We start from the raw sequence: 133,495 nt of genomic DNA, 5'->3' as shown, positions 1-133,495 counted from the left end.
TGCGTGTGCAAAACCTCAACAACGTCATGACAAAACACAAGATTACGGTAACTTTTAAAATATGGCTTATCGAGTTATCACATTATCTTTTATTATTTTAGACACACATTTAGTATTATAATAGTAAATGATTGTTTGCCCTGCTTGAGGCATATTAGCTATATTTATGTACAAACCAAGTGAACAGCATAATTTATATTTTTATGCATTTTTATAGCTGTGCAGCAATCAAGAGGGTAAAGGAGTTTAAATATCTCAGGCTACAACATGTATTTAGTCCCTCTGCTTGCTGTTAGCATTTAGCTAACATCTACCTGGCTCCTGAGTTAGCCTGACTAGCCTAATCTAACGGTAATATTTGTACTACTGGCTCAAATCTGTCTCGTATGGCCCTTTGTTGATTGGTGACATTTCTTAACTACATGGGTATCTCTACCCTCTCGGTTAGACAAAAGCAAAATGGACAAAACATGGGATAAAATAAATACATTTTAAATTATATACTCACAACAATTTTATCAGTGTGACAAAAAATGAACTGGGACTTTCAATAGTTTTAACAACTGTTTAGTTTGTTTAACCGACAGGGGAGATAAGTGTCAAAAAGCCCACCTTAGTGTAGACAGATTCAAACAATGTCATCTGTCATGTACAAAGAGAACACTCATTTGAGCCACCCAGTCACTTTTTCTTGGAGGGGGCCTGGCAGGTACTTGACTACGGTGTCCATGATGCTCTCCTCCTCCTCTTCGTCTCCGCAGCCTTTGGGGACCGCCTGTTTGGGTCGAGTCAAGCTCCCGGCAGCCGGTTCCTCTGCCGCTGCAGCAGCCTCTGCCTCGGCTTCCTCACGCTTTTTCAAACCATACTGTATGGGCAAGGGGATAAAATTAGTACCTTCATGGGTTCTCATAAATTAGTTTATTAATAAAACTATGATTTAACCAAATATAAAATAAGCATGCATAGATAGATGCAAGATAAAGGATTAAATAAATATTGTAATAAGTGCAAATACAAATTATACAATATGCTAACCTAATCCAACCACACTGTCTGGAACATTAGGAGGATCAGCACCATTAAACGGTATCGTCTCCAACCCTCCCCCTCCTTTTAAATTAGTTATTTGTTGCTCAAGACTTCTGCTGCATTATCAAGAGACAGAATGAAGGGGTCTGTCTATTTTTAGATTTTGATGGTCTTTCATACAGGAGACAGGACAGCTTTCATATCTACTGTTAACAGTAACAGTACTGGACAGTGCACCTTCACTACTGGAGCATGAGTTTCTCTTTGTTCCTTGTTTATTTGCAGTTCTTGTAGTGTTTACGCACCTTATCTCTGATGCCTTGCCTCATGGACTCTCTCTCTGCCTCCATTTTAGCGTATTTGGCCTTCCTCTCCTCCTCCTGCTGCCTCAGTGCCTCCTGTCTCTCCTCTTCTTTCTTGGCTGCGTCGGGGTCCTCCTCCTTCTCCTCTCCTCCCAGCATCTTACCCACATCAGGAGGGCCACCTTGGAGAGGAAAAGAAAGGTCAAAGTGAAGAACATAACAAAGCAGATAAAAACACATGAATCATCAAAAATGACTTAATTTCAGATGTTGGATTTTATCTCTTATATGACATTGACTTTCTTTTATTTATGTGTTTCATGGCATTTGTGATAGTGAATTTAGACTGAAATATGAAAATAAGTAAGTTGTACTTGGGGAAAAACATCTTGAACCAGGTCATTATACTCTATTCAAGTAATTTCAGCAGATTTAAATTTGATTGATCAGGAAATACATAACAAAGACAATTAAAATGAATAACACAGATTATCTGTGCAACTGTTGGTGGGTGGAATATATTAAGCAGCAAGTCAACATTTTGTCCTCAAAGTTGTTGATGTGTTTGTGAATCTGACAAAAGGCTTGGCAACTGAGTGATCTCCTCGCCAAAGATGCGGCTCGTGTGGGGTGTTCTCAGCTCTGGTCAGTATCTATTGAGACAGGTGTTGTGTGCTGGGTATAAGGGTCCATCTGAAACTAGGTATTTCCTATACTGGGCAGGTCTTCATAATGTGTCTGGTTTTATAGCACCTAAGTAATTGTAACATAAAGACTAAAATAAAATAAAAAAAAACATTATGGAGTAGGCTTGGTTCCAGGTTTGATGGCCAGCACACGCCATCATTCTGAACATTATATAATAATAATAATAATAATAATAATAATAATAATAATAATAATAATAATAATCAGCTCTACAGCCCTACTGTAGAGATAGATCATGGGTAGATTATTTACACAAAATGGCATTTGAGGATTAAACTATTACGATGCCAGTGATAACTAGAAAGCACCCGTCAGAGTGAGTCTAATTATGCATGTTGTTCCAGTTAGTGCCATCCATTCAAGACGAGAGGAGGATGGGGAGATGAAAGACAAATTAGAAGGAAGATAAAATATGTCCAGAAAATTCAGTCTGAAGAAACAGGGGATGACAAGAGAGAAAAATTAAGCGCAATGGCAGAGGACGGAGCATCTGAGGAGATACACAAACCGATACACAAAAGACTGTGGAGTCTGCAGCCGCCTGTGGTCCTGTTGTGTTTTCACTTATCAGCATAAAACCAACTAAGTGCTGCAAATGCGGAGTGGAAAGAGATGAGCACACGGAGATTAAATGAGAAGGTATAATTACGAAAGCATAAAGGGGCATTGGGAGCATTTGTACTTTTAAATTAAAAAATATATAACTAGTGGTTTTGAACGAAACTAAACTGTGAAACAGCATTAATTTAAACATACATGTACAAATGGATAAAATGCACTTTGTTTTTCATTTGGACAGTAATACAGAGTGAGCGTGAAGTACTCGTTTTGTGTATACTTTGCCTCTAATATATTGTTCGATTTGTGCAATACTTATTTGTGTGCGCGGGATGTGCATGACTTGATTTGTGTCTTGGGTGAGAGGGGTTTACAAGAGGATGAGTGAGTGCACTTATGTCACCAGCTTGGGCCTAATTACACACTGAACTGATGCTGATGCTGATACTGATGCTGACTCTTGCGTCATTGGAAATGGCATCATTCTTCCAACCAATACTGAAGGTGAAGGAGGAAATTCTGGGTCATGGGTACAAATCATGTCGGTGGGCTATGATAGCTACATAATTTAATTGATTCTTATGGTCAGACCAGTATTTTTGTGTCATAATTTGATATGTTTTGGCTACACTGTTCCGAGCTGTATTCCAGGTATGAGAAAGTTGGTAGGTCCCCTCATCTTGATTTACAGCAGTGCTTCTCAATTATTTTCTGTCATGCCCCCCCTAGGACGAATAAAACATCTCGCGCCCCCCCGCGTGACTATAGATAGTATCATTTGTCTATAAAATTGTTATAAGTACACCTGTGCGTAACACTGCCACCTTCTATGACGCCAACAACGCTCGCTGGTTTACTGAAGTAGCAGTCACAAAGCGGGATGATTGTCGGCAATATTCGGCACGTTTTCGCTGAAAAAACTCAAGCGGCTTATCAGAGTGATTGGGGTGTAATGTATTTAAGTGACCCCTTAATTTATTGGGCTTCATGCTGTCGGCTGCCAACATTTTTAGACACAGTAAGCACACCGGTCTTTCCTCGTCTCCCACTGTAGTCACAGTGAAGCCGAGCGCTACATACGCTTCGTCATATTTCCTCGTCTTAGCTTTCGGGAGATTTTCGTTTGTCTCTTTATCTCCGTCTCTCTCCGCCTGTCTTCTCATCCCTGTTAAATATGTTTTCATGGTGTCACTTGAGGGTCTGCTACACTTCGTGTCTACACTTCATACTCAAACTCTGTGCTGTGTGCAAAGCGCGCATGCTCAGTGCAAACAAAACTCCTACACCACCGAGCGAATGCTCCCTTCGCACACTCTGCCAATGAGAGCGCCACTGCCCCCTAATGTAGTGGAAGTGCAATTGCACTTTATTCTAAAGGCCCGTTCAGACCAAAGCGTCAAAGCGTCCACTTTCTATGTAAAGTCTATGTGGACGCGCGACTAGAGCGTCCTGCGTTTTTGCGGCGCGTTTTCGGCGTCAGCGCGGCGCGAATCTGGCGTCAGCGCAGGCGTCTTCAGCGTTTTGGCGTCAGCGGCCAAGACGCGCGTCCAAGGCGTCAGCGTCAAGAAGTTGAAAATGCTGAACTTTTCGCGTCAGACGCGCCGCGTCATTCAATCAGGGACGAGTATCCAGAGACGCAGCGACGTTATTACCAGGAAGAAAAACCCGAGAACCAGAACGAGAACCACAAACATGAACGGAGAATAAATATATACGCCACAATCACCGAGCCGATCGCGAGGACTACACCAGGACCGGACCAGGACTAAACCAGGACTAGACCGAGACTAAACAAGGACTAGACCGAGACTAGACAAGGACTAGACCGGGACTAGACCGGTATTAGACCAGGACTAGACCGGGACTGATCCAGTGTCATTAGCGGAGTGTAAATATAAACATGCCCCAGTCGTCGACCCGATCTCCTCCTTTGATGTTTTATGTCATAAAAACACTCTATCAGTCTGGTCTGACATTGTTTTCGGGAAAAGAGCGGGACCGGGCTCTTGTTTCCAGGGCAACGGACGCGCGTCAAGTATTTTTGTCCCGTTCGTCCACGGCGTCAAAGATGCGCGTCGGGGGCGTCTAAACTCAAATGCAAAGGCTCCAAATAGAGGCGTCAAGGCGTTTTTTGACGCTTTGGTGTGAACGGCCCTTAAGACAGTAAAAAAATCAAAATAAAAAATAAAAAAGCATGCTCCCCGAGGTCAAACGCGCCCCCTTGACGGAGCCTTGCGCCCCCCCAGGGGGGCGCGCCCCACTATTTGAGAAGCACTGATTTACAGTCTGGTGGGAAGAGGCCATCCGGACCTCGATGGCCTCCCTGATCCAATGTTTATACTTGTTGCTCTCTGACCTTAGCATCATCCCAATCGATTAGGTGGTTTTCCCTCAGTTGGAAATGGCAGACTTGAGCTCTCGTTGTTCTGCCTGCCGTTTAATGGCTCATGTGCGTGATATGTTGGTCTCGTTCACACTGTCTGGCGTTAAATACTCTTCCAGTTTCCCCTATGTAGGTTTTGTTACATGGCAAAGTTGGTATTTCATTCGGTGTTGCATTTGTGTCCTTGGCATATTCTGTCCTTGGGGTTTGATGTGCGGTTTGACTGGAGTGCTGATATTGTTTTTATTTTCCAGTCAAACCACAGCTGACCAGACACATCACAGCAACGTCGTGTGACAGTTCTGAGCAAGGCAGAGGAGTACATCCGAAACATGTCGAGCTATGACACAAAAACACAGGTCCATCTGACTGTGACAATCATTAAATTATGAATAACACCTAATGAACCTAATTGGACTATGATGGACACACACTTTTGGAGCGACCTTTTCCAGCAATTGCCAAGTAGTAAACAGGCCTATTTAAGAAGAATCCAACCCAGCTGGTGAATTGTTTTTGGTTTATTGTGGAATAGAAAAGGAAGAATGTTCCAATACAACTGTCTGAGCATGATTCATCACATGCCATAGCCAAAATAATAAAGAATTTTCTTACCCAAAAAGAATGGTTTGATCTAAGAGTTTATTGTTATCACTGAGTTCTATTTGTTTAAACAGAAAAAAGATAATGGCCCTTCTCTAATAGTTTCCATTTACGCAAATCCCTTTTTTAAATCCAAAATATAAAAAGAAAAGGATAAAATTTGACCTTTACACTGAAATTTCTCATTTGAGTTACATATTAGCATAGCGTTGATAATATTGCACTTTTGCTTCCTTGATAAATGTTAACAAGACTAGTGACATAAAAAGATGTATTCCTTTGCCTATTAAAGTAACTCATATCTTTTATATTTCAATGGCAGATGTATTCTTGCATGCAAAGGGATATCTGCGAAAAGAGTTGGGGTTTGCATAATTTATTCTTCCGAGCTTACCGTCAAACATTTATGTCCTATACAACCTCTTGCTCTGAAGGAGGGGCTGAAGGTCGCTGGTGAAGTGAATTTGATTTGCGCTTGTGTGTGTGTATGTGTGTGCGTGTATGTGTGTGTGTGTGAATGTCAGGGGCCATTCAACCGATGCAGACCAGGGCACTCTGTCAATCATATTAGTCTGCTTTTCAATGCAATTACAGGCACTTACAAAAGATGAAATGAGATGAGTGTTAGTCTGAAAATGTTGCGTTTTTCTAACTAAAAAGAGCCACTGTGTACATGTAATTTTGCAGTTTTGCCTGCCACATTGAAAAGACAAGATACAATGCCGGAGCTGCAGTGAATTAGATTAAAATTTTAATATGTTTTGTTTCCCTTCCAGTCTGTCACAATGCTTTATCCGGGACTAGTCACTTGCTACTAGAATCTATTTTAGGCTGAGCTGCTTTGCGTCGTCTTTCATTTGAGCTTTTCCCTTCTGGGGTCGCCTCAGAAAACAATTTATGTCATATATATAGTGTGTAGTGATTTACATAGTGTTTGATGCTTTACGTCAGATGCCCTTCTCTTAATATCATGGTGTGGAAAAGAATATAGGTTTTATTCAATATAATATCTTAGAGTATACTGTAAAGGTCATTCTGTAAAAACAATGTACAACAAATAGATTCATCTCTACACATCTTTCACAATTGCAAGATACAGCTTTGATGTACAGCAAAATATTACCATTAAGCAGTAGGGTTCATATTACTACATAAAAAGAAATGTACTGTAAAGAAGATTTGCAGGTTTTGGCTCAGTAAAAAAAGCATTTTTTTCTTAGTCATAGTCATAGCCACATATTATATGTAATTATTTTGTAGCCTTATAGCTCTACCTTACTGGCACAGTGTTGTGTTAGATTTTAGTCTTTTAACTGTTACTATTTATCTTAATTTTATTGCATTCTCCTGCTGCTCCCGAACTTCAGGTTGCAACACTGGAATTCCCCCATCGTAGAAAAAAGAAAAATTGTCTCATCATATAATATAGTATAGTTTTGAACATTTGTTACCATTGCACACCCAAGCTAATCCCTCTGTAGTCAGTGAGCTTCTTATTTGAATAAATGTAGAGACTTTTTGGCTCCCATCACAGTACATTGACTTTCCCATTGACAGACTGGTAACTGTTTTTGCTGATGTCGTCATGGTTCGACTGCTGCCTCAGGCTCCTGCAGCTTGATTGAGCTCCTCACCTTCAAACTGAAGTGTGCGTCACTTAACATTGTCATTTTCTGACAAACTATTTCAGCATTTAGGAGATTGGGAAGTGCTGAGTCGGCGCTAAAGCATTCAAGAGGAAAGGCAATCAGTGCAGAGAGAAAGTTTTATGGTGCCTAAATTTAAAGTCTGTTGGAAACAAAAGCACCAAACTGTTTAAATAGCTACATTTGAGCATTAGCACAGTGAAGAAGGTGAGCTGAACTGAGCGTAACTGATTAGCAAATGACAAAGTATATAATAGATTGATTATTCTTTTGACAAATCTTCTTTTCTTTTGTCACAGCAAATCACATGTGTGGAGTGATTTGCATTTTGATTTGGCAAATGTTTTACGCCAGATGCTCTTTCTGACTCAACCTTTTCTACTCAGGACTACATTGGCTTGTGACTAGTAGCTTGACTAAAATGGAATCCTTGATATTTGACATTTTGAAACTCTTATATTATAAATAATTTGAAGATAGTGGATCAGATTTATAAAATATATATTAAGAGAAAGTGGTTGCCTGTTGTAGATTTTTTATTTGATTAGGGCTATAGCTCTCCTGACAAGAGAGTATAATGGACTACTTTAAAAAGCCTTTCAGAAAATATATAGTCTCCATTTGTTTTTAAAATTGACTTTGAACATCTATCATAAAACGATTTGTCATTTGAATCGTAAACAGGAAGTGACCTCCTAAACAGTGATCACATGACCACTGCAGAAGCCGCAGACCATGGCAGGACACCTGACCTGCTGAATCACCCCTGTTAAACATCTCATTTTTTTCCAAAGCATCTGTAACTAAATAAGCCTTGGAGGATTCACTAATGCACTGACAGCATCCTCTCTCCACGCACTTCCCAACAGACACTCAGCAAAAGGTAGTGCCACTCCATGAAACCAAATCTCCATGTATTATTTTCCTATCCACTCCCCCAATATATACCATTGCACTATAGCACTGGCTTGGTTTCATAGTTCACCTTTGGACTGTGCATTTCATCAAATTCTAATTGAGATCTACTCATTTCTAAGATCATGTTTATGCATTGGTATTTTTAAGCCAAGCAGTTTTTGAGGAAAAAATGTGAATCAGTTATTAAAAGTTTTGTTTATGTTTACAATATTAATATTTTTTATGTTTATTATAAAGCAAACTAAAATCTAAACAAAAATTGTGATCATTCCATATATCTGCAAGCTCTTGTTTACTAGAAATTAATTACATCAGTTTGTAGAATAATCCCCAAAACAGAGCCATACCAAGTGAATGTGATCAACCGAAGAAAGTATTGATGTATTGAATGACAGCTTCTAACAATCAGATTGATGGAATAGGCGATTGATTATTTAGCTAATTGTTTTGTTTTTAATTATAGATATTCCCCAACAGTGCAAAACAGCCATCCAATGCATTGTCAGCATTTTCCAGTGAAATAGCCCTCAAGGCCCCAAAACCAAATGCAGCTTATTGTAGATACATTACAGCACTTCTTGTTGTCTAACAGTGACAAACAGCCAGGCCCGTAGGTCTCACCCGCCCCATGCTACCTCCATAATTAATCCCCTCTCTCCCCCATTTGTCCCGTATAGAGTATTGATAAAACATTACTGCTTATACACACGCAGAACACCCTATGCTCTCAAATTAATTCCCAAAGTCCACAGTTGTGTTGTGCAATGGGATGCAGTGGAGAGTTGATTTAAGAATTCACAGTGCAGACATGAGCCCAGGCGCTATGCAGAGCGAGCCAACGCTGCCATCCCCTGCATCCCAATGAGGAGCTGTGAGGGGGCTTTGCTTGAGCACCACCACACAAGTGTAACTGCCAGCGACTTATCCATCCAGGCTACATGCAGCTGACCAGTGAGTGAGAGCCTCTGCAGCACTGGAGCAGATCTATGTGACTAGTTTCCTCGCCCTCGCTGTCCTGAAGCCTGGAGCAAGACGGATATGTTTCAGAGCTATTATAGGCACTAATTAGGGGGCCAAAGATTATGATAATGCCCGGATTTAAAGGCTAAAAAGTCTTTGTGCTTGGAATTCTTCGCTTAAAACTCCTTTATTTTCACTTTTTTTTCTCCTTCACAGGTCGCTGGAGGAAACCATCTGCCTCATTTTGTGCAGTAATTAACATTTTGAATGTCTTTACATCAGATGCCCCTCCTGAAACAATCTTTTTCTATTTATCAGGACAAGCAGCACAAGAGCACTGCTGACCAGACAGTTCTCTTTGTTCCAAAACAGAAGAAAGATAATCTGTTATTGACAATGTAAGATTTTGACACTAAAATGAAAAAAAATCAATACACTCATTTTGTGGAAGCAGAAAAAAAATGTCTGGCAGAATATCTAGGTACAATAGCAGTTTAGTGGTCCCACAAGACTTCAATGCACCATAAACCACTTAAATTGCCTTTTCCAGTTAGATGAAAAAGCCATGTCTTTGTTCCATTAGCTTATCTGAGTCCACAGGACAACTACACAGTAATAGTGCGCGTGCATGGACGCAGCTCCCCTTTAAATCCTGTACACTGCAGTGCTGTTAAATCAACCCACAGCCCGGGCGGACCACTCACCTCCCAGCGCAGCTTTCATTACAAAATTCATGATGAAGCAGTTCTGTGCACTCCTCCTTCGGTCACGTTACAGGGGCAGACCTACGAACAAGGGGACAACACACAAAGCAATGACCGCATCGGTAAGGATATGTAATTTCATCAGTTCAGTTTTTATTTTTTTATTTACAAATGTTTATTTTGGATACGCTTCCACATTAGAATGATCAAATATATATCTACACCAGATTCTGCACTGTAAGTTTTAATAGAGCAAATAAAAGTGGGTTAGGTAAGGATTTTGTACTGTCCCATGTTACAACAAGGCACCTGTGTCCTTGATATACAACTACAGTCCACCTTGCTGCGCTTTATGCTGACACTGCCCACCTGCCTCATTAAAATAACTTGTGAGAGGAATACACATGAAAAGGAGCATTTGCTTGGTGAATTGAGGCGATGACCTTCATTTGGGGGAATTAGGATATTAACATCTGTGGTCCCAGGACAGTTGGGGTTTTATTCAGTAGAAGTTGTGGGACATTTACAGTAATGAAAAGCATCCTGGTGCAAGCTTAGGACTCTATAGCTGAATAGTCAAAGCTTGACAAAAACTCCTCAAAACTGCAGTGCATCTCCTGTTTTTCAGTTTGCCCCTAAAAAGCTCATATTGGCTCAAATGTTTTGTGGCATTGCTTCCATTTCGATATCCAGAATCTATTTGCCTTACGTGAACCCAAGCACTTCCTTCCAGTGCAGCATATTCTAGCGTTCAAACTCTGTCCTACTACACCTACGCAATACTTACTAGAAATAAACTAACCCAAGAAACCACTGGATCCATCTATGGCTAATCATATGCACGCCACACAAGTGCACCAAGCCACCCCGTCCCGCGCGGTTATCTTTGCTTCGTCCCGTGTGTGTTTACCTCGTCCGATCGCTGCTCCAAGTCCCTATTCCAACCAAAAAGCGCTTTGTCGCAGTGTTCCGGGCAGGCTCCTTGTTCTCATTCAGTGCGGAGAGAGAGAAAGCTGTAAGTTGTGAGTCTGCGAGAGGCGCTGCTGCTGCGTGCCTGCGATGCCGCTTGTGTCAAGAGCGCGGGCTGCAGCGGCGCGGGGAGGAGGAGAGGAGCACAGTGTTCCTACAGGACCAGCCGAGAAAGTGCACCACGAGGGAGGGCAGGGAGGAGGAAGAGGGGGAGGAAGAGGAGGAGGAGGAGGAGGTGGATGCACTCCGAGGGAAGAGGGGCCATCTTTTAAATGTCAATAAACCAAGGACTGTAAACAACACAGGCGCACGAATGAGAAAGACAGAATAGCGCAGCAAACAGTGTAGCCTACCAACTTCATTACAGGTTAGGCCTACTTTAGATAGACACTGGCTGCCATTGTAGGCTATTGGTAAAACATTGGTGAGGGTACAGATATATTTCTTAAAATTTCATATAATCTAAGCTAAACAGTTCTGGTTTGGATCACAGGTGATATATATATATATATATATACTTTTCATTGTCCCTTCTATGTAACTTTAGCAGCCGGCGAGACTACAGATGTCTAAAATGTCTCTTATTTACTTGATTGACATTAGCTATTACATAACCAAACATTTTAGAGACAACAACATGATTTTCACACTAAATTGCAATTCCCCAGCCCAAAATGCCCAGTAAAGCGTAGCCTATAACAACTCCAAAAACAACCTCTCTCTTTATTAAAAATGGAGCAACATCTGCAGCTTAATTCAAATACTCTTCACATTGAGCACTTCAGCCTCTGTCTCTATCATCCAGCGTCCTTGTTCTAAAATAGGCCTCTTCTCCCAGTGTGCGCACTTAAATGTCCTTGGGTTTTTTTTCAAAGTAACATTGCCACATTGTGTAGTGGCAAGTGAGCAAGATAGCACAAAGCTCAGAAGCTCACAGTGGACCATGGGGAGCTTAACTGCTGTTTGCCCCATCAATTAATCACGACATGGGAGGCAGTGTCCAGCCAGCACACTCACACTGCATCTATCTCACTGTTAACAGCACAGACACTTGGAGAGTGCACTTCCACGCCAACACTTAAGCCTTTCTGCTATATTTCTGTTTTATATTATGCCTTAACCCCACAACTTTAGCATCATTTTATCCCATAATATATTTAGATTACATGTGGTCTATAGGCATTGGGCAAGTACTACTAGCTGTACATTTACCTGAATAACCCTGTCACCATAACATATTTTGAAGTACAATATTGCTGATACGATAAACGATATTGAAACTAATTTATACCACTGACACAATATCCTGAGATGTGGTTAAAAAAAGACAAGCTGCAATAAATAAACAGCAGAATGAAACACTTTAGTACTTTTGCATTTGTAATGAATCATAGAAATGATTCATTCAACCTTCTATGTCTCAAATCGTAGCATATAGCAAAAAATAACTATACATTTCCAAGTAGCGCAAAGAAAATGTACAAACAATTAACTGCAAAAATATAGTTCCTTCTAACACATATTGAGCAATAAGTAGTATTTATGATAACAGGTCTATACTTGAGTATATTTTTATTTCTCTCCCAACCATTTTTGGTGTTTTTTGTATGACTGTGATTTTCTTTTTCATTTCAATGGCATAAAATGTTGAGTTAATAAATAAATAGATTCTGTGCCTAATGATGTAGCTAACACTGTAGTCACATTAATTTTCTTACAACGCTGATGGTTTCCTCAAGCTGAAGCCCTTTTGTTAATGGTTAAAATATAAGGCATATTTCATATACATTGTAATAACATATGTGGCCTGTATATAAGTGTCAGGAGGCCCCCACGGACTCATCCAACACAGAATTAGCTTTTACTGACCCTGGGACTTTCCACACATGAGGGCTTTGTCCTCATTCTATGATCGGTGGTTTTATATGTGTACTGTGATTTATCCTTCTGTGTAGCACAGGGTCAGAATGGGAACTAAATTTGTTCATTTTGCCCTTCACCTGTATAAAGATACTCGTCATAGAGGGGCAACAGGAGAGACTACTGAGCCAAAGGAACTGCATAGTGAAAGTGTTGTATGTTTGTCTCTAATCTCTTATTATGTGAAAAAGGCTGCCTTTTGAAAACAACATTAGCATTTTTTCTCAGATTAGTTTGAGCAGAGTGGAGACCCATCAAACACGAACAACACAGTGTAAGAAATGAAAAACCCAGCCTTGATGTCTGTCAATATTTCTTATTATTGCTTGTGTGTTTGTATAACTTTGTTTGATGTGCAGTGTCTTCAAAAGCATTGTTTTTCCAATATAAATTGTCAAGAGGATATCTATAATTACAAAAATGTGGAAAGTGGAAAATGTATGTATGAAAATATAAAATTATATGTATTTTTCAGAGTATCTAGCTGACACCAAACCTCTGGAAGGAGGGACTCCCTTTATTAGTGAAGGTTCTCTCGGGGTATTCCAACTTCCACCATGACTTGCATTCATCTGCTGTACTGCACTTAGGGTCTCTTTAAATATAGTAAGGTGCATTCATACGTTTTACCTTTCCGGTCTTTTTAATAAACATTGCAAATAGATGAAAGATATATTGAAAAATTTATAATATTGCAGTCGTTGTTTTTGTGATATGCAATATTGTGTTTAAATCTTCAATTTTGTAGTTTACAATTTCTGGTCCATCCACTTTTTGTGAAATGTTGAAACTCAATCATGACTTAAACGAGAACGTTTTGGTCTCATAATATTGTCTGGAAATTATTTTGTTATATTGTCAGCCCTTAATTAGTTCATAAAAAGGTGGATTATGTAACTGGAAAAGCTATATCTGTATCAGCATACAGTGCAAACCGAAAACCAAAGAACCTATACATGCTATTTGCAGTTCACCTGAAAGAACAGCCCTGGCTTACTGAGCACCCAGACCTCAGTGCTCTCTCTATTTGCTCTCTGATTGCAGAAGTCTCACTGCAGCGGCACAAAATGGGAGCAGTCTCAAATCCCATTCAATGTGATATAATGTGGAGGTAGCGGAATGTCAGCTAAAGCCACCGGGACACAGCCACTTTGAAGCTGTGCACTGGGCAAGATCATTCAAAGGCTGTGCCAGGTACGCAGCCCCCCTGGTTGTGGGGGCTTCATTAAACACAATGGTGTAAAAGCAGATTAAATATTAGACTTTCATTTTACTATTACTCCAGGCATTCCCCATGTTTTTATATTTGTACTATGTTTCTTTTTAGGGCTTATGCTACATGTGTGAGAACGTAACAGCGAAGACAAACCTCAATATTTGTTTTAATCAAAAAAGAATATCAGTGCAATAATGAAAGGGGGAATATGTAGCCTACTTATAATATTATAATCATATGATAATACTATTACAATTCTAAATAAGTAGTTTAAAATGGAGGAAAAGAAACCTATACTTTAGGTCAATGTTCAGATTATTTATGTCTGTCTGTTGTTAATATCTCTGAGATCACAGGGCTTATCTACATGCCAAAACTTACCTGTCAGCCAGCCAATTTCTTTCACCAGGAGCAATTTAGATTCTACAATTCACCTGACATGTGACTTCAGATAGCTCATTATTTGAAGCATGTAATGCTTGAGGCAACATTACAGTATGATCAAATGGAGAGTGCAGACCATTGTTAGAAATCCTCCATCTTTCTTTAGAAGAGGGAAATGATGCAATTATTAATGCTTTTACCCAGAATGTTTCTACATTCAGTACATCTTTCATATTCTATCTCCAGATTTATTTATTTCCTGCTATGTCGCGCTGTATTTGTCACCATGAAGGCCTTGTGACAGCTGGCTGTGTAGAGTCGGAGGGAGGGAGGAGTGAGTGGTTAGCTTTGGATATTAGTCTTCTGTCCATCACCCCAGTCTCTGCACACAGGGGTCCCAGGAGAGAGGCAAGGGAGCGGAGAGGGCAGAGGGGGGAAGTGTGTGTGTGTGTGTATGTGTGTGTGTACCCATCAACCAGGAAAACACCCCTGAAGTCCCAGACTGAGGGGGGCGTGGACTGCTGCAATGCGTAAAGACATCAAGGCTCCAGAGATGGAAGAGAGAGAGGCAGTGATGGACAAACTGACCGCTCTGGGGTTAATGCCATAGTTACTGCCCTGTGAAATAGCCCAGTTTGAAGAAGAGGAGTGCACTCTGGTTGTAAATAAACAACAGAATGTAATGTGTCAGAAATTCTATAAAACTACACTTTCTAGGCACTAACATGTAAGTTGTGTATTTGCTGATCAAACCTCAAGGGGTCACTTACAGTGTACTTCTTGGACTAGAGTTGCATCTGGCATATGGCGTGAAATCCATGACAAATCATGCAAATCCAAAAAATGTATAAAATCAATCAATTTAAAAATCAATGCATATCATACAATCCTTGTTTCATTTATTATGTATCTTATTTTATGTGCAATTTAAGTATGAAAATGTGCTCTGTTTCAATTCACTTTTAATTGATTGTGGTCTGTTTTCAGTTACTGTCCCCAAAGGTTTTTTTCATGTTAATTGTTAAACATGATTAACAAAATAATATAAAGCGAGAATAAATACAGTTTAAATGAAATAATTTGTGTTAAACATTCAATACCCAAGATGTCCATGTTATACAATTGGATGCTGTTTTCTGCTTTGGGGAATTCCTGCTTTCCAGTGGGAATTCTGGGGGAAATCCTCTACTGCACAGCTAAATGAGCACTAAGTAATTAGAAAACAGCAGAGGGGCGAACAAAGGCTATAGTCATGGCAACAAAAGTGGAATTTGGGGACACTGCTGCCTACAACGTCAATTCCACTGTGCACTGTGTTCATGCTGAATGCTTAGTTTGATGTAAAATGTGTTGTAATTGTGAGAGGGAGGATCCTGGAATGACATCATACTGACCATATTGTGGGTCAAGAGGTCGCCAATGGCCTGAGGTCCGGCAGCGGGATAGAGGTGTGGCACAGGAAGCAAGCTCAGCGGGGCACCTGGCAAGCCCTCCCCTCACCCACACTATAGAGGAATGGGCACAGAGACTCATGCTCTTTTATGTGTTTGGGGAGAGGACAGACAGTGATGGGCATCTCCTCTGCAGCCACCTGTCACCTCGCTGCAAGCCTTACAAGCACATGGACAGCTAACGCCATCTTTCAAACATGCCCTGTTATACTGTTTCTATTCAACAAATCCTCTGCCGTCACTTTCATTCTTGTATCTTGTATAAAATAGAGAATTGAAATGCTGCAATAAGGCTAGAACGACAGATTTTACTTGAAAAAAGAATGAGTGGGAAAAAAAGGAAAACACTTGGAAGCGATCCAAAACTGAGCGCATCCTGCCCCAGAAAGCCAGTGCAGTAGAACTGTCACGGAGCATTGCAGGCGAGAGAGAGGAGCGTGATGGCACAGTGGGAGCAAAAACACACCCACTCAAATCTGCCTAAAGGTGCAGAGGAGAAAGAGCTCATTTACCTCAATATACTCACAAGAACTTCACTAGTGGAATGACTAATTTCACTATCTACAGGTGATCTGTCTCCATTCACGTAGTATGATCTTTTTATTGCAACTGCAGTTTTACATTTTTACATGCTATGATCTTTCTGACTCAACCTCATCTGTTTATACAGTCTTGGCACAGATGCAAAGAGGATTATCTAATTTCTTTACCTAGCTTTATATAGATGACATTATAGCTATTATATAATGAAAAAGCAGCCACTAATTTTAACTACAAAGAATTGTTCCATTTGCATGTAAATGAATGTTAAGTATATAGTTCAATAATATTAAATATACGTTAAGTATAATGTGCGTCATCATGATTTTCTATATTGCAGGTTTTAAGATGACATCACAACATTCACAGTGGTGCATTGGTGTGAGGAGCATAACCTTGTCTTAAATGTGGAAAAGACAAAGGAGATAATTTTTGATCCCAAATCTGTCGGGGACCACAGCCCTCTTAATATCAGGGGGAGGCACATAGAGCAGGTGACATGTTATAAGTACTTGGGTGTGTTATCTGATTGTCAGCTCCAATGGAGCCAGCAGGTACAGTCTGTCTGCTCAAGAATCAGCCAGCGTCTCTATTTTTTAAGACGGCTTAGGTTACATGGAGTTGACACCAATGTAATGCTGCTGTTTTATAAAGCATGCATAGAATCTATCTTACGCTATGGCTTGTCAACATGGTTTGGTAACCTCTCAGTCAAACTTAAAGCACAGATTTTTACCTTGACTAAAAGAGCAGGTAAAATAATGGGTGTGGCCCCAAGCTCACTTCAGCAAATTTTTGAGGAGACTGTTAGGAAGCTCGGCAGGAAGGTGATCAATGACCCAACCCATGTTCTTCACAGTCAGTTTGAGTTGATGCCATCAGGCAGAAGGTACAGGGTCCCAAACTGTAAACTGAACAGATTCAAACATTCTTTTGTGCCACTAGCTGTTAAACTGCTAAACTCAGATAATGCAGTTAAAAAATAATTATAAAAGGCTTAGGGAATGTGCAATCAAAACTGCACATAGGCTTAGGGAATGTGCAATAATTAATAGAACACAAGAATGCAAGGGCTTGCCTGTTACGGATAATTTAAGGGTCCTGTTGGTGCATCACTCGTGGTCATACTGGTCTCATATTTACTTTGTTTTATGGTGTTTGTTTATGTGCTGCTTTGTGTTGTGTTGTCCTGTTTTTTGATAAAACATGTTACCTCCTGTCCCAAGACAAATTTCTCCCATGGGAGACAATAAAGGATTATCTTATCTTATCTTCACAACAGTCGAATAATATTAAAAACAGACGGTGGACCAGCTAAAATATATATATATTGTTAAAATGCAAAATTGTTGAAATATAATGAATTCTGCAGCCTAGTTATTAATGGAAATGAGGTTTAACAGCTGTGAACACCTTTTAGGTATTTCATGTCAGAGTACAATAGCTGGCTCTCACTCCTCATTTGAGAGTATGGCATCATCACATGCTAAAATCTGGAAACCACCTTTTGATTTATGTTGATTACTGGCATTAAAGAGCATATACGTATGTCATTACAAATATTAAAGTGCTGATTTGGCTCACAAAATAATTAGCTTTCTAGAAAATCCTCCATGTTCATTTGGAGATCTGTCACAGATATTACATGAGAAGTCCCCACCAGGCAGATATAACTCTAACTTAATTTATTTGTATCTTGGTATTGGCACATAGTGAACATTGCTATTTGTGACTGGATTATACAAACAAAAATGGGGACACTGTCAAAACATGACAGGCAAAGGCTTGATAGAAACACATTGGTTTAGAGTTTTGGCCATGCAGAGACCAAACTGTGTTGTGTTCACCTGAAGACCCAGAATGCACTGGAGGCATTTCTCTTGGCAGCACCTGTGTCAGGACCTCCTGTCTAAGCACATCCCTCGAGGCGAATACAAACACAAGTGTCAAATACTGCAGCGCTATCACAAAATATACACACAGAGAATGCTTTAAAATCAGCTAGATTTATTATTCTGTGTGCTGTTTTACAAGAAGAAACAATTTAAGTTATTCGTATGTCAAAGCAGTTCAAGCATTTTACCATTTTGAAGACTGTTTGAAGTAGGAGCAACACCATGCAGTCAATTTTGTTGGCTTTTTGAATTTGGAACTCTATGAATTCAGAAATGAATACATTATCTAAGCATACAAGGAAATGCATATCAGTACTATAGACTGTACATCACTTGGACTTACTTCGATTTGGAGGAATTGCAACTCTCAGACATGTAACCTACATTTGTACATATACTTAATTTATTTTTGGCACAGCTGCATATTGTACATGATGGATTCTGTGTGATTGATAGTCAGTATTAGCAGCTTTATGGGGACCTGTCATCTTCCTGCAACTCAAATCACCTAAATGCCTCCTCCATTCACACACACTACAGGCCGCTACACCCTTCTTCCCTTCGGCCATAAAAAAGTGCTGACAGAGCAATCTTCCAGTGACTACACATTGGCTCATGTCCAGTGGGAACGCCATGTATAGGTCTTCAATAATCTGATTCCATGTTGGAAAAGACAGCATGCTAAAAAGGCTGCTTTGATTCTTGACATGAAACATTTAAATCAAAACTGCAAAGTGACCATTTGAATCCAATAGATCCAACAATATTGTATTTATGATCCATAGATGAGTTAATATCACTTCCAGCAATATAAGTGCTCTTCATTAATATTTTTCTATTTTATTTTGTCATTCTGTATTTTTGAGCAGCATGTTTGTAGTAAGGATTACTATAAATTTACCTGGTGGGCCGTGGAAGTCTATAGTAACCTCCAGTATGTTACTGCCTCCTATCAGGTTCAGGTTCAGGTTTTAAACCTTAACATAATATGCAGACATGACATGACAAAACAAAAGACAAAAGAAAAACATGTAGACAAAAAACATAGATGTGAATTATTTTTGACAGACTGCTATGTTAGATTCCTACTGTTGCCTGCTACCATTTATTTGCTTGTGTTTTGAGTGACCTATTATGCTTCAAAGAGAACCAAAATGTGTGCTTAACCCCCCCACCCCCACCCCAAAAAAAAAAAAAAAAAAAAAAAAATCAACATACAACAATGCATCATCAAGGCTTTAAAAAACTACAAAAGATTCAGGCTATTCCCTCTGAACACTTGTTCATGGGAAAATGTTCAAACTGACTGCATACCGCCCACCACTTTCCCTGCTGTCTCCTTGTAACTCTTTGTAAAAAGAGGATTGTGTGATCAGTGTTTATTGATCATCCAGCCCCCTCCACACACAGACACGCACACACAGACATGCACACACATACACACACGCACGCACACACACACACACACACACACACACGCACACACACACACCCCCACACACACATACACGCACACACACACACAACACACACACACACAGATGCTATAGTCAAAGTGCTGATGGGAAGATTTCTAGAGCAACAGGGATGTGAATACATTATGACTACACTCAGAGGGACATGCATATTTGATGGTTATAAAAAGGTAAGGGTGGAAGAGAGATTTGTCGCATGATCACGTAATTTACCTCTGTAGACTATAATGTAAATCCAGGAATTATGTATATGCAAATTATTGAAGCAAATAAGTAAAATAATAGGACAAAAGATAATTAATAAAGTAAAGTGCATTTATCCTCTTTTCCTTCAACATTGCTAGGCCTTTGAGTCCTCTCTGTGCTGTATGTAACTTTGCAGATATGATGTGTGCCCTTGAAAGAGACCTTGGTTTACAGTGCAGTCATGATGTTGCCAACTGTTTAAACTGCTACCCTCTAGTGGACGATTTATGGAAATACAAAATCAAGGCTCACAGGTAGTACAAGAACCTCCACAAATCTTGCTCTGTCGAAGTCAGTCAGTTAGGTCTGCCAAACCTAAATGAACACAAATCTTATTTTTTTTCTCAGTTAGGCCATGACAAAAACACACATTTGTGCATTTATGTAGCCCTATAGCATTTGGCCACCTTTTCTTAACACTGTAGTACTAATAGCCTACAGCATATTTAGCCTACCCATAGACTGCCATCTTTGCGCTTTGTTTTTTACAAGCCTAATTGTTTTCACATGCAGGCAGGAAAACCAAAGTCTATCTTATATGATGCCACAAGACAGAGTGGGTTGGGTTGTGGGCGGGGCAGTACAGTAGATGATTTATGTCTCTGTGCACGTTCTGCTGCGTCAATGTTGCTGTTTGTCTCCATGGACTCAAGCGTCCTCAAGTCCTTAAGCATCTCTAAACTTGACCCAGAAAAGCTTCTCAAATATTTTCAATACACTAGCTGTAATACAGCTGCTGAAAGAAAGAAAAGGTTCAACTTATAGTGCACAATAGGCCTTTCTGCAAACATCCAGAAAACACACCTCTCCCAGGATTTGCAGGCAGCCAGCATCTTAGAAAGGGTGAGCCTGAAATGCATTATTTGAATAAGGGTTATAAGCTCCACAGCAATCTGGTGCACAGATTTTTGAGTAAATATTTGACGTAAATAAACCTCAGTCATAATCATCCTGACAAACAAGCAACAATGCACTCCTCAACAGTGCACGTGCATAATAATAATAGCTTAATAATAATCTTAATAATACCTGCTATTTTTATAATGCCTTTCAAGACACGAGTAGGTTTGTAGCAGGTCTGAGATGTACTGAGGGACCTGGGCGTGGAGGGACTTGTAAGTGACGAGAGTCTTGTGCTGAATTTGATAGGAAGCCAGAGCAGGTGGGCGAAAGTTACTGGGAGTGGGAGTGATGTGTTGCCAGGGCCTGGTGTGAGTGAGAATCCGAGCGGTAGAGTTTTGGAACCTGTTCAGGAAGTTTTCGGAGATCACAAGACTCAGATGCAGTAGTCGAGGTGGGAAGTAATGAAAGAGTGAATACATTTTTGCGATAATCAAGTCCGGGAGAAATCGGTAAAAGGAAGATTTTGTGACTGATTTGAGATAAGGTTCAAAGAAGAGGATTGAGTACAGGATGCCATTGCTATTGATGGAAAGCACCAGATCTTCAACCTTCTGGAGCAGGGGTCTGATGGCCGCAACTATGAATTTGTCTTGTTACTGCTGAATTTGAGAAAGTTGAATGATAAATAGGTCCGAAGTTCGGTGAAGCAGTTGGAGAGAGACTTAGGGAGGAGCTGGGTGGAGGGCTTGGTAGCGATGTAAAGATGTGTGTCGTATTATAGCCAGTGTTGGGAAGGTTACTTTTAAAATGTATTCCCCTACAGATTACATACCCCAAAATGTAGTTTGTAACGTATTAAATTAAATTACAAAAAACATTAAATTACTTAAGGTGAGTAACGTAATCTGAATACTTTGGATTACTTGGTTTGCTGTAGAGAAGCAAAGACCAGGATATCTTCACGTAAGAAGTTTTGTCTGACAATGAAAAGCCCAGTCTTTACTTAACCGTATTAAAAATATTACTGATAGAAGACGAGGAGACACTGTGCGCGCGGTATGGTTTAGTCCTGTTAAATCCTGTTTTAGACCTGGTTTAGTCCTGGTTTAGACCTAGTTTTGACCTGGTTTAGACCTGGTTTAGGCCTAGTTTAGACCTGGTTTTAGACCTGGTTTAGACCTGGTTTAGACCTGGTTTAGGCCTAGTTTAGACCTGGTTTTTAGACCTGGTTTAGGCCTAGTTTAGACCTGGTTTTAGACCTGGTTTAGACCTGGTTTAGGCCTAGTTTAGACCTGGTTTAGGCCTAGTGTAGACCTGGTTTTAAACCTGGTTTAGGCCTAGTTTAGACCTGGTTTTAGACCTGGTTTTAGACCTGGTTTAGGCCTAGTTTAGACCTGGATTTAGACCTGGTTTTAGACCTGGTTTAGGCCTAGTTTAGACCTGGTTTAGACCTGGTTTAGGGCAATGAGAAAAAAAAAAAAAAAAAAGGATACAGCCCAAAATGTAAAAACAGGAAAATACTGCTGTGTAATCCATTTATTTCAACAAAGTAACTGTAATCCAATTACCTCTCACTGAAACAGTAACTGTAACTGAATAGAGTCATAATTTGTTCTCTGATTACGTAACTCCGGTACATGTAATCTGTTACTCCCCAACACTGATTATAGTGTATGAGCAGAAGCTGATTCTGTGTTTTTATGATTTGTCCAAGGGGGAGCATATAAATGACAAACAGAAGTGGACCGAGCACAGAACCTTGCGGTACACCTTAGTGGATGAGAGAAGAAGATGAATGGGAGTCAGTGAAAGAAATTAACTGTTGTCTGTTGGAAAGGTATGAATGAAACCAGAAAGTGCAGAACCAGTCATTCCAGTATATCTGGAGAGGCAGTCAAGGAGGATGGAGTGGGAGACAGCATCAGATAAGACAGGAGGATGAGTATGGTGATTTTACCTGAGTCTGTAGCTCTGGGTAGGTCTTTGTGATCTTGATGAATGTTTTTTCAGTGCTATGAAAGAGTCTGTATGCTGATTGGAATGGTTCACATGAGCTCATGGCTGGTCATATGATGTTATATAAACTAACTCGCAGCTGCAACTTTCCCATGAACTTGTGAATAAAAATGTTGCTTTATTTGTACAGTAAGATTGCTGTTACGCTGTTATGACAAGCTGTTTTATTTTGAAGGAGGCCTCACACCTGCCCTGTTTGATGCGCGCTTTGCTTCCTGTAGAGCTTTTGGACAGGAGCCCCGGTGCCTCATAGGGGCTGAACAGCAAAGAAAACCTCAAGCGGACCTGAAAGAAGTTACTTTAGACGCCAGTAAAAGCTATAAAAGAAGAAGAAGACATCCTCTTGAATCTTCAAGGTAACTACATCGTTCATCTGCAGCCACAGGGGCATCGGGGAGCAATGAATGGCTGTGGGCTGTTTTTTTTCCCCTTTCTTTCTGCAGCTAGGTTAACTTCAGGCTTTACGCTAGCTACGCTGGCTACAGACTATAAGCGCTCCGTTAAAAACTTGCGTTATTATCACAGCAATGGTGGGATAGGTTAATTTACGACGGTCATGTCCCAAAAGACCTCCCTTTTTAATTTACATCTTCATCAAACCGTTTGTGTTTGCTCGTGTTGTTCTGGGGATTTGATGCTTACAAAAATGTCTGAGTCAAACTTTTTCCACAGTCGAAGAAGCTGGACACGAAATGGGGCTTTCCTACCAAAAATGACAAAACTTTGAAGAATTAAAGAATAAACAATTTGTACGGAAGCAATCCAAACACACCTTTAGCGTCGCACCTACTATCGCCTACTACTTTATTACTGTAGTAGCCTATAGTAATAATATTAATGATCGCCTAGAAGTCAAAGATACTTAGTGTTCACTTCTTCTGTTGTGTTTTTACTGCGTTTTAAAGGAGGTATCGGCATGTGTTAGCGCTACACAATGACATGGTTATTACACGAGTAGCCTGATAACATTAAAAATCGGCATTACATTAGAAAGACTATGGGGGGCAGTGTGTCATCGCCCTATTTACAACTGGACAAAGTCACACCTGTTCCTGTAGTTGAGGAATGCACTCTCGTTTGTTATCTGTCAGCTTCAGGTCTAGCCTCAGATGACACCGTGTGCGATCTTCTGAAGACACCATTTAGTTGTCAATACCTTTTACATAGGATAGAAATAACCCAATTGTAACCCTTTCCAAGTAAGGCTTTACAAAAAAGAAAAAATAATAATCATGCATAATTTTTACTTTATTTAATTTTGTCTGATTAAAATAAAAATACAATGGCTTTCACTATTAATTTCCCTTACATAAATCCCATAAACAATGATAGTGTGGACTTTTAATCAGTCATTTAAAACAAATAAATAGCTCCACCATAGTATGAACTTTATTCCAGACCATATGCTTTTACCCTCCACCAAAAACGCTATATTGTGCACCTTTAAATAATATGGTAAAATGAAATGCATAAATAAAAAATACTATACCGCTATGGTATGAATCCACTTTCGAGTGTGATGCAAATATCCTCATTTGAAGATGTAGTAACTTGTGTTTGCTTTTTTATTTTATCACATGTAACCAACCTTGACCACATCCTGCAGCTGTGTTTGACAATGTTTTGTTTGAGTTCAATAGGATGTGTCAACACGAACATTACAGTATTATTTTTTCAAAAAGTAACCAAGTCCATCTCTAGGTTCACTTACATTCAGTTAATTTATAAAACTGAGAAGCAACATCAGTGTCAAGTAAAACAGCATTGTGTGTAAAATGGTGTAATAACTGCATTGTATGAAGCTAGTGACTATGATGACCCTGGAGTTGATAAGATTACTGTCATGTCCTCTACTGCTTTGTTGGAACTTAGTCTAAACAATAGCTACAGGGTACAGAAATCTACATTTTAACAAGTGTTTCTGCAACTCACATGCTTCTGACAGTGCACAGGAACAAATCACAGGTGTACTTTAAAGCTTTTGTATAGCCTGAGGCCAGCTTTCTGGCTGTAAACATGAACTGTAAAATGCCAATTATTTTTCCTTTTTTATGGCAACTACTAAAAAAGAGCTGTATTTCACGTAGCATATTGTAATTAATTAACAAGGGGCTGTAATTAAAAAATGTCACAATACTATTTTTACATAAGGACATATATTTTTCTGGCCCTCTGGTCCCAGGACATAACATCATTTAACATTTAATATGAATGTCTCTGGTTTGCTTTCAAATGGCTAAATTAAACAGTGAATGGCATTCATACAATTGGGCATAAGTACACTTTGTACATTCCACTTTGCTTTGTCAGTTCAAGGCTATGTCTTTTGTATTTGTTTTATTGTCCTCCAAACAGGTTCGACAAGTTTGTTGGCTCACAATAGACAGATAGATTGACTGATACATACTTGCACACGTTGACTTCACTTATTTTTAATCACTTTTATTTAATATTATACACACGCAATGGGAGTTCACTTTTTAATTATAGGGTCCAAATTCACTTTTTAATTAATGAATTACCAAAGAATAACAAGGGTTTCCATTTATAATTTAAATTCTTGTTAATGTTGGCAAAAATAGTTTTGTTATTATTCACGTGTGAATTAAAATATCTAATGTATTTGGCGCACTGATAGTCTGTCACACTTTTGGGTTTCTGTTATGATATGACTAATCCTCCTTATTAACGCCTTAGATACCAGTTTTTGTTATGGCCTACAATCATTGTGAATAATTTCTCAATAATTTCAAAATAATACTATTTTTTTATACTTACTATGATATGGACTATGACTGTGACCAGCCTGACAATGGGGATATTCAGTGGTAATATGGATTTTAGGGCTATTTTAGTTTGTTTAATGTACAAATTGTGCAGTTATTTATTTATTTATTTATTTTTACTGGTTATTATCAGTGTGACTGGCCTTTCAGTGTGGATAATTTGAAAATGAAGTGAAAATCTTAATTTTTACTAAACTTCACTGGGCTTGCTTCAGAAAAAGGAACTGAATTGAGCATGGGTCAAAAAATGAGTTTATAATGGAAGTCAGTGGATACACAAATTTCTGAAACACACTCAGGGTTTACAAAATGTCACTAAAATTGTCAATACATATGTCTAAAAATGTGTAGAAAACATACATCTGTGTGAATTTTCATGACAATTTAACAATCACAGCCAAAGTTATAAATATTATAAATATACCTTCGGATGCACAGATTTCCCTCAACAAGGCACAAGGGTTAAAATGAATGGATGTATGTGATGTCTTAGTACATTTAATATTAAACCCCAAAGAATAAATTTTTACTTCTTTTAGGTAGTAACAGTACATTCTATCAGTCATTCAAAATTGGAACAACTAAACTGTATTTACCAATGAATAAATGTTTAATCAAATTGCACCATTTTTTTCTGCAGCCAATCCAAAGGCTTGTGCCATCTGTGAGCTCACTCAGCCCCTCCCCCCTCTCCTACATGGCTCTGTCACCTTTCTCTGCCTCTTCCTTTTCCTTTCCTCCCCTGCTTGATGGTTTGAGCCGGCCTTTTTTACTTTCATGTTTGGTTTCAAAATAAGTCGATATATAAAGGTTGAAAACGTAAGGGTGTGAATCCATTGAAGCGTGAGATGGAAAAGCACGCAGACATTTTGTCCAAAAACCCTCATGTGAGTCTTTTTTTCTTTTATTTATTTGCTGTTCATGGTTTCCTTCCTTTTTAGCCTTGCCATCAGCCGTTAGCTTTGGTGCCTCTTATCAGTGCCTCTGTTATGTCGATCCGCTCTAGCCTTAGCCTTTTTGCATGTATCCCTGCCCCCATACCATAAGGCTGGCCGTTGATGCTGTCTTGTGACGCGGCTGAAGTAGCTCTTTATGAGGGTGTGCTTTGTGTGCTTTGAGCTCACAATGAAAAAGACATTTTTCTTTTAATGTTGTGAGAGATTAAATACACCATGTCTTTTCCAGCATGTGCTCTGCTTTCTGGGGGAAGACAACATGACAAAAAAAAAGAAGAAGAAAAAAATAAAAATAAAATGAAATAGCGGTGCACTGCACACAATATATTACAAATGTCATGTTTGCAATATTTGAAATTCAGCAGTAGGGATGGGACAAGAGCTCATACCACAAGATTTCATGAGATGAAATTGCCACAAGATTGTGCACACATGAGAATAATGATCTTGTGAGATTTTATACCCCTTAGATTAGTTAAGAGCTAGTGAGTTATATAATTTGAGAAGCTGTAGTTTGAAAAAGCAGTAGTACAATTACTGCTAAAGTGAAAAAAAAGACCACTAGTGAAACCAAAATTGTTGAATGGATTGCACTACTTATTTATTACAAACTATGTCAAAATCTTGTCTTGTCTCCTTCTCGTGGACCTGATATCGTGGTGTATCTCGTTTTGTGAAAATTGTGTCTCATTCAACCTCTATTCAGTAGTATTTCTTTAAAAATAAGTTTTCTTTTCTTTTATCAATGTGTCATTCCAAGTAATTAACATTTTTTCACAGTATACATTTTTTTACTTGTACTATGCTCATTTTCTTAGAAAGAGCCCCCAAAGAGTCTATAGCTTCCACTTTTTAACCCAATTCTGGCCCAATATGAACATTTTGGTGGTAGACTAAGCCTGACATTCGACATTATCCTTAAGTGAACCAAACCTTAACAGAGCTCTCAACCATCTATCTAAACATGTATTCCTTTATCTCCCCACAGCTTGAACCATAATATCTAGCTGTGACTGTTCATATTGTTTCAGATCAATGACCCTTGACTCACTTTTTACAAACCCAAGAATTCTGCCTCTGTGAATTTTCTCCCTGTGGTCTGAATTTAAAGAGACACATGATGACACATGTCATCTCACAATAATTAGAACTAATCAAGCCCAAATGTTAAAACAAGATCATTTTGTCGATAATCACATCTACTTGTTACTAAATTCAATGGAGGCCTAAATCCTAAAAATACTTGAAGTTCAAATTCCAATTATGTGTGAAATGTTTGTGAATGTGTATGTGATAAATTGGTGATTGACCAAGGCTAAAATTACTGATGCACTGTCAGACTTGACATAAAGCACTGGTGACGTGGACTGGTCAGACTTGTTCATGGTTAGCACAGCACACAATAGTCATACAAGGAAATTGACTTATTTTTTAATAGAAAAAATCCCTAGATTCACAAACAATAATTACATGTAATAAAGGTCTTCGACTGGGGAATTATCTATGGTGGATGATTTGAGCTCTGTTCTTCCACCAAAAATGTGCTCTACCCCTTAACTGCAAACATTTCGATGCTGCACAATGTACTGCTGTTTGTTTTTTTTGAGTGACAAGAAAAAATCTTGCCAGGCATTTTTTAAATTAAATTGATAATTTTTTTCTGCACAGCATGTACAGAAATGTTATAAACATTTACCAACTTTGTAATCTAAAACTGTTAGAGTAATTGTCCTCATATTCTTAAGCATCTGCCCATTTGGAAAACCCAAGTGAGTAAATCTCGGGAATGTTCTGTATTAAAATTCTAATTGTTAACAAACTTAACCGTGTTTTCTCTTTTTTGTATTTCAACAGGAATTATATTATCTGAGAATGCAAAGAAGCAGAGAAAAAATGGAGAGAGGAGAATCTGAAGACCAACACTTGGTAACAACACAATTAAGGAGATGTCATTTATGTTTATATATGTTTATGCTGAAGCTTAGCCCACTGACTTGTGTGTTTGTTTGTTATAGTTACAAAAGCGGCTAAGGGTTTGCGTAGCAACTTGCAACAGAGCAGACTATTCCAAACTCGCCCCCATCATGTTTGGAATCAAAAATCACCCAGAGGACTTTGAACTGGAAATAGTGGTTCTCGGCTCACATCTCATTGATGACTATGGGTAAGGAAAATTCAACCAGAAATACAGCTGCTTGATCCTGGAAGTAAATATAGACGATAAACAATACTGAATACTGAACCTAGTAGTAAGCATAAAAAAACACTTTAATTGCACATAGAAGTTATTAATTCATCATATAGTCAATAACAATTTCCTAGTTGTGCAAAGAAAATGTACATACAAATACTGAGCCTCAAAATGTATTGTTCCAGCTGTCATATATTGAATGATAAGTCGATATAGTAATTATTGTGACAGGCCTACCTGTAAGATCATATTGACATTATTTGAATCTGTACAGACTAAAGTTAAGCTGTAGAGGATTAATATATTTACAATTGATTTGTGATTCATGATTTTAAAGGCAACTGTGTATTTTTATTGGGTGGAACTATAGTTTTGAGAACAGAAGTCATTTAAATTTTTCAAATACATAATTTTTAAAACTTTATTTAAGCAATAATTAATCAATCATTTAATTAGTTGCAAATCCCTAAACAAAACAGATATAAACAGAGACAAATGCAGTTCACTGTATTATTATATGTGCACATTGTCAGTACAGTTTACATGAAGAAATACACAATTTTTAATCCTTTTATCTTCATAACTTAAAATGTCTCAGGAATGGCAGTGCTTAAGACTTGTATGTAGCATTTCTACCATAACAGACTCTCAGAAATATCACAGAAATATCACCTTATAACCAGATATTGTTATATTTCAAATGAATAGTAGAAAACCTGCAGACAGAGATGTCAGAGATGAGACAATAAAATAATTGTCAGGTACAATATATCCCCTGGGGTACAGGTTGTGCAAATAGAAATGAAAAGGCTGAGGACATGGGTTGGGCAGTTAAAAGCCTGAAATAGGGGAGAGAGAATGAGCAATTTTATGAGTCGCTAGAGACAAGCAGGCCATGATTGGCTGACAGCAGCAGGCAGATGATAAGAGGCAGAAATCAAACATAAGCTTCTTGGTTCTATTTACTCTTCATCTCATCAGACCTGAATGTAAGGTTTGGTACACTGAATGTTTTATTACTACATTATTCATATATATTTTTCTATCTCCAGGAACACATTTCGTATGATTGAACAGGATGACTTTGACATCGGCTCCAAGCTTCACACAATAGTGAGAGGGGAGGATGAGGCAGCCATGGTGGAAAGTGTGGGTCTAGCCCTAGTGAAGCTCCCAGATGTCCTACAGCGACTGAATCCAGACATTTTGATTGTCCATGGTGATCGTTTTGATGCACTGGCCCTAGCAACAGCTGCAGCTTTAATGAACATTCGAATACTGCATTTAGAAGGAGGAGAGGTGAGTAATATTGGGTGAATTTTGTATTAGGTCTCACATTCAGCAAAGGGGTCCAATGTGCTGGATCCTCAGCATATACTAAAAGCACATCTCTTCCTCACCCTCCCCTGGTGGTCTCATCCTTTCTCCAAGCTAAGGTCCTCTACCAGGGGCCTGGGAGCTTGAGGGTTCAGCACAGTATTCACTGTTCCTAGTACTACACTTTTCTGAACTGAGATGTCTGATGATTTTCTGAGATTTGCTGTAACCAGTCCTCCAGGGGGTTACTGCCCAGAGTGCTCCGATGACCAAATGCACCGCTGATGCCTCACCTTCCAGGCCTTCACCAGTTCTTCTCTGAGCCCCTGATAATTCTGTATTGCATTATCAACCACTAGGGCTTGCCTTTGCTCTTTGTCCACCACCACAATGTCCGATTAGTTCACCGTCACCACATCTTGGCTCGGACAGTACTGGAGAAGTGGCTACAGTACATATAATATATGCTTGCAAAATGTTCCAATACTCAAAAGCATCAATCCAATAGTTTTTGTTGGTATGTCTACATTATTTCTTGTTTTAATCACTCTGCTGACTTTGTTGTAGGTGAGCGGTACAATTGATGACTCAATCCGCCATGCCATCAGTAAACTGGCCCATTATCATGCTTGTTGCACACGACGGGCTGAGCAGCACCTCATAGCCATGTGTGAAGACCATTCTCGCATTTTATTGGCTGGGTGCCCTTCCTATGATAAGCTACTAGCAAAGCAACACCAGGACGACTATATGGACATCGTTAAAAGCTGGATTGGTATGTATTTGTTCAAATATATGTGGAAATATTGCTTTAACAGTGTGTATATAAGAGTATACTTGCATTGTTTTACAGGTGATGTCAAAGAGAATGATTATATTGTGGCTTTGCAACATCCAGTCACCACAGATATTCAGCATTCTATCAAAATTTATGGTTTAATGCTGGATGCTCTTCTGTCATTTAACAAGAAGACACTGATTCTCTTTCCAAATATTGATGCAGGTCAGTAACAAACTGCAGTTACCTTTAGATAATGTCAAGATTCATAAAATAAATATATTATTTTAAATTGAACAGGGAGTAAAGAGCTGGTACGTGTGATGAGGAAGAAGGGCATAGAACAGCACCCCAATTTCCAAGCTGTGAAGCATGTTCCTTTTGAACAGTTCATCCAGCTGGTGTCCCACGCTGGCTGCATGATCGGAAACAGCAGCTGTGGAGTTAGAGAAGCTGGGGCCTTTGGTACTCCTGTCGTGAACCTGGGCACAAGGCAAACTGGCAGAGAAACTGGTACATTGTGTGTTTCTACTGAATGCCCTTCACTTAAACACTAATTTTCATTCATGTTGAAATGTAGGTGAAAATGTGCTCCATGTGAGAGATGCTGATACTCACAGTAAGATCTACCATGCTCTAGAGCTGCAGTTTGGGAAACGATACCCCTGGTGAGTCAAACAGTCTCATTACTTTTATGTGCCAATTGTGATGTAATGTACTATTTGAACTGTGCTTCCACAGCTCCAAGATTTATGGTGATGGAAATGCAGTGCCACGTATTCTCAAGTTTTTACATTCCATTAACATAAACGAGCCACTACAGAAGACTTTCTGTTTTCCGACTGTAAAAGAGAGTAACTCACAGGACATTGATCATATTCTGGAGACACAAAGTGCCCTTGCTGTTGATTTGGGAGGAACTAATCTTCGGGTGGCCATTGTCTGCATGAGGGTAAGTAAGCTGTGCTTACATAAAAGACATTCATATTTGAATATTGTGTTAAATGTCCCTTTTTTCACATCAGGGAAGCATAGTCAAGAAATATATTCAGTCAAATCCAAAAACCTACGAGGCAAGGATAAGCCTCATACTAAAGATGTGTAATGATGCCATGCAGGATGCTGTTCGGCTCAACTGTAGAATACTTGGTGTTGGTATGAGAAAACCTGTTAGTGAGTATTTTTATGCAAAATCTATTATGTAATAAATATTGTCCATTACAGGAATCTCATCAGGAGGTCGAGTAAATCCACAAGAGGGCGTGGTTCTGCACTCCACAAAACTCATCCGAGAGTGGTCCTCTGTTGATCTGAGGACACCCATCTCTGACGCCTTGCATCTCCCTGTTTGGGTCGACAATGACGGGAACTGTGCTGCGCTGGCTGAGAAAAAGTTTGGGCATGGCAAAGGGGTGGAAAGCTTTGCCACTGTAATTACTGGAACTGGTAAACCATCATCTTAATTTAGTATCTGTGAGGAAATTGCTTCATATTGACTGACCAATTGTTTGACATTGACATTCTTGTTCTATGTTGTACCTGCTCTCTGTGAAGCACTTTATGATTTTATCGGTGAAAAGTGCTGTATAAATAAAGTTTACTCACCTAAATGTGTCTGTATTCTCTAGGCATTGGTGGAGGCATCATACATAATAATGAACTGATTCATGGGAGCACTTTCTGCGCTGCTGAGCTGGGACACATCATGGTTTCACTGGAAGGACCAGAATGTTCTTGTGGTAGCTACGGATGTATAGAGGCATATGCATCTGGCATGGCATTGCAGAGAGAGGCAAAAAAACTTAATGATGGTGAGTTGATGGGAGTTGATTAGGCCAAAGTACTGTTTGAGTTTTTGTGCAAGTCATGAACACCATGACCATGATTTTGTGGTGTAATCTAAACAGCATCCATATTTCAGAGGACATGCTGAAGATGGAGGGAATGAAGATGGTCGAACCGGTTTCAGCTATTCACCTCATTTCTGCAGCAAAAATGGGCAACTCAAAGGCTCAAGCTATTCTCAATAAAGGTATGCCTTCTTCTCTGAGGTATCAAATACTGTCTTAGTAGTAGTGATTACAGACTCAGGTTCTTGTAAATATGTGTTGCTGTAGAGAAAACTATTGATTAATTTTTTTGAAAATGTAATTAATATTTATTAAAATCTTTCTGTCCAGCTTCCACAGCCTTAGGTATTGGTATTATCAACATCCTCCACACAGTGAACCCATCGCTGATCATTCTGTCGGGAGTGCTGGCTTCATGCTACCAGGCCCCAGTGCAGCGTGTCATCTCGGAGAGGGCACTGTCCTCTGCACAGAATATCAAGGTTGTCACATCAGATCTGGAAGAACCAGCTCTACTTGGAGCTGCTACTATGGTGTTAGACTATACAACCAGAAGAATATACTGAAGGACTACCTAACAACCAAACACATTTCTATGGAGTACATTTGAAGAACTTTAGTTCAGCCTATTAGGGTTATGTTTTACATTTTAAATTTGGAATGGATGACAATCAAACTGTGATTATTGTACATATGCCCTGCCAAATGAGTACATAAAATGTTTTTATTTGGATAAAAAACAACCTTGTTCACTGCTTTAGTTTGTTGTGACCAAATCTGAGTATGTCTTTTTGTGTTACTTGTCTAAAACAATTTTGTTTTTATATAATTTTTTACATGCTGCAATCATGTTGTTTATTATTAATTATTTGAACATAATTATTTAATTTATGGTCATTATGTCTAAGTCTTAAGATGGGACAATTTCTGGAGATGGTACTGTATCTACAATTAGTGCATTTTGTTTTATTTTTTTGTTATTATTATTATTTCTAACACATGACTGTCACACTAAACAAACTGCATCTATGACTGATGTGTTAATAAAATTTTCATTTAAATCCTTTGGCCATTCTTGCAACATAACAAAAAATTAAGGAAGCTGGATAATATTATTGTGTCAATGATAAAAGGCAGATACATTAGTCAGGTGTGTCACCTGACACCTATCAGGTAGAGACTTGAAACTAACCCCGGTAAATAATTAACATTTTAAATGTAGGCTACATGCTTCAACTGAGGTTTTTCTTTTTGGGTTGTTAGCACATAAGATTCTCAGCGAAATAAGCAGCATCACAGAATAACGGTTTTAACTCTCTCTCTCTCTCTTTTTTTAAAAAATATATATATATATATATACCTTTATTTATTAAGAAAGCAATAATTATTATGAAACAAGTCCTTCCGCACAATCTGAATGAATTGCTCCATATTCCCCTCCCCAGTCCTCTCTCAAGATCTGTCACAGTCACGGGACCATATGTGAACGAGTGTGTAGATTCTATTGGTCCAAAATGAAAAATCCTGCTTTCTGATTGGTAGATAACACTGTCAGTCATGTGATCTGCTTTACTATTGGTCAGTGACCAGTTTCCGCTTTGCTAGGTTGGCTGTTTTTTGATACCCTTCTCCTTGCTAATCGCTTCTGGTCAACCGTTACACCTGCCTGTTTTTAACCCAAAGCAAAATTACTTACAATGGATGATTTTGATATGTTAAATGCACCAAACGCAGGCAATGGCGTTGGTTCCGAGGAGGACCCAGCAGCCGCGTTTCTGGCCCAACAGGAAAGCGAAATAGCGGGCATTGAAAACGACGAGGGCTTCAGCATCTTGGACAGTGGAGAGGTACCCTCGTCCATGGGAGACTCTAATGGTCAGTCCTTATAATCATCTCTATATTTTCTGGCTAGCGTTGCATAATCTTGTGTTTTATGTTGCTACGAATGAGTCGTGTAATATTTGGTTGTATTGGGTATGATGGGGTATTTGTGTTTTTGTGAAGTCCTTGCGCTCTTGGGTTTTTGCTAACATTATCCTGTTAAGCGATTCATTGATATTGATTACACTGAGTCGTATTTCTTTTTCTATTTTTCGTTATTTTCCATCATATCTTCAGTTACTACAGCATATTGAAGTGCCTTGAAATGCTATGCGGTATTTGTCTGTCCTTAAAAAATATATAATACTCTAGATATAATACACTCAATAGGCCGCCTGAATACTGGAGGAGTAACATTAGTCATTGAACCTGACACTGGGACGTAGGTGACCGTAATGTTACGTGTAGCTGCAGCGGAGAACCAGACCAGCCCTTAAAAAAACAACAGAAGAACGATCTTTAACCGGGTGACTTATTTCCTGTTAATGAAGCTCATTATTCAGTCACTATTCATACTAATATGCGAGATAGGCAGAATATAGCCTAGACTCTTAAATGGTCTACTTTGGTCTGTTTGTCTATTGTTGCTTCCTACAAACTTGTAATTGTGTATATATGTTACTGTTTTCCTCTAGATGGTGCCATCAACGGAGACCTACATGGGGTAACTGTTTAATGTCTTAAATCATAGTTAGAGGTAGATGTGAGCAGAGCTTTGAACCAGACTGTATCTTACCAAAATGAAACTGCTGACTGTCTTTATGGTGGATGTCTATGAACTGCACTAAAAAACTGTACTATTTCAGTGTTGTAAAAAAAAAAAAAAAGACAAAGTCCATAATTACTTTAAGTCCACAACAGGAAAAACAACCCAAAATACATGTTGACAAAATCACATTCTCAGTTCACTTACGCTCCTTAAGTATTTTTATTTTCTTTAAACAAGAACAATGTGTTCAAATTTTAAAGATAAAAGCTAAAAATACTGGAGCAGTGATTTCACTGTTATCCTCAGAAATGTCACAACAGCCCTTTCCTCTGCTGGGCTTGCAACATATCCTTATTTTGCCAAGGCAAGGATTTTTGACTATCTCTTCCGATGAATATACAGTTGAGCACAATGTAAAGTAACATTTTCCTTCCCAGCACTTTTTTTTTTACAGTTAATTAGCACGCATGGTGGCTGAGTGGCTAGCACTTATGCCTCATAGCAAGAAGGTTCTGGTTTCCCCAGGTTGCCCGGGCTTTTCTGTGTGGAGTTTGCATGTTTTCACCATATCTGGATGGGTTTCCTCCGGGCACTTTGGTTTCCCCCATCAACCCAAAACATGCTCCATAGGTCGCCAGGAAGAATAGCTGATAGCTAATGGATGTCGATTAAATACAGTCAATCAGTCAGTCTTGCTTTGTGTCAGTAACATAAAGTAGTTTCAATTAAGTTAATGTTACAAAAATTATATTTCAGGAAAGCAATGGTCCTTCAGATGCCTATGCAGCTATTTCCAATGCTGATCGTCTACAGGCTGAGCCTGAAAGCCTACGCAAGTGGAGAGAAGAGCAAAGCGAGAGACTGGAGGTGCTAGGTAACAGACAATGTTATTTTGTGTTTTTTGTATTGAACACAATCATACAGTTAGACTTTATTTATATCTTTGCAGATGCAAATTCTCGCAAACAGGAGTCAGAATGGAAGGAGAAAGCTAAGGCAGAACTGGAGGAGTGGCATGCCAGACAGAATGAGCAGCTGGAAAAAACCAAGACCAATAACAGGTACCTCAGCAGGACCATAGAAAAGGAAGACAACATTTTGTAACTATGTATTTTTAGATAGGGTTATCAGAGATAATGCCTTAACTCATACAAAACACATTGTTGCATTATTTATGAATTGATACAAATTAATTGCAGACTATTTTTACCAAACATTCACATAAGTTTGGGAAATTATGTTGGGAGACTTACTTGACTGGAGAAGCACAGTGCTTAAATGGAGTGGTGATATTGCCTGATTAATTTGCACATAAAATCCTCTGGTCCACACGTGGATGAGCACAGGTCACTTGGTAGCTTATGTTTGTGAGCATTGAGCAGTGGAGAGCAATACAGCTTTGCTCCATGTTGCAGAACAAAGATGCTAACGAGAAGTTGAGTTGCACTGTGAGTTCTGTGACAAAAATGAAGGTTGTGTGTATGCTGATACAAGTATTACAATTTTAGCAAACTACTAGACTTCTGGAAAAATTCAAGGCTAACCGGAGCAGCTTGCATCTGTGAACATAAGACCCACTTACACTCACAAGTGACACTGAAGGAACTTCAATCCCACTAAACCTTTTGTTCATCAAGTATATCTTGTTGAAATAATTATAACATATAGTAATGTACTAATTGAATTAATTGCTTTGCCACTCCTATTGCATGCCTGTTTTGTTCACTATGTGGCAATTGTACACTGGTATGTTGGAACACATACCTTTTTACCACTGGGCTCTCTCCACTGTCTCAATCCTGTCTTTACCACTTTTCTCTCTCAATGCTGTCCTTGGTGGACGTTTGCCCAGGGTTCTGGATGAAGACTTCTACAAACAGCCGTTCTCTGATCTCATTGGTTATGTGTATGTGGCTTCAACTAACCCATCTTCTCCATTTTGGTTTGCCTTCACTGATCCCTCCTCCTGGCATCTAATCCCTGAATAGTCTCCATGTGTAGTGATGTCTTTAATTGGACCCAGACCAACTTTGTTCATTAGTGATTAAGATCCGTCTATTAATGTGAATGTCATTGCTTGCTGATTGATGCTTGTATTAATTTGCATTTCAATATATGCCAGCATGATGTACAGATAGCACTGCACATCTCTGCCTTGGCTGTGCATGCATTCAAAATGACCACCTCATCATGAAATCACCAAAATTATTATTTCTACATCTAAAGCTTTCCCCAATTTTTAAACGTAAAAAAAATAAAAATAAAAGGCTTGGGACCACTGTTTGAAGCAATTGTGTATGTTTTAATGAGTTAAATTGGAAGATGAGATGATTTGACTAATCTTAAATATGTGCTTGGTCACATACATTTGCCAATTGCTGTGGTTGTTATTGACAACTATTTGTCAAACATTTTGCTTTGTCAATTGATGTAAAGACAAAGAAATTACTGTATGTAGTTTTGTTTATGATGTAGTATGAGTATGTTTACTTTCTCAACTGGTTATATTGTTTGACACACGATGCTTCAAATGGTCTGTGTCCTCTGCTTCCCCTCTGCTGCATTGACGATATCAGCACAAAAAAATCATTCTTCAATTCTGAGCTCCTATCTGTGTAGCATTTGAGAACAATAGAACAAGAGAACATTTCTGAGGGCAGATTCCTTATATTTGTCCAAATAGATATCGATGTTACAGTGACTTCAATATTTCTTCAGTTTACTAGGCCTGCCGTTTCATTATACACGCTTTCTTTTCCCTTTTTTGTGCTCCTTATTTCGCAGCCTTACCCCTGACTGATGTATTTGTGTCCCTTTTACATACTCAATGTGCCTCAAATTTAGTGTGTTGGAGATCCATGTAATCGTTATGTACAGTATGATGCAGTTATAGTATAATTGGTATTTGACATCAGGGACAGCGTGCAGCCATTTTATCGCAGTAGTCTTTAAAAAGCCTGCACAAAGCTCTGTAAACCTTTGCATGCATGCTTTTAACATCTTGCTGAATTGTCTTTCATTTTGATTTTCTGCTCTCTTTCTTCTAAATTCTGACTTGTAAACCTGTTTTCTTTTCCTATGCATCTTTTTTAAAGCACACACATTAACCATCCTTGCTACCGCCTAGACCAGTTAAGTAAAAACATACTCCAGAATATGTATGATCAATGTTATTCTTCATAGGGGCTGTTAATACCACTGCATTAGCGAAGTTAGTTTCTTTGTTTTATCCCATTCGTGGTGCTGTGGTCCTCTCTATCCCTGCTGTACTTGTTTTATGCATTTATTTATTCTTTTGTTTTGAGGGTATACTTGGAAATGGCAGTGGAATTAAAACCAATAAGGTGGTGTTGTGTTGGGGCTTGTCAAACTACCAGAACAATGTATTTGATTTTATTTTAGCTGCAGCTGCGTGCATGGCCAACGAGCCAGTAGAGCTTCATTTTTGAGGTTGGTTAAAAAAAAAAACTTGTCCCAGAAATTAAAAGTGCAGTATATTTATAATTATAATTTATAATTGTTTTCTATGAATAAATAAAATCATCCTAAATTTCCTAGGGACAAGTTTAAATATGCTTTCATGCATTTTTAACCAACTAAATTTGCTTTAGGCTGTTTGACATTTCCCTTTTAAGTTATAAGACACTGATTAATGCACTATAGACCAAGCCTCCCTGTAATATTAGCATTGTCAATCATTTGTGTCTTGTGGTGTGTGATCCTGAATTAGACTCACTAAAGCATTAACTGACAAAAGTGTGGCCACACCTTGAAGCTCCGTAAAGTAAAAGGGAGATTTGGCTCCTATAACCAGTCATCAGCAGTTTCAGGATTGTTTATATGTGTCTCTTACCTCTTCGTTTTCGCTAAATCTCTTCTCTCTCCCGTCCCTGTCTCCTCCCCTCTGGTTTAGGGCTGCTGAAGAGGCTATGATTTCAGATCTGGATGAAAACAACCCTGGAACTGAGTGGGAGCGCGTGGCCCGCCTCTGTGACTTCAACCCCAAGTCCAGCAAACAGGCCAAAGATGTGTCTCGCATGCGCTCCGTGCTCATCTCCCTCAAGCAGTCTCCTCTGGTCCGTTAGGTACCATACTGCTCAGAGCATCTCACATTATCAACAGTGCACCCTGCTCCACTCGCCTACCTGTCTGCACAGCAAACATGGGAGAGGTCAGCTCGGTTTCCACTCATTCGACGTATTATACATTATTATCCAACCTCAAGCACCAGCTCCCAGTAATCCGAATATAGGTTTATAAAATATTTCTTACAGCCAGATAAAATTAGAAATATCTTTATTAGCAGCTCCAACTCGTGACATAAAAAGGGAAGGGTTGAGTCTGAGTTTACACTTTTAGTCACACTACATGCAGTTCAATCTTCAGACTATAATTTCCGCAGATGCTGTTTTCTTACCGGTCGTAGTGTTAATATCATGTGTGATGTACCCCTTGTCCACTCACCTCATGTAAAACTTTTAAAAGTGTTTTTTTTTTTTTTTTTAAGGACCAAACTGTAAAACTAAAGTTCAGTGTGTACTCTAAACTATGTGTGAAGCCTGCTCTTGGCTAATGTTCAATTTTCCAATCTATGCATTTATTATGAAGTTTTCTCTGTCAGGAAGTAATATAAGACCAGTCATTACAATATAGTTTTTATGTCTGCGCGTGTGTGTGTGTATGTACTCTGTGGACACCTATGTACATATATACAAAAGTCTATATATAAATAAACAAAAGTCTATATATAAATAAACAAAATCAATGAATTTCGATTGTGATGTTAAAACTAGATATTTGTTAGCTGTTCCTTGACCATGTGCATCCATTGTCCTTTAATTTCAATATCAATAAACAAACAAACAGAAAAACTCATTGTTCTCAGTTTTATTGATTAACATGACTTGACATGTCTTGTCAAGTCTGTCAAATGGTTCCCAAACTAAACCCTATTTTTTGTATGCAACATAACCTGTGCCTAACTTGATTTAATTAAACATGCATTGGATTTCCAGAACTGGTCAGCAAAGCTTTTTCATCTTTACATGAAAATAATACAAATTTTACCATACAAAACAGACCATTTTTAAAGTATTCTGCAAACTTATTTTTTACTGTTGAAAAGTAGTGAGTTACTTTTGTAGTTAAAAGTTTGCTGTTACCTCTTTCAGTATGACTTCTTGCTGAATTTGTCTATGCCCTCCCTTGTTTTTAATGCACATTTTAAGCACAATATTCCATCAAATAATTGTGTGAGAAAAATTTAACTAAACCCAATTAAAGGTGTGGTCCTCAGTCAAATCTGTGGAAGTGGCTTTGTGTGTTACGAATTTGCAGTAAATGCAGGACTCTCTTTTCTTTGATCCCCAAACTTTAAATCTAGTCAGTAGTTCATGCTCTTCTGTTTGTTTATACCTTCTTAAAATTCTTTAAATTACATCATATAATAGTCTGAATGGCTCCCACAGAAATAGCCTCTGTGGATGAGGGACTTAGCTGTGAGCTGTTACTGGATCCAAAACGACTCACTTCAGACATCACAGTAATTAGTCATATTCTGTAGGTAAACTACAATTTATCTATTCATAGTAAAACAACCTACAAACCAACATTTAGAAAAACTACAAAAACACATTAATACCTACTCCATTTGAGCTCCTTAACTATGCATTTAAATTACAGTTCATTTATTGTAATGTAAGTAAAAGTATGGTCATATCTAAAAGTTATTCCTCACAATAGCATATTCCTATTGGGCTCTATAACTCCATCCATCTCTTTTCTTCTGTTTATCCTGGGCTGATTCGAGGAGCCAGTAGTCTGAGCAGGGAGGCCTAACTTCCCTTTCCTCTCGACATGGAGGAGCAGTGGCTCTACTCCAAGCTTCTCACCCTTTCCACTGCAGAAGAAACTCGTTTTGACCATTTGTATCCACAATCTTGTCATTTCAGGCATTACTAAAAACTCACAATCATAGGTGAGGATAGGAATGTAGTTTGACCGGTAAATCGAAAGCTTTGCCTTTCAACTCTGCTCCTTCCTCACCACAATGCTGCACTATCAATCTCATGCTCCAACCCTCCCCAGATACTTGAACTCCTCCATTTGAGGTAGAGACTCTCCACCCACTTGGAGAGGGCAAATCACCTTTTTCCAGTCGCAAATCAAGACCTCAGATTTGGAGGAGCTGATGTTCATCCTAGCAGCTTCACACTCAGCTGCAGACTGCCCCAGTGCATGCTGCAGGACCCCCTCCGCCCCTGACTGCGCCTAGAAATTCTTCCTTAAAAACAATGAACTGACAATCAATCTATCAATGACAAAGAGCAGCCCTGAGGGAGTTCAACATACACTGGGAACAGGACAAAATGTGTATATCTAAAGTATGTAAATTATGTTCCTTCTCAGATTTAGACTAGGACCTGTTCAAGGTGGTACTAATTCATAAGAAAATCAATTCTCAAATCTAATCAAATTAAGTTCTATTCTTCACACAAGATGCAAATTACAGACAAGCAAGATGCATAACCTGAGGAATTGATTATCTAGATAGAACAGGAAACAAATAAAATAAAATAAATAACAGCAAATAAACACGGTAAAGTGTCCGCTGCATGCTACTTTAATATTTTATATAAAAATATTACCAAATGACACATTTGAGGGAGGCTTATTACAGACTTAATTGACAGTGAGTAGTGGGGGCCCCTGGGCAGAAACCATTACTGTATAAAATTTCATTTGGGATCAATAAAATATCTATCTATCTATCTATCTATCTATCTATCTATCTATCTATTGAGTGAGGTGTCTCTCTGGCTTTGCATACCTGGCACCTGCTGTGGAGTATTTATAGAGGCGGGTCATTGACAGTATAAAACCTCACTCACCCAGTTTTCAATTCACATTGTTACAGTCCAACAGACAGTGCACACCTGAGTTTTTTTTGTTTGTTTTTTTTTAAACGTAATTGACTCTTTTTTGCAAAATGCCTTTGGAGTTTGAGCTCTGTCCTGGTAGAATGATTGGGGGAGCCCAGCCATGCTTTGTGATTGCTGAAATTGGACAAAACCACCAAGGAGACATTGAGATTGCTAAGAAAATGATCAAGATGGCAAAGGTAAATATGCTCAAATGTGTGTGGTGCCACAAAGTATTCACCAACTACATTCATCTTTGGTTCCTGTTTCATCCGTGTTGGTGGCATTAACCATTTTATCTCAGGACTGTGGAGCTGACTGTGCCAAATTCCAGAAAAGTGAATTGGAGTGTAAATTTAACAAGCGTGCTCTGGAGCGCCCCTACAACTCCAAACACTCCTGGGGGAAAACCTATGGAGAGCACAAACGTTATCTGGAGTTCAGCCATGATCAGTACAGGGAACTAAAAAAGTATGCCCAAGAGATTGGCATTTTCCTCACTGCTTCAGGAATGGATGAGGTAAAGTGTCTGTTTATGTCTTACAGAAATGAATCAGTATCACTGTTTTCAGAGCATGTATGTTAATCTGTCCTCAGATGGCTACAGAGTTCCTTCATGAGTTAGGTGTCCCTTTCTTCAAAGTCGCCTCGTGTGATGCTAATAATTTTCTCTATTTAGAGAAAGCTGCTACAAAAGGTAAGTTTGAGTTTTTGTTGCAGATATGGTTGCAAAAGAAAATCTTACTGACAAAGATACAAATAACAAATACAAAAAGTAAAAATGTAACTGACGAAAAAAGAAGAGTGCACATCAGAGACAATGACTTTACCTGAGTGCTCCAAACTGCAATGTGCTATGAAGTCATACAGCACATGGGTGTGGCAGTGCTTATTCAAATAACATTTTCACAATGATAATTATTAACTGCATTATACAGACTCTATAACACCTGCAAAAAACCTTCTGTAACAAGGACAGATGCATAAGTAAATAAATAAAATAAAAACATCTGATTTTTGATCGATAATACACTTACCTATCTAGAACTCTTGAGTCAGCATATTATTTGGTTAAATGGGTTTAAATACTGCAAAGAGATAAGTAAACATCAGGGACAATGAAAATTACTACCTGGGTCATCCAGACTATAATATGTAACTGACATAAATAGGACTGACTGAGACACTGTGTTTGTTAGGCACACCTTAGTTTTGATTTTATTATTTATTATGTTTATATTATGAAAATATATGCTGTGTATTTACATTGTATTTTGGTACATAATTTATGCTCATTACAAGAGCATGTATTCACACATTGGGTAGGTACTGGACATACAAATAATAATTTCATTAAAATAGATATGAGATAGAAATAACAGTTGATTTAATGTAATTCCCCCATCAGGACGTCCCTTGGTAATCTCCAGTGGGATGCAGTCTATGGAAACAATGCGACGAGTTTATCAGACGGTGAAGAAGCACAACCAGAACTTCACGATCCTCCAGTGCACCTCTGCGTATCCTCTGGATCCCAAAGATGCCCATCTGAATGTGATCAAGGTAAAAGACATGTTAGTAATGGGAACACACGATGCATTGTGAGCAAGCTAGGTAGATGTTTTCCAATTCTATAATATATGTGATTATGTCTTTCTGGTGTAGTATTTTTGTAGTTATTAGGTCTATATGGTATTTTTCAAAGAAATAGCAATAATCACACATCCGTTACACATCTGTTGTATTCACAACAGAATCTCCACATAGTATTTACAATATTTTCTACCTGTGGCAACCTTAGATCCATTATTATTGCTGCTTAATTACTATTCCCCCTCTTGAAGGAATACCAAAAAGAATTCCCAGACATTCCCATTGGATACTCGGGACATGAACAGGGAATCTATATTTCAGTAGCTGCCGTGGCGATGGGGGCCAAATTAGTAGAGCGTCATGTGACTCTAGATAAAACCTGGAAAGGTAATGACCATGAGGCTTCACTGGACCCCTCTGAGCTAGCCGAGCTGGTCAGGGCCATTCGACTGGTCGAGATGGCTCTGGGATCTCCCACCAAGCTGATGCTTCCCTCTGAGAAGAACTGCCATGATAAGGTTGGTGCCATTCAAAATCTGCATCTATAAGGTTAAATTTAATCAGCACAACACTATCTTTTTAATTTCAGCTTGGGAAGTCCGTAATCGCCAAGATGGACATTGCCAAGGGCACAGTGCTGAGTCTTGACATGTTTGCAGTGAAAGTGGGCGAACCTAAAGGAATCGCTCCAGAGAAAATGCAGCTGCTTGTGGGCAAGAAGCTTAAAGTAGACGTGGCCTTTGATGATAGCATCCTGCCCAGCATGATCGAGGGCGATATCTAATATCTGAACATTCACAACATGAAGTACCCTACATAGAATCTAACATATACAGAGACCTCTCTTAAAGTTATTTTGTATTTAGGTTGTACAGGAAGAAACATGCATGTTTGACTTGTGAACCTCAAAGACTTTTAATTGAATATAATTAAAGTTATGAAAAAAAAAGAAAAGTGGATTCATGTTCACCCATGCTGAGTTTAACACTGCTTCTGTTTTTTTGTTTTTTGTTTTATTTATTAAGGAAATAATTAAATGCTTTTGCAGTCATTTTCATACATGCCAAACAAAAGACGTACAAGAGGCAAGAGTAATAACATAAATATACAAGAAAAGATGGAATAAAATTGTAGTTTTTCCATTAATTTCAATTGTTCTACAGCAGATTTTTGTTTCATAAATTTCAGAGAAAAGAATAACAAGTTATTTATGAAAAACATTAAAGTTTTTTCGACTCTTAAAGAATCTATTTTTGTGTAGAAAAAAAATCCTTAAAATGATTATGGAGTTAATAGCTTATTATTTTAGTTATTATAGCTTAGTTATTTTTAATAGATCCGTGGTTAATAGTTATGTTTTATTTTGTTATCTCCCGGAAATAGAAATTTGATCTGAAGCAGTCACATCCTGGTTCCGGGTTCTGACATTTCATTCAGAGCCATTATAGATCTATGTTCAGAGCCAAACCGGAGCCAAGTCGCAGCGTGCATTGACTTCAGGGTGTTGTCTTTTGTACTCGTGTCATTAAGGAAAATGCCTCTGAAGTTTGAGTTATGTCCGGGGAGAATGATTGGAGGTTCTCATCCGTGCTTTATTATTGCCGAAATAGGACAAAATCACCAAGGAGATATTGAAATAGCCAAGGAGATGATCAAAATGGCAAAGGTAACTTGCATTTAAATCGGCGAAACGATTTGTGTACAACAAAAACTAAAGTTCCAAGTGTTTTGTCCTTCTGAACTATTTTTACTATTATAGGCTGTGCATGGAACATAGACTTTGAGGTTGAGGGGAAAAAACTATACAAAAAGTAAATTTTTATTTTTTCCAAACGCAATAAGCTATATAGTCATAAATTGTAGTATTGCTGGCAAAGTGGTTTAGTCTAAGATAATGTGTAATGACTTCATCTGACCGCTACGACACGATGGCGTTGCATCACAGTCTCATTATTGATCTCTCTTTCAAAATTGTGGCTCATTTCTGGATTGCACAGGATTGCGGAGCTGATTGTGCCAAATTTCAGAAGAGTGAACTGGAGTACAAGTTCAACAAGAAAGCTCTGGAGAGGCCTTACACCTCCAAACATTCATGGGGAAAAACTTATGGAGAGCACAAACGCCATCTAGAGTTCAATCATGAGCAATACAGGGAATTGCAGAAATACGCCGAGGAGGTGGGGATCTACTTCACTGCGTCAGGAATGGACGAGGTGAGGAAAGACTTAATATTTAACGTTATATTACAAAGAGCTGACTACAGGTTATTATTATTATTATCATTATTATTTTTATTTTATTATTTATTTATTTTTTTTAACAAATTGTTACTTTTGTTTTGTAGATGGCTGTAGAGTTTCTTCATGATCTTAATGTGCCTTTCTTCAAAGTGGGGTCTGGGGATACAAACAACTTTCCTTATCTAGAGAAAACTGCACAAAAGGGTGAGAGAACCAGTTCTTGATTACTATGACTTTTTCCATATTCCTTCTCCATATTTTTTCTCAGGGGAAAAAAAAGTTTGAAAGCTTGTTAGGGGCTGATCATAATAAATGGTAATTAATAACCACATAATCAGTAATTGAATAGAAAATTCCATTGCAAATTTGTGGAAAAACAAATTAAACAGTTTTTAATGCATTACATATTAAATCAGCGGATCTTATTCTTTAGTATTACATCCTGGTATTAAAAATTAAGTGATGCTACTTTGTAATGCTTTGGGCTGGTTATGTCAGGACGTCCCATGGTGGTGTCTAGTGGGATGCAGTCCATGGAGACGATGCGGCGCGTGTATCAGACAGTGAAGAAACACAATCAGAACTTTGCCATTCTGCAGTGCACCAGTGCCTATCCTCTCGAAGCAGAGGATGTCAACCTCAGAGTCATTTCTGTAAGACATCATGTGTATTTTGTCCTTAGCTAAAATAGGATAAATAGAGCAAAACTATTTAAGTACTTTCATTTTGTTATTTGCAGGAATACCAGAAAGAGTTTCCAGATATACCTATTGGTTACTCTGGTCATGAGTCTGGCATCAGTATTTCAGTGGCAGCTGTCGCTTTGGGGGCAAAGATTGTGGAGCGACATGTCACTTTGGACAAGACGTGGAAGGGCAGTGACCATGAAGCGTCTCTGGTGCCCTCTGAGTTAGCGGAGCTCGTCCGTTCAATTCGTTTGGTGGAGAGAGCGCTGGGCACTGGCATCAAGCAGATGTTAGCCTGTGAGAAGCCATGTCATGACAAGGTTTGGTGCCTAGTCTCAAATCTTTACAAAACCCTGAAAGAAAACCTGTGTTCTTAGATGTTTCCCTATCCACCTTGTGTTATACAGCTTGGAAAATCAGTCGTGGCTAAAGTGAAGATTCCCAAAGGCACTGTCCTGAGTCTGGACATGTTGACCGTGAAGGTGGCTGAGCCGATGGGTGTTGCTGCAGAGGACATTTTCCAGCTGGTCGGGAAGTCCGTGTCCGAGGACGTGGATGAGGACGAGAGTGTTACACCTGAAGTTGTAGACAGTTATGGCAAGAGAGTTAAATCCTGAAGGCAATAATAACATTTGAAATGACTTTCAAAGTAAAGAATGACCCTTTTTATTTAAGGTTTCTAAAACAAGACCTGTCTTATTTTCCTCAATAATTTGAGGGAGGTGCCAACAATTTGATCAGATTTGATAAAACTGACTTTTTACTTGATTTAAAAATAAAATTGTTCTGAAAAAATAATATGGTTCCAATCTTGGATTCTTTGTGGTTAATCTGTGTAATGACAAATCAGTTATATTTCTCAGTAATAGAAGAGTATGACCATTACTTCTTATTTTCCTACTTCATGATATCAGTGCTGAGCCAGGGTTGCGTCAGAAGCTGCAGTTACATGTATTTAACATTATGCTCTCTCAAATTCATAGAATTTGGAACTTGAAGTTGCTATGTTAGAATGGGGGCCTTAAATATACAAATTAACAAAGGCAAGGCAAGTTTATATAGCACAATTCGTACACAAAGTAATTCAAAGTGCTTTCCAGAATAAGAAATACATTAAAATCATAATAAAAACAAATCAAAACATAAATAATCATGAAGATAAAAATTTAAAAAAGAGACATGAATTGGAGAGAAGAGTGCGGAATGATAACCTTTTAGTTATATGCACAGTTAAACAGAAATGTTTTGAGCCTGGATTTAAACAGTGTCACAGAAGAGGCCTGTCTCACATGTTCAGGAAGACTGTTCCAGGTTTTAGCTGCATGAACCTGAAACGCTGACTCCCCTTGTTTAGTTCTGACTCTGGGCACCAACAGGAGGCCGGTCCCTGAGGTCCTCAGAGTGTGAGATGGTTCATATGACACTAACATGTCACAGATGTACTTTGGTGCTCGGCCGTGGAGAGACTTGTACACAAGCAGAGCTGCTTTAAAGTCTATTCTCTGAGCCACAGGAAGCCAGTGCAGAGACCTGAGCACAGGACTTATGTGCTCGTACTTCCTAGTTCGAGTAAGGACCCGAGCTGCAGCATTCTGGATGTTCTGCAGCTGTCTCACAGCTCGTTTGGAGAGACCAGTGAGCAGACCATCAACAAAGAATCACTTTAAACAAGTCTAGGTAATAGAGCCTTGGGTTTCAGATGACAGCATAGCATTCTATAGGCCTATAATATTTAATACAGTTGTTCGGCAGATCAAATTAATTTTGTTATAATGTAGAGTTTTGTTCTGATACATTACAATACATTTTTTGAATTCTAGAGAGTAATCGATAATGGAAATTATCAGGTGTGTTTGTTTACTTTTTGCATATTTCATGGCAAAGTACAATGTAATCAGCAGGCTGGCTCTTCTCACATCACTATATTATAGAATCCAAAAACTATCGTTTTTGCATCGTTATTATAGATGCAAATTTACTTATAACTGTCTAATATTAGACTCATTATATTGATCTCACAGATTAGGACGCTTGGCCAAGCAAGCTACCACAATAAACTCAGCAACAGATTTAGTATGTAAGCTCCTTATCCAAGCTTCACAGAAGATCATTTCAGTCACTTCTTGCTGCCTACCTTTGAAATAATTTATAATGTTTCATGTTTCTCATACCTTTAAACCCGATAACACAATTTACCAGTTTAATATTGTTAAGCTTTGATTAATTTAACATAATTTAACTTTTTACCACAAATATATTGTATTTTACAAAACACAATCAAACTTTTAGTATAATAGTTACCATCTTTTTATTATTATTATTATTATTATTATTACTATTATTATTATTTAACATTTTCAGACGTAAGGGATTTTACAAAAAATATCTATTTAGAGTAGAGTCATGTAGGAGATGTACTTCCCAGTGGGCAGTTCAGGTGAGCTTACTGTTACGTAACATCTCAGGCTTTTTTTAGTGCTTAATATAGAAACCAAAAGACACACTTGGATCAAGGGCCTTTTCTCACATTAATAAATAGATGGCTAAATACTTTATTTATCCCAACATATATATTTTTGGCAGCAACAATGATACATAATAATAATAAAGCCTTAATTAAATTTATAGAGATGCGCTGTATAGCTGTATGGCGTGCGGAACAAATGACTTCCAGAGTGTGTCTGCGGAACAGGACTGGAACAGGAACAACCTATCCCCAAAGGTGCTCTCCTGTCCGGTGATGGTGCTGTGCAGAGGGTGATGGGGGTTATCGAGGATGGACATAAAAAAAGCAGTTTTTGACAGCAGAACCAAAACATTTACACTATCTATTATTAATGATGCATGTTACAACTACAAAATGTTTCCAATGAAAGAAGTACCTGCTTCCTGGCTTTACAGTTTATGGGAAAACTATTTCATAGAAAACAATCTAAAATTTCAACATTTTACAGCTCAGACCCACAGGTATTTAAATCAAATTGTTCTTAAATATTCTAGGAATGTCAAAAGCAGTATAAACAGACAATGACCTAAAATAAATAAATATATCTATAGCATTGGGGCAGTAATATGGTCCCGCTCAGTCACACAGGTCAGATAGTTTGCACAGTTAGCTAATGGAGCTTAGTTCTCACGTGTAAACCCTAACCTGGATTCAACCATTCACATGCTCCCAGGCAAAGCCATCCTCAGTGCAACCTTAAGACTTCAAATTAAATTTAAATTAATTCTGGATAAATATTATATCGTGTCTCAGCTGATATAATTAGATTTTTTTATTACATAAGTGAGCAGTTTTCAGCAGCACTTTATGATCTACTGAAGCCTCCCTTGAGAAGCTGTGAGGGTTAACTATACATAGGTCTGTTTACTGCCAGGTGATGGTGGATGTTTATCTGGAATAAATGGACAGCGTTAGATAAATTGACTAATCTGAGCCCTCAGACGATGCTATGGAGACAAGAGTAAATGACAAGGGGGAGTGGTCATGAAGTAGGAGGAGTCATCAGTCCTGGCTCCTGACCTGGCGTATGAGATCTCCATTTGGGCTCTGCATCCGAAATCTTAAGGGATTTACCTGTAGAGGTGGACTCTTACCAGGACAATATTTCATTTACATTCAAAATTCTGGATTTGGATCTGCATGGAGACAGATAACAGCCAATGGGATATTTTCTTGTGAGGTACAAAATATGCTACAATTGTGTAGTAGTTTGGACCAACAAAATTAGTCTTGTATCTAATATAATTAGTCTTGTATGCATATAATGTAATGTTGTGTTGTGATTCTAAACAATGTTCTGATGCAATGGTGAACAAACTCAGGAGATATTTAGGTGTTATGTCTTTTTTTTTTTTTTTTTGCTTTTCTCCTGCCTTTCACCAATGAACCAATCTGTTTAACAACAGGTTTGTTCTTTTGATGAAGAGAGATAAGAGCAAAGATTTGTGTCTTTATTTGGTAATGATTTGTTAGGTTTAAGTCCACTTTTGACTTTGTGCTGTGGCATCAGTGAACAGGGACTCAGGATAATCTAAGTATATCTTCTCAGGGATTAAATAGCATCCTAATGAGCTTTGTCCAATGTCAGAGCTCCTTTTGAGACACTGTTCTCAGCACAATGTCAAGAAGGCCATTCTATCAAAACCCTGTTAATACCACTGCTAATTTAAAGATGTAACTTCTCTGGTAGTGGATGTGCCATCTGCTTATTTTCAAGGTGATGCTATGCTATTTGCCTGGAAAGTTCCACAGTATTGTATTAAACCTATCTATCTCCATGGAGACAAAACAGGTATGTAGAGAAGTGACCAAGCTCACTGTAAAAAATCATGTTTTGAAGGTATTTTTGAGCAATAATACACTGGTGATTGAATAAATGCAAAATAAAACTATTTAATGTGATATTGTGGAACATTCAGGGCTACACAATAACAGTTCCATGATACAAGCAAGTGGAGAACCCTCCACTTAAGACTTTGTTTATATATATGTTGTTACATCCATTATTTTAATAATCATGATACCACTTTGTGTGCTGCAGGAAATAATATGAGGAAGCCTTTGAATGGGTAGGACAAAGAAGTCAGTGTTTCCACTGTGTTTAGACCACGGAGCAGCATGCAGACAAATCGGTGAACCGCTGCGTCCTGTCAAGCCCCCACCTTCATAGTTGACCCTGGGCTGTTTACACTAAACAACATGGAGTTCATAGTGCCCCAACACGGTCAGGATGTGTGTCCCTCTGCCCCCCTCTTGGACAACCCCAGTGGCTCCCGGCTGCACTACAATGGAGTCAGGAGGAAGCTGCGGCCTGGGAGGATCTTTGGTTTCATCCTGAGTCTGGCGGTGGTCTGTACAGTCTGTTCATGGAGTGCCTTGTCTCTGACCACCAGGGCTGGAGTGGCACTTCACTCAGAGGTGTTTGGTTCAGAGGCAGCTGTGCCACGGAGGACTCTTATGCAGCACCCAAATGTCACAGAGGACACGCCAGAGGCCATGAAGTCATCATCAGACATTGAGATGAACCACGGGGACTACCCAACAGACTACTTTACTGTGGAGGAGAGGCGCCAGGGCTTTGTGGCGCTTCATATGTTTGGCATGTTGTACATGTTCATAGCCTTAGCAATAGTCTGCGATGAGTTCTTTGTCCCAGCGCTCACTGTTATCACTGAGAAGTTGGAGATCTCAGATGATGTGGCAGGAGCCACCTTCATGGCAGCAGGAGGGTCAGCTCCAGAGCTCTTCACTTCAGTCATAGGAGTATTTGTATCACACAGTAATGTAGGCATTGGTACCATAGTGGGCTCTGCTGTCTTCAACATTCTCTTTGTGATCGGCATGTGTGCCCTTTTCTCCAAAGAGGTGCTGAACCTCACCTGGTGGCCTCTGTTCAGAGATGTCTCATTCTACATTGTTGGGCTCCTCATGCTCATCTATTTCTTTTTGGACAATCAAATCACGGTGGGAGAGAGTGTGAGCCTGCTGCTGTGCTACACCAGCTACGTGACATTCATGAAGTACAATGCCAAAGTAGAATTATTCATCAAGACGACAATAGGCAGCAACCAGGTGGACGAACTGGAGAGTGCACCCAAGGTGAGCTACAGTCTTATACCCATCTCATCTCTCATTAACCCCTTTCGATTTCATTATGTTTCACAGGGTGTCATCAGTTATAAATTTTTATTCTAAATGTATTGAATGCATTTTCACAACACAAGCACAGACGGGGTGAATCCCTCTCTTCACTGATATCCTGTGGCTTTTGTCCAAAAAGCAGAGGCAGACCTCTATGCTGACTAACAGGCCTAATCCGCTGCTCCTTATATAAAAACAAGGTCCAGACCAGAATACACTCAAGCTCTTATTACAGTGTGACGTAATGGGATGGGAAATGCACCCAATACAACTTGATTTAATAGGCAATATAACAAATATTCATACAAATCTGTAATAATAAACTACCCCTTTGTTTCTCCAGTTGTTAGGGTATTGTCAGGGGTTGACCTCTATTATACAAGCACCAATTTTCACTTAATTCAAGTGTCTGCGAAATGTATCGTTTTGAAATTTACTCTGATTACTGCCCAGAATAAACAGTTGAGTGCACCTGTTTGAAGAGTCAAGGGCTCTGCTCCTTAGTCCTTTTTGTTTGAGTGGCAGGTCTAGTTTTTAAATGGTGTCTCTGATTGTGTACCTCTTGTTTGAATGTGCAGTTGGAGTCTGATCTGTTGCTCTCTGATGTTGTAATCTCATACAACACACAGGTGATAATTAAATGTTAACTATAGTATTTAACAATATATAAGCAGTTTGTCCATAGCATAGATTCAGTAACCTCCCCAAGTCTTCAGGGGCGTATACAGTACATTCAAATACCATTGGTGAAACATACACAGTTTATATTTTTACTATGATCAGTATGAAAGTGCAAGCATATTCTTGATATTAATTTATCTCAAAATTAATTCTGAACTTGAAAAGGCTTGAAAGACTTTATGTGCATCTGAGATTTCTTGACATGTTCCACAGATTCGAACAATGTAAAATCCTCCCTGAGCTCACAGTTTTTATTGTCAGGTATATGTCACCTTAGATCAAACTTTCTCTTTCTCTCCTGTGGCTGTACACCATAGGTCCATCTGCCTTGGCCTCATGTCGGTGGCTGCTCAATAATCCTCAGGTTAATGCCCTCCAATCTCATTAGAGCAGTTAATAATAGTCCAACACTCACTGGGGAGCAGAAATCAGCACATATCACACAAGAGAAAATTTTCCTTGCATTTCCACCAATTACACTATTATCGCTGGCCTGAGTTAGGGTTTTATTCCAGCTGTCAACTGTGTGTCCATAGAGGATGTAGATCAGCAGATGCTTTTGCTGAATTCACTAAAGACTTCAATCCTTTCTGATCCCCCTAATCAACTGCTTACTGCAATGACGACAACAAGCACAGTCAAACATATTGTCAGAGCTCCAGTCTAACTCGCTTGACAACCAGGCACATTTAAAAAACAGTTTTTGAACAATTTGAGACGATCATGTATAGAGACTAAACTATCATGATTTGTGCTTCAGAATTAGTGTGTCTTGTCCTTGATGTATTTGTTTAAACTTAAACTTATTTAAAATTTGCTGTGTAAGAGCAACCTCAAGTTTTAGAATAAATACATGACATCAGTGTGATTCTGCTGGGGAGGCAGCTTCTAGGACAGAAGAGAGTGAATTAAGAGCTCTGCAGTGACCTATGAAAGGTGCCGAGCTTTCACACGCAGGTTCAGAAAAGACCACTCTAAAAGTGTCAGCCAATTAATCCTGCCTAAACCCGCCTGTCACACGACTGAACGGACTGAACACAAAGAGAAACTACTGACCTTAGCCCCCCTCTACCCAGAGCTTAGGCTCAGCTATAAGGGACTGTGGACTGAAGGTGCTGGATGTCAATCTAATATATAAAATATCTTCCATATCACAACCCCGATTAGCTAAAACAATTACAACATTATTCATACTAAATCATATTTTGAGAACAATTTGCACTTTAAATCACTGACTGATAACATAACAGAATGAATTAAACATAATTAATGCCAATGATGCCCCATAATCTCTAACCTCTCTGACCACTACACACAAACATGCTTTCACAGGAGGTTTGAGCAAGATTCAAACCATCAACCTCCTGGTTAAAGGGTGACTGCTCAGCCACTAGAGCAGCAGCTTGTTAGACTGGCACTGGAACTTGTAAGCATATAGATTGACTGACAAAATGTAAAAGGACCTGATCTGTGATTTTTTGTATTACATTTCTGACCGTTTTACTGAGTGGACGCACATCTAAACATGGTTGTGACTGTGATGTGTAGCATAATATATTGTGTACTGTACCTTCTTATGAAATGCTGATAACTGCATTACATTGACCTGTGCACTTGAATTCTGTTTGTCGTATCTGCGTGTAACAATGTTGAATTGCTTTCTGCAAACATTTCTTTGAAATGTTTCTGAATCCTGAGACCCGTCTTCCTCCTTCCGCTGATTCACTCTTGGCAAACAGGCCCTGCACAGAGTGTGTTTGTCTGTGCTGTATATGTCTCTGAACAGTGTTTATGTGGGTCCCCTCCCCTCTCCAAAGGACTTTAGTAGTGACACTCATGTTTCTGTGCAAACTAGACCTTGTGCTAGTTTTTATCTATATTTCAAATATAGAGCATTTACTTTGTCTCTTAGTATAGAATTGAATAAACATGTATCCATTTGTTTATTTGACAATATAGATTAAATCACATCCCAATGTACTTTCAATTTCTGCAGTGCACTAACCATACCCATTATGTCTGATGACAGTTGTTAATCTTTACACCACAATGCACAACATACGTAACAAATGTTTTGGAGGGATTTTGAAGTGTGGACTTTATATTTGTTTTGTTTCTAAAGGTCCCTCCACCAATTGAAAATGAAAACAAGCTCATGGTAAGTAGTACCAGTATATTTACTTTAGTTAGTTTTAGTGAAAATTTTAGTTAGTTTTGTGAAATTGTTGCATAAAATATTACTAGTGAATTAAATACCACATTTCCATTGAACAGGCTAAACCCAGACTGCAAAGAGAAGGAAGCTGTGCCTCTCTACACAACAGTCTGATGAGGAACAGCATCTTCCAGCTCATGATTCACACCTTGGATCCTCTTAGTGGTGATGGTACAAATGAGCATTCAAGCTTTCAACATCTTTTTACGAATCTGACATTTGAACTTCTTTGTTTCAGGACAATTCAAAGAAAAAGCATCAATCCTTCACAAAATGGCCAAGCACCAGTGTAAAGAGGAAACAATAAATGCCAATGGTGTAGGTGAGCAGAGGAAAGGTGTGTAACAAAGACTAGCCACCAGCCAAAACTGTTTACTTTGAACAGTTCACAGATAATTTAATTAAATGTTATGTTATGTCTTTTTTTCTATCAGCTGATAAAAACATACCCAATAACACCAACGTGGCAGTTGAAGTCACACCACCAATGAATGGTGTTGCTGGTGGTAATGAGGTACTAGTTACCATATTATCTCTATACTGTACGTTAACACTGTTCTGCAGATTTATTTTGGATGTGATTCTATCTTAGGGCCCAGAGGAAGAGGAGGAGGATGAAGATCAGCCTCTGAGCCTGGCTTGGCCGGACACTGCCAGGAAACGCATCACCTACCTCATTGTTCTGCCCATTGTCCTTCCTCTTTGGATCACGCTGCCTGATGTTAGGAGAGAGGTGAGCCCACTTAACCTGTAGATAAATCATCAAACAATTATCATTTCAGAATGACAATAAAGCAGGCTTGACAATGTGACTTCCTGCCCCATAATGTTACATGTTGAGACTGCAACATGCAACTTTTATTATGAATTCAGAGCTGCAGATAGATGTATACTGAAATCCTAATGGTCAATATGAACAAAAATGCTCTGTTTGCTGTAATTTTTCATTGTTTCATTTACAGACTATATACTCTATGTTCTAAATTTGCATACTTTCAGAACAACAATTGTGATATTATAAATTTTTTAATATATTGCTCACTCCTAATGAAGACATCAATCCATTGCAGTACCATCAAAGCATATTTTCTCATACACCTTACACAAACTATAATGAGTAAGAACACTGGCCATTTACCAGCACATGCTTCTATGTAATACCTGTCCCCATTAAAAGGCTCAGAGAAAGTGCTTGTGTTTATAATGATTACCCATTTTATTAAAAAAATTGCCTTTTTTGGAATTACTGACCTTTCCCATAGTAAATATGGTATGTTTTTTTTTCAGACTTCAACAAGGTTTTTTCCAGTCACTTTTCTTGGTGCTATCTGCTGGATTGCATTCTTCTCATACCTGATGGTGTGGTGGGCTCATCAGGTACATTGCATATGTTTCTTATGTAACTGCGAGCCCCACATTACCCTGTGGTAGAGAGCGACTGTCAGGGAGCTGGATGTGTGACTGTGGCAGCTAATGCCAGTTAATCTGTCCTGATCCCCAGCCAGGGGACTATTTTAACTGCACAAGGCCATCCTGCAGCTTGTACTGTGAGGTACAAGGTGACTAAAGAGTCCTCAGGACACTTCATTCAAATAGATGCAGTGGGAATACAAATATTGATTCTTTACCATGAATATAGCTAAAACTCTACAGTAAAACAAAACAGCAACAAAAATTAGATAACTTGCTCCACAAATACAGAATATGTTTGATTGTCTTTGGGCCACTTTTCCTTGTCTGTGTATGAATAAGGTGTGTATGGACGTAGGACGTTAGGTTTGCAGAGGTGACTCCATCAACTGTAGCCACAGACCAGCTGTAGCTTATCTCGTTGAGTGAAACATGAACAAATAATGTAAATTAATAATATTAAATATTATTGAAGGTGTTTTTTGATGTGGGGATATTCTTTAGGTTGGAGAAACCTTCTGGATTACAGAGGAGATCATGGGACTGACCATCTTAGCAGCTGGCACCTCTATCCCTGATTTGATCACTAGTGTGATTGTGGCGCGAAAAGGCCTGGGGGACATGGCCGTCTCCAGCTCTGTTGGCTCCAACATCTTTGACATCACAGTGGGGTGAGTGCAACAAATAACTTGTCCACAAACACACACTGGTCCATGAAGTTACGTCTAAAACCATTTAACTTTCTTCTCTTCCTTCATAAAGCCTGCCCTTCCCATGGCTCTTGTACAACATCATAAATGACTTCAAGCCAGTGGAGGTGAGCAGCAATGGACTGTTTTGTGCCATCGTGCTGCTCTTCCTCATGCTGCTCTTCGTCATTATCTCCATCGCAGCATGCAAGTGGAGAATGAGCAAGTTCCTGGGTTTCCTCATGTTTCTGTTGTACTTTGTGTTCCTGGTCGTCAGTGTGTTGCTGGAGGACAGAATTATCACATGCCCTGTGACAGTTTGAGAGGACAGCCCATGGAAGGACGGAAGACAAAAGACACTTGAATATATTCTCACACCACAAAGGTGGAAAAACAAGTCCGCACAAAAACTGTATGAATCTCATCAATAGAAAACCACAACATTAACATGAAGCTGATTTAAAATGAAACGCTACCATCAAAATTTGTGGCAGAAAAGAATGCCGTCTGTTTGGGACCTGGGACTAAACAAAGCAACAGACGATTTTGTGGCTTTGTGCTGAAAGGTCTGTTCAAGAAGGATATTAATTAAAAGGCCATGCTTCAAGACTTGTGTGTAGCATTACGTAGACTGGGCATTATTAACTGTATCAGTGACAATACAATTTAGATGCTCTCACACCCAATATTATATTATGTGGTTTAATGACAGTGAAGTTAGATATGGCCAAATTACAGAATTTAAGACCATACTTTGTTAAATCCAGATTTGGAAGAATCAGCATTTTTTTGTTGACCAAATGATAATGAAATAATGTCACATAAAGAAGCCAAACAAAATGTATGTTATGAAATGAAGCATTTCTTCTACTCTTGTATCCCAAACATGGATCTGTCTTAGACCTCATGAGGTGATGGTACACACTTTACTGCTTGGTTGGCCTTCTACATGCACTAAATAGAGATTACAGGTACTTCTGCATTAAGCTCAGGAACAAATTACAGCTGATGCTAAATTAATTATTTAAATTTATTGTACTGGAATTTTCTTCTTTTTTTGGCAATTATATGAAAATTTGGGGTGTATTTAGGGTCCGTGGGTTTATTATTGAATGTGAATGATTTGTTAACAGACTGTTGTTAGAGCAGACACTGGTCTTGGATTCGTCCTCTCACTCCTCGTGGCTACAAGCCTTTCATGAACCTCTAACAATCATCATCCAATAAAATCAGAAGGGTGGAAAAAATGAAAAGTCAGCATATGTGTTTATTTCATAATTCTAGAGTATGGACACTCTTTTGAAAATGAATTCCTCTGTGGATGATCAAAACTTGTAAAAAACATATGATAGATTTAAGAACATTATTTCAGGAGAAATGTCAGACTGAGACAACAAATGCTAAAATGGCATAGGGTCAATACATGTGGAGAAACAAGTTTGTATGTTTGGCATTTTCTGTAATTATGTGCTACTTGAATTATGTCTTACAGTGTAAAATACATCCAAATACAAATTTTCTGTCAACAGTACAATAAACAAAAATCAAATACCTCCAGAATTCATGTTCTAAAGACTGAATTATCACCTCAAATTCATTTAATGAAAAAAAGTTAAATCCTGCACATCAAGGCTGGTACCATCTGACCTTCACATCACCAGTCCCTCTGGTCCTTCTCCATCCACCCACCTTCTAACCCTTACTCTCCCACTCCCCATATCCACACTCTAAACTCTCTGTTCAATAACAGCTTGTGGTCAGTCACATCATCTTCCAACTCGGTCTTGTTTCATTGTTTTTAAATCTGTTTATACTCTGTACCATGTCTGGGTGTTTTGAAAAGCACTGATAAATAAAGTGTATTATTATTATTATGCATTTGTTCTTGAGTGTTACCCCAGACAATATATAAAATATATGATAATATAGATACAGTGATTGTAGGCTGAGGCTGCACTGTCATTTGTCAGTGATCTTCTTAACTTCCTCACAAGCCTCTTACAGCAGGCTCCCTCATTCAGTGATGCAAACATAAGGACACACTCACCTGTTCCATACCTCAGCCATCACAGAACCATTCCCAGGTCGTCTGTAACCAAGAAGAAGTTCAAATGTGAAACTAATGTTGCATTCAGTCAAAAAGACCCTTTAGGCTACTCAGAAAAATATTTGAGCAGAATTTAACTGTACTTTTCTTACTTAAGCTTACTTACTATATTTATATTACATATTTAGTTACTTTGTTACCATATCATAGGCTGTTAGGTCACTGCAACCTGAGCTAGAGTTATAAACCTTTTGTGTGAAAAGCACTGTAGGACAGCGGTAAATACAGTTTAAGCAAAAGGCTCTGACACCAGTAGGCCTACATCCATGTTTTGGGAATTTTTTGCTGGTCAGTTCGCAGATTATGCTGCAGCACAGGTGATCCATTTTTGCTCTACCTCCTATTTGAAACAGGCTGGTGTGAAGAAACCTAAGGGTAAAAATAAATATTTTCAAAGAAACTGCATCGAGACTTCTCATAACAAAGCACAATCATAGAGGTTAATAATAATACAAATGTATATGAAAACAGATCATACAAATGATAAAATAATATAATATATAACTATTTAAATAAAGTGTATTTTGTGTTACCTGTATGATAGCCACACATTTTCCTTTGCTGCAATTGTCTGAGCTAATTGTATTTTACACTTCCAAGCGGCAGGGGGCGGTAAATAAAGTTTCACAAGAAGTAGCAGAAAGAGACAAGACGGAAGTGGCAAAAACGTCAACATGTTTTGTATCAGTCACCGCGGCGAGTTACTGAGCTGCTTTGTACTGAGTAGGCTCCTTCTTATGAGTTAACCTTTGTAGTTAGTTACCATGGATGGGCCAGTGGAGCAGGACCAAAAGCCGGCTCCTAAAGTCGAGCTCTCTGCGGCGATGCGGGCCAAGATTGAACGGAACCGACAGCGGGCTTTGATGCTCAGACAAGCCCGACTGGCGAACCGTCCTTTGTCCGCAGTGGAAGGTGCGACCTCTGCAAAAGTGTCCAAAATTATTGATTCAGGCTCTGGGTTTTTCATTGAGGAAGAGGAGAATGCAGTGGAGGAGCAAAGGAGCCGAAAGATGGTCCAGCAGCCAGGTGTGTAACACATGATCTGCTGGACTAAACCCATCACCACAATATGAGTTTAGTGTCATGTAAAACTGTGCTTTTCGCAGCTCCGGTGATTGAGCCAGACTATTTAGTGTGTGATGACTGTGAAAAACCCTTTATGGATTCCTACCTCAGCAACAGCTTTGACCTGTCTGTGTGCGACACGTGCAGGTATGTACTGTGACACTTTAAGTACACTTGGGATGTAATTATTATAACATGAGCTTGCTATCATACACTGGTGCATCTAATGTTAAAGGTATTATATGTAGGCTGTCTATATATTCATAAATATGTTTATTATAACTTATTTATTGATAACCAAAATGACTGACTTAGTTCTAAACTAGTTTAAGTGCATTATTGTCTCTCTTACCTTAAGGATGCCTTCTCTCTTCTGATGCAGGGACAATGAAGAAAAGCACAAAATGATTTCTAGAACTGAGGCCAAACAGCGTTACTTGTTAAAAGACTGTGATCTGGATAAGAGAGAGCCTCCTCTTCGATTTATATTGAAGAAAAACCCACACAACTCTCGCTGGGGAGATATGAAGCTGTATCTGAAAATGCAGGTAACAATGACAGGCGTGACTGTAAGATACATTAAAGCAGACCAAATTTATTTTCATACTTTCATTTCTTATTGTTTAGTATATTTCAGAATGACAAAATATGCAGTAAATATACTAAGCACAGCTAAGAAAATACATTTTGTAAATGGGAAACCCCTGAAGCAGTCCTTAGCTTATGAATGGGGTCCATGTAGCAATTGTACATTGTAAATTGTAAACTGCAAATACAGATAATCTATGTTACCTACCTACTTTTACTTATCTAATTCATTTTTAAAACACCTGTCTTATTACTACTAAAAAACTCAATGTTTACATTTTCCTCTATTAAATGATTTTATATGTAAATAATTGTACACATCAAGATATTAGATACACAGACACATTCATTCAGAAGCCATCAGCCCCATGTGTATGTGTACAGAATTTTTGCTCACTGTGTTTTTCTAGAAGCTCTAGCTGTGATTTCCTTTTAAAATCAGTAAAGATGGGGAAATTTCAGTGTTTCTGCCTAGTGCATTCCAAAACCTGTGGACCTTTACATATCACACTAGAACCAGTACACTATATTTTACACTGTGTTAGTAATAATTTAAAGTCTGGGTCATACATAAATGTTCATTAATGCTGCTTGGCAATTTTTCAAAATTAGTAAAATCAAAATGAAAATCTGCTCCTTGATATGGTGAAAGGCCACTATGAAGAGGCTGGGCAGAGAATAAGTTCTGCAATTTTTAACTAGTTAAAACACTTTGTTTTTAAGTCATTTAGCTCAATAATGCACTGTCTTATTTCAAATAATGTAAATGCTTTGTTTGGTTATATATATCAGGTGGAAAAGAGGTGCATGGAGGTCTGGGGGTCACAGGAGGCCCTTGAAGATGCCCGAGAGACAAGGGAGGAGAACAGAGAAACACAGAAACAAAAACGATTCAACAAGAAAGTAAAAGGTTGGTTACATTTAGTGTGTGACATTAAAGAAAAAAAAAAAACTTGTGTGATTTGTGTATGTCCCCATTGTAGAACTGCGCAGGGCAGTTAGGAGCAGTATGTGGACCAAAGACACAAGTGCTCACCAACATGAGTATGGCCCAGAAGAGGTGATAGATCCAGACGAAGACCTGTACAAGAAAACCTGTACCACCTGTGGACATGAGCTCACATATGAGAAGATGTAGGGAACAATGCAGACACAGCAGATTAAGCTTAATTCAATAACTTCTTGATGCTGGACTATACTCTTATCTCAAGAGTATAATATGGTCAACCAAAGTTGCACCTGCTGCACCTGCAGTGCCTTTCTATTTGTTACAGAATTTCCTGTTTTTGAGTTTTTTTGCCAGTGCCGTACAAGTCACATAGTACTACCCATTCTTAAAAGTGTCTTTTTTGTAAATTGGTTATTTATGGACTAAATTTTAAGGTTTCTGTCTTAAGTCCTTAAAATAGCAATTTCATCAATGAACTAAATAAAGCTAGAGGAACCATGGATACACTGAAGCTGCAACCTTGTAACTCTAAGAAGAGCAAAATTCTAATAGAAAATAAAACAGGGCCAGGTCATTGGTTAAAGGAACTATAAAAAGAATAATCACTCCAATAACTCTCCACTGCTGCTGTACATTTAATACAGAATTAGTGTGCTTGTATGTCAATACTCTGTATGGGTACAATCTGCCTTCACATTATTCGATTGGTCATTGGATAAAGCTCAAGTAGAAAAAGGCAAATCATGTAAAAAAAAAATACAGAAAGAGCTTTCCTGGTTACATTTCAGGAGAATATCACTGTTGTAACTGTTTCTGTAGGTTATGGATTTTTGTACATAAATGACTGCTCAAATATTAAATCTAAATAACTGTCATTCCACTGATACATGAATAAAATGTTTATACAGTCCTAACAGTTTATGTTTTGACAATGTTTAACAGTTTATACATCTTGGAGCTTTGATTCCCAAATACCTCACAATTTCCATTCCTCTGCTTGAGGTATTCATAGTCCTTCGGGGTTTACATGTAACTGTTATGCCACATGTTTTAAAATTGTCTCCCTTATATGATTTCCCCCAATCACCTGTAGCATTTTAGACTTGATTGCTTCAAGTGAAGTTACAGGGGAGAATGCAGGTAAATTGTAACAATCTCCCTTATGAAGCACTGCATTATTCAATGTTAATTGGAATAAAAAATAAAAAAAGATACAGGAATAAGTGAAGACAGATGAATACATGAGTACATTATGAATTTATTCATGACACACAATATTAAAAATCAAATGCTTTCTGAACATCAGGACTCTGAAATACAAATGCTTCCTTTGTGGCTTCAAGTGAATGAGTCTCAATGTCCTCCTGAAAAGTTCATGAAGCCAAATGTTAGCACAGGTCCACCACTACAGTCGCAAATTATACCACAACTTACATCTGAAAAATATTTCTCTATGAGGTGATGAGCAGCCTGGTACACCATCTCATTGTCATGGTTCTGCAGAGCTTCTACACGATCCAATCCTCCCAGCTCCTCAAAGAGCAAGCACAACTTCTCCGTCTCATCAAGCTTCTCTGCTGCCTAAAGTATTACAAGGGCAGAGGTTAGACTGAGGGCAAGAGCTCTGTGTGTTCAATTTATAAACTTACAATGAAGATGTTGTTGATGGCATCCAGAATGACCAAAATAACCTTAGTGTCTTTGACCTGCAGCAAGTTGATTATTGCTTCCAGGGCCCCACTTTGAACCAGCTGCACCACCTGCTCCACACTCCCTCCACTGGTGAAGTTTGTCACTGCCCACACAGCCTCCCGCTGAGTCTTGAAGTCTCCCTGGGAGATAAAAAGCCTCACCAAATTGTATAGTTTTAAAACAAATCCTACAACTTACATTTCTCAGTTGTTCCACCAGAGGGGGCAGTAATCCACAAGTGATGAGCTGCTGGATTTGCTTAGATGGGCCAGCAGCGATATTGGACAGTGCCCATGTGGCCTCCTTCTGTACACTGGGCTTTGGGTGCCTCATGAGTTGGGGCAATATGTTCAACACCCCAGCGTCAATAACAGTTTGTGTCTGTGTGTCTGATCCACTTACAATGTTCCCAATAGAGCGCAGAGATGGGGTCTGGTGGGACAGAAATTAAGAGGCAAGTTAATATATGCCCTCACAAAATACAATTTGACAATGTTAAAATTTACCATAACACTGAGCTCATTGTGGCCCATAAGTTCAACCAACCGAGGGACAATGCCAGTTTTTACAACAACATCTATGCGGTCATTGTCACCGTCAGATAAATACGACATAGCCCAACATGCATCAGACAAGATGTCCTTATCACTGAGATGAAGCAGCTGGATCAGTGAGGGAAACATCTGGTGGACACAACAGACCTGAGCACAAAGCACTGACCACATTATTAACAGAATGACAACTCACCTGCTGCACAGCAGACATGGGTGGAGAGGGGTTTTTATTTCGGCACAAGTTGGACAGGGTCCAAGTCAAATTACGCAGATAGCCAACCTAGGACAAAAACACGCAAATTCAAGTCTGTTCTGACAGCACATAATTTGCTAGATAAACTTACTGGTGTGTCTGGGGAGATGCGGGAAAGCAGTGCAGGAATTACATTACAGTCTATGAGCACATCCCGGTAACGTGGCCCATCACCTGCATCAACAATCAATTATGCCTCCACCTTACAAGAGCCACAGAAAAATCAGTCATGGTTTCCATTACCTGCTATATTGCCAAGTGCCCAGACCGCTTGCTCACTGATGTGCAACAGAGGTGAGGCCAAAAGAGCAATGAAGGCTGGCACAGCCCCATGTTCCACCACCTGGACACAAGAGATTATATGGATACAAACACACCAGTTTAGCTCATCTTGGCCTAAGTACTATCGTACCTGTTGGGTGTGCCATGAAGTCCCAGAGGCGATGTTTGTAAGTGCCCAGGCAGCTTCAAACTGAAGAGTGGGCTCATCGTCCATACTCAAGAAAGACACAAAACGAGACAGCAGCCCAGCATCTATGATCTCTTTCAGAGGAGGGTTTCGCTCTTGAGAAAGGAGTTTCCTGTTGGTAGTTAGAAAACATCTCATCTCATCAATATAATTATGTCCCATTGCAAAGTGCAAATAATGTTGCCACATCTCACCTGGCCGCCTGACATCCCCGAGTTTGTGCCTCTCTGCTGTTACCGTTCACATCTTTGATTATATCTTCGATGGAGTAAGAGGTGACCTAAAGAAAAACATGATGGGAATACATTTAGATGCAGTCCAATGAAGCCACGCCTATTGTAAATGTGCATAACCTTGTCATCGGTGATATACTCCGGAGACAAGGCCTCTTCATCAGGGAGAGAAGAGAGGGTGATGTGTCGCCTTTTCATAAAGTTTTCATCTTTGTGAGCCTTACGTAACTCCACATTAACAGTTATTCTTTTCTCTCTTAATTTCTGAGAAGAAAAAGTACGTAGGCCTAAGTATTTACACTGTTCACGTAAACCCGCGTTGAAAAGCATGGACTTACAGTTGGATCTTTGCCTTTGTTTTTGAACTTGGCCAGCCGCTCATCAGTCACATTCTTGGTATTCTTGGTATTCTTGGTGGTCTTGGTGGTCTTGGTGGGCATGGTGGTCTTGGTGGGCATGTGTGACCAGGTCTGACGGCGCGGCTCACTGCTCCAAACAACCGGCCTCCCTCTGCGCTCAGTTATAATGACACGGGCAGCACACAGGTGCAGGTAATTACTTTAATTGATATAACGCCCCCTTGTGGTTTTCAAATGCTCTACATGATTGTTAACCGAGCACCAGGTTAGGTTCCGTTTTTAATTATTAAACTAAATAAATAAATACTCGACAAATTATAGACTAGGCTATTAACATAGACCTATGTGCTCTCATCCAAATCTATGTATATTGAATAGGCTACTGTGTTATGGCATATTTGGCGCAGTAGATGGCAGCACATTCCTATAATCTTAGAGAGCGGGAGTAAAGCTTCAAGTCGGCTACTGCGATCCTCTACTTGAGAGGGGCAACAAGTGCAGTGTGGTTATTAACGTGTAATCTGACTCCCAGCCACTCGTTTCAATAGTCATAAACACAGCAATTTTACACAGCTACATAGGAATTTGATTACATTTAATTGTATTAGGCAATATAGGCTATTTGTATTTATAGTAGGCTAATTAACATAACAAGTCCATAACCAGCATTCCTCCCTATCATCTGTGAAAATGCAAAAACAAACTTTTTTAGTTTTTTTGTTTCCTTATTTCTGACATTTTTTCTCACTTCCTGTTTTGTTCTTATCTGTCATGCAGTGGGTTAAAATAAAATAAAATAAAATAAAATAGGCGCCAAAAGATCTTGATACATTTGAACTGCTAATAAAATATTAAGAAACCCGCCAGAAATAGCTACATTGAAAGTTAAACAAAAATATATAAAAGCTAACTACACAAATCAGGATATGTATTCTGACTTAAAGTAATAACTTGAGTAGATATTCTGTTAAAATGGTTGGGTATGTGCATGCATTTCACAATAGCCAGAATGAGGTCTGTAACAATTGTCACTTGTGGCTGTGCCTGAATTTTCTATCTCCCTCTCTGTTCCCAGATCAGCTTTGTCTATGGGAAATCATTACAGTATAGATTGTACTGCAGTGCTCTATCAATACTCCTCTACTCACACAGTGCAACATGCTCTGGTTGCAGGTGCTTTCGTTTCTATTAAAGCAGTATGGTTATATCTATGGAACTTGAATGTGTTAACAGTGAAACTTAGATGTACTTAAAATATGTCATAATGATGTTAAACACAAGCCTTCAGAGCCTGCTCCTCAGTTCTTTACTTATTTCATTCTTTTCAAATTGGTGTCATTAATATTTCATGGGGCTGCTGCATTACCTGCTCATCAATAGCACAGGAGCCACCTCTGGACCAATCCATCATCTAACTCTGACTCGGCTGAAAAATTGGCCCTGTGTTGGGAAATTTTGCTGACAAAGCTCTCGGTGGTAGACTCCATAATGCTGAGATGTTGAGGTTAAGATGAAAATGGATCATAAATCATTTCCTATAGGACATGAAAATGATAAAAATAGAACATACTTGAGGAAGAGGATGATCTGTGAGTAATCTTAAATTATCTTACTCAGAAAGTACAAACAGTTTAAAATGTGCCCAGGCTGATACAACATTTACACAACAAAGGTGTTATAGACAACTTTGAGTGAAAGTGACAGTTTAGTCTTTGCAAACCAAGAAGCGTTTGATGGTTACAACTCTGGTAAAGAAGCTGTAAAAAGGTTTTGCGCTATTGTCCCAACCCCTGCTCAGTTAAACACCAATTAACGTCCATGTGTTAGTCCTTCTGTAATTTCCTCTATAGCAGCTCTTTCACCATTTCCAACACTTTGGTGACATGCAGTAAATAGTTATTTAAGTAGTGAGACACGTGGCAAACTTAAACAGAAACTAAATACAAAGGTGCTTCAAAAATGGCTTAACTGAAAAGCAAGGTATGGACACGATATGTATGGACAATATTGATTCTTTTCATATCAAAATGCAAATATAACAAAGGTTCAGTATACTGTGTTTGTAATACAGTAAATATAAGATGTATGATGTATGATGAGTACTTAAAAGTCAAACCTCTCTCAGTGTTCACCAAAAGGTGCATAATTTCTCTCATGGTTGTTTTACTACATCAAGCTGTTATTGCTTTCCCAGCGTTCCTATAGCACTGAACATAGATATTTTTTTTATTAGAGTTTTTATTGCTCAAAAGAATAAACATGCATCTTTATTGCATGTGGGCTCTCCTCTTTACCGATCTGACTTATACCTTGGCCTGGAGGAGCCAACTGCCTGTCTCCATGGAGACAGATAATGTAATGTCATCCTGTGGAACATTCTTAAAAAAGTGATAACAATCAGGTGATGGACACTCCGCCTTAAAAGTTAATTATTATTAATAATTATTATTAATAATAATTGTGCACTTCAGGCTTGCCACTCTGTGCCATCGGCTCAACCAACCACCGATAACCACCTTCTTACCACATTCATACGAGACAAATTGGCTGAAGTGTCACAACGACAGAACTTGATTGAGTGGGACTCCCTCTCTGACCTTCAGGTTGGTGGGTGCTCTAACCACTGAACCACTCTTGCCCCATAAGTTGCAAAGTGCGCCTTTAAGATGGTTTGCATATAGAATAACAACAACACTAAAATCCTGAAGCAACTAGCAGACACACAAATGCTCTGGATTTAAAAGGGCCCAGTGGGTGTAACTGTGGGCTCCGGGGCCATGTATCAGGTGCAGAGGGGCCCCTTACTTGGGCAGTCTGAGGTTCACCTGATGCCCACTGCTGGGACAAAGAGCACTCCACAAACACCATGTAACTTTAGAAGGACTTAATGGCACCAAGATGAAGGGGCTGCTCACACAAACACAACACAGGAAAAGGTTTGAGTAAAGACTTGATTTTCTCATAGTCTCTCATAACAGCACAATTGCTGTTAACATAAAATTCCAAACAGTTACTTTCAAAAATATTTCAGGAATCATGCTAGAAATCTTATCTTGCAAAATAGTTTTTTTTTTTTTTTTTTTTTTATTCCATTTGGCTGTCCTTTTTCCTACGTATTTCTTCCATTGTCAATATTATTATATGCAGCTGACTACTTGGGACTGGCACAAAATGTAGGCATAACTGACTACAAAAGATATATTTAAAAAGAGAGATAGAGATAAACCAGAAATGCTAAATATTTTGTGCACACAAGGCCAGACTGGTTTTGCCTTGAGTGCTATTTTGATCTCATTCACATACTTCATATACCTCAGTTGTACATAGACATTATTCAGATTTTAGGTAGGTTGATTATGAAAGACTATTTTCACAATGCAGCTAATTGCTATTCTTCACTGACAAAGATGTACCGGAAGTATAGGCTACCAAGATGTGCATTCTTACCTCTTCTAACTACTATCTGATTTTGTAGAAGATGAAGAACATTTAAAAAAAAAAACTTAGTATAGTTATTTAAAATATTAAATTATCAAATACCAGTGATCATAATAACTGAAGGCAGTGAGCTGGGATATTATTTACAGCATGTGTGTGTTTCTGCGGGCTGGATGCAAGAGGTGGGTAGGATGGAAAAAGTGGAGAGACATCAAAGCGAGAGGAGAGAGGAACAGCTGGTCGGAGCAAGTGTGTATGAAAACACACCTTCAAAGAGCAGCGGGATGTGCCAGCTTCAGCCACCTCTGTAGGACACATACACACACATACACACACATACACAAACGTACACATCGACTACACACACGCACATACATCCAGAGACAGAGCCGCTGAACTCTGCACTGCCTCCGCGCGCACATACGTTTCATGTCCGGACACGTCCTGCTCCGCACTCTGCAGCTGGGAGCGACCAGCGGCCTCTTTCTGATGAGGTCCAGCCTGAAGAAACCCAAGGGGAAATAATCAAGGCACAATATGCCTCTGGTTTGGATATTGGGACATTTTAGGACATTAAAGTACATAAATTATGCTTTTTGGTGAGTTTTATATAAAATTGTAGGCTACTATCATTATTTTACATTTTGTTCATTGCTGTTTACAGCAATACCAGTCTAAAATGACTTAATAGAAACACCCATTTGCTTCCTGTTTCCACTTCGTGACCTTTTTCAGTGACAAACAGATTTTTATATACTTGTTTTTTTGTTTTGTTTTGTTTAAATAGCAGAATAATGTCTATGTGACATTTTTAACCCCACTTCTATGACTTGGAGTCTGGACTTTTTGAATCATTGTGTACAGAGTAAAAGGTGGGGATAGGTAGGTGAAAAACGTTTTTCACCTACCTTTTTTTTCCCTCATCACACAAGCCACAAATCGGACAATACAGGATTACTCAAACATGCATGAATCAGTCAAAATACAACTTTGTGAAGAAACGCTGCTATAACAAACTTAAAAGTTCTTTAATTATTATTATTATTTTCTTCTGTTTCATCTGCTACCTACTTCACCAACATTTTTTAAAAATGTGACTCAAAACTGTAGCTACAACTAGATCAGAACCAAGAGCAAAACAATGTGGCTTTAAACTTACTTAATAATGAGTGTAAAAAATATGTTTTCCAGAAAACGTTGCAGCTGCAATGTGTGAGTTCAACGGCTGTAGCCAGAGGAGGAAACTCCCCTTAAGAAACTGGGTGATGATCACAATGATGTCCATCTTCTGGTAACGTCATGGTTTGCATCATAAGAGCACTCTATGTTATTGTCTCGTATAAGTGCTAATTACTTCATATTGTCAAGGTTTGTTCAGAAAGTTTTTCAGAGTGACATAACCACCAATAACTCCATGATCAAATAAAAGAACGTCTACATCTAACAAATGCATTAAATCCATGTTTTTATAGCTCTACACTACTTGTTGAATGAAATTCCAAAAACTCTTGCCAAATATTTTCTTCCAGACGTATTTGAAGATCGACTCCAGCTGATGCAGTCTGTACCTGTGGATGGATTAATCCCTCCTGATTATAAGTTGCATTGAGCCATCACAGGTTTGAGAGAGACAGTATCACTGAAATCATGTTGTTTTCTGAAATGGCGAGTTGTCAGCAGGCTGACCGCTGTCCACACCTCTCCAGCTGAGAACACACGCTGCACAAACTGCCTGAGCGCGCACTGCTCTGGAGAAAAGGTGTAATAAAACTTCACTGTCAGTCTTTCATATGTGAGGCTCAGGAGCTGTCACAGCCTTTGATAGTAACTGTATGTAGAACTCAAATCTACATTTTGCAAGCACAGGCCTGTTATTGATGGCTTTTTATCAAACAGCACAGCATCAATAAGTCTAATCACTGAAGTACAAATTACCTGAAAATGTTCATGACTTGGTGGTAGTAGCTTAAGAAGTGCAAATGTCTTAACTTACATTGCTCTTAATAACATATTGTATGTCAAATAGAATGGCAGCCATGTGTAGTCAGCCTGCCCCAGGGCAGCTGTGTTTACAGACTTGTTAGTAGCTAAATAATTCAATCAACTAAATGCATTATTAAAATAGTGTGCCATATGCCAAATGAATGCAAATCTAGAGGTATTTTCAGTGGCAGAAAAAGACAAAAAGTTGACTTCACTCATGTTACTGTATTATTTAAACTCTAGTGTAATGTATGTATCCACCTCCATATATCACCACTGTGTGAGTCATCCCAAACCACATACAACATATCTTACATTTAGTGGGATGTTTAGAGATTTCCACAAACAGAAAGTGTGGAGGAGCAGCGGACTCGTAGGCTCAGTCACAGAGTGAGGACAGAGCCTGTGGCTGCTAACACACTTAGCATTGATCCTAAATCACAGCTAATCAATTCAACTCCAATTGAATTCACATCAAGCTGGGCGAATAGGCATTTCAACATAGCTGCAATGACTTTCCCTTCTTCCTCCATTGATAGCACATTTGTCATGTTGAGACCTCAGAGAGAATTCCTGGCCTCTATTCAATACAAATCTATACACCCCACCCCCTGCCCCATGCATTTGTTATTATCAGGTTATGTTTTGGTAATACATGGTTTTGATGACCAAAGTCTCTGTCCACTTGATTCCTCCTGTAAGATCAAAAAGCAGATTTTTAAAGAAAATGGGATGCTGATAACAACTTAAAATAAGTAGAATATTCAATATAAGAAACTTAAAACAGTGTATTTTTTTAATGAAAATAATTTCCTGATATTGTATCAATAATAATTAAAAATATAATATTAATAACTACAATTTTACTGCCCACTGTCTATTGAATATCATTGTCCTGTAGAATGTTGTGACCTAAAATCCAATAATTTGTTATGTTTTGTATATTTGACAGTACTTTGCCTGCTTATCTGCTCCCCTTGCCTCTGCTCCTTGTGTCCAGCCTTTGTAGCAGGTCAATAACATTCGCCGAGTGATCTATCGACAGGGCTGTGTGTGTGAGAGATGAGTTCAATATACTTCAATTTGCTGCACTTGCTTTAATTACTTCCAGGACGTGCTCAAACCCTGGTGTTGCAGTACAGCTGTGAAATGACTGAATTCAAGGTGTGTTAATTAAGTACACGATATTAAAAGGATGTATCCATTTTGTTATTGTGTTTATCAGTGCACCCTACAGTACCATATAGTGTCATGCGACTAAAGAAAGACTTTTTAGAAAAGTCTTAAAGATGACTTTGGAGTGTCAGCCACCTGCTTTTGTTTGCTTTGTCCGGAATGTTCCACTGGATGGCATTAAAGCCGTTATTACACAATTTTCTGATCTATGTTATAATGTTTAAAGTTTCCTCATCACGAGCATTCATGGTGTTGTGTTTTGATTTATTTACACATGTTTAACACACAAACACACAAATCCTGCACATTTATGCGGAGTTCTTCTCAGTAGACACCTTATGATGTCGTGTGGTAATACAGGAAGTGCTCCACTGTGTTTTTAAACTCCATACACATTCACTAGAATCAATCATCTCTACTGAACAAAAGGTAAAAAGGTAGCTGTTAACCTCAAAACTACTACAGTATGACATCACAAGGTAGAACAAGACATTTTAAGTGTAATTGTCTTAACCCCATGCCAAGTTGCAGGTCTGATATGTGGAGAGAGGCTGCTTGGGCGACAGTAGCTCAGTTGGTAAAGTATTTGTCCACTGATTCAAAGGTTGATAGTTCAAATCCTGCTCTTGATAAACATTACTGGTGAGAGGTCAGATCCACTGACCCACAGGTTGGCTGGTGTGAGTCCAGCTCCCACAGATGAATGCTGTCTTTGTGTCCTTGGGCAAGACACTTAACCCACCTCACTCCCACACTGATGTTGACTGAATGGTTCCTTGATGTAAAGTGCCTTGAAGTCAGAAAAGTGCTATATAAAAATGTGACCATTTACCATTTGAGATCAAAAAGTCAACAAAAGTTTTGAAATAGTTGGTAGAGTTGGTGAGTGCTGAGGAGGGCAGGGAGAGCCATCTGCTGTAATTAGGAATGGGGTGACAATAATGACTAAGTGTGCACCTGTGGGCCCAAAAACCTCATTACCTTGATGGATGCATAAAGTGTGGAGCAATAACTCCTTCATAGGTGGCTGCTTCACTTCCTGGGCTGTGGGAATAAAGGTGCAGACATTTCACACACACTGGTCAAAAGGGGAAATGAAGTCAACTCCCTCAGAGTCTCAGCTTGGACGGCTTAGGGGGTTATTCAGCTTCAACTCATCTCAAAGAGCGTTTCCTGGGCAGGTGTCCAATCTGCTGATGCTGTTTACCTCTCTCACTGCAGGTTCAACTGAGTTTCACTAAACCAACCAATGTGAAGGCCAAATTAAAGTTTGCCTTAACTAATTACATCCAGTGTTTTAATCAGAAACAGTTGATGTCAGTTAGGGCGCTGCAATTAAATAAACTGTAGAAGAGATTGAGATTCAGTCCTCTCAACCATCATCATGATAAGGATGGCTCTTTTTAATAGAGAAATCTACAGCGAATACTCTGTAAAAGCATGTCTTTTGAAAAAAAAAAGTTTAGATTTTGGTGGAAGAAATATGGCTATTTTTGTGTTAAATGGGAATTGATAAAAAGTTAGTTTTTTGTTGTTTGTTTTAATAATATGTGATGATTTTATTTTCTCATATCCCCCAGCCATATGAATAGCATAACAATCTGACAGCCTAAAATGTGATACACTATAAAAGCTTCATTGTGACCAAAGCTGGAGAAATACACTAGAGAAATACACTAAACAGGCCTTCATTCTTTGTCCATTTTCATGTTGGACACATGTTGCACGTAATTTGTGGTTTCCAGATTGTGGATATGAGCTAAAGACAGTGGTTAGATGGGTATTTGCCTTCCGCCCAAAAACATGTTGTACAGCCGCTCCACAACTGTCGATGATAACAGGGTCGAAAATATGTGCTCGGCCGGGATCTTTCATCTGCAATATGTCACCAACACTCTTTCATTTAAAGACACTAAAACAGAATATACACACATCATATTCTTTGAGAAAAATACATCAACTTACATGTTCAAATTCTTTCAGTTATTAAGTATTAAGCTCTGTTATTGTGAAAAAAAAATCTTTAAATGAACCATAATAAAAAGTAATGTGATCTGTGTTTAAAAAAATGTTTCTTTGTGTAAAAGTTGTGTTTTGTTTTGTTTATTCATGTGAAAGGAGCAATCACGCACTATTCAATCTGAAATCTCAAAGTCTCAAAACTTCAAGAAGCTCTGTTCCACCGAGTGATGTCATGAGGTGCACTCTGCCCTAGGAGGTATTTTTCCATGCTTTTTCAGTTGATAAATCTTCACTGGACTGAAAATTTCAGCATTCATATTGCCCTCAAATTCAAAGCACATCTGTGTATTTGCTTGAGCCTTACTTGAGCACTGTAAATACTGCCATATATTGCATTTTGAATGCATAATAATGTGGCAGTGTTTATAGAGTAGATTTTAAAACAATTATAAATTAAATACTAATGTGGTATCCTCAGGTAAAGTCGGGATATTGCATAATAGGACTTTTAACATTCTGCCAGCTACTTCATAATATGCACAATATGTCTAAATATATATCTAAATCAATTCTAAAACCAAGCCAATGGTGTCACTCTCCACTCTTGATATAGATGTGTTGATTGTGTGGTAAAATCACATGTTATTCAGCTCATACAATAGTGTCAGAGGTGCAGTGGTTTGAATAGGAAAACATCATTTGTTATGAAAGCTTTGATGAGTTCATTGATGCCTAATACGTCTAAGAATTTCAGCTTTAGAACGGCCTCCTCTCTTTGTTTCTGAAATCACAACGTCTGACTCACTCCCACATGAGTCTCCAAGGCGTGTTGACAGAACGTGTGCTGCAGCTACATGTGAGCATGGCCCACATCAGTGCAGCGTACACCTGCCTCTTTTTTCACATACACAGCATGATTTAGCAGGTTTCATTGTTCTTAAATATTAACTTTACATTGCCTACAGAAGTCTGGTTTGTTGGGACCATTCAATTATCTCAATCTGCACAGACCATTTGAATTGGGAGTCCACTTCATGACCGTGTTACTTATTATTATTAGGTGCGCTAGTGCAGATGTCTGTTGGAAACCCCCACAGAGGACACACGCGGTGGGTGGAGGTCCACACACATCAGACAGACAGCCCTGTAGTCTGGAGAACCCCTGGCTCACGTTCATACACTCTGGGAAGCTGTGCTGACATGAATGCACAAACAGGCCTCCCCTCTGCACACACACACACACACACACACACACACACACACACTTCAAAGGAGGAGAGGAACCTGACAGGCCAACAACTCTAATAACCCACAAATCGCTTTTTTTCTATGAGCAAAGAACCCACCTGTTTCCTAAAGTTCAGCCTCCTGCCTCTCTGACAATTGTATGCTGGTACTCAGCAGTCTGATGTCTTCTCTCTTCTCTGTATGTTTACCCCTATCCCAAGATTACTCTGCTATGCCTTGTCCTGATACACTGTGGCTCTCAACGGTACATCTGGGCAGATGAAGCGGCACTGCTCTGTAATCTTATCTGACACAAGTCGCACTCAATGAGCCTGTATGATGGCAACAGCTCACACATCACACAATCTCCTTGAAGTCAGATGCAGCTGGAGATAAGACAAATTCAAGGGCACAACTGACAAGACAATGGTACAAATATGAGTACATCCTCAAAGCATTTCATTTTTTTTTTTTTTTTTTTAGGGGACTCAACATAAACAAAACTATCATTGATGTTGGCAAACAATACTGTCTAAAAAGCATGTGGCCAAGATTAATCTATTTCAGTAATATTAATACACAGACATATATCTTGGTTACATACACATGTGTGTCTCTCATATGAATTTCATTACATCTGACTAAGTTGGTGTCAATTGTTATAAAGTTAAGTTGAAGAAAATAGGCAGAAGAGGGCATGATGTAATGGGTCAATTGCAACGTCTTTCAAAATACACTCACACAGTGACATTCAGTGTTATTTGTTATTCTAATAATGGCTTAATATCTTCCTCAACTGGGTACACTGCCAAAAATTTAACTAAATTGTTATTTAACTAACTATGCAACTGTTATTTCTATGAAAACCTAAAAGTGGCAAATAACAACAATCTCCTTTTATATGTTCTGGATGTTTTTTATTTTCTCATAATTGGAAAAATATATTCTCAAAATAAATAATATATGAAATAAATATACTGTATGTTCTAGGAAACAGAAGCTCATAAATAAGAATAAAATTTTCTGTCTTTGTCGGTCCCATACTTCCACAGTCCAAGGGAGAGCCATAAGTCCTTCAAACAGTAATCCACCATCTTGATTCAAAACTCCTCCTCATGGCATATTTTAGCATCATATTCTCAGAACAGTGCTTGTTTAAGAAGAAATAACTATTCCTCCGTTGTGTTACGAGATCTGTTTCCTTGAACAAACATGATTTTCCAGTGCATGACATTACAGTGTAAACGAGCCACACAAAATCGTGGATGATAATGCATTTAGATCATATAGCAGCCACATTTATAAAGAGCAACTAACATCAGTGTGGAACCGACAAAAACAGCCACAGCAGTATAGAGCAAGCAGCTGGTATCAGGTCCAAAGCTTTTTGTCCCATTGAACATGCAGTTTGGGATTTTATTATTGGAGACTCCATAACATTGTCTGCGTGGCCACCAGGGCCCCTGCATAGGCCAATGAGCGGGACAATGGGTGGCTGTCTCCTGCTCGCTCCCTGGAGAGGCTCTGGTTCCTTCCATCATGTCAGCAGTGGGACGTGTGGATTAGTGCACTTCATACAATCCTGGTGGGCCAGCCTCAGAGCATGGCAGTATTTTATATGCACTTCAGCTTTGCATGTGAAGCATATGAAGTCCTCTGCGCTTTCAGCTCTGCCCCAGTATGTCTCTGTACAGCTCCGGTACCCTGTCTGGATCCACGGGTCTGGGTAAGAAGTGAGTAAACCTTTGGTGTCGCCTGGATCTCGCTCCATCTCGTGAAGTCCCATCTTTATTTAGAGCCACAAAGTAAAAAGCCCCCCTCTCCCCGTGCCTGTATATGTTTGACGAGTAGGTGTTGTACCAGTTCTCCTCAAACTGCTCTCGGAAAACACACTCAGCAGACAGCTTCTCCTGGAGAAAAGAAAAAAATATGAATTTCATGCAAATATAATCCATTGATCTACAAAAACATAAGCAGTTAAAATGGTCCTTACTGAGCCATAGAGTTCCCCTTTGCTGTTCATGGCCAAGTAGAGGCCACTGTCCACTCCTCTGATACTGACCAGTCCCACAGCCAGACTGATGAACTCCAGAATACCTGCACACGTAATCACAGTTAATATCATCATTAATAAGAGCTCCTATGCGTTATGTACAAAAGTAATCTACACTAAATTCTAAACAAATAGCAGGTGTAGCTTGAAGAGTTAAGATTGTATTAGTGCTCTGTGCTGCAAATGTGTTGTATTGTTACATAAAGTGCAAAAGAGGTGGTTCTTATAAAGCTGGGCTATTTCTCCTTGTCCAATCACATTTTAAAACCGCGCAGCTGTGTATCCATTCACTGTACTGCCCGTGTACTACAGTCACTACGTCAACTGCGCATAGTAAAAAAGCTATGGATAGTTACTCACCGAATCTGCTGTGGTCCTTTCTCGTCCCCTGCACAGTGCCATCGGGGTGAATTTCCAGGTGGAAGCCCGTCCTGCAGTATAGTTGCCTCCGCCTCAAAATGCCCTTTAGATGAGTGAGATCCGTTAGGCTCCGGGACAGCCTCTCTGCGGACGCCAGGTGCTCGTGCAGTCCTGCCCCGTGTCCCCCCATCATCATGAGTCCTGTAACCGAGTTGTAGTCCACGGCCCCGGCGGGGGTGAGCAGCAAATGAGAGCCAACGGGAGCCGAAGCAGCGCCAGCGGAGCCAATAAAGCTGTCCACGAATACGTTGGCGAAGCTCCCAACCTCAGCCGCTGCCCCCATCACAGATAAAGCCACCCGGTGTGTTCTGACGCGTTATCCCAAAGGACGAGCCTTGGTGTGGAAGGGATGGAGAAAGAAAAGTTGCGGGCAAATGCAATTCCCTCAGTGAGAGCGCGTTTTGGCGCAGTCAGCACTGTTAATTAGACTGCCATAGACTGCCATCTAATTAAGATATACTCCCGCCTTATCTCCCAGAGCAGCCCGGCTCGCTGCTGTAGCCTCCTCTTCTCGTCTTGAGCTATTTATCCCTGTGTCCTCTCCTCTTTCCCCTCTGCTGTTCGGGATACTCCCCTTTGCTCCAGCGCACATCAGGGTTTTCCTCTCTCTCTTTCTCTCCTTCATTCACTGATGCCTTTCCTTCCTGCGCCAGCTCCTATCTCAGCAGCAGTCAGCAGCACAGTGTAAGGAGGACAGGCTCAGACCCACGTCTATATAACGCAATATAGATATTCACCCCGACTTGCCTTTTTATGCAAATGAGCGGAGATCTCCTCCTTTTATGGCTTATTGCTGTTTGAAACAGAACCCCTTCATCCTTGTTCTGCATCACCTTTGATGTTCACAGTTTCAGCTGAGAGTGCATTAGATATTAAAGGCTGTTAATTCGAGCATGGCACTGAGTTAGTTTTCCTTGTGTCCTTGTGCAGACAAATTACGCATGGGAATTTGCGCAAAGCAACTTTTATGAATAACATTAAGCCAGAGTGTCAAAAAGGCTTAAAAGTGATATCACCACGACCCTAAATGCTTTACAACCTCACGCCCCATATTTCCAAATGACTCAGGTGCAAGACAGAGGCAGAGAAGGAAAGCCCCCATTTGCGTAATTTTCGCACTCTCTTGTTGATTTATTGCCCCTTTTTATGTATCCCCGCAGCCTCACTTTTACAGCGCCCGCATAGACACAGAGAGGAAGACTACACATTCTCACGGAGGCACACACACCTGTGTAAACGACATCACTTGACTGTCAATCCGCGCATTGATCTTTTTACCATCCTTTGAACAGTATAAGAACCATAGATCCTTAATTGTGGTCTTTAAAGACAAATCAAAGACACAGGCGCTTCAAAGTGGAGAGATCTTGTAAGAGGATCAGGCAATAACAACCCCAAGAGGGGAATAATAACTGTTTGAACTCCAGAGCTCCAAAAATACCCTGACACATGAAACTTACCATAACTCATGATGTAAACAGTCAGGTGTAGTGCTTATTGGCAATGGAGTCTAACCAACAACGCCGACATTTACTAATAAACAAATTGTCAAAAAGGGCCATAGCGACCTCTAGTCCATGACCTAATGCAATTTATTGCGTGATTTATAGACCAATCCATTATAATAAAACATACTGATGATTCCAAAATATAAATACACGATTGAAACTCTTAAGTGCTCAAGGTTAGTAAACTTGTGATTCCATTCTGACTGTGGGTCCAACTTTATCAGAGCATTTATTTAGGCATATATATGACTTTTTTGAGTTTAGCCATCATTGGGTAAAATAATGTCTGTATGTTTAGTTGTTTGTTTATTTGTTTGTTTTCTCACGCCCAGTACAAAGTTTAGCGCTGCTAAGCCTACTGTTTCATCTGTTTAGAGTTACCAGTTGCAGTGTTTTGTCCTGGCAGTTGCACAGAGGGACCATGTTGTTGGGGCCCTGCCACAGATGACATTGATTTTGGCCACTACTGACACGCGCTTAGCTTGAACACACCACGGCACGCGCTCACAGCTGCCCCCTCCCCTGGGAATAGCATTGATAAATGACTGAAGGTGCAGAGGTGTGTTGAAGTGTTTACGTGCCAAGTCCATTTTCTGTAGCCTATGCAACATTCCGATTATTTCTTACGCACACACATCCACATAAGCGTAATGTTGGCGTTTTCTATGTGGTTTAAGTTGCCATAAAGCGCTGAATGCAGCGCGCGCGTCTGTGGGTGGATCTCCTCAGCTGTCCGTCACTTCATGAATATTAATGACCCTCGAAGAATAACTTTCTAAAGGAGACAGAATCGATTGGAATCGCCTCCAGGCTGATCAGATCCTGATGTATTGGATATCGATCCAACCACAATGAAGATGTCAGTTAGAATGCCACATATCCACGCGCACTTACGTGCGCTGGTCACGTGGATTTCATTGAAAAATATTTCCCAAGCTTAAGCTAGCTCTGGTTTGTGACATGAAAAAGAGAGGAAGGTCAAGCATGAAGGCACCATATATAGAATTCATGAAGAAGGAGGAGGGGTGAGGAGGCCCCCAGGGTTATACCCACCACCCCCAACTCACACACCCACACGCGCCACAAAGAAATTACAACCTAATCGAAAGCCTGGGTAATGGAATAACTGAATATGTAGCCTAGAGGTTATTAATGCAAGTGGTCTTCAAACTGTGGGGCCTGAAGAACAGGGATGCTCTTTTAAACTATTGAAACTATAGCAAAAACATTTTACTTGAAATAATCAATGTTTTGTATAAAAAGCTAAACCTAAAAATATGGAAAAATATCAAATAACAATTTACTTACTTAGACAACTGGCCAAGACATCAGAGATTTAAATGTACATTAACTTGGAAAGTGTTCCAATCAGTTTTTATTTTCTTGTGACACTTCTTAGGCATTGTCAGTTTAGATACAAGACAATAATACAATTATTCTGTTATCTTGTTTAGCATTTGAAACATTTTGAGATGGGTTTATTTTCTATTGTTGACATGTCATTTGATCTGTTTGTAGTTTCAGTCCATTGACTGTCTTAATGTGTTAACAGGTGACATCTGCTAGACTCTCCCCTTTATTCTCTCAGCTTCAAAGTCCCATAGACAACATAGCCTTATGCACAGACTTATCACCCATCTTTGATATTTGTTTGATACCTGGTTTCTATTGCCTGCTTTGATCTTGTATACAGTAAATAACACAATAACCAACAGCCAGACCTCATTATTCAAACTGATCACTTCTATTCAATGCAGTCAGTTAACTTGATGCACACAGAATTTACATTATTTTTGTAACAATACAAAAATAAAACAACACAATTAATATGAAGGTTAAACCAAATGTTGAAAGAAATGTCATGGAAAATCAGAATGACCTTGTTTGTTTATGACAGACCAAATATGAAATAGCCTATAGCCTGTAAACACACACAAAAAATAAATAAATAAAAAAGTAGCTATTAAATCTTTTAAAACCTTTGCTTTTACGTGCCTAATAGTAACAATAAATAAATAAATGCATGAATAACACGTGTTTTACACAAACTGAATTGAATTATTGCTGATGACTGATCCAGGGCTTCTGTGCTCTCATCAGCATCACTGGGACTCCTTCAGTTCTCGCGATGACAGCGACAACAACCGCGATAGTTTTATACCTCTAGTTTACAATCCTGGCACCACAACCGCAGCTGCAGCAATGGCCGCCCTTCGCAGAGTGGCAGTCCTGGCCGGTAAGTTAAACGTCTGGTCTGCGGCGAAAGGCGAGCTCACCGGCGGACAGACGGCCGGAGGCAGAGGTCGGGGGTATTTGACAGCTGGTGTGTGTCTGGCAACCGGAGGTGTCGTGGCGTATTATTTCTACAATGATTTGACAAGCGACAGACCGAGGAAGAGGATGGAGAGCCGCGGCATCAGTGGTCCTGGTTTATTGCCCTACATCCCCACCGTCGAAGCCAAAGATAAGGTAAGACAACCCGAATATCACTGTCGTCTTTTCAGTGCGCACTGGTACTGCAGCTTTCACTTTCTCTTACTCTGCTCCACTGTCCTGTAGAACTGGTGGCACAAGTATAGACTGGGTATTTGAACGAAGCTGTTATTGGAGGAGATTTTTTTTAGGCCTCTACAATGGAGTAAGATAGTCTAGTAAAAATATATATTGTTAGCTTGCGTCATATTGTAAATATTTAGCACGTAGTCTGCTTACATTTGCAGAAGTCTTCTTTTGAAGGCGTGGTTGGTTGGTTGTTTTTTCTGCCTTGGGCCAGATTAATAGTGTCATTCATTCCCCGCAGCACGCCAAGTGGAAACACTTTCTCACAGTTTGGCTGCGGACTGCGCAGTTGCAAAACTGGCGCTATCCACTCGCGCTGGTGCTGAAGTCACTGCGCACATCGAGACATTGACTATGCACAGAAACAGCACTGACTGTGCTGACATCACCACTGTTACCAGTGTTGGGAAGTTACTGAATACATGTAACGAAAATACGTGTTCTTAAAACTTATTTTGAGTAACTGTATTGTTAGTCGTAAAGTTTGGTAGTGATCAGAATACAGTTACTTTCCTAAATTAAAAGGAATACATGGTGGTTCTTCATGCTGTACATAACTCTGACTGGACAATGTACAATGTTACAAAATGCATTTTAATTAGAGTATTCAGTATTCTGTAACTAAATACATTTTCAAAGTATTCCCATCTCTGAGTGTTACACAGTGTTAAGGGTTTAGTATGTTCTTTATCAATTAGTGAATAGAGGAAAAACATATATAGTCTAATAACTATTAAAGTGTAGGGCTATTGTCTTAGACAAAAGGCAGTAGGCTAGAGGCTACCAGTGTTCTTTATGTAAGCAATGCTTAACTCTCCCCTGAGGTCATCAAGCTAAGTTTACAGTAACAATAATATACTGTCTGTCCCATATCACTCAATTTATTAAGTAAAGACCTGAGAGTTTAGAAGGGTAATATATTACATTAGACATCTGTACACTCGGTAGTATTCAGTGATCCAGTGATCCACAGCAGACTGTTTTTCTCCCATCTTCATTAGCAAAGGGACTGGTCTGTGCAAATCTTCATGATATTTGCTTAACATTTGCTAACAGGAGAGGTCTTTTTTTTTAAAGTTGTATTGTATTATATTACACAAGTATTGAAAATGTATTGTGTTTTTTATGACTTATAACAAAAACTACACTCCTGTTGTTATTTGTTATTCTGAGTCAGATTGGACTGGTATTTTGGAATGTATGATTTTAGAGTGTATTTTAAACTTGTAATAATGTAACTGTAATTTTATTTCTTTAAGGTTGACACTCAGCATTTGTCAAGAGACTACAGATGAAAAGCCCTCTAGCTAACTCTGACACATTTGAGCTTTCTACAGTGCTATAACTCATCTATGTTTTTGATGAGTTATAGCATGACTCATGAAAAGGTTTTAGATGTTATTCATGCATGTTTCATTATTTTAGCAATCTCTTCCTGGTCCTATTTGAACCTACACGAGGCCACAAGCCTACATGATACAGGCTCCCACATGACAATTCTCCATAAATATACAAAAACATGATACAAAACTGTACACAGCAGCTTGACAAATCTGATGTGATGTGCAGTAGTACCATTAGTGAGACACACGCTGATGTGATTGTGCTCTGAAGGGGGAGTAACTAAGCACAGAGAGCAAAGGGAGGGAAGACTTTCATACTTTCATCATAAATGTTTATAAGACGTGTAAATACGTTGTTTTTGGCATCCTTGTAGTATTTCTAAAACAAGAAAAGGTGGCATGGTCATTTAATATGTCATTTAGCAGGTAATACCCCATAGAAGTAAAATACCCCCCATTTAACCTTATAACCAGAAATTACATCATGTACCAGTCTGCATGTACCAGGTTCTAGCTAAAAGGTTTTCAGTCCTTGAACAGGTTTATATCAAAATGACACAGACATATTTACATGCACTTACTCAGTTTATAAATGCTCACAGGCTTGAGACATTTCAGTTTGACATGTTTGCAGAACTTGATGAGCTTCATTGATTAGTCTCATACAGTTGATTACAGTTAATACTCATCACAGTGGAGCTTCTGCCTCCTCCCTGTGCCCTGAAACGCCCCCACGGTGAAGCAGCATCAAAGCCTTATGAATGAACCTGTACGATCATTTGCATGTTAGCTGAGCTGTGCAGGAACCTTGGTGCACTGGGCCCTGCAGTCGAGGCAGGTTTAAATTTGGAAAGCCTCTCTGTTAATTACAGAGCTTCATGCTGCACAATCTGTCCTCTTCTACTGCTGCTAATCAAGATGCACTTGTGTGAGAGAGTGCATGTGCCATTGTTGTCTTGCTTTCTTTTAAGATGTTGTGTGCTGTAATTATTGAAGTAAATAGTGAAATTGTTAACACTGTCTCCCATTTGAGTTCACTGTTCACAGGGGTCTATATACTATAAGATGTTTTTGAAATAAATAAAAAGACTCAAGACACAGAGATGATAAACATTATTATTATTTGTTAGGGACTGGTCATATTAACCTTATGGCTTAAAGTTATTTTGACTGACATGCCCATCTTTGGGGTCTAATTAGGGCATGACTTTCTGAAGCTAATAAACTCAATGTATGCTGATGGCAGAGGTTGAACTTTGTGCCAGTTTTAGTTTCATGTGTATAGGCCCAGCAATTAGCAAGATACAAACCATAACTCAGGTCAACAGGATTCTGCACTCCAGCTCCAAAATGTTGTGTCATTTTAACACAAACTATTGTCCATCCATACTCTACTGCCTTTAATTTCAAAAAAAAAAAAAAATATATGACAAAATATTATGGAAAATATCTACTAAGAAGAAATACAAAGCAATGAGTGTGCCAGATTTTGGCATCTCTAATACAATTTCACATACAACACAGTGAATATAAATGTATACATAAGAATTGTACATACATTTACCTTATGTTCTGATGTTTCTCTCTGTACTGAATTTATATTATATATCCTACAATTTCTGCATTTCACTTGCAGTAACCCAATTTGTTAATGTTTTGTCTAAAAATAATATTTTTTTTGTTTTTGTTTTTAGTTACTAATTTGTGTGATGTGTGTTTTTGTGATGTCTGCAGAGTCCTGTGTTTGACTTTGAGACTGGTGATGTGCACATGTCATCTCATGAACATCGTTTCCGGATGTTCAGCTCCGTAGAATATGAAGGACAGCTCTACATGACCCCCCAAAATTTCATCGAGTCTGTGACCATGAGCGAACCCAGAAGTAAGTACAAACTAAGCCGATATTTCATTTATTTATCAATTTGTTAGATATGAGTTTGAGTGTCTCATTTACATCAATGATATTTGTGTAATGGTACTTGTTTAATTATTTCTTCTGTAGTTTGCTGACGTAAATGTATGAAGAATGTATTAACATATTTTCATCATGTAATGTGTAATTTCATTTTTAAAAAGTAATTTTATGCGTGGCCAAAATTGTACATATTTGGGACATATAAATCTAAAAAAGCTACAGAATTCTGAACAGTTCTCCATGTGAACCTATCCTATCCTAGTATATTTTGATTTATGATACTTTCGACCTGGATGTAATTTATTTTTAATATTACCTATTATGGACAGTTTATTAACAGTAGAGTCCAGACATGCTTAATATTTCTATAAATCTTCAGTTATCTGTTGTTACTATGCACCATGTATTGATCAATTAGCATTCACTATCCTTTTAAACCATATGTTGATTTGTCTTTTAACTGAAATAGAAATCCTCTATAAACTGCACATTTATCTGTTAAACGTCCTGGCTGAAGCACATTTCTTCTGCTTTGTTGCTGTCAGTTGTAAAATATTAGTCCTGGGCAGCCAGCCTCAGGGCAGATGGTTTTACAGCTATTGTTTAGTCTGAGTTTAACATTAGACCAGCCCACTCCTGTGCCCTTTTACACTTAGTACACTTGCCTGGCTTTTTAACTGCATTTTATCTTCAGTTTTGCTATTCACTTTATTAAATCTGAAGAAAGCGATGATCCAACTCTGCTGTTCTGGATAGTAGCTACGTGTAATTGTATTGCGTGCAAACTGTGCACCTGTCTGCTTATGTTTACGTCTGCCCCTACTCCCTGACATATGATACGGCCTCACATAGCCCTCTGCAGCCTACATCCTCTAATGCGCCCTTTGAAGTCGAATTAGATGAACCTTGTTGTATAAAACAGAACAAAAGTCGTATGCCTTTTTACCGGGACATTCCACACACTACAAAGCCAAGCACGGGGCACTTTAGACACTACAAATGGGCCTGTAATGATGACAAGTGTATACACTGAAGAGCTCTGTGTGTGTGTGTTGTGACTGTACGCAGCGCATTAAAACCCATTTCTAGATCATACAGATGCTATCAGAGCAAGCCCACCCAAATGCTCTTCTCCTCTTTCTCTCCGGCAGACAAGAGGCCCTGGAAGTCCCTGAGCAAACAGGTGGGAAACACACTCAAAAGGCTTCAGTTTTTTCCAAAGTTGCAGGAATCTGTTGCAAGTTATGTCTTTTCAAGGATAAATTTTGACAGCTAAGACTGCTATGTGTTTAATAAATTCCATATTTCTTCTCAACGTACCACAGCATCAGAAGATTTTGTTGAGTAGTTGTGCATTTTTGTAACAAGGCAGGATAATTAATACTGACAAATTTAAGAGTAACAAATTATTAGCTTAAATTCAAATATCTTGTTGTGTGTTTATGGGCATATTTACTAAGACAGGTGCTAAATTATTGTCCTGATTCACGCCAGATTGATATATGTGTCACTCTGAATTAAGTTCTACACATTATTAATATGAAATTGCTCTCACTGAAAGAGATTGAAAAATGCATAATGTCATGATTGTCTAATCTGATTGGTAGAAGGGTCAAGAGCAAGCTGAAAAATCGAACATTTGTTAGAGCTAGTTGAGAGAAAAGCACAGACATCTTCCCTGTCAACAAATGCAAACTATAAATCTGCGCTGTGTCCGTAAAGCACCTATAAGTGACACTAATCTGAACTGCGGCTGCTTTTTTTACTGTGTCCAAAGCATTTATCACATATGCAAATGCTTAGTAAACGCTTTACCCCTAACATTTTTTTTGTATCGACTCTCTGTCTGTTGCTATCATTCTCACACCACCCCTGACATTCTCTTTGTCTATACCCACCTGTCCACACCAGACAAAATGATCAATGTGTCCTAATGAAAAATCTTAAAATATATATATATATTATTTATTATTATATATTATATTATATATATTTTTTGCAGGAACTCGAGAAGATTCTTACAGACACTCCGCCTGTTTGGAGAGGATCATCCAAACTGTTTCGTAATCTCAGAGAACGAGGTATGACCAACTATGAGCACCTCCAGCCTCTTACACTAAATTAACAATCACAAAGTAAACAGCACTCAAACAGTGATGAGTAATAATATAAATCATCATATAAAACCAAGACACCTACACTTGTAATTCATCTTATTTAACATAAAAGAACATAGAAAAGAACATAAAAATTAAATAAGTAACTGGTAGCACAGAGCACAATAATAGCATGCTAACAGGAAAGGGATAGCAGCTAAGACTAGCTTCTCCCTACAGGCAGTGTCCCACCAGCACTGACCAGCAAATCGTCTTCACTCTAAAAACTTTTGTTCAATTGACAGAATTGGATTTTTCGTTTGCTATGGATCATACCTATATGTCTCAGGGATTACACAGATAAGCATTGCAACTAAAAGTGTAATAGTAATTACTCATGGAAAAGGATGCATTTGCTAATCTACTCATGGCAATATCCTAATAAATGGTTACGAATGTTAATGACTAGGAAACATAGTTTGTTCAGTAACAATAAGGACATTAGTCCCTTGTTATTCCAGTTACCCTGTCATAACAATTATTTATTACCTAATGCTAAGTGCCACTACTTTACAATAATATTATAGCAACATCAGCAGCAAAACATTGAATAACCCTGTCATATATTTAGCACATATCTAAAATCTGTCACAATGGAAAGCTGTATCCTTTTCACTGCACTTTCTCTCTTCAAAGTGTAGTACAATACAATGTTTTGTGCCAGTGTAGTGCATATTGTATATCTGAGTGTGCACGGGTCCCTGTAGGTGTCTTTAATCCGGGTTTGGAGCCATGCTGTCCCTGTTTGGAGCCAAACTACCTGCTGAAAAGGGCTAAAAATACACCTTCTCTCCTTTCCTCTTTTTAGTGAGGACAGAAATACAGCACGTAGGAAGGAGAAAGCCCCTCTCATTAATGCATTTGCTTCAGGAGACTGTGGAGCCTGAGCGTCCCTGTAGTGATAATTAACCACACACTTTGAGTTAAATATAACTCGTCAACACAGCTCCTATTTTTCCACAATAACACAACCCCATCTCTCACCTGCAAAATGTTTATTTCTCCTATGACTTTCAGAATGAAGGATGTTTGAATTCATTAAAGCCTTTTTAAAAGTACTATAAATACAATTTAAAAATTATCCTGACTGCTTTAAATACAACAACATCTTTTTTCCAAATATCCAAGTTTGTGATTTACTTTTAAGATGGAAAAATGTGCAGTAAAAGGAATAAAAACTATCTAAAGAATGAAAGTGAGTCAATGTTCAATTAAAAGACAGTAATGGAGGCATTCAGACAGAAGAACAAAGAAAAGAGTAAGACTATCCCATTTCGTTTTCAAAGACAGGGACATTGTTCGGTTCAGTTGTTTGTGGCGTCAGGCCAGGACCACACACAAAAATCACCCTCACAAAACAAAAAACATCCTGTAATACACAATTTTATTCTTTCCCTCATAGAAAATATTGCTGTGTCCTCACTTGTATCCTTGGTGTATTTTTATGCATGTTGGTGTCTGGGCATGCTTTTCTTCTGGGACCTTGGTGAAGGAGGGCAGTGCACATCCTTGGAGGAGCTTTACATTTCTGAGATTGACAAAGCCGCATGTCACACTGAGGAATGCACAGAGTTGTCTAACCAGACTGTGCATGTTTGTGAGCGCTGCCCTGGCACTGTGAGGTCAATCAGGTTCCACCCAAACTTCACTAAAGGTGTACTAAAAAATGGATTAGTCTCTGAATAATAATGGAGTATGGATGGAAAAATAGTACAATATGTGTTGGAGATAAGACAAAAGTAGAATATCGATTGTAAATTGTCTATGATAAATGGTGGTGGATTTTCATGCTTTTATCATCACAAATCTGTTAGGGTTTTTTCATGGCGGTGCCAATACTGATATTGACATTCAGAGAAACTGATGAGCTCTAATTTTGAGTGTGATATGCAGAACCAATTTTCACATTTCCCCCAAATTATATAACATGGACTAGCATTAAATTGAGTTATTGCCTGTACTGCATTGCTCTGCATTAAAGAAAAGAAATTAAGTATCTTTGTGTAGATAATACATACAATGCATCCTGTTGTGATGGACTGATGCAAAACATTGGCTCTATCTGTAATTTATATCAGAACTACCTTTAACTCATTTGAATATGCTGGCCTGGTTTACCAACTCTGGTCACAATAGGATGTCACTGAATATATAAAGTGTACTAAGTTAGAGTCAAATCTTTATGTACTTTATACATTTTAATTCAGGATGCATCTATCCAGCTTTTTCAGTTCTGATGCCAGTTTTGATACTACTGCTTTTAGTATCTATCAATACCTGATATCAACTGAAGCCGATGTAGCCACTGAAAACAGCAATTATTTCTTTTAAACAAAAATAAGAAAAACTGTTCTAAATGTGTTATGTAGCTATTTAACTAGTATTTTTAGGTACTATTTATGTAGTTATTTATTCCTCAAGTATCTACAGCACAACAACAATTGTGTGTAAATAAAAGTTCAGTATGAGATTTTCTTGGCCAACTATGACCACAAATAGTCTTATTACACCAATTTACAGACTTGGAAGCCAATATCCGATCAGACAAATTTGTTCAGCACCGATATCTGATACCAGTACCAGAGCAGTGTATCCCTAATTTTAATACCATATATTTTGAAACAGCTGCAAAACACATGGATACACACATCATGGATACAGATAATTTCACTATTAATTATTATTAACACTTAAATAAACACCTCTGTAATAATACCTGCAGCCCAGAAGGCAATGTATTCACTTAATCCATTGAATGCGAGTGAGTGCAAACATGTTTTGTATATTTCAGAAACTTGAGTCGTGAGTGAGTGTGTGACCCTGGGCTTCTGTGGGCTCGGGCTTCACAGGGAAAAGGGACTTTGGTTCCAGACCAGCTCCTTGGCACAAAGCGGTCAAGCATCAGGAACACACAAGGCGCGCACTGGTTTTTACTGGTGTCATGTTCACCTACACTCACATTGTCACACATGGGAAAGCAGTCTCCCGTAACACTCAAGCCACTCACCCTGAACTATCTGCACCATCAGACAGAAAGCGAAAAAAGGAGGCCAGTGGAGATGAGATGGGGCTACAGAGATTCCTAAATGGGCCTGAGGCAAGAAAGGATCACCTCCTAAAACATTTTTCACTTGCTTATCCAAACACACACAAACCCAAACCAATCTCTGTCTTTACTTTGGACACTCGGGGTGTAGAAAAAGAAGCGGTGTGTGGTCAAATGGCTGTTGGCGACTTGAGAAGACACATTTTAAGATGCTATCTTCATGAAAGGAAGGATTATGTGTGTGTCTTGGGAGATCTGTGTCCTTTGAACATCTGTAAACACTGTGTATGAGCGGTGTCTGACCTCTGTCTCTGTTGTTACCAGGTATCATCTCCTACACAGAGTACCTTTTCCTGCTCTGTATCCTCACAAGTGAGTCCATACATACACTTTTATTAAAAATACTGCCTTTAAAATATTTAGTATTTACTCTTATACTTACTATACTGTGGGACTATACATTGTATTAAAATGGCTTCATTTTGGACATACAGTTTATGAACATATCATGCCTGATATAAAAACAAGCATGTGCATAAGAAACTACTGTTTTGACATCCCTAGTTTTCATACATCACAAGCAATTGAACACACTTAAATTGTTAAAGGAGCTTGTGGATTACTTGTTTGTTTGCATGAAGTAGCCAAAAAGTTCAGTCAAAGTCAGGCCATAATTGTGTCTGTAGTGAAAGGCTCAGAAATCTCACATTTGGTGCAGGGGTGAACCTGTGCTATGCATCGACCACAACATATTTCTGTTTTAAAGAGATTTTTCTCATATGCACACCCCATGCACTCACCTTGTGTGCCTTCTGCTCCTGTCCTCCAGAACCCCATGCTGGCTTCAAGATTGCTTTCAATATGTTTGATGCAGACGGTAACCAGATGGTGGACAAGAGGGAGTTCTTAGTGGTGAGTATCTGACACCTGCAGTATGTAATGTCACAGATATTGTAAATATATTTTATATTGTCTTTTTGCTTGGCCCTTTAGCTACAGGAAATATTTCGAAAAAAGAATGAGAAGAGAGGACGGAAAGGTGATGCAGAAAAATCTGCTCAGTTGGTAAGAGAAAATATTCACTATTAATTTAAAATATGACATAACAAAAAATGTCAGTTATCATATTTTTGTGATGTCAGCATAATGATTAGGCTACTAAATAATGATCGGAAAGATATTTTTCCACAATTTAATGCATCCATTCGAAGGTAATTCTGAATAAATCTTTGTAGTTTTAAAAGTTAGACTTGAATGTGGATGGATTAAAATGTCTGTACATCGTTCAAACAAAATTAAACTCATCTTTGTCCTATAAATGCATGCAGCTCCTACTGTTAATTATGTGTGCCGTATTCACTGTGACAGTGTATATTGGATACACTACAAGGGACAACACTGGTCTCAATGCCAGGACCATATGCTTTTTCATTTGCGATATATTTCAAGAAGTGATACTTATATAATACAAAAAGTATTTATCTTTACAAAGCATTAAGCCTAGTCAGTAACTTAACTTAACTTAAGTACTCAACATATTGTACAATATATTTTGTATTTAGGTCTATACTTTTGTTTACAATTATTAGATGCTTAATAGTTCAGTGCAGCCACAGACCATAAGAATACCTGTAATGTTAAAAGTATACTATGTAACTTTTCTAGTGGATGGTCTATCAAATGGAGACGTTATTACTTCTTGAATTTCCCTCTGGATTAATAAAGTATCTCTCTTTTACTTTGAGTGAAATATTCCACAGTATGGTATTAATTTTATTATTATTATTATTATTTTATTAAAACACTTGCAAAACTAATAAATGCAAAATTTTAATAAAATTTAATGCCAAACTCTGGAACATTTCAGACAGAGCAATAACCTCTCCATGGAGATGAGTAGGTGGCCAACCCGTTACCAGAAAAGTGACACAGTGCACCTTTAACTGTGTGTTGTAAAAGTGTGTCCCAGATGTGTTTTGGAGTGACACATCCTCTTGCAGAGTGTATCCACAGTTTTCCTCGCATGTACTAACATGTACCTCTGCCTTCTCTCCTCCTCCCTGCCCCACTGTGTGAACGCATGCTCTGTCTTTTTCCTCCTCATGTCTCTTTCTCTGTGTTAGACTATGCAGCTGTATGGATATCAGGTTGCCCCCGTGAACAGCGTATGTATCCCAAACCATAGTGTCATTCTGTTGTTACCTACAAGAACTGTCAATATAATGCAGGCAGAGCAGTAACATATGAGAATTTGCATTCACTGTGAACTGCAATTTATTTAGCCATCACTATCTGGCCCTTGTTGTCAAATACACAAATTCTTACATTTGATCATTTGTTCAGCATTTAACACATCAGTTTTGATGAAAAATACCTAATATGTTTCAATAATTACAGACAATTTAACCGGGGCTAAGTATAGTCCAGTGCGGTTCAAGATTCACCAAGTGACTATAACCAAGTTTCCTGTTGACCTCAGCGGAGTGTGGGCATGGGTTTATTTTCCCCGGACACCATAGCGGCCTGGTGCGGTTTTTAGGTCATTAGAAGTGTGTTATCATGTGAACCTACATGAAACCACATGAACTGCCCCGTTGCCTTGTTTGAATGCGCACCACAGTGCACCATACTTGGTGGAACAGGCAATCTGCAAGTAACCCACCCACTGTGTGTGCCAAACCTGCAGATAAATTACACCTGGTGTAAGAATACCATTGTAAAAGGTGTACTCAGTTCTGTTGTCCTCTGCTATGCCTTTTCCTTGCATATAGACGGAAATAGTATAAGATTTGAAAATGCACACAAGATGATGCACATAAACCATAACGTTATGGTATATATTCAGTTGTACTAAACAGTATGTTTTGTTTTTTTAGCTTGTCCTTTGTATGTCTAATTTACCTGAAAATGCATTGTGGATTGGTGACACTTTAAAAGACCTTTTAAGTTCGTCAGTCTTTTTGGGTGCTAGGCCAGTCTTTGAACTGAGCTTAACCCTGACCTCTCCCATGTGCCCATTGGTCGTCAATGCTGGGCTCAATGACAAGGAACGAAAGAATGAATGAATGAAAGACAAAAAACTAAATTCAGGAAACAGACTGCCCATCTGTCTGTGCAGCCCATAAGGAGAAGGCAGGATTTGAAATAAGATATAAGTAAACAAAGTCATATATTTGAATGCAGGTTATTTGCATGGAAAGCTCTTTTAAGTCAATGCATTTGTAATCTAACTACCGTATGGTTTATACTGCAAAGAGACTTCATAAATTCTATTAATATATTATTTTTCTGTGAACAGCAATTTCAAAGTATATACCATAGACTACAGTCTCTGCAGTCCAGGCATTTATTAATTCATGTCATATAAGTATATTTTAATTCATTGGTAATTAAATCAAATTATTAAAACATTTGAATAATTGTCTAATAAATCAGGTTCATACATTTCTCAACATTTATTCCACTCAAATTTCTCAACATTTCTTGCAGTGAAGTCTTTTGTTTATGCTGTTACTGCAAATAAGCCCTATTAACACACTTGTTGTTATTACATAGATTATGAAGGCAATAAAAAATAAATAGGATAAATGAACAATAATTTTGCAATGATAGACTGAGTGGAGTGTGCCTTTTTACCATGTATTTCCTGAGACAGACGCACAGACACAGTCGTTGTGCTGTCACGTAGGTGATGGATAGCTCCATTGTTACGTTGAAGTTAAGAGCGGAGGCCGGGGTCATGATAAAATGGCCGCTGCTGCCTTCTCCCCAGAGAGACACTCAAAGTGGGTGGTCAGGGCCTCAGCTCCAACAGAGGCACAATACACCTGGCAATATTGCACATAGACAATATTATTTTTATTATTATTTATTCTCTAAAAAAAGTCTTAATTGTAGTGTTTGTTTTTAATTTACCAATTATCATATTGCAAGTAAAGACATTTTAGGCAATAGCTCTCACTCAATTCTTTTATTGCCCAAGCTATTTCTTTTCTATGAATTACTTCATTCAATTTTGAATTTTAATTTAATGTATATAGGTGACATAATCTTTCAGAACCACAGCGGCAGCTAAGGTTGTAAGCCCATTCATTTAATTAATCAAGTACATAAGCTGTTAATTTTGAGTGTTTTTTTTTTTTAGATAATTTTTTCTGTCACTGTATTTTGACAGTTAAACCTGGACATCCCATACTAGTTCTTACCATGGGCATATAGTCAGTATATAACAGTAATTACACTTACTTCCTGGTTTGGTTGTAAGTGGACTGACCTTGGCCCTGCTTGACCGCCCCCACAGGTGCTTAAAAAAGAGAGTCAGGAGTTTGTGACGCGGAGTTACTGGGACGTTCTGAGGCGAGGGGCCAGTCAAGTCCTGTTTTCTGACCTGGCAGAGGTACACAGACCCATGTCCTCTGTCCCATCATGTGTGCCCATCCCATTGTTTAACCTACTGTGTTTACATTTTACCTTAAACCATTCCCGTAGTGTATCATCATTAGTGTTAGAAGGCCAGACCATAGTGGAATAAAAGTCAAGCATTTAAGTCAAAAGTCAATACATTCGGACAATATGCAGTATTTTATTTAAATACCCATCAAATTGAAAAATGTTGAAACTTCAATGTGCCCACTGCCTTTTATTCTTGTGTCTGGCTCTGATGAAGACTGACCTTCGCTCTTTCTCTTTTTTGTTTTAAACAATTACTTTTTTCCATCTTGTCTCAAATCTTTTATTATAGGCTTTTGGGTTTAGATTTTTTGGTAATACTTCTCTTCTTATTCCATTGAAATGTAATTGTAATTTTGCTCACTTAATATTTTATATCTAACTTAATTAAAATCATTAGACAAAGCATATTCAAATGTGCTTTAATTACTCTGATGTCAATGGTAAATGCTCTGTTTATCAAAAAATACATAAACTTCATCAATACTTTATAGCCCGTCTTTAAAGGTGCATGGTGTAGCTTTTCTGGTGGAGGGTCTGTCAAATGCTTTTCACCATGAAGATGTTAGTTGTTGTTTGGAATGTTTCACAGTATGGCATTAAACCTTTCTATCTCCATAGAGACTACACCAGACCAAGTTACAGGTCAGATCTGTGGAGAGGTGACCCCGCTTACAGTCAGTTACCTGTTTTTCTAAGTATTTTTGAGCTATAAAACCACTTGTAATTTTTGTAAATGTAAGATAGAGCTGTTTGATGTCATACTGTGGAACACTCTTGGCAAATAAATGACATATCTATAGAAACAAGCAGGTGACAAACCCTCCACTAGAAAAGTTACACAGTGCACCTCTAACCTTTTCATGTTGTGTCGTTTTCTATATGTTCATTATGCTTCTTGTTGTAAACCCATGTTGTGTTTTGGTGCCTTTGTGTAGCAAATGCGGCTGTGTGTGTAATTCATTTCACAGCTAATGTAGGCCTATCCTGGCAAACGTATTGATTTGAATTACTTCCAAAATAGCATTGGTTTGTTTTACCTGGATATTGTAACCCTTCTTACAGTGGCTATCTATCCAGGCTACTGTTGGTTCAATAGGAGGTCAAAAGGGGCCTGTAATGATTAATAATGGCTAACACAGAGCTAGCATGTTAGCCTGTATGTTGTCTGTGTAATGATAGGCTGTGTGCTTTAGTGTTAGCGGAAACAGAGGTGGAGGTAATGACAGTGGAGTGTAATGAGGCTGACCTTGTACTTACTCTGCGCTGCCTTTCAAGTGTCGCAGATGGACAACAGACAAATTAGACGGGGGAGGCTCAGAGTTTGAATGAAGTTTTGGGATAGTCATGTATTCTTGTATGAGTTGTCCATTCGTGCTTTCGGATCAGACATTTTATAATCTTTTCTGTAAAAGTTAAATGTGTTGTAAGATAATATGCATAGAGCTCTCCAGTCTCCAGAAAAGTTTAGAACCCGACAAAAAAAGAAAAAACAAACTGATCTTATTGGAAAGCAGATTAATTATTGAGCTCTTGTCTGGTCAAATAATACAGTAGCATTTAAGTGGACATGTACCCGTCCAGTACATGCTAATAGACTGAATTCCAGCACAACAAAATTATAATTTAACAAATAGTTTTATAAATAGTACAAGCTTTTTAGTTTGATTAATACAAGTGAAGTAGCCTAAACATACAATTTTGCGGGATGCAACTCAATTTGACCAATTTATTAACGCTTTATGGTATGAGGCTGGTAATGTAAGGAAGTAAAATCTGCAAAATTATCCATGATTTCACATGCAAAAATGGGACAGTAGATCTCCAAACATGTAAAATTCTAAATCATAATCAGAAAAAATGCATTCCTATTGTCATTCAAGATACAATCACAAATATCAAAGTGAAGGGGGTCTGGGAAGTACATTTAGGGGAAATGAGCGAAGCCATAGCAGGTTGTATTTAAAGGACCAAGTGTTTACTCAACAGATTAGTCACCATTACCATAGTCTGCAGAAGGAGGGACTGAGTGACAGCAGCTCACCTGTTTGTCAGGTAAAGGAGGTACTGACGGCTCAAAACGACAGCTCCACAAAGCAGAAAAGAACTCTGGGTAATTTGAACTGGGCCATGAAGAAAGGGAATGCAAGCAGTGATAAGAGCTGAAAAAATAGCTGGTTGATAGAGGGTACACAAAAAGAGGAGAGCAGGTCATGGGAAAAAAGTTGTTTTTTATTGCTTGAAGGTGTGACTGACTGACAGTGTGATCTATTACTCAAAGGGGAGGGTAGAAAGGCCATTAAGTGCTAGCATCAGTAATTACTATTTTCTGTTGTGATCAAAGTTGCTTGAAGCTTATAGACAGTGGCGTAGATGGACACAGGCATAGACCAGGTGTCGGCTCGTGCCTCGTGGGCGTGAGAAACATGATGTAGTCTTTAGCGGTCGTCAGGTGAGGTCACACAAACATTGCCACACTTCCAGGAATGATAAAAAGTCATTAGGATCCATAGACACATAGGATTTTAAGGATGAGGGTTAGGAAGAAGGGAGGGATGTTTGGGAAAGAACATCTGGATGCTGTCTACTTTGTATGATCAGTTAATGTGTCACTTAGATATAAAAAGGTTTATATCAGTAATTAGAGCCTGTATAAAAATAACAAGAGAACTGTCTGCTCCATTACGATGCATATTACATGATTTTAAAGTAGTTGTCATTGTAGATAGTGAGAGTTGCATTATCTGAATGCAAAGACAGATTTGCAAGTGGGGTGCAGTACACTTTTATTCTGCAATATGTTTGATTAAAAAATCCATTATTGTGCAATTAAAAGCCCTACATTACACTCAGTTGATTCTTGTGAGCTTTAAGCCATGCTATAATGTTGTTATCCCATCAAAAATATACCCAGATTTGTGTTTTATTTTATATACACATTTGAGTAATCCTGGTTTATTAGTTTGTTTGTATCTCCAAAGCTCAAAACACTCTGTTCTACCTTGTGATGTCATGTAGCAGTGGCTTTCAAGTTAACTCCTGCCTTTGACCTTTACATCAATTGAGAACTGGCAATTCCAGAGCTGAAATTATGTAAATGATTCTATTGAAAGTGTGTTCCTGTATAACCACGTGACATCACAAGGTGGATCAGAGTGTTTTGAGCTGTTTTCTGTTTGAAAAAATCTAATAAAACACAGCTCCGTATATGTTTGTGATGAGGAAACAACATTATAACATAGATCAGAAAATAGTGTAATATGGACCATTTAATGTACTTTGTTCACTTGCAATTTTAAATGTATATTCTGCTCTGAGGATATACAAAACACTACATGCATACATTTTTTCAGTCATTCTTAGTGCATTGTTGCAGCAAACAATGCAGCTTCAACATATGTCAGTGATGTTTAAGTTGATGTCTATAGTGAGTTCAGTAACTTTACAAAATGCTGACATCCTGTTTGACATTTTCTTCTTGTCCCACATTGGACTGTAGGATTTTGTCCTTAAGGTAGAGCCACGAATGGCATCGTGGTGATAACGGAACTTGCAGCAATCTGGACATGTTTATGGAAATGGCATAACTGCTCTTGTACTCCATAGAGGGCCCTGTCAACCCACCAAGTCTTTTTGTTGGCACGGCTGATATGAACAGGGGCTGTGGCTGGTGGCAGGAGAGAGAAACTGGATTGGCACTTATTTCTACCATATTTTTTAAAAATTTCAAAATACCCTTTTCTGTCATTGTAAACATTCACATGATTAAATTATCAGTGAGGCCAAAGTTTATTTTAGTGTATAATTAAAACTTTATTTGACAGAAAAGGGTGAACCTGCTGCTTTTGCTGTCTGTTTCTGTGTGCTTGTAAATTACACAATGTCATGATGTCTGCGTATAAGAGTTGCATTAGTAAAGACATGCATGCCATGTCCATGTCTGACACTTTGAATATTAGTATTCACCTCCTCTTTGTGCTGTTTTTCTCCTTTATGCTCACTGTTTACATGTGTTGCCTTTGTGCTTTTGTAACCTGTAAGTCATGTTTTCCTTTGCTTCATGTTACAATTTTTGATGCCAGTATAGGCTGCTAATGACAATCATTTAAAAAAGTTTTCTCTCTATACATTCACCTTATAAAATGAATGCCTGCTGCCTAAACTGGTCTGCTAAAACATTAAGTTTTGCGTGTACTTTATGCATATGTTTATTATTTACCTGTTATATTATATGGGCAATTAAAATATGCTTCTTGCTCGTCTGGCACAGCAGTTGTGTTTTAGACTAAAGGACCTGCCCACTGCTTGTCCAAATGTCTAACTCTTATGTTTTACTCAATAGCTTTACCCATTAGTTTCTTCTTTGGTGATCCACAGCGCGCAGATGAAAACATGACCATTGACACAACTCTACTGGTCCATTTCTTTGGGAAGAAAGGAAAGGCAGAGCTGACATTTGATGATTTTTACAGGTGATGGTATCAACAATGATAATAACAATTCTGTGATGTTTAATGAAAATAAATGAATATATATTTATTTTGTAATTTGAAAGATCTCATTGTTATATTTAGTTGCAACACGGTGTCTTTTGATATTGCTGTGAATTGACCTGGATATATTGAGCTTTTCACTTGATGTAATTTCATTACCAGTTATCACTGATATTTCTGTCCAGGTTTATGGACAACCTGCAAACAGAGGTGCTGGAGATTGAGTTTCTGACATACTCAAAAGGGATGACCACCATCAGTGAGGAGGATTTTGCCAAGATTTTGTTGCGCTTCACCAATGTTGAGAATATCAATGCTTATCTGGAAAACGTCCGACAGTCTATCCCAGACGAAAAGGTAACTCTTAAGGGTCACAGCCTGTAATGTGCTAAAGCAACAGCCATCTCTGGTGTTTGTAACATAAACACAAACAATAATTTTCTGAAAGCCAAATACTACAGTTTTATTACACAAAATTCGTTTTCCTCTACACTATTTCTATCTCTGTAAATCTCAAGTTGTCTTCATCCAATGTGTCTTTGTGTCCCTCTGTACTCTCTTCTCGTGCTGTGGAAGTAGCAGGTTTGTCTTTGTCTCGTAATGCATTGCCTGTGGGTGTCACTGCACATTTATTTATTTTTTTCTACTTTGTCTCTTTCTACTTACTCACATTTAGACAATGAAACAAGAATTGCACTGATGGTTTCTGTTAATTTAACTTCCTTTGAGTTCAATTTGGAACAAGGTACAAGGAGCATCTCTATCATGGTAGTCAAGGCATATGCTTAATTTTAGACCTGAAGCCTAAAATTACATCTCATTTTGTGGAAACAGTTCAGTTGACATTGCAACTTTTTTAAAGCAACTTGTGTGATTGTGTGGCATTATGGCTGTTGGCATTTTCAATATTGTCCTCTCACCTGGACACAAAAATTAACTCTTTAATACTTTTGTGTTTGTTTCAGGGAATCACATTCGATGAGTTCAGATCATTCTTCCAGTTTCTCAACAACCTTGAGGACTTTGCTATAGCCATGCAGATGTACACCTTTGCAGCACGTTCTATTGGACAAGGTATAATAAATGCAAAGCACATATAAGAGTAAAAACACTATTATAACATTAGTAATGAAATTTTACTGTATGCTACATTTTCTATCTATACCAGTTCAGTTTACTGCAAGTTATTGTCTGAACAGGCTCTCTCAGTTGGTGTATTTTACTAAGACATCTTTAGCCCTGATGAGACCATTTAGGTTGATGCCCCCTTTGTCCCCTGTCTTTGGTTTTAAACATGTTAAAGTGTCTTCTGTAAGACCTTGGGATTATTATACTTTAAAAAGGACAGTGTTGTCATTTATTGATTATGTTCCTGTGTTAAACCTTTTTAAAAATCTTTTTCAAGATGAGTTTGCAAGGGCTGTGTATGTTGCCACGGGTCTGAAGCTCACACGTCATCTCGTGAACACAATTTTTAAGATCTTTGATGTTGATCATGATGACCAGTTGTCACACAAAGAGTTCATCGGCATCATGAAGGACCGACTACACAGAGGGGCACGGGTAAGACTTTTGTTTTAGTTTTGAAAAGTTGAAGGCAGATGGTGTATTTTACATTATAAGCCCTGCAATTTTTTTTTCATTAGGGGTACAAATCTGTGGAGCGTGCCACTTCATTTCGTTCATGTCTAAAAAAAGAGTTGGCTAACAGGTAGTATTTCAATATTCAACTTGAAGTTTCAGCCAGCTTCATGACTTTTGTCCTCCTTTCTCTGCTCTAGGTAAACATTCTGCCTCTCTACGACGAGGAGAGCCAGCTCTGTGAAAAGATGATAAAAGTGGGATACCAGAGACCAAAAATATATGCATAGAATATGCATAGATGTTATTTTATTTAACTTAATGTTCACCTTGTTTATGCAGTTTCCAAGATGCAAATGTGTATATTTATATTATAGCCTATAGGTCTATATGAAAGCCTAGTTTAGATTTGTATTAATTGGTTCAACTTGTAATTTAATGAATGATATGAAGTGTTATTTCAGTGAAAAGTCTTCAGTCCCACTGGAAAACTGGAGTTTATTTTACTTTAGGTAATTTTTTATTATGCTGTAAATGACCTACATCAGCATGGCCTATTTGTCATCAATCATATTTTAATGGATTGTTTCTTTTGTTGCTTTTTTTTTTTTTTTTTTTTTTTTTAAAGACTGTAAATATTACTAGGCTATAAACAACTTACCCCTGGCATAAAATTATATATATATCTTATGCACTTTTCTTATTCAGAGTAGAGTATAGCCTGCTGATTGTGTCTGACAAAGTGATACCCCAGTAAATTTTTGGGCCATAAGAAAATATTATATAAGTGCTACAAAGGGCAAAGCACAACAATAAATAGGCTAAATTCTTAATAACAGTTCAACAAATTTCATTTTTGCCTCCATTTAGATGTATGCAAAACGTTCATAATAAGACACGTGTATTTGGGCGCCTTTTCTCTTTCGCATAATATGCAACAAGATGTAGACCTAGCCTTGTAGGCAAATGTTGACAATGAGACTTTTATAAACACTAAAGTCAAGTGCATCACACGTGTTTTGTGTACAGCCAAGTGCATGAAATAAATGTTTCCAATAATTTAAAGAAAATGCGCGAGTTTCTGATTGGACGGAAGTGAAGGACCTGATGGAATCATGGAAGTAAGATGAACGCAAGCAATTTGCTATGTAACTTTGCAGCTACTTTGTCGATTAGTAACTTAATTTCGCTTGTAGGCATAAACATATACTAGAAAAATTACGTACACTTAGCAAATATTAAAAAATGAATAAATTTCGATGTAGACTTGTGAGATAATTTATTAGCTAAGTGACTTAGCTTAGTTTAGTTTTTTTTGACTCCCTGGATTCTTCTTTGGGTAAGTAAATTGAAATACGTTAATACATTTGTAACTGAATTGATAAAACATCGATTACATTTCCAACAATAATTTCTAATCCGAAGTCAGATTTCTGTGGTCAAATCATAGACAAATGCTGCCACCTTGTGACCACGCGCCATCTTGTAAAAAAAAAAATAAAAATGTGTATATATATATATATATATATATATATATATATATATATATATATATATATATATATATATATATATATATATATATATATATATGTGTGTGTTTCTCACCTTCCACGGTGGTAGGTCTCTCTCACCCTCATTCAGCTCGGGTCCTCTACCAGAGGCCTGGGAGCTTGAGAGTTCTGCGCAGTATCTTTGCTGTTCCCAGTACTGCACTTTTCTGGACTGAAAAAAAAGTATAATATATATATATATATATATATATATATATATATATATATATATATATATATATATATATATATATATATATATATATATATATTTATAGTTATAGTTATAGTTGTAAGGATATTTTATTAATTTTTGCCTGAATTTGTCCTGACAGACATTTTTGTATTATATTTTGGACATGTGAGAAAGATGAACCTTAGTCATGAATTTGAATAAGCGGAACTATGGTTATGTGGGAGCCGACCCGCACGGTAGCATTAAAAAGACGGAATGTTCGTTTTGTTCATGTTTTGGGTTTTAGCAATCATAGCGTTGACTACTTCGTGTATTAGATTATACATAACTACCGCGGCCTTTTCACACAATCAACGTATTTGCCCTCATATGCCGCAGTGTAAAATTAAAATCATGTTCGTCTTGGGCCTTTCTTGCAAAGCATGCTGGGAAATATTGTAAAACTTCGCTTCGCTTTTTAGTAGTGTTTACATGTGTTGAGCTTCAGTGTTATTTAGTTGAATTGCTGTGAGTTTGTAGCGTCTGTGCTTTTTCTGAGTTAAGTTTTTTGGGATTGTAGCTTTTTCGTGACGCTATTGAAAAACTCTGACCGACTTTGGTATCTCAGTGAATAGTGTCCGGTCGGATGAGGGTTTCAGGTTAAGACTATACTTTCAGGGATCATTTCTATAGTTTCTTACTTGAGAAATGTGTTTCTAAAGTGTTTGGTCTCGCTAGCTACGATGATGAGGCTTGATGTTCTTCCCTGAGCGCGAAGCGGGTAGAGAATAATGATTTACATCATACGTTTTCTACCTTTGATGAACGTTCACTGTCTCCTTCTGGAGCTGTGAGGGGAAGAACATGATCAGAGTAGTTACCGGAAAATTGTAAACAATAATGATGTGTGTCGGTGTTTATATGGTATGAATATAGTAAAGAAGTCAACATTGGAATTTAAAATGTCTTGTTAAACTGTTGTCTCGCCACAACTTACCATGCATTTAGGCCAGTTGTAGGTAATGTGCACCTCCTGGATCTGACCTCTATTTTTTATCACAAAAATATTACAACACGATAAAACAATAAATGTATATACAGTATAATGTGCAGATTGGATTGTTGTAAATATACATATACATTCATACACATAAACATACATACATATGTCTTTTTTTTCTACAATATGGGGGTGGTTTGCAAATTATCATACAGGGGAGCAGAAGGAATGAAACCAAAATTAACAACAACAAAAAAAAAAAAATATATATATATATATAAATAAAATCAAAATAATAAATCATAAATTAAATAAAGCTATACTATACTTTTTTAAAGATATTGTAAGTTTTAACTGCTTTTTTGTTTTGGACCTGTTTTATCGTTTGAAAGTATTGTTGGATTTTGATATTATATTGATGAATATTTGGTTTATTTTGAGCCCATTTGGTTTTGTGTATGTGATATTTTGGCAGCATAATGAGAGTCTGAATGAGGAATTCAAGATCTTTGGGGTTTTTGGAGGGGCTGGTGAAATAGAACTGGACGTCACTTTCCTGGAGGCTGATCGAGTGTTGAATCCGTGTATCATTCGTTCATTCGTTTTTCAATATAAAACCAAAAATAAGAAAACGAAAAAACAACAGTTTTCTTCGTTATTTGTCTCCAAAACCAAAATGAAAAAACGGATAACGATTCGTTTTTTCAGTTTTCGATTTTGCGTTTAAATGAAGAATGGAAAAAACGGATAACGGCCGTTTCCCGTTTACGTGACTCCCGTGACTGCGATGCCGGACTTTTGCACCGCGTACGGACTGAACCAGGACTGATCCAGGTCCGAGACCAGACCGAGACCAGAGCGGGACTGAGACCGGGACCAGACCGGGACCAGACCGGGACCAGACCGGACTCCGAGCTTTGACTCCGGGCCTCCACGGGGTCCGAGCCTCAGCTTCGAGCTCCGGCCCTGCCGTGGGCTCTGAGCCTCCGGTCTGGTCCCGGTCTGGTCCTGGTCTTGTCTCGATCTCGGTCTCAGGCCCGCTCTGGTCCCGGTCTGGTCCCAGTCTCACCGCATACGGACTGAATCAGGACGGATCAAGGTCCGAGACCAGACCGAGACCAGAGCGGGACTGAGACCGGGACAGAGCTGCTCTGGTCCTCCGCGCTCAAGAACCGCGGCTGATTCCGAGGTGGTGCAAAGCCTCCGACTGACGCATTCACCCCAACGAAAACGAACCGAACTAAGAGCTTTTGGTTCAGATGGACCAGGTCCGGGACCAGACCGGGACCAGAGCGAGACTGAGACTCAGTCCCGGTCTCGGTCCCGGTCTCAGTCCCGCTCTGGTCCCGGTCTGAGTCCCGCTCTGGTCTCGGTCTGGTCTCGGACCTGGATCAGTCCTGGTTCAGTCCGTACGCGGTGCAAAAGTCCGGCATCGCAGTCACGGGAGTCACGTAAACGGGAAACGGCCGTTATCCGTTTTTTCCATTCTTCATTTAAACACAAAATCGAAAACTGAAAAAACGAATCGTTATCCGTTTTTTCATTTTGGTTTTGGAGACAAATAACGAAGAAAACTGTTGTTTTTTCGTTTTCTTATTTTTGGTTTTATATTGAAAAACGAATGAACGAATGATACACGGATTGTGTGTTTGGTTTTGATTTGGATGAGTTGTTGTATATGGTTTCAGATGTTCTTACTGTATGTACAGTGGTAAAACAGGTGAGTGATTGTTTCTATTTCGGTGTGACAGAAGTCACAGTTGTCATCAATCTTTAATTTGAATCTGTCTAACTCTTTTTTGGCTGGGTAAATATTATGGAGAATTTTGAAATTAACTTCTTTAATTTAGTTATAAATGCAGAGCCTCTCGCCAACCAGCCAAGCCCTGCTCCAGTCAATCTTCCCGTGCAATAAGTTCCAATATGAAGTGGCTGGGGGTCTGTTTGGACGTTGAATAATATTTCTGTGGTTGCCTCTGACCGGTCCTGTAAATTCATGTGGAATTACAAAATAAACACATTTTATAATTTTACCTCATGCATGGACTAAAACAGCATTGCTTTTATTCTTTTATTTTATGTTTTGTTAATGACATTTTTTATAAGGCAACCTCACTTTTTCATTGCTTAGTCATAACATAAACTCTTACGCGTCTGACCAGCTCGTCATAACAATGCTATTTACTACTTTTTATAAAGAAATACAATTCATATTATGCAGAATTTAGTTAAGCATTTTGGCCTGGCCCTCCACAATATGTTCTGTTTCTCATATGGCCCCATGGGAAAAAAAAAATGCCCACCCCTTGCCTAGACTTACACTTAGACTTATAAAAACTTTATTGATCCACAAGGAAAATTATTCAGACACAATAGCTCACACATCACCATAAAAAAGATAGCAAGAGACTGGTGTGAAGTAAGACATAATTATATAACATATATGTACAAGTCAAAATAAAATACAAAAATAAGTAATAAAAAATATTAAATCTTCACTTTTTACAAGAGGTCATAGGAAGACAGTGCAGCAATGATGTGATGATTGACAGGACAATAGGGTTATCTGTTATATAAAGGTGAGTTGTTGTACCGTTGTAGGGAGTATTATAGTATGAATGTAGTCCTGCATCTTTCACTGTTTGAGCAGAGCTGTAGGAGCCTGTTGGAGAATGAGTGCCTCTGTCCCTCTATAGTCTGATGCAGTGGGTGAGTTGTTGCACAGTTGTAGGGAGTATTATCTGTCCCGCTGTAGTCTGGTGCAGTGGGTGAGCAGGAGTGTCCATGATGGAGAGCAGTTTGTCCAGTGTCCTCCTGTCCCTCACTGTGACAGATGTCTCCAGCTCACAGCCGATCACGTGACCAGCTTTACTTTACCATTTTGTACCTACCACCAATTCAATATATACTTATTACTTATACTTATTACTTATATACTTCTTTATCTGTCTGTATGATCTGAGGAAGTATTTTAGCACATTCATGGTGACATTTTGCTAAAGATTTTGAGTTCCATCTTTAACTTAGAGCAATTTAAAAAAAGACATCAGTAGCTTCTATTGATCAAAAACTTTACTGATACTTTAGTTGAGTTGTTGTTTGTGTATCTTTTATTTAAGTAGCCTAACTAAACTGAGTACATTTTCAACCACTAAATGACAGAGTCAGTAATGAAAGGTTACATTGCAAGTACATGAGACATAAATCTGTCTTTTTTTGGTAAGGAGCTCAAACAGTCCCACCCACTTAAAATTTTAGAAACAGATTTTACATAAAATTATAGGTCTTGTTAGTTACCACGTAGCTGATTAGCCCTCAGCAAACTTTCAAACTTTTAACATATAGTATATTTATATTTCTCAGGAAGTCTATGAGAAAAATAATCCAGAGCAGACCGTCGCTGTTGAAATCCATTTGTGTGAAAGTCATCATTTTTTGAGCATTTTAAATATATCACCTCTGCAAGTAACAAATGCAGAGGACTCATTTTGGCATGGTCCACTGTCAGTTTTAAGTAGATAGCAATTATTTGATTACTAAAATTTGTGGAAAGTTTAAAACAAAAAATCAAAAAAGCTGTGATTGACCAGTTTCAAATGGTTAACTGTTTTAGTGCCATGTTCCACTTAAAAAGTATTTAATTGATTTTCGTGGAGAGTAAACTTTTGAAATGTAAACATGACTTTCACGTGGTATGTGCTAAGGCCTTGTGTTTGTGACAGAAGATAGTGCAAGAACTGATGAGTGTAACAGTGTTGCAGTTGTATGTTCCAATGTTACAAAAGAGTAAAACTAATACAATCAGATGTTCAGGAGTGAAAACGTGAGTGTTGTGGAGTTTTTCCACCTCCAGTTCATTGTTAACATTTCTCTTTGGTTAGTAGCTATGTTGTCATTCACCTATTACAGAATTTGTCCTTCATTAACATTATCAGTTTCCCTGATCAGCTCATCTCACTGCAGCAGGATGCATCTCAACCAGCTGTCCTTCCTAGTTCTTGTTTAAACCTCCGTGTGTGGAAGCGCAGTCAGGGTTGTGTAGCCAATACTAACGCGCAGTGTTGAGTATTTAAGTTCACCAGGTCCCGGACTGATGGTAAATAAATCAGTAGGACTTGTTAGGATAACACTTATTTTCCCTAACATTGAGACATACAAGATCAGCCTATCAAGTAGACATATCTAACCCTGTTATTTAATGTCTTCTCTTGGCCATGCAGACCAAGTATTTTGAGTGAATTTTTTCATGACTGAAAGAGAAACTGAGTGAAGTGCTATAATGCACGACTTAAAATGATAATAAGAAATAAACACCACAGCGCTCTGTTCATCACTACTAATCTACCATGCAAATGTACTTTAAAAAGCTGGCAGCTCCTTATAAACCTCACAGAGTTTAGGTGAAGGTCTGATGGATCAGGTCTAATAGATCCAAACTCTCCAAACAAATTCTCCGGAAATGACGTTGCACGTTGGTTTACGTAACGCGTACGTACTAAGTTGAGCTTGTGCTTCATAGACCGTAAATGTTCTGCTTACTCACAAGGTTGTTTTTATCGCTTGCTTTGGTATACACCGGTTTCGTTTCGGGCACAATTTTACTCTCAAGTTAGCACTTAGTACATAAAGAGATTTTCTGCCATTCAGGAATATATCATGCGTCTTTTTACTGACAGGAGACGTATAAAGCCCGTAACATTTCAACACCAACACGCTACGACTGGCTAACAACAGTTAGCATCGCAAAGCTCACACCGTACAGTAGACGACTGTCTTATATTCCGTTTTTCGACTTTGGTTGAAAGGATCACAGTTTCTGTACTCTGTACACGCCACCGGTCTCGCCAGGAGAGGATGAACTGGCTTTTCCCCCTGTCCAAAGGATCTGGACCTCTCCCACCTCTGAACAGCTTACAGCAACAAAGACAGCGGCAGATCGAGTCGCTTAAAGCTGCACACCCGAGGTAAAACCAGACACTCTGTGGGTAAAATACACGAAAAAGTTTGTTTGACTGGTGTCTGTCTGTGATTTACTATGTAGCGCTTGACTACTTATAGCTGTGTGGTAGCGTAGTTTATATTGACAGCTTACTCTGAAGTCACACATGTAACCATAAGTCTACTGTCTACTTTTAATGGTATTTACAATTTGTGAAACGAAATCGTCCGATAAAGATTGACTTGACTAACTGTCCTGTGATCGCACTGGCGTTTGGGAGCTTTGCTTGTCTCACATGTTGCTGTAGACACACATGTGACTGGTGGCTTGGTAGATAGCTAATTAGATACAGAGATTAAAGTATTATCAGCATTTGTTTATTCAGGCTCTGTTGCCTTACACCTGTGATTGTTTTTTTGTCATATGAGGTTAGTGCCACCACTATTCATTATTATTTTATACACTACTGGGAAATAGATTTGAATAACATGAAAAAATGTTAATGTTTTCAAGATGTGCCTAATCACATTTCTATGGTTTGTCTTTGCTACTTCTAGTCTTGCAGAAATTCAGAAGGATGTGGAGTACCGAATACCATTTACAGTTAACAACTCTACCATTAGTGTTAACATGTGAGTACACACTGTCACATGATTTCATCTGGGATTTGATATGAAAATTGTCACTCTGACACATCCATTAAACAATCTTGAAACTATTAATAAATACATTTAAACATTACCTAACTGTAGGGCTGGGCAATTATTACACCAATACTGAAAAAAACACAAAGGGGAATAGATACGGGTTATAGATTTAACTATGTACCAGAAGAAAGCATGAGGCATTTTCTTAATTTTAAGTTTGCTCTAATGAGTAATTAAGTAATTTCAACCACTAAAATGATGTTGTTAATAATGAAAGGTTATAATTCAACTACATGAAACACAAATTATTGTTTTACTAATTAAGTGATTAGTAAAACAATCATGATTTGATTTTTTTCCATACTTAAAGCCACAATATTTTTTTAACCAAATCAACTAACATAAAAATTATGTTTTTTATTGTTGTTTTATTGCACTGAAAATCATAGAAAAACATAGATCCTTAATTTGAGCAGGCTTGTATTTCTACAAACCTGACATTTCCATGGAAATGTTGTGAAATTGTGGAATTGTAGAAAATGTTGTTTCTTTGGCAGAAATATTCCACTATTTGGCATAAAACATATCTTAAGGAAATATTCTTCAGGAAAAGTTTCCAAAGTATGTAAAAGTTTTAATTTTCCATGGAATCCTGCAGGTGACACCTCTAGAAAGTTACATACTGTACTTTTAATTGTGCAGCCTTCCCCTAGCTTTGTTTCCACATGCAGTAAACATTATCATCCTGAATCAACTTCATTAGAAGAAGAGAAGCCAAATACAAATACATTTGTGTTTAATCTTTCTTTCTTAATTTCTTTGTTTTGTAGCTTGCTTCCTCCTCAGTTCCCTCAAGAAAAGCCAATGGTTAGTGTCTACCCTCCAGTTGGGCACCATTTAGTTGATGGCAATAATGGGACTATTGTCACATGTCCATTAATTACAAATGTAAGTTTTTCCCCTGACCATAACCCAGTAAGATTAGTTTATTTTTTAATTCCATGGTAATCTTACTCTTTTCATCTGATTGTAGTTGAACCGCTTGTGAAATTGCTCTTGTAACATTGTTCTTAACATGTTTCAGTTTGGAATGCATTCAGATCTGGGTAAAGTTATACAGACTTTGTTGGATGAGCTTTGGAAGAGTCCCCCTGCCTTAATATCCTCTGGCCCAAGTGGCTTTCCATTGTAAGCCTACCAGTTTAATTATTAGAATTAATCAAAAATCAGCATTCGCATCTTGTGGAGTACTTATTCATTCTAATATTTAACATCTTTCTTGAACTAAAGCAGCATGTACAAGTCATCCGGCATGGCTCCATACCCAGCTCAGGGTTTTCATTATGGTCCTCGCCACATCAGTCCAGGACAGGCTCCACCTGGCGCTCCTTCACCTACTCCTGTCCCCACATCTCACGCCGGGTCAGACGCTGTGCATGGACCTCCTCGAGCCCCGCCTCCATGTGGATTCATCCCTGACCTGCCCATGCCTGTGCCCACAGGAGACCTACAGGTCAGCAGCATTAGGGTCTATATCGAAATGAACTACTAAGCAAACTACTAAACATATACTTATTTAAATGTAGATGTTTCATTTGGAACACGATTTACAAGATTTACCCATTGTAATTTGGAAATAATAAAGTGTATTTATTTAAAGGATTTTGCTCATTTGTTTTTTCATACATTTTAGGTAGGGCTGAATGGACACCTTTACAAGATGCCAGAGATTCCAGAGGCTTTTCCTGAACTTTGTGACAAAAAGTATGTTTTTTAAGCTAATGTATTCAAACATTTAGTCTTATTCTGTATTGATGAATGACTGTGTTTATTTTCAATTTTAGCCTCACCCAGTTGTCAGACATGTCAGAAAATGAAGATGTGCTGATTGAATTCTTTGTGTCTTTGCCACAACTCAAACAAATTGCAAGCGATAAAGAAGATCTTGTTACAAGTATTGTTAACATGGCCAGTAAGTACAGCTTTTCTGTGAAAAGTTTCAGAATAAAAGGTTACCTGCCTAACTGCCCATCTTTTACAGAGAAAAACCTTCAAATAGAGCCACAGCTGGAGGGTAAAAGACAAGAAATGCTTTGCAAAGTATGTACCCCTGTTTTAGTTAGGGCTTGTGCACACCAGCAGCATTCCCATTCCTACTAATCCCATTGACCCTTGAGGATAAATAAAGTTTGATTGTTTGCTTGATCCAAGGGTAAGAAATGCTTTTTTTGTGCTTTTGTCTGGCAGTATGAACAGCTCACTCAGATGAAGTCAGCTTTTGAAACAAAGATGCAGAGACAGCATGAACTGAGTGAGGTGAGAAAATAACATGTAAACAGGTTTATACACTTGTAATGCTGCTGTATTGGAGTTATTTTGTTTTACTGTTTTTGGCAGAGTTGCAGTTTAAGCACTCTTCAGGCTCGGTTAAAAGTTGCAGCTCATCAGGCAGAGGAAGAGTCAGAGGAGACAGCAGAGAACTTTTTGGAAGGACGCACTGATATAGATGAATTCCTCACCAGCTTTATGGAGAAGAGAACCGTAAGAGGCCTGTCTCAGAGCTGGACATGTGACATTAGTTCTGTATTTGACTCCTGTTTTGATTTTCAGCTTTGCCACAGCAGAAGAGCAAAAGAAGAGAAGTTACAACAGTCCATTAATACACTTGGACAGTTTTCTTCTAGTCACTGAAATCAAGGTAATTCATAGGAAATTCAAGGCAACACTGTGATTGTAGCGCATATCATCATCTTCATGTACTTTATATGCATTTGTATGATATTTTTTGTGATAGTTTATTCCTCCTCCTATTTGTGATTGACAGGTATTTCTCTCAGCCAACTGCTGCCATCAGAATATATTAGAAGATTTGTAAAGCACACTGAGGGACCCAATGAGATACTTTTACAGAAACAAAAGTATCAAAGTAAACGTGTTGAGTGGGTGTCTCAGATCAAATAAGTTTGAACACAACACTATAGAAATTTGCACCTCCTTTGTGTTGAGGGTGGTTTACTTTTCAGTATATATCAGGTTTTCATTTCTCCTCACCCACCACGGCAGCACCAATATGACCATATTGTTCTCGAAAGGAATAAGTGAGGAAGAAATTTGTGCATTTTCCACAGAATACAATGCAGTCAAATAAATTATGATGAATAATTTTAATACGAATGTAAGGGAGACTGGAATATTTAGGGTGCATTTAAAGTAAATAAACTAATTAAGAATACCATTTTTTGACCTTGTTGATGTCGAGAGAGTCTTCAAACTCCTTTCAGTATGTTTACATCTGCACCTACTATAATGCATTTAAAAAAAACATGTACCATACTCAATACCACCACATGTGCAATTTTTAGTTATTAACCAGATTGGTGGAAATGGTTTATGTGTTGATTTTTGTATTTATTGTAAAATAATATGCCCTCTCAAGGTTAACTGACCAGTTTGGTCCCAATGCTGTATTTCTAAAATACTAGAGGTAGGCTTTATGTGGGTGTGAACATACTGCTGAGATGTTGATGACTAAGAGCCATTTAGTGCACCTTCTGAGCTTGATGTTTCTGGATGGGGAAACAGACAATGATTATTAGTTTGAATGCCGCAGTAAATATCTTCAACATCAGAAACTGTATTTAAATAATGTTAATAATAAGCTTTATTGTTATCAAAGACTTCGACACCTTGTACCATATTTTATTTGGTAGTGTAATAAAGAATTCAGATAAAACCTGTTGTCTGGGTGATTTCACATTATGTTTAACCACCTAAAGGTCATTTTACAGGTCAGTATTAACAGGACAACAGTACCGCTACTTTCATTTTCACTTTCTGGTGAATTGGCCCACATTATCCAGTTTCATTGTAGCCTCTAACTAACATGGCGATTTTCACACCTAAGATGAACGCAATTTACGTTTTCGATCACCCGTCTGTAGACTTCCACTTGGTCTGTTTGATTGAAAAAAGTTTGGGGATCCCTGAATAGGCTTTTGAAGTTTTTTGTTTAGTATATTCTGCGAAGACAGTGGTTTCCCAGCCGGTAGAGGGCGCTAAGGTCATTGAAGACAGAAGGAAGTCGGAGTCGGAAAACTCGACCAAAGCCAAAGCGCGCAGCCTGCACTTATAACAGGTAAGCAATCACTAGAAATGTAACGAAACCTTTGAGAAATAGCTACTTATAACAATCAAAATAGCCTGTTCTGTCTTCTGACGTTTTGAATTTGCCGGTAGAAACCCCTCCTCACGTTATTCACTGCGCTAAAGCGTTACTTTTACTGTAAGAAGAACAGATCAGAGCTGAATGTTAGCATTAACTAACTGCCATTTACATAATAAGATACGATGATAAAGTGACAGTATTTGCTCAGACTAATATTTGTGCCAGTTATCTTGCATACAGATCAGTGTTTTTTCTGATCTAGATCATGGCTCCGCAGTTAGGAGACAGCCATCGCAGGTTTCTCCAGTCCATGATGTCTAAAAGTGTCGTGGATGAAAAAGAAGCCCGTGCACTTTACAAACATTGTTGTGACATCCATAAAGGTAATAATATTGGTTAATATGGTATTTTTGTACTGATATGTACCAGATGAATACGTGTGAAACAGCATGTGATTAGTTGTTGTCTTACTCTTGACAGCACATTGTGTCCCTGACAAGCTGGATGATTTTATTGAAACTATCAACTCAAAACTCCAGCCTATGCTCATGCAGATTAGAAAGGGGATGTCAGAGGATAATGGCCAGCAGTATTATGCATTAGTAAGTGTGAAACTCAGATATCATGTTTTGTTGTTCAGATATAATTTCATTTAACAACATTTGAAACTCCTACCAAAAGCTTAAATCTGACAGCAAAAATGTTGATTAAAAAATGCAAACAGTCACTCATGTTTTAATGTCCAAGCTGTCTAATGAAACAGTTAAAAATGAAAATTGTGTGTTGCATATGTTTGTGAATTAATAATATTGATTGGACAGTGAAAAAACATGAACCTGACTTGGTGATATCTGTACATTGTGTGTAGGTGAACATGGCTCAGACAGATGTGACTAGAATGTCGTCTGATTATGCTGACAATGAACTGGAGCTATTTAGGAAAACGGTGAGTGATACAAAGACATATGTGTTAACTTTTTTCCAGTCATTTTGAGACCAGTCTGTTTTATGCTTGTGCTTGCTGTATGCAGATGGATCTAATTATGAGCTCCGAAAATGGCAAGGTTTCTTCCACTGATGTCCTGAACCTTGCTGACACTTTGACTACAAAAAAACTTAAGAAAAGTGAGGCAGAGCAGGTTTTGAAGCGGCTTGTGCAGGATAAATGGCTCAATGAGGTAAGTTTTGTTTTGTCTATATCCAGCCATTAGAGAATAATATATTGTGTAAGTATTGGTTCATTGTTATTTTTATTTTTTTTTGTCTCCTTCAGAAAAGAGGGGAATTCACCTTCTCCATCAGATGCATCATTGAAATGGAGCCATACTTTAGAAGAATGTATGAAGACCAGCTCAAAATGTGTCATATTTGTCACAACGTTGCTTTCCAAGTGAGTACACTTCTGTCTATTTATTTTCAAAGTACACTCTCAGCCATTAGAATCTGACCCTTTAGTCTTGGTTTTCTAGTGCCAAATTTGCGACAGTCCCACGTGTGGAATCAAAATACACAATCCGTGTGTGGCCAGGTACTTCAAGGGCAGAGTTGATCCCCGCTGTCCAGCTTGTGATGAGTTTTGGCCTTATGAAATCCCTGGTATTTCATTTTACTTTTCGATTTACAAATCTGTATAAAATTATTGATTAATTCAGTTCTTTTTGTTCCATACAGAAGTCAGACACTAAAATCTGTCCCCTGGAGATGATCATAAATGTGTAATTTTGATTATCTATCTGTGTTAAATTCTTTCTGTATTTGTATATATTTTTTTTAAATATGCATTTTCTTGTTAATAATAAATTGTGCATTTTACATATTTACTTCTGTTTGCCTTTTTCTCTTGAGTTTGAGATGACTGAAGTAGATCCATCCTCTACAACCTGCTGCAACAACCTCACTTGTAGGATTTATAAGTGAACACAAGGTGGCTCTGTAGCTAAGCCAATTATACTTACCTCGCCTATAAACAAATCAAACTCCCCAAATCAGGAATAATAAACATTATCAACAATAATAAGCACTACATTTGAATTGCTCAAATTGCCCTGGATCACCACGGGATGAGCTTTAATATAATAAAATGTACTTGATTGCTTTAGGCTTTGGTGGCTATTCAGTTTAAATGTATGAGATGTCTCAGCAGGCAGTACACACAAACTCTATAGCCTATATACAATCTATGATAGCATAATAAAGAATAATTACATTGGTTTAAGCAATTTACCCATGCTTCCTCATAACGGTTCGTGCTTCTTTGTTAAAACTCTAATACAAAGTCGATACTCCAGTCAAAAACAACAGGGTTCGGGTTTAGGCTATTTCTCCTACTGATCTCACCGATGCGCCGCGGATGCTGATTTGATGCGCAGTGCCGCCGTGAATCACACATCACCACGGCAACCGGTGCGTTCACGGCCAGTCCCACAGCATCCGCTTGTCCCGCATATCCACCGCGACAGGGAGCCGAGAGGAGCACAGCAAACACATGTAAGTCTTGCTTTGTTCATCTATTGTACTGATTTATTGCGACTGTTAATAGAGGTCGCGGGGTAATTCTACAGGGAACTAGTTGATTGGAAAAGCCAGATTTAAGATCCTAAATATCTGACCAGAGATTGCACCATGACCATATACTCATCCCACATCCCGATTGTCAGCTGTGGTTAATTACAAATCGAATTGACTATTTTACAGTAGCACCGGGTACACTGCGTCAGCCTATAGGCCTTGGTAAGTGTGTATGAATACTGCACCAAGTTCAGACATATGCATATACTGCTCAAACGCTAAACCATGGACAGAAATGGCAAATAAAATAAGGTGTTTCAAAAGCATATTATTTACGGTAATTGGTTTTATTACACCGATGATGCCTTTGATTTGTTGGACCCTTTGTCTTTGTTCTCCTCTGTGTGGGATCAGTGTGTGCTGGTGGGAATCACAGGTTCTTGATGATTCACTGCTTGCACACTTTGCTCTGAGTATGGTCAGCACTGATGACCACCCACGCACCTCCAAGACAGTTAGGCCTATGTTCAGGCTGTTGTCTTACAATGTGTGAGATGTATTTTATATGTATTAGATAAATTTCACATTTGTTGTTGAGCTTCAGATTCTGATTAAGAGAGACGATTGCTGTAGAGAAAAACTTTAACATCCAAATAAAATAAGTCCTTTAGTGTATAAGCAATGTTGTGCCTCACTGGCAGTGAGTCATATAGATTAATAGAGTGTGGGGGCCCTTAGCAGTGAGAAACTGTTATACTTGTACTGTATAATAACCTACTGCTTGTTTACATAACTGTACTTTCAGTCACACTTTTTTTTAAAGTGCTGGCGTCATGAGCTTTACAGGTTCATAGAAAGAGAGATAATATATACAGCATTTTTTAACTTTTAGAATCAGACGAATCCATTGGAGCCATGGTGAAGCTTGGAGCAAATCTGTCTGATAAACTGGACAAGCAGCCCTCAGTAGATGATGGCTTTGATAACATTCCCCTCATCACTCCTCTGGAGGTCAACCAGCTACAGCAAACTTTCACAGACAAGGTAATGTTTTAAAATTGAATTTATGCTGTTTTTATCATAAGAATGTAAAATCAATGGTAAATACAAGAATACTGAAGAGACACAGGGAAGAGCATGGTTTAAGATAACAGATCAGTTGAAAACTCATGTGATGTGAGTAGAGATTAATCATTTCAGGTAGTTTGATTTAGTAGTTTGAGTTACATAATCCCATTGATATTTGGAGATAATAGTTCTATGTTGTTTTCCTGTAGGTCATTGTGAAGACATCGACACAGTTCCAACTGCAACAGAAGAAGAGGCCACTGTTTATGCCCAGTATTAAGAAGCTGAATATTCATTTTTACAGAGACGTTTCAGACAAAGCCAAGGTATGATACACACCTCATAGTTGCATTAACTATTGTCCAAACCTTTTGCAAGCATTTATTTACAACAAACCTATCTGTGTTTTATTTGCAGATCACAGGTCTAATTCTCATGACGTTGGGCTTCCTAACCAGTCTGCTCCTCCTGCTCATGTACAAGGAAATGTGGTACGACCAGCTCACATGCCCAGACGGATTTATTCTTAAGGTAGGCTCTTCACTACCTAAAGAATATTATTGATAATTTTTTATTTTTAAAACACAACCATATTTCCATTTTATGTATTTTCTCCTATATGTGCATGGGTGGTTACAGTTGCAGTATTTATTCATTTTGTTTTTGTATTTATTCTAAATGTACACAATTATATTTACAAGTGTAATGCAAATAAGTTCTATACGTTAAGATTTATCTATTATTTATTGTGGTATAATTATCACCATATTGCATATTTACAAAATGGAACAAAAATAAGTATACCTATTAATGTTTGCTTCTTAAGTGCACAATATGCACTGTCCAAATACTAGCCAATATCTCTATTAAGTCTTGAATGTCTCCAATGTCTCCAGAGCCAGAAATGACAGACAAATTGTTGTGAGATTAACTTTGATTTTTTGTGTGCGTAAGTAGAGGCTTATTTCACAGCGGGACTACCTTTTGTATATGATCCTAGTATTAGTTTCCTCATGGCTATTCTACCATATACCTATTTGTTTCCCAGCACACTCTCTCATGTGTCATTTGAATAGCATTCTTGAAGCTGAAAAGCCTGGAAACCAAATCTCATTATCTTTAACTCTCACCTTTGGGGCATTGTACGCATGTTAGTTTAAGAGTCTCGCAGTTTAAAATCAGAGGGAGGAGGAGTGAGGAGCATCTTAGCCTGCTTTCTGCTCAGTGAGAGGCTGGGATACCGGCCTATGAATTCAAGGGGTCTTTAATTAGAGCTGAGCGTGACTAAACTGTGATTAAAGGCTTAACGGTGAAGGGGGGCAGCTGGGGGAGGGAGGGGGTTCTTCCGATGAGACGTTTGAAGATTGGTCTGTTTAGAATTGCTCTTTTTTATATTTAGTTTATATATCTCATCTTATATCTATATATATTTTTTTATTTAGAAAAATTTGCTCTTCTATTGTGTTTACTTAAAAATACCCTATACACTATGCATGACTGTTTTAAATGTAATGATGATGTGTTTGTAATGACCTGTCTTTTAAATTAATGCAAAATAATTAGACTGAGGTTTGTTTATCCAAGTTTTCCTCAGTCTTGTGCGTATGCCGGATCATGTTTTTGACCTTTCTGTGCCTCTCCAGGATAAACACTGCAGTCCGGCGGCTCTGGAGATGTACTACTCCGAACAGCAGCAGGAGTCGACTTTGGACCAGAGCAGGGACCAGACCGGACTCCTGTCCGCCCTCAACCAGGTCAAGAGGAGCGGACTCCAGTCTCCATGGAGACCAGTCTTCAGTGCCCTGAAGGAGGCCCATAATAACCAAGCTGTTCAAAACCCCATGGACCAGGACAAGTGAGGGTAAAGAGGCCATGGAAGAGGACAGGCCAAGAGGCTTTGTCTGTGAATGTCTCTGAGAATATCATATTAAGACCTGGAATTACATAGCCTTTGCTGATGCATTGACTAGAAGGTTTAGGTCTATTGCGAATTGGCATTCAGCAATTTGTAAATTCTGGATAAAAGTGGGTGTGGTCTCAAGGAATGGTACTGTGAAAATGGTATCAGACTTGGCCTTTAAAAGCATGATTATCTTTCACCATTTGTCATTTGTTACAGAATGTTATGAAACCAGGTCATGGACAGAGAGGGAGCTATATGACGCCATTGTTGACAGTGCAAGGGGCTAAAGATTTTATTCATAATATATGGAGAGCATTTACTGTAACAGGACATTTGAGAAAAACAAAGATATTTGCTGCCATTAATATGATGAATGTACTTTACATGTTTCATAAAGTAGAGATTTAAAATTTCTATTTATTTCAAATTTTTTGACTTAGACAACCATTTAGTTAAAGATTATAGATTTAGAATTTATTCGAGTTTGTCTTTATTTTTAATGTTGTAGTGAATTACATTGTAGGAAATCAAATGCAGTAGACACTTTTTACTATCCTTGTGTACAAACCGTCTGCTTTGCCTGTTAACATTTTTGTTGCACAATTTTAAAGGAACCGATACATGCCTAACTAATTGAATGTATGTAGTTAAAGCAGTTAGAATTTACTGTGTACAATAGTTTCATTCTAATATCTATGAAAAATATATATATTGTAAATATAACAATTTCTCAATCTACTAAGTAAAATACCGTATGCACCCTTAACTTTTTTTTCTTGACACATTTGTTTCTTCATTGTCACTGAATAACTTTACTGTGGTAACTGGCGTTGCACACTGGTAACAGCTTGACTTCTGTTTCCAAGACTCATTTTTGTCGACACTGACGTCAACATGAATATAAATATACCAGTGATGCTGAGAGCTTTTGCGTTTACACGCAAATACCTAAAAAACATGCACAAAAGGAAAGATCTTCCAGCACACTCAGGTTGCCCTAGAAACACTGAACGCAGAGGACAAATTTTCCATGGGGACAGTGAACCTTAATCTTAGACATAGATAATGTTTATATAGTACTGATAAGAATTTCATGTGGATTTCCTAAATTTGTATAGTTAAACTTCCTGTTTTTTTATTGCTTAATATCAGTGTGGGATACATGTATATTTGGTCTTTATTTACCTTTAACTTTAGAGGAATAAACATACTAACCTATCTAACAGTGTTAACTTTGAGATGTGTGTCCCATGTCAACACTGTAATGTATTCTCAAAATGCATAAAATAATTCTACTTGTTCCTCAAAGTTTACTTAAGCAATTCAAAGCCAAGCCACATCCTCTCTCCATCTCTGCCTCACTTCTGCATCTCATTTACACGTGCATATTTCACACCATCGCTCCAAACCCAGAGATGTGGGGAGGAAAATCGAGAGTGTGTGTTCACTGTAAAAGGTACATGCATGTTGAGTATTGGTGCTGTTGTATTAGTGTTTTAATGGTTTGCGTGAGTGTGAGAGCCCCAGCTTGTTAATTAAATCTACATTACACCCTGTTTAGCCTGTGGGCTTCTTTAGCTCCCTGCTGTTCCCCTGTGACATACTTTAAATGGTCTTGGCCCAGGGCATGGAACCATATAACGTGCTAAGGAAATTTATAGGGGCATTTACAGATCTTATGCTTGAACAAGGCATAACACACTGTGCCAAAAAGGCTTAGATATGGAGCCAGGGGAAAATCACATAAAATCAACCCGCTCTATTTTCCCCCACTTTATAGCATCATCAGATCTGAACAGTAAAATAGCAGGTTGGAGGTTTAATTTGTCCTGACCGCTTGGAGTCCCCATGCATTCCTCCTGACACTTGCCAAGAGCGGTTTAGCCAATAAGATCAACCCAAACCAAATTCCTCTGATGTCACTCAAATGAGGTGGTCTAAAAAGTGTTACTGCACATTCTTAGAATAAAGTTAGAAACAAATGTGTACAATAATGGTAGACAATAATAATGTCATTGCTGTTTATGGCTACAATCTGTTTAACCTGCTTCTGATGTGATTTATAAATGTGTGTGATATATATATATATATATATATATATATATATATATATATATATATATATATATATATATATATACATATATATATGTGTGTGTGTGTGTATATATATATATATATGTATATATATATGTGTGTGTGTGTGTGTATATATATATATATATATATATATATATATATATATATATATATATATATATATATATATAGTTTTTATATAGTTATATAGTTACTCTAAATTATATCAGAATAATATGACTACATTCTGATATAATTAATTTGTAATTCCTATTTTAAGTTTGTGTTTTTATGTCAATATAAATTCCCTGTATCGGATAATAACAAAAAAGTCCATTATATTTATGAATGTGGTATTAGTGTGCAAATTTGTTCAGGTTGTAATTTAATTCAGAACCCTTCTTTAGCTGTATTATGAACTCATATTTGAGATAACATTAGGGGTTGTGGAGGATATGAGAATGTGAATGCTGGAGATGGGACATCCCGATGAGAGGCTCCGGTCCTGGGAACAGTAGTGGGGCGGAGGTGGGGCGTGGAGGCAGCCGCTGACCCCTGTGTCTGTGTGGGTTGTTGTGTGTCTCAGTGGGTTTCCTCTGCCCTGGCGCCAGATGGAAATGCCGGCACTAAGCAGAGGCAGTACAGCCATCATCCTCTATTCAAACTCATACAACAGCCTTTGATGAGGGTAACTTTATACATACACTGACCGCCTGACTGATCCTATCGCTCTGCTGTTTAAAGGGCCTCCACCAAGGCTCATCATAACTTATCTGTTCCTCAGCAGCTCCTCAGGCAGCCTGTAAATAAAACCCAGCTTTTCAATAGCAATAATGATGCTGTAACTGTGTTTTCAGGAGGCACACTGCCACCTAGGGGTCATCTCCCGGGGTTGCACAGAGGAATGTTGATCCACTTGGACATGATTACAGCAACAACTCTTGATAAAGACATAAGTGCAGTTAATCTTGAGGAGTTATTTGCATAGAACAGTTCCCATTATCTCTTGCAAACAACTTTGATTTTTATAATAATAAAAAAAAAAAATATAAATATATATATATATATATATATATATATATATATATATATATATATATATATATATATATATATATATATATATATATATATATATATATATATATATATATTATGGGCAGTGTCACCTCTCCACAGATCTGACCTGTAACTTGACCTAATGGTGTCACCTGTTTGTCTGGAGATTGGTGAGTTTAATGCTATTTTTGGAACAATCTAGGAAAAGCAAAGCAAAGTAAACTAACATCTCCAAAGACACAAGCAGATGTCAGATCCTCTGTTAGAAAAGTTTACATTTAACTAATAAAATGAACCACATAATCTCTCCCTAAATAAACCAGTAACATACAGCTGTTTTGGTATGTACACAATTATAATTTAATCTTTGGAGGATAAGTACTTTTATTCTTCATGTAAATGCAGAAATGTGTTCTTGCCTCATGGGTCATAATGCAAATAGATCACTTAAGAGTTTTAATTGTATTGCATATGCTCCAAGATGACTGAAATTGAGATGTCAATCTTAATAGAACATTACTGTATTGTGGGGTTTTTTATTGTTTATAATTACTTAGCAGATTGTGTTTGCACATGCACTTTTCTCACGTATGAAGAGAGAGCTTGACATATGTACCAGACCATCTCTAATGAGGTGCTTAAGCCACACAGCTCCTCTCCATGTCTTTGTTGTTGTACCTGCTATCAGATTAGTCACAGTTGCTCATTAAACTAATCCTTATGATGGCCTTGTTAAAATGACTCAACAGCCATGAAATTAGTCATTAGTTTGTTATGCTGCTGTGATGTTGCTCTCATGCAACACAGAGTGCACAAGTAAACAATTATTTAAAGAGGTGAGGTCCGTAGCTGCACTGCAGACATGCCGTGAGAAATCAAAACAACCCACTCCTCCAGCTAACTTTGCCTGCTTTGTTCTGGTCATTACGCACTTGAAATATTGTCATTACTCATTGCCCAAATCATTTTACAACATCCTGTGATTAAACTTTAGGCTAATGGTTTAATGAGACAAATGGAGTTTGAATGCCGCGAGTTGGTTTCTATTAGTAAAGGTTTTGCAGAAATGCACTGTTGCATGCCCCACACAAAACAAACAGTAGAGCAGCCTGCTTTGATTTAGCTGTTGTGGTGGTGGCGCCTCCGACTGTCCCGGGACCTGAGTCGGTGAACCTCAGAGCAGCCCGATTCGGACGGCTCTGCAAAGACTCAACATGAAACCATTCAAATTGGGTTTAATCTTTGTTTTGCTTTGCCAATTATCGGCCAGCAGAGCTACATGGCAAATGGGGATGAATGAGCTCTCAGTGGTTGAGAGAAAGGTCAAAATGTGATTAATGTTTATTGTGGAAATCCACGAATCAGCATCTACAAAGTATCTCTGTGTATATGAAGAAACTATGGTGTGTCTGGAAAAAGCAAACAGCAACTTCAGAATAAGTGTCTTTTTCTCTACAATAATATTTATATTATATATGTTTTTGAACATTTATTATTTTGAACACAATTTGCCTATGATTATCAATCAGTCAATAGTACTGTAATTTAAGCACACTGAATATTTATGTATGTCCCATTTTCTGCCCATTTCTCAGTAGGATTTAAGCACACTGAGCAATTAAACTCATATCATTATATACATTTAGACTATTTTTATTAGACTGTTGGTTAGCGCAAAATGTTGATGACAATTTACATCACAAAAGTTCTCAATTATTAAAAAATTTTTTCAACAAAAGCATTTCAATTATAATGAAATATATTTTCCACTTTGAAAATATGTACAAAATGCAGATTACCTTAAAGTGCATTGATGTCTCCATCTTTTTCAAATTATGTTTGGTAGATTACCTGCGGTAAATATTTATCATAGTTTTACACCAGTGAAATAGCAGTTTGTTAGAAAAAGATGACGAACAAGTTGAAAATTACAATAAGTAGCACTATAGAAGTAATCCTCTAAGTATCCAAAATCCAAATTTCATCCAAAATGCAAGGAGCACATTTTTCTGTCAGTTTAATCTTGTATTTAACAAAATAAAGGCGCTGCCATATATTTATTTGTCAAAAAATTACTGTTGTGTATATTTGATGAGCTTTGGCCCTTATATTTGCAAGTCAAATTATAAACTGTCCCAAAATTATGCATAGGAAATGTAGTTGAAAATGAAAATTTTAAATAGTAATATTTAATAGTTTAGCAAAACTTCATAGTTTAGCAAAAACTGTAAATATAATTAGTATAACTAGTCATGCACATTTTGATGTCCAGAGGATTTTAACAGTACTATTGTTATATTGTTGAAGATTACAACATTATGCTGTAATTTGTTTTTTAATGTTACACTGTGCACTAGGTCATTTCACCTACATTTTTATTAATTTACACTGTTTTTATTGAATTATTTTCTTCAGACGGGCCACAATGACACTTTCATGTCTTTCATTATATAGTTAATGGTTGCTAATGCAGAAATAACAGGAATACTGTAAAGCAAGGCAATAAATATGAATGACAGCGAATAGCTGTCAACAAATAATGACAGAAGCCCTTAAAACACAGAGAGGCTCTTCTGCCACAAGTCGCTGGGAGGAAGAGCAGGCCAAGAATAAATTGCCTGTCTGTAGTCATTTGAATGCAACATTTAGCTCTGATTTATGTGAAGCACAAAGGCATTATGAGCAAACTTTTTCCAAGTGCAACAGCTTGCAGCAATTTACATTATATGGGGGGAAAACCACTGAAACAAATATTTGAGTGGCCTCCACAATGAAATGAATATATTTATACACATTAAATTGAGTCAAAGGCTGTGTAACAAACGTGAGCTTTCTCCAAAGAGCATTCCTCCTGTAAACATTTTAGTGATGCTACAGGGGCCTAGGACCAAACTTATTAGAGCCATAAGTCTCCCAGTGGGTTGCCAGATACAAGGATAATCCACATCGAGAAGGAGAAGACACGCTGCAGGGAATTCACTGTGTTGTTTGTCTCTGTTTCAAAAAACACTCCAAATTTACAAATTTGATTTCAATTTGAGTCTGTTTAAACAGGCCAAGCTGCAGTTGGTTTAGCTTTGCCTTGCCTCCAAAACAAAGTGTGCTCCTTGATTTATCCTTCCATCTCCCACTTGGCACATGGGCACACAAGAAGGAAAGAATTACAGTTTTGGACAGCGCCAACTTAAATAGTGGCAGTTAATATTAATCGTTACTGGATTTTGTATTTTTGGACCACACTCAACAAATAAACACATTCCCCAATAAGTTACATAATATGGCATTAATGCTCAATGTTTGTCCTCAATTGAAAGTACACACATGAACATATCAAGTCAATACATAATGTACAACAAAACCATTATAATGAAATTGAATTTGTTTCTGTCGGGAAATGCAACTTTCAGGCCACAAACTGTGCTTTATTTCCATACAAAGTCCTCTTTTGATTGGGCACTTTAAATGGCAAACATGCATGTCCAATTTACTGACTGAGCACTGTGATGTATTGTAGTGGCATGCGTGGAGTTGGGCGCATTAAGTGACTGCTGCTCTGTTGCGTTTGACATGGGAGCATCATGACCTCAGCGCCTCTGAACGCTTGGCTTCAGGCCTGTTTATTAGCAATGGAGGTTAAACGCACTATATGGGCCACAGTCAAATTTCCAGCATGAGTCATTATAGGCTATTGTTTTAAATCAGAAGCCTAGATAAGTTACAGATGATCCGATTTAGCATAACTGCACAATACGCTGCTAGCCATTTAAGCTTAAGACATGAATGCAACAGCCCTAATTAATATGTCACAGCGAAAATATTTTAATGGTTTACAAATGGCGGCGAGTACAGTCTGCCGTGTGCCATTTATTTACAGTGAGTGTGAGACTTCGTGGCATGAGGCGAATTCTTAGACATCTAAATTAGAGAGGGGCCCTGGTGTCGTGGGTTTGGGATACATGTGCACGTCCTACCAGACCCCCCTCCTCTGCACACTGTCCCGACCTTCTCCTTTGCATGTACCCTAATCAGTGCCAAATGGAGGATTTTTGGGCAGAGAGAGGAAGGAAGTCGTCGTATTGAATGAGAACCTTCCATTTTTATTTTTTACAGCCGCGTCACATACTGTTAGACCCCCCCTCCCCGCATAGATGCACTTTCATGTGTCCCAGTTAGTGGTCGCACGGCAGAAAGGGCCAATTGCTCATAATTAAGAGGTATTTGTTTGGGAGCTGCAGGGTGCTAAATTCTTCATACACATGGCATCCAATCCATGCACTGGCAGTGTGGCGAAATATTCTCACTGAAATTTCTGAATAAATTATGTATAAGCGTAAAATGATACACAAAGCTAGCCCTTTTGCACTTTCTACCCCATTTGAGCCAATGTTGAATGCATTCCACACTTTTCTTCAGGCATATGCTAGCAATTATTAATTAAGTAATAAGAGAGAAAGAGCAGTAAAAGCTAAGGCCTCATACCCATTAAAGTTTACTATGTGTTTGTTTTTCAGTAGGGTTTTAATGCCGCTGATGTAACCACAGGGAAGAGCTGGAGCTGAGCAGATAAACAAATTAAATGAGGGTTAGTGAAATTATTGCCATAATTGTAAAGACTGGGTCAGTACAGGTCTGTCCACTCTTGTAAGCTTTGATCATTTTTCATTTAATGTAGCCCTGATAGTAATATTGTTGTCAGTCATGCTCAAGAAAGAAAGCAAACTAAAATAATATAATACAGTTGAATGCCGAAGGATGGATTCTGTGCTGAAAAGGTAATTTTTTAAAGTACAGACACTTTGTGGCTAGAATTAGGTCTGTCACGATAATTACTATATCAATTTATCGTTCAGTATATGATAGAAGGAACAATATTTTTTTGGGGGGACAGTATTTATTATATGTACATTTCATTTGCACCACAGGAATATTTGTTATAGTTTGACTATATGACACAATTTTGGGTTTCGGGTTCATACAATTTTGGGTTGTAAAAAGTTAATGAAATAATAATAATCCATCAGTTTTATATAGCACTTTTCTGGACAGAGGTGCTTTATGGATCATTACTCATTCACTCCATACCCAGAGGTGGTAGCTGTAGCCACAGCTGCCATGGAGCAGACTGACAGAAGCGAGGCTGCCAATCTGCACCATCGGCCCCTCCAACCATTGTCACTCACACACACATTACTTTCATACTAGGCAATGTGGGTGAAATGCCTTTCCTGTTTCATTCTGCTATTTCATTTTTTTACACAATATTGTAAATTTTGAATAGTTATTGTGGTTTAAATCTACTCTTAGGTCAGTGGCCTAAATTAATTTCAATGTCATTGTTTATCATCTATATTTACTTCACTTCAAAATGTGTAATCATGACAGGCCTAATTAGAATCATCTTCACAGAATGTTTGATTTGCCAGATCCCTGGTACACTGTGTGAATGCTGTAGATCATCTTAGCTCAGTGAGAAACCACAAACAACAACTCCAGTGTGTCAATACAAATTTGATAAACAGTTCAGTTGAGCGCAGCACTGCAGTGTCTAGTGGCCTCAGTGTTGCGGAAATTATCTGATGCTCCACTCTTTACTGAATGTCTTTCCCCCGCTCTTCACTCCTAAAACCTGTGCATTAAAGCCTACAGTCTGGACTTAGGGTTAGGGTTAGTATAAAATATAGTTAAAGGTCCTATATTATTCAAAATGTACTGTATGTTGTTATCTCCTGAAAAACATACCTGGAGTTGTAGTCACATATTTAAGTAACCTTTATTATTAGTCTGCCTATACATCTCTAAATCTCAAATTGTGATGCAGTGGTAGTTTACGACAGCACTCTTTGTCTTTTCTTCAATAGAAACTGGCAATTCCTGGGCTGAAATCATCCAATTGATTTTAGTGAACGTCAGTTTAAAAACACAGTAGAGCACTTTCTGAATTACCACGTGACATCACAAGGTGGAACAGAGTGTTTTGGGTTTGAGAGAAGAACTCGGTCTGAATATGCAGGATTTGTTTATTAAACATGTGTGAATGAAACAAAACACAACTCCAGGTTTGTGATGAGGAAACAACAATATAACATAGATAAGAATGTAATGTAAAATGGGCCCTTTTAAAATTCTTCTGCAACACAAAAATATTGTAAATATATGTTAACAACCCTGCTTTGAAAAGAAGTCCCTCCACCTCCAGGTCCTCTCCTTCTGGTCCCTCTTGAGTTTAGAGCGACTGTTAGTGGCACTGCTGCGGGCCTGCTGCTGACATGGCAGAGCCTGTCTGGGTCACAGAGTCAGTTGGCACCAGAGCTAATGGTCCGGCCCGTCCCCCCTGGAACATGGAGCCACGCGATGACAGGCCGATGGGCAGAGCACAATGCAGTGTAATTTGTGAGGGGCCACGCTGTGAGAGGAATGATGGGTAATTAAGAAGAGGACACAGAGAGACACTGGGAGGGCTCCTGACAGATGACAGGTTATTGGCTATATGCACCCACAGTCAACAAACACACCATCTATTCTTTTTTCTCAGTAATTAGTTCATTTACCCAGGTAATTTACTAATACTGCACATGCTTTTGGAAATTAACTCCAGAAGAAGTTAACCTGCCCAGGGACTGAAGATAGAAATTAGCTTTAGCTAAATCTGGTGTAAAGCATCTCTTCTTGTATGAGATTAATGTGTTTGCACATGGTCTTTGTTAAAATAAATCAAAAAATAGACCAAACTAAAAAGAAACTTTGAAGAATCCAAAAGAAATTTGCTGTTATAGAATTGTTATTTTGGTTTGCATAGCTAGTAGCCTTTTTGTTCCAATTATGTAATTGTTTTGTCATTTATCAACCACTTTGGTAGCACCAAAGCAAACTAGACTACCAGTCATTAATAATGTGATTCTCTCTCTCTTTCTCTCACTCTCCCTCTCACTCCCTCTCTCTTGCTCTCTTTTTATCTCTCTCTGTCTTTCTGTCTCTCTCTCTCTTTCTCTGTCTCTCTCTCCATCTCTCTCTCGCTCTGTCTCTCTCTCTCTCTTTCTCTCTATCTCTGGCTCTCTCTCCATCTCTCTCTCCATCTCTCTCTCTCTCTCTCTCTGTCTCTCTCTGCTTCTCTCTCTCTCTCTCTCTCTCTCTCTGCTTCTCTCTCTCTCTGTCTCTGTCTCTCCGCCTCTCTCCGTCTCTCTCTCTTGTGTGTATGTGATGATCGTGTCTGGTATCAGGTGGTCTTTGTAACAGATCTGTGGTCTCCTGCTGTGACAGTAACATGTGTACAAGTCCAATACCACACAATTACACCACTTTAACTGCACTGACACCGACCACCATCACTATTAGTCCTATACTCAACTTAATCAATTGCTTTTCATCATTGATAATCTTTTATTTAACCAGGCAAAACACTTGAGAACTAACTCATTTACAAACATGACCTGGCCAAGATGCACCAGCAGGAAAAAAACTTATTCACGTAGTCACAAAGATGAACAACAATAGAAATAGAGGCAAATTTAAATATGCCTGATTTTTATTGTATTAAAAATGTGAAAAACAGAACTAGATCATTTTAAAATGTTTGGTCCAAATGGGAGACTTATGTTTCAAAGAATGAGTTTGTCAGTGCTTTTGACTCCATTCACAGATCACAACATTTTGCTGCCACGGTATAACTAACAACTAGCCTGCTAATGTGTACTTCCTGATTATCAGAAAAAATAAAACACATTATAATTAGATGCAGACAGTGCACAGCAGCCATATTTTGAGCTGCTTATATCTGTACTGGATCAAGACAAATTTTGCTTGACATTATTTATCATATAATATAATATAAAAATGAATATACTGAACAGACATGAACATTATATGAAGTCATGATACTTTGCAGCTGATGGCATCAACTTTCCGAGGGGGTGTGATGCTAACTAAGATAACTGTGAGGCTTTGTTAAACTTTAGTCTGAGCTGTATTTTCATGTAATCTGACCAGAAAGAACATAATTACAACACCAGGTTATTTGTAATGTTAAACAAATCCCTTTCCAATAAAATGACAGTCACAAGCTAGCCTGCATTAGCCAACATTTTTTCAGTTACTCACCTTTTTTGTTGAAAATCAAGCACCTAAACTGGACCACGAACACTAGTATTGATCATAGGCTCCTAAAAATGTGTTTAAATCCATTTTGTTTTTTTGTTTTTTTTCTTTTTCACACGTGACTCTGTTTAATTTGTGCAATGTTTCTCTATGCTCTAAAAATTGGTAAACATTGTACCAGTACACATACATGTAGAATACCCCCAGCATGATGTCACAGCAATTTATATTTCATAATTTTCTAATAGGTCTATGTATAGCAGAAAAAAAAAAGTCTCTTCTCCGACACTTAACTCTTTCCCGTGTTTCTCCTCTTCCTCTTAGAGTCTTTTCATCTTCACCACATTCTACAGCTGGAGCCTAAACCACAAGAGCTGATCCTGGAGCTACACCCTGTGCGCTCTTATTTTCCCACAGACCTGTACAAGCATTTCTATCACTGTACATCTCCTTCACAGCCACTAAATCACCCACGCTCACCCAAAACCCCAGTGGTTGCAGTCTACATCCTATCGGCACAGTGCAACAAAATAGGAGCTGTCTTGGGATAGTTCAGAAAAAAGAGAAGGTAGAGCTTTAGGAAGTGGCAGAAGTTGTGTGAGAATTTTGGGTTTGAGGGAGAGGTGTGCTTACTAACTGTTATTCTTATAACGTTCTTATAACCGAACGTATATTCTTTAAAATTTTTCCGTCTAAAATGTACTAATATTGTGGTCAGACAAATGTGTGCAAATTGGCTTTATACAAAGTCTAAACAACTCATAAATTAATTTCTGAGTAAGTTGCCCATCAGTTGCTATGTAACCTCTAGAGCTTTAGATATTGATGTAAAGGACATCCTGGGACATGCCATTTGTCTTAATGATTTTAAACATGACAGGAGATACTGAACAGTGCCATGTCCTAACACACATGGGGCATCAGCCTATACCGACATGTGAGAACAGTTTGCTGCAGCCACATTTTCAGATGAGAGTTACTGTTGTGTATAAATAAGTGAGTTTGTTTGTCTTGGTGCAGGACATGGAGAGAGCCCGAGCAGGACGTCCCGAGGAGGAGGGTGCTGAGGGCTGGGAGAGACTCTTTGATCTGGAGCTTGTCTGCCATGCTGTTTTCCTTCAAGGCTTCCTGGTATGTTTCAGTAGACACCAGCGAGTCCCGCTCTCAGGGGTCGGCACTAATGGATCAGTTAAAGAGGCCTCTGCTTTACGGCCGGGCTAAGTGTTATCATGTGGGGTTAAAGACACTGACCACGAGCGCTCACTCTGATAGGAGCCTGCTCCCCGGGGATTACAGTAGGCCCTGTGCCAAGGCCACGAGCCAATTGAAAGAAAGTGCCTCTCATTCTGTGTTTTGTTTTGCTTCATTTATCTACCTCCCATCTCTCCTTTCTTCTTCTGGTCTTGTTGGCCCCCTGTCCCGCTGTAAAGCTCCTGATGCTGTTTGAAGCCATTAGTCAGCCGCGCAGACAGAGAGCTGACGATGGATTCCAGAGGCGGAGGTGAGGCCTTTCATATACAGGGCTTTATCCTGGGAGCTGTCAGGGCAGAGGGCTGCTCTAGGACCAGGTCCAGATAAGGATCACAGAGACTGGCTGCCTCTGTAAGTGAGCGTTCAGACCAGTGTTTTTGTTTAACGAGCCCTGCGCGGCCTGGATTGACAGCTCATAGGCCCGCTCTAATTGAATGTGATAGATCTAGTCATTAAGTTAATTGGCAGCTGGTTTTGATCAGGGCCTGTCACACTCGCTCACAGACGTTATGGCATCATTTCTGTGGTCGATTGAGAAAAGTCAGCGGCCAATAGCGGCACTGTTAGAAGGTAGTGGACCTCTGAGATGAGAGCTTTCATCACATCAGGCTGAAGCATGCGGCGGCTACATGTATGGATAGAGCTGTAGGTATGTGCACGCTGCAGCACCAGGCCTTTTTTGTGGTCATACAAAGTGCACTCACTCTATTATTACATATAAGAACATCATTTTAATAGAGCTTTTGTATTTTATAGTGAACTTGATGAGAGATTACCCTGGTTAAATTAAAGAATAAAAGACATGATGTATGTTACACTGATTTGCAGAGGGCAGTGTGCAGAGGCCATGATAATTTGTTGAGCGCTCTAATAAAAGCACTTGACATTTTTACCATTACACATACATATACATACACACACATATACAGCAATAATAAATAAACATTTAAACTAAAGTAAAAACATGTTTGTTTTTTCTTTCAGTTTGAATGTTATTATTGGACTGAAAAATATACTTCCTTACAGTAAGCTGGCTTGCATCTCCACAAACCCGACTCTTACTTGGCCTGGAAGTGGGCCCCCACTTGCTTGTCTGTATGGAAATAGTTTTCCTTTGGCTATAATATTCCACAGTTGACCTTATTCTGCCCTGGCCAGTTGCCTCTAAATGCTTCTCAACCACTTTGTGGTGGCAGTTCCAATTAAGCTTGAATCTCCTTCTTTTCTATGGTGAATCTGAGAAAAATTTCACCACTACAAGTATGTTGATTTGTGTAAACCTGAGTAAAATTCTCAGTGAGGCTTTAAAATTTATTTGATGTGAGATTGACAGCCCCATGCAAAATAATACAACCCCAATGATGATGGTGGCTCCCATGGCAACTTACAAAATAAAGTGAGTGGCATAAAAGTCACTGATGTCCATGAAAAATGTTCAAAAATATTTTCTTGAACTCATGCAGGTGACATGCGATCTTCTTAAAGTTGCATAGTGTTGCTTTAAAATTAATCGATATTAAGATAATAAATAAACACTCACATTTGAGTATGGCTTCCTCCTTTCTTATGGAGGCATATTTTATTATGAACATGTCGGCGCCTTAACTTCTCCTTTTTGCACACCTTAACATCCGAGTGTAGTTGGAAGGTGGTCGTAAAAGTAGCCTATAACACGTGTTTCAAATTGGCCATTGGTTATAGATTGGTTTACAAGGCTGGCTGCTTATCGGGCCAGTGGCGTTTCCCTGTGTTGATAAAGCACCAGGGAGTTGTGGGTCAATTAGTTTGCCACAGCCGAAATTCCTACACACAAGCCAATTAAAGCAGTGCCATGTCCCAGAGTCCTCTGCAAACAGCTTATTCTAGTCCGATGCCATTACGTTTAAACACTGAGGCAGATTTCCACAGTTACTGCTAAAGTTAAAGCATGTGTTTTCTGTGTTTTAATGACTTTGTGAGGAATATGCCAAAGGTAAACAGAATATGTAAAGAAATAAACAAAATCAAAAGGGATTGAGTGCAGTTCAAAGCAGCACAAAGAAGCGCTTCGGGCCAGAGCGGTGTCAGATAAAACAAAAGATGATTACACCAAGTTTATTTTCCACTCAGCTCAGTTTGTCTGTGTCACAACTGAGCAGTAAACTTTTCCCCTTTGTCCAAATGA

General features: G+C 38.4%; 13 protein-coding genes and 1 non-coding gene across 20 annotated transcripts; 11 read left to right on the top strand and 3 right to left on the bottom strand.

Moving 5' to 3' along the window:
• Positions 1–664: 664 nt before the first annotated feature.
• Positions 665–10,796, bottom strand: cplx2a (complexin 2a). Its single transcript, XM_020931308.2, has 4 exons — positions 10,722–10,796; positions 9,812–9,892; positions 1,335–1,513; positions 665–865 (listed from the first exon to the last, which is right to left on the bottom strand). The coding sequence occupies exons 2-4, from the start codon at positions 9,840–9,842 to the stop codon at positions 665–667; spliced, it is 411 nt and encodes a 136-aa protein (XP_020786967.1). The 5' UTR covers positions 9,843–9,892; positions 10,722–10,796.
• Positions 10,797–22,974: 12,178 nt separating this feature from the next.
• On the top strand, positions 22,975–33,705 carry gne (glucosamine (UDP-N-acetyl)-2-epimerase/N-acetylmannosamine kinase). Of its 2 annotated transcripts, none has more exons than XM_020931394.2 (14): positions 22,975–23,122; positions 28,363–28,434; positions 28,524–28,672; positions 29,752–29,998; positions 30,584–30,791; positions 30,870–31,019; positions 31,095–31,307; positions 31,375–31,462; positions 31,536–31,746; positions 31,820–31,949; positions 32,019–32,240; positions 32,423–32,605; positions 32,716–32,826; positions 32,975–33,705. In XM_020931394.2, the coding sequence occupies exons 2-14, from the start codon at positions 28,381–28,383 to the stop codon at positions 33,208–33,210; spliced, it is 2,202 nt and encodes a 733-aa protein (XP_020787053.1). In that variant the 5' UTR covers positions 22,975–23,122; positions 28,363–28,380; the 3' UTR covers positions 33,211–33,705. The 2 variants fall into 2 exon arrangements, with proteins under 2 accessions (XP_020787053.1, XP_020787052.1); XM_020931393.2 differs by lacking the exon at positions 22,975–23,122 and adding an exon at positions 26,273–26,439.
• A 534-nt stretch (positions 33,706–34,239) lies between these two features.
• On the top strand, positions 34,240–40,109 carry clta (clathrin, light chain A). The gene is made up of 5 exons (XM_020931344.2): positions 34,240–34,519; positions 35,161–35,189; positions 35,991–36,108; positions 36,184–36,295; positions 39,148–40,109. Exons 1-5 carry the CDS (start codon positions 34,342–34,344, stop codon positions 39,317–39,319), a joined length of 609 nt encoding a protein of 202 aa, XP_020787003.1. The 5' UTR covers positions 34,240–34,341; the 3' UTR covers positions 39,320–40,109.
• Positions 40,110–42,155: 2,046 nt separating this feature from the next.
• Positions 42,156–44,701, top strand: LOC110166235 (sialic acid synthase-like). The gene is made up of 6 exons (XM_020931464.2): positions 42,156–42,354; positions 42,459–42,674; positions 42,752–42,851; positions 43,563–43,717; positions 43,999–44,265; positions 44,337–44,701. The coding sequence occupies exons 1-6, from the start codon at positions 42,223–42,225 to the stop codon at positions 44,529–44,531; spliced, it is 1,065 nt and encodes a 354-aa protein (XP_020787123.1). The 5' UTR covers positions 42,156–42,222; the 3' UTR covers positions 44,532–44,701.
• A 449-nt stretch (positions 44,702–45,150) lies between these two features.
• Positions 45,151–47,471, top strand: LOC110166192 (sialic acid synthase-like). The gene is made up of 6 exons (XM_020931410.2): positions 45,151–45,413; positions 45,745–45,960; positions 46,092–46,191; positions 46,486–46,640; positions 46,727–46,993; positions 47,081–47,471. Exons 1-6 carry the CDS (start codon positions 45,282–45,284, stop codon positions 47,288–47,290), a joined length of 1,080 nt encoding a protein of 359 aa, XP_020787069.2. The 5' UTR covers positions 45,151–45,281; the 3' UTR covers positions 47,291–47,471.
• A 3,907-nt stretch (positions 47,472–51,378) lies between these two features.
• Positions 51,379–59,066, top strand: slc24a2 (solute carrier family 24 member 2). The gene is made up of 9 exons (XM_020931309.2): positions 51,379–52,278; positions 55,124–55,159; positions 55,276–55,387; positions 55,455–55,538; positions 55,651–55,730; positions 55,809–55,949; positions 56,504–56,593; positions 57,131–57,297; positions 57,389–59,066. The coding sequence occupies exons 1-9, from the start codon at positions 51,379–51,381 to the stop codon at positions 57,636–57,638; spliced, it is 1,860 nt and encodes a 619-aa protein (XP_020786968.1). The 3' UTR covers positions 57,639–59,066.
• Positions 59,067–60,071: 1,005 nt separating this feature from the next.
• On the top strand, positions 60,072–62,934 carry xpa (xeroderma pigmentosum, complementation group A). Its single transcript, XM_020931470.2, has 5 exons — positions 60,072–60,448; positions 60,529–60,634; positions 60,870–61,035; positions 61,868–61,985; positions 62,059–62,934. Exons 1-5 carry the CDS (start codon positions 60,187–60,189, stop codon positions 62,211–62,213), a joined length of 807 nt encoding a protein of 268 aa, XP_020787129.1. The 5' UTR covers positions 60,072–60,186; the 3' UTR covers positions 62,214–62,934.
• Positions 62,935–63,262: 328 nt separating this feature from the next.
• kpna7 (karyopherin alpha 7 (importin alpha 8)) lies at positions 63,263–65,723 on the bottom strand. 2 transcript variants are annotated; one of them, XM_020931310.2, is made up of 12 exons: positions 65,564–65,723; positions 65,346–65,489; positions 65,187–65,272; positions 64,936–65,104; positions 64,767–64,866; positions 64,615–64,697; positions 64,464–64,550; positions 64,223–64,399; positions 63,915–64,148; positions 63,674–63,856; positions 63,459–63,605; positions 63,263–63,388 (listed from the first exon to the last, which is right to left on the bottom strand). In XM_020931310.2, exons 1-12 carry the CDS (start codon positions 65,681–65,683, stop codon positions 63,302–63,304), a joined length of 1,617 nt encoding a protein of 538 aa, XP_020786969.1. In that variant the 5' UTR covers positions 65,684–65,723; the 3' UTR covers positions 63,263–63,301. The 2 variants fall into 2 exon arrangements, with proteins under 2 accessions (XP_020786969.1, XP_055014545.1); XM_055158570.1 differs by lacking the exon at positions 64,223–64,399.
• An 11,311-nt stretch (positions 65,724–77,034) lies between these two features.
• fgf20a (fibroblast growth factor 20a) lies at positions 77,035–78,126 on the bottom strand. Its single transcript, XM_020931495.1, has 3 exons — positions 77,784–78,126; positions 77,364–77,467; positions 77,035–77,280 (listed from the first exon to the last, which is right to left on the bottom strand). The coding sequence occupies exons 1-3, from the start codon at positions 78,124–78,126 to the stop codon at positions 77,035–77,037; spliced, it is 693 nt and encodes a 230-aa protein (XP_020787154.1).
• Positions 78,127–81,509: 3,383 nt separating this feature from the next.
• On the top strand, positions 81,510–101,963 carry micu3a (mitochondrial calcium uptake family, member 3a). Of its 4 annotated transcripts, none has more exons than XM_055158211.1 (14): positions 81,510–81,820; positions 84,988–85,135; positions 86,320–86,351; positions 87,171–87,249; positions 90,695–90,742; positions 91,200–91,282; positions 91,364–91,435; positions 92,494–92,535; positions 99,197–99,291; positions 99,498–99,669; positions 100,278–100,386; positions 100,718–100,875; positions 100,959–101,023; positions 101,094–101,963. In XM_055158211.1, the coding sequence occupies exons 1-14, from the start codon at positions 81,554–81,556 to the stop codon at positions 101,095–101,097; spliced, it is 1,374 nt and encodes a 457-aa protein (XP_055014186.1). In that variant the 5' UTR covers positions 81,510–81,553; the 3' UTR covers positions 101,098–101,963. The 4 variants fall into 4 exon arrangements, with proteins under 4 accessions (XP_055014186.1, XP_020787132.1, XP_055014187.1 ...); XM_020931473.2 differs by lacking the exon at positions 101,094–101,963 and adding an exon at positions 94,671–94,766 and having other exon boundaries at positions 100,959–101,027; XM_055158212.1 differs by lacking the exon at positions 101,094–101,963 and having other exon boundaries at positions 100,959–101,027.
• A 1,320-nt stretch (positions 101,964–103,283) lies between these two features.
• Positions 103,284–103,499, top strand: LOC129410484 (small nucleolar RNA U3). Its single transcript, XR_008632885.1, has one exon. It is a non-coding gene; the product is annotated as a small nucleolar RNA U3 (small nucleolar RNA).
• A 4,599-nt stretch (positions 103,500–108,098) lies between these two features.
• On the top strand, positions 108,099–112,940 carry vps37a (VPS37A subunit of ESCRT-I). 2 transcript variants are annotated; one of them, XM_020931397.2, is made up of 12 exons: positions 108,099–108,585; positions 109,118–109,192; positions 110,038–110,155; positions 110,292–110,395; positions 110,501–110,720; positions 110,901–110,971; positions 111,052–111,179; positions 111,249–111,307; positions 111,455–111,523; positions 111,605–111,748; positions 111,818–111,905; positions 112,032–112,940. In XM_020931397.2, the coding sequence occupies exons 1-11, from the start codon at positions 108,476–108,478 to the stop codon at positions 111,896–111,898; spliced, it is 1,179 nt and encodes a 392-aa protein (XP_020787056.1). In that variant the 5' UTR covers positions 108,099–108,475; the 3' UTR covers positions 111,899–111,905; positions 112,032–112,940. The 2 variants fall into 2 exon arrangements, with proteins under 2 accessions (XP_020787056.1, XP_020787055.1); XM_020931396.2 differs by having other exon boundaries at positions 110,498–110,720.
• A 132-nt stretch (positions 112,941–113,072) lies between these two features.
• On the top strand, positions 113,073–115,192 carry nsmce1 (NSE1 homolog, SMC5-SMC6 complex component). The gene is made up of 8 exons (XM_020931489.2): positions 113,073–113,342; positions 113,635–113,755; positions 113,853–113,974; positions 114,241–114,318; positions 114,404–114,550; positions 114,646–114,762; positions 114,842–114,968; positions 115,044–115,192. The coding sequence occupies exons 2-8, from the start codon at positions 113,638–113,640 to the stop codon at positions 115,055–115,057; spliced, it is 723 nt and encodes a 240-aa protein (XP_020787148.1). The 5' UTR covers positions 113,073–113,342; positions 113,635–113,637; the 3' UTR covers positions 115,058–115,192.
• Positions 115,193–115,317: 125 nt separating this feature from the next.
• Positions 115,318–119,599, top strand: caly (calcyon neuron-specific vesicular protein). The gene is made up of 4 exons (XM_020931311.2): positions 115,318–116,924; positions 117,158–117,274; positions 117,366–117,479; positions 118,592–119,599. Exons 1-4 carry the CDS (start codon positions 116,796–116,798, stop codon positions 118,805–118,807), a joined length of 576 nt encoding a protein of 191 aa, XP_020786970.1. The 5' UTR covers positions 115,318–116,795; the 3' UTR covers positions 118,808–119,599.
• The last annotated feature ends 13,896 nt before the right edge of the window (positions 119,600–133,495 follow it).

The sequence above is a fragment of the Boleophthalmus pectinirostris genome, unplaced genomic scaffold, assembly GCF_026225935.1.
Source record: "Boleophthalmus pectinirostris isolate CB_2022bp ecotype Guang Dong unplaced genomic scaffold, ASM2622593v1 HiC_scaffold_22, whole genome shotgun sequence".
NCBI classification, from domain to species: Eukaryota; Metazoa; Chordata; class Actinopteri; order Gobiiformes; family Gobiidae; genus Boleophthalmus; species Boleophthalmus pectinirostris.
This window is presented reverse-complemented; position numbering and strand designations above follow the sequence as displayed.

What these genes read in the sequence shown, in the direction of transcription:
- cplx2a (XM_020931308.2), bottom strand. Translation starts at nt 9,842, where the DNA reads ATGAATTTTGTAATGAAAGCTGCGCTGGGAG. An exon ending in AATGAAAGCTGCGCTGGGAG is followed by an intron (nt 1,514 to 9,811) that starts GTGAGTGGTCCG and finishes TTCCTCTCCAAG; the next exon opens with GTGGCCCTCCTGATGTGGGT. An exon ending in GGCAAGGCATCAGAGATAAG is followed by an intron (nt 866 to 1,334) that starts GTGCGTAAACAC and finishes TTGCCCATACAG; the next exon opens with TATGGTTTGAAAAAGCGTGA.
- gne (XM_020931393.2), top strand. Translation starts at nt 26,401, where the DNA reads ATGGAAAAGCACGCAGACATTTTGTCCAAAAACCCTCAT. An exon ending in TGCATTTAGAAGGAGGAGAG is followed by an intron (nt 29,999 to 30,583) that starts GTGAGTAATATT and finishes ACTTTGTTGTAG; the next exon opens with GTGAGCGGTACAATTGATGA. An exon ending in TCAAGCTATTCTCAATAAAG is followed by an intron (nt 32,827 to 32,974) that starts GTATGCCTTCTT and finishes CTTTCTGTCCAG; the next exon opens with CTTCCACAGCCTTAGGTATT.
- clta (XM_020931344.2), top strand. Translation starts at nt 34,342, where the DNA reads ATGGATGATTTTGATATGTTAAATGCACCAAACGCAGGCAATGGCGTT. An exon ending in TCAACGGAGACCTACATGGG is followed by an intron (nt 35,190 to 35,990) that starts GTAACTGTTTAA and finishes ATTATATTTCAG; the next exon opens with GAAAGCAATGGTCCTTCAGA. An exon ending in CGAGAGACTGGAGGTGCTAG is followed by an intron (nt 36,109 to 36,183) that starts GTAACAGACAAT and finishes ATATCTTTGCAG; the next exon opens with ATGCAAATTCTCGCAAACAG.
- LOC110166235 (XM_020931464.2), top strand. Translation starts at nt 42,223, where the DNA reads ATGCCTTTGGAGTTTGAGCTCTGTCCTGGTAGAATGATTGGGGGAGCC. An exon ending in AAATGATCAAGATGGCAAAG is followed by an intron (nt 42,355 to 42,458) that starts GTAAATATGCTC and finishes ATTTTATCTCAG; the next exon opens with GACTGTGGAGCTGACTGTGC. An exon ending in AGAAGAACTGCCATGATAAG is followed by an intron (nt 44,266 to 44,336) that starts GTTGGTGCCATT and finishes TTTTAATTTCAG; the next exon opens with CTTGGGAAGTCCGTAATCGC.
- LOC110166192 (XM_020931410.2), top strand. Translation starts at nt 45,282, where the DNA reads ATGCCTCTGAAGTTTGAGTTATGTCCGGGGAGAATGATTGGAGGTTCT. An exon ending in CTGCGTCAGGAATGGACGAG is followed by an intron (nt 45,961 to 46,091) that starts GTGAGGAAAGAC and finishes TTTGTTTTGTAG; the next exon opens with ATGGCTGTAGAGTTTCTTCA. An exon ending in AGAAGCCATGTCATGACAAG is followed by an intron (nt 46,994 to 47,080) that starts GTTTGGTGCCTA and finishes TGTGTTATACAG; the next exon opens with CTTGGAAAATCAGTCGTGGC.
- slc24a2 (XM_020931309.2), top strand. Translation starts at nt 51,379, where the DNA reads ATGGAGTTCATAGTGCCCCAACACGGTCAGGATGTGTGTCCCTCTGCC. An exon ending in GGATCCTCTTAGTGGTGATG is followed by an intron (nt 55,388 to 55,454) that starts GTACAAATGAGC and finishes TCTTTGTTTCAG; the next exon opens with GACAATTCAAAGAAAAAGCA. An exon ending in ATCTTTGACATCACAGTGGG is followed by an intron (nt 57,298 to 57,388) that starts GTGAGTGCAACA and finishes TCCTTCATAAAG; the next exon opens with CCTGCCCTTCCCATGGCTCT.
- xpa (XM_020931470.2), top strand. Translation starts at nt 60,187, where the DNA reads ATGGATGGGCCAGTGGAGCAGGACCAAAAGCCGGCTCCTAAAGTCGAG. An exon ending in AAAGATGGTCCAGCAGCCAG is followed by an intron (nt 60,449 to 60,528) that starts GTGTGTAACACA and finishes TGCTTTTCGCAG; the next exon opens with CTCCGGTGATTGAGCCAGAC. An exon ending in AGCTGTATCTGAAAATGCAG is followed by an intron (nt 61,036 to 61,867) that starts GTAACAATGACA and finishes TATATATATCAG; the next exon opens with GTGGAAAAGAGGTGCATGGA.
- kpna7 (XM_020931310.2), bottom strand. Translation starts at nt 65,683, where the DNA reads ATGCCCACCAAGACCACCATGCCCACCAAGACCACCAAGACCACCAAG. An exon ending in CTTCATGGCACACCCAACAG is followed by an intron (nt 64,867 to 64,935) that starts GTACGATAGTAC and finishes TCTTGTGTCCAG; the next exon opens with GTGGTGGAACATGGGGCTGT. An exon ending in CCATCAACAACATCTTCATT is followed by an intron (nt 63,606 to 63,673) that starts GTAAGTTTATAA and finishes GTAATACTTTAG; the next exon opens with GCAGCAGAGAAGCTTGATGA.
- fgf20a (XM_020931495.1), bottom strand. Translation starts at nt 78,126, where the DNA reads ATGGGGGCAGCGGCTGAGGTTGGGAGCTTCGCCAACGTATTCGTGGAC. An exon ending in AAAGGACCACAGCAGATTCG is followed by an intron (nt 77,468 to 77,783) that starts GTGAGTAACTAT and finishes TTACGTGTGCAG; the next exon opens with GTATTCTGGAGTTCATCAGT. An exon ending in AAGGGGAACTCTATGGCTCA is followed by an intron (nt 77,281 to 77,363) that starts GTAAGGACCATT and finishes TCTTTTCTCCAG; the next exon opens with GAGAAGCTGTCTGCTGAGTG.
- micu3a (XM_020931473.2), top strand. Translation starts at nt 81,554, where the DNA reads ATGGCCGCCCTTCGCAGAGTGGCAGTCCTGGCCGGTAAGTTAAACGTC. An exon ending in GGAAGTCCCTGAGCAAACAG is followed by an intron (nt 86,352 to 87,170) that starts GTGGGAAACACA and finishes TATTTTTTGCAG; the next exon opens with GAACTCGAGAAGATTCTTAC. An exon ending in TGTTTTCTGACCTGGCAGAG is followed by an intron (nt 94,767 to 99,196) that starts GTACACAGACCC and finishes GGTGATCCACAG; the next exon opens with CGCGCAGATGAAAACATGAC.
- vps37a (XM_020931396.2), top strand. Translation starts at nt 108,476, where the DNA reads ATGAACTGGCTTTTCCCCCTGTCCAAAGGATCTGGACCTCTCCCACCT. An exon ending in TGCCCACAGGAGACCTACAG is followed by an intron (nt 110,721 to 110,900) that starts GTCAGCAGCATT and finishes CATACATTTTAG; the next exon opens with GTAGGGCTGAATGGACACCT. An exon ending in GCTTTATGGAGAAGAGAACC is followed by an intron (nt 111,749 to 111,817) that starts GTAAGAGGCCTG and finishes TTTGATTTTCAG; the next exon opens with CTTTGCCACAGCAGAAGAGC.
- nsmce1 (XM_020931489.2), top strand. Translation starts at nt 113,638, where the DNA reads ATGGCTCCGCAGTTAGGAGACAGCCATCGCAGGTTTCTCCAGTCCATG. An exon ending in TGGAGCTATTTAGGAAAACG is followed by an intron (nt 114,319 to 114,403) that starts GTGAGTGATACA and finishes TGCTGTATGCAG; the next exon opens with ATGGATCTAATTATGAGCTC. An exon ending in AGGATAAATGGCTCAATGAG is followed by an intron (nt 114,551 to 114,645) that starts GTAAGTTTTGTT and finishes TGTCTCCTTCAG; the next exon opens with AAAAGAGGGGAATTCACCTT.
- caly (XM_020931311.2), top strand. Translation starts at nt 116,796, where the DNA reads ATGGTGAAGCTTGGAGCAAATCTGTCTGATAAACTGGACAAGCAGCCC. An exon ending in AGCAAACTTTCACAGACAAG is followed by an intron (nt 116,925 to 117,157) that starts GTAATGTTTTAA and finishes GTTTTCCTGTAG; the next exon opens with GTCATTGTGAAGACATCGAC. An exon ending in CAGACGGATTTATTCTTAAG is followed by an intron (nt 117,480 to 118,591) that starts GTAGGCTCTTCA and finishes GTGCCTCTCCAG; the next exon opens with GATAAACACTGCAGTCCGGC.